Genomic DNA, 144,179 nt, shown 5'->3' with positions numbered 1-144,179 from the left:
GATGTGTGTCATCTGGCTTCATTGATAGGTAAAGCTGAGTATCATCTGCATAACAATGAAAATTGATGCAGTGCTTTCTAATAATACTGCCTAAGGGGGCTTACATGCAATGCTTGATTCAAATATCAAAAAACGTAATTTTGACTAGTCATAATTACATTTGAGATGTCTTAAATTGTAATTATGGATGTGTGACCCTTCAAATGACGAATCCGGTGATGTCATTTGAGATATCTTGAAAGGAATTTTGACTCGTCAAAATGTAATTGAAGATATCTTGAATTATTGTTCTTACTAGTCAGAATGTAATTGCAGATATCTTAAATTACCATTCTGGACAGTCAAAATGTGGTTTTGTCTAGTCAAAATGCAGTTTTAGCTATCTGAAATGTAATTACGGATAGTCAGACAAACGGATTTTATGTTAAAATGGCCTGCCATATGTAGTCAGTACAGAAACACCAGAGAGGGAGAGGTATGGAGTAAGATAACTGTAAAAAAGATGTGTGCATAATTCTAACATTCGTATTCATATTTGTATGTCAATAAAATTCTTGTACCTAAATCTCCGCTGAAATATATGTCTCAGAAATTGTGTGGATTAGGATTGTTTTTATGTGAGTATGAATCTAAAAGCTGTGAGTGCAAAGTCTTGTGAATACAACTTTAATTTCTTCGACTATGAACTCTTCCCTTCTGTGTGGACACGAATTCAAGTTTGTGGGTACCAGGGTTATTATAGTTAACGAAAACGAACGAAATAACGAAAACTGAAATTGAAAAACATTGTCGTTAACTGAAATAAATAAAAACTATAATTAAAAGGAAAAAACGATAACTAATTAAAACTGAATTGCGAGTTTACAAAACTAACTAAAACTAACTGAAATTATCGATAAGCTGACTTTCATTTACTTGTTTTTTTTTTTTTTTTAAGCCTTGTGGATTGATATGAAATCATTTTTTCCGCTCTCCGATTTTAAGCTGGGAGCGCCACAGGACAACTGTGTGTGTGAGTGCGCATGTGCGTGCGCTCACCGCGCTGGTCCGCAAAGTAATAGCTGCGGTCTGCCGAGAAAGCGGCAGAGTCCCGTATGGAGGTTCTTTGAGTACAAACACCTGCACACGACCACAAGGTAATTAACACTCACAATCCAGCTACACAAGCATAAATGTGGACATGAGGTCGGCAAGTTCCGTAGGCTATGTACAGAGGCCGCAAAGACCCTGCAGGTTTAATTAGCAGCATCTAACCAAGCTAGCTCCAAAACAGAAGCAGCTTCAGGTGGTGAGAACATCAGGATGCAGCTGGATTTGAGCTTTGACTCCTTCAAAGAGTTTGTTTTTGTCACCACATGTAGCTGTTGTTAATCTACTGCACTGATGCTGAACTTTATTGTGGAGTTTATTGTAGAATTTATTGAGTTTGGGAGTTCATGTTTTTCTTTGTTTCTCCCTGTTGATGTTCATGTGTGTCCTTAATATTACACAAATTTAGCATGTCTTGTGAACAGTTGGTTGTTGAATATATTTCTTTAAACTGTATCTTTTGTCAAGTTTTCATTACACAATAGTCACTTTGCGCCTTGAATCTTGCACCTGATTAGGTATGAAAATACTAAAACTAATACTGAAACTAACTGAAACTAACTAAAACTAAGCATTAAACCAAAAATAAAAACTAATAAAACTAGCAAAACCACTCTGAAAACTAATTAAAACTAACTGAATTAAAGAAAAAAAGTAAAAACTAACTAAAACTAAACTATAATGTAAAATCCAAAACTATTATAACCCTGGTGGGTACGAGTAGAAAAGTGTTGCAAGACAGTGGACAGCGTATATGTTTCACACAATGTCAGATGTGTGCAACTTTCGCCTTTGTTGATGTCACGCGTTGCGCTGTGTCATTGTTTGTAGGCTTCTGACTGGCCAATATTTCAATACAGTTAGGCTTATTTTGCTATCTGTTGCTTTGGCATGCTCGTGACCGTACTTGACATGATTCTTTGCATTTTCATGTGGACAGAAATATTTATCAAAACTAAATTAGAAAATCCCACTTTAAAAAATACCCCTGTATGTGTGTACAGAGCCTCAGCCAGTTTTTAACTGATGAGGAGGATAGCTACAGTAACAACTAAAGATGGCAGATTATTATCAGGCACATGTTGTGTGCCATTTGCCATTTTCACTGTCATCGATTACATGTGGTCAGAAGCTTCATAAATTATAAACACCCATAAAATTCAGTTGCTATCAAGTCAAAAGTTGCTGCTTGCTGTGCGTGATGAGAAATGGTGCTACCTTCAAGCATTACGCAGGTAAGTATGCAGTAGTATGATGGTACAATCTGAGTCATTGCACAGCTTTAATTCTTTCCATGCTGCATCTTCTTGACACAGTCATGATAACAGCCGAAGGACATCATACAGACAAGGCTTCTGCTGCAATAACTCAATAAGTTGTTTTTTTTTTTTTTTGTCTTTGTTGGAATAAACATTTCGTGTCACACATTTTGCCTCCATCTATTTCCATTTGGGCCTGAGATGTGTACAATTCTGGTGACCAACTACAAGAAATGTCTTACAGCTGTGTGCTACCCACACAGGGGGTTTCTCCACCAAGTACTAAGTCATGTTCATGTGTTCACTCAATGCTGTGCAAATTAATTTGTAACTTTTACGTAATGTGTTTTTTCTGGATTTTTGGTTGATATTCTGTCTCTTGCCATTAAAATGAAACACCATAAAAATGAGAAACTTTTCATTTCTTTGTAAGTGAGCAAACTTACAAATTCAGCAGGGATTCAAATAATTATTCCCCCACTATAACTGTAAGTCTCTTAATGATTTGGATTCTGCCTGTTTTTCCTGGTTCCTGCTCATTCCATCAAATTAGTTTCTCCGCTTTGATTGAATTCCTGTGAACTGAGCCATTTGTCTGCAAAAGCAGTATCCTGAGTTCTGCCACAACTCACAGAGCTGGTTGCTGGTTTTAGCAAAAAAGGCTCTATTTGCTGATGTTAACGAAGTTGGCAACTAACCGGTGAACATACTGAGGTAAAGTATCCTTGGGCAAGATACTGAACCCTGAGCTGCTCCTGATGTGTTCACTGGAGTGTGAGTGTGTGCGCGAATGTTAGAAAGGACTTAAAGTGCTTGTATAAATGTGTATGTGAATGGGTAAATGAGAGATATTGTGTAATCTGGTTTAAGTACTCAAATAGAGTAGAAAAGCACTTTTTAAGATCCACTCATTTACCATTTACACAGACCCAGAGAACAGTTTGGTAACCACTGGTTATGGTTGCATATTCCCTGACGAGTTGGAGAGTGGTTGCTATGAAACTGATGGCTAAAAGCCCCAATTACACAGGCCTAGAGACCACCTTGCAACCACTGGTCACTAGGGAAAAATGTGTATTTGGTAGTTGGTGTAAACCTCCTTGTGATTGCTTTGGTTGCTAGCAGATTATCAAAGTTAGCTGTAGTTTGCATGGAAGATGCTGACTTGTCTGCAGACACTGGACAGCTACTCTCTGAGTGATAATGAAACTGTGAAAAGTACAACACAAACCAGAAACGGAAAGCATTTGAAGTGTTGGTTTGCAGTGCTGAGGCACAACTTTTACTCTGAAGAGGAACGTTACCCGTTTCAAGTTTTACTCTCGCTTACCTAGCAGTTAGTGAGTATTTGCAGGCAAGTTGGTATCTTCCATGCAAACTACAGGTGATGGCAGCAATCTGCTAGCGACCAAAGCAATCGCAAGGAGGTTTTTGGAACAGCACCCTCTTTATGACCGATTAGCATCAGCCAGCTACCTCAAGGAACCACTCGCTAACCAGGCAGGGAATATACATTTTTCCGCCTGACTGGTGGGTGTATTATGTCCAGTATGGTGGACAATATGTGCGTGACATCGTGCAAGAAACCCCAATAGTAGAATTAAGCATCATAAGAGCCAGATATATCCCCCATGAAGAGTCTAATACTAAGGCTTCATTCTCACACAGAAAAAGCCTAAGTTAGTTTAAAGGATGGTAACTGCCCCGCCCACTGCAGACTTCTCAGTGACCTTTGGTGTGAAATCTGACACTAAAATCTTCCTGTGACCCTTGACTTTGAGATGTTGGTAGCTGAGCGCAGCAGAGGCCTTTACAAATGTTAAGCATCAGAAGAACAAGAACAGCTGGATGAACATCCCATCCCCACAAAAGCACCTGTCAGGCCTGCTGGTTGCTAGGCAACAGCTCCCCTCACCTCTCTCCTCCACTTTGCGTTACTGTGATACTCTGATATGTTTTTCCTCTCTTGCACACACCCTGAAAGACCAAACCTGGTGTTCTGCTTAGCAAAGAGGTTCTTATTACCTCAGGGACGGTTATCATGTTACCACGCTGCGACAGAGAGCTGCGTTATAGCTGCGGTTGTGCGGACAGGTTTAGCGCTGGAGCTAACTAGGTTTGGGACCGGAGTGTTTCTTTTTTTTTTTTTTCCCCCCCTCTCGGTATTTTCCCTCCTTTCATCGGAATGAACAGCAAGGCGCTAACAGCCATGAGAAATCAGGCATGGAATTATTCAAAAAGCAATTCAGTCTAAACAGTGGGGAAGATATGGAGCTAGCCTTTCACTGAAATAGGCACCTACTGAAAAACACCCGCAACTGCTATTCATTTCACCCTGTGAGTGACTGAATGTTGGAGCAACAATCTCGAGCACTCAGGCGGTGACTTTGCAGCATATAGTTCATGATTTAACAAGCTGCCACTGAATTATACACAGAGAAAAACAGCATGGCAGATTGCGACCAATCTTGGATCATATATCCTTTATTCTAGATTTCAGTGCATGTTTTGAATTAAGGTGAGCCTGTTTTAAAACTATATAAGAAAGACCAAATCCAAAAACTATGTAGACTCTAGTCTCCACGTTTCTGTTTGCTGTGCTTTCTATGCTGCTCATCTGGACAGTTGGATGATCTTTTTATCTTACTGATGTTAAATCTTTTAGTGTACATATTTCGGTCAATTTTTAATGCCCTTAAAAAAAAAAAAAAGGATCAAAAGCAGCTGGCATGAGCTGCAGCCACAAAGCAAACAGCAATGCAGTCAATAGACACAGAAACTGTTTGTAACTTCACTATAGAATACTGCTTTGACTATTAATGTATTGTATTCTGTTTGTTTAGTATCATTGTATATTTTAAATGTGATGTGTGCTTCCTCTTTGCCATCATGGAGGATCTTCCTGAAACTTCCAGTCCCTTAAATGTCCCTGGAGGAGACAAGGAACGAGAAGAAATGAGAATTCTGCAGAAACCCTGAACTGCAGGAATCTTTCATCAAGTCATGTGATGTTTAAACCATGTGACACAGTTTATTCTCCCAGTAATTACTTTGCAGTGCCCTGTATAGGTATCATCGGATAATATGAGAAAAATGGTAAAATCCATAGGTGCAGTTTTTGTTTGGACGAATGAAATGGGAAATGTGCATCACAGGAAATTTTTATTTAACAATTTGCACCTTTGGTAGAAAAGTCTTCCATGTCAGCATGCACACAGGTCTGATTTAGTGTTCTGTCCTCTTTGTTTGCTTGTCTCCACATGTGTAATGAGATGATACTTCAGGCTACTTTGTGCCTTTGCTTCAGGGTGTCACCTGTTAACATCAACAGCCACACACTTGATGTGCACTAACTGTGGTGACATTTATAGAAAGGCAAGTGGACACAATGTTCTTCCTAGCTGAAGAAGTGAAATATATTATTACTTATATTGAGGTCATCAACATATTTATAAGTCGATAATGATCAGTGGTGGAGGAATTTTTTTAGAACCTTTCCTTTAACCTCCGTTTAACGTTGCCATCAGTTGTCAGTGTGACATTATTGTAACACCTTTAACATTATACACACCTTACCTCAGCAGGACAGGTATGGAAAGGTAATGCTAATTGTAGCGTCCCGGTTGAAAAGATGGTCTCTTTAACTGATGGTTCACGATCCTTTTATTTGAAATGCCTTGCACGTGAACACACCGTAAGAGCTACAAAATATACAGAATAAATATACATTAATAACTCAAACAGTATGTTGCCTTTAACCTTTTCCTTTGCTTTAAATTACAACCTTTTAACATTGTTTTCTATTATTTCCTGCACCATGAAACTAAAACGAGATATGCCATGTTCCAACATTCTATGACTTTACACAACACAACACCGAAGCTTGTAAACCTTAGCATGACTAATTTACATGAGCACCCTCTAGTGGATGCGAACGTAATTGCAACACTTAATAGCAATCTGTATGCTTCGTGAACTATAACTATATATGCATTGACACAACAAAATGCAGATACCAACCTTGTTCCCTCATCAACCAGGTGCTGAGCAACCCTTTAGAGCTTAAAATTATGCCTTAACAATTCTTTTCTCCGTCCTTTACCGTGGAGTGCACCTTCTCTCTGTACACTGGACTTCGCGCTACTGCTGCAGTTTGCGACAATCGATTTACAGCCTTGTCGTTCTGAGCCTTTCAAAATAAAAGCATTAGTGGCGTTACTGCTGCAGCAGAATAACAAACACTCATTAATCAATTTACCATAAAGAAAATATCAGGTCAGTTACACTCCCACCAAATCATTAGAACTTAACTGGTAAACAAATGGAGCGATAATGATTTCCTAATGAAGAAATGACCTGTAACCTTAACTCTATGAAAACACATAGCACATAAGAAAGAACCTTAAACTGTAAATTGTAGTTAAACAGTCTCTAATAGCAGAACCAGTTTCTGCACCGGGCGTTCCACTATGGAAGGTTTACTGGAACACTGTCCTTTCTCCATCTTCCTTTCTCCAAAGCGAATCTTTACCTTCCTTACAAGTCCGTCTTTGTCAGTCACTGTTTCCATTACATGTGCTAGTCTCCATTCATTGCGAGGCAAATCATTCATCTTCTCCATGACAACATCTCCAACCTTCAAATTTCTCCTTGGAGTGTGCCATTTCTGTCTCGTTGCAATGTTGGAGAGATACTCCCTTTTCCAACGTGACCAAAACTGTTCTGATAGGTACTGCACCTGCCGCCATCTTTTCCGTGCATAAATGTCCTCTTTGATGAATTTACCTGGTGGAGGCAAGGCTACCTTTGACTTCATAGTAAGCAGGTGATTTGGGGTCAAAGGCTCGGGGCTGTTTGGGTCACTGAGGTTGTCCACTGTAAGAGGCCTGCTGTTCACAATCGCCATTGCCTCATAAAAGAATGTCCTTAATGATGCGTCATCCATTCTGCCTAATGAAAGTGAAGCTGTTGAGCGCAGAATGTTTCGAACTGTCCTGATTTGCCTTTCCCATACACCTCCTGTATGGCTTGAATGAGGAGTGTGCATTTTGAAGTCACACTGTTTCTCGGCCAGAAATGTGATAATGCGATTAGAGTCCACTTGTTTTAGGGCTTCCTGCAGTTCATTTTTTGCTCCAACAAAGTTGCTTCCTTGATCGCACCTTATCTCACTGACTGCTCCTCTTATAGCTATAAAACAGCGGAGCGCATTGATGAAAGCGTCTGTTGTCATGTCGTCCAACATTTCTATGTGGACTGCTCTGCAACAAAGGCATGTAAAAAGAAGTCCATAACGTTTGTGCACTTTGCGAGCTTGTTTGGTTAGAAAGGGACCGAAACAGTCCATTCCACAAAATGTAAATGGTGGGGATGGCTCTAAGCGCTGTCTTGGGAACTCAGACATTTTCTGTTCCTCTGTGCCTCTTCGGAGTCTGCGACATTTTACACATTGGTGTATGAAGTTTGCAACAGCTTTGTTGATGCCTGGAATCCAAATTCCATTTGACCTGATCTCATTGATTGTCAATCCTTTCCCTTGGTGATGCACTTTACTGTGAAAATGAGCTATTATTAGTTGAGTGACATGGTGACCCTTTGGAACTAATATTGGATGTTTCAGTGCGGAGGAGAATGAAGCATCTTGGAGCCTTCCTCCCACCTTAAGGAGTCCATCACTATCAAGAAAAGTGTCCATTTGAAACAGTTTGCTTTTGAGAGGAAGTGCCTTTCCATTCTTGAGCAACTTTATCTCCTCTGCATACTCAGTTGCTTGTACATCCTTTAGAATAACACATTGTGCATTTTGTCTTTCCTGTACTGTACTGTGGCCTGTTGTTTTATCTCTCTTGGCACAGCGAATCAGTCGAGCTATGGCTTGAGTGGCTTTGTGCCATGAGGAAAACTTTGTCAACTTGTCTGATAAACCTTTCTTCTCTGTTTTGAGCGTGTTTAGTGCATGTACCCTTTTAACCTCTGGATCTCCGAGTGGTACGTTCATGTCAATCTCTGCAGCTGGTGAGATTTCTTTGTTCCACAGAAACTGTGGCCCCTTGAACCAGTCTGATGCAATGAGCTCACTTGCACTTGAACCTCTGGAGGCAATATCTGCCGGATTTTGCTCAGATGAAACATATCTCCACTGCTGGGGGGCGCTGTTGAGCCTTATCTTTGAACTCTATTGGAGACAAATGTGTGAAAACGACGTGCTTCGTTATTGATGTAGCCTAAAACGACCTTAGAGTCCGTCCAGAAATACTCATCAATCTGTGTCAATCCAAGCTCATCCTTTAACATGGTGCTTGCAGTAATGGAGACAACAGCAGCTGTCAGTTCGAGTCTTGGTATTGTTGTTACCTTAATAGGAGCAACTCTGGTCTTTGCTGTAACTAAAGCACAATGCACTTTATCATCTTTGCTTATATGTCTTAAATATGAGCACTGACCATAACCGCACAAGCTTGCGTCAGAAAAATGATGCAACTCTGTTTTTGCTATTTGGCCAAAGTCTTTAGGAACATAACAGCGTGGTATTGTGATTTTCTCCAAATTCTTTAAGTCAGCTTTCCAGTTATCCCACACTGGCCTTAGTTCACTGGAAAGGGGATCATCCCAGCTTGTGCCTTGTTTGCATGCCTCTTGAAGCACTCTTTTGCCTGTGAGTATAAAGGGGGAAATGAATCCCAATGGGTCATAAAGAGATGCAACCATAGATAGGATGCCACGCCTTGTAGCAGGTTGGTCGTTGGGAAGAAAGCGAAACCTGAGTGTGTCTGAGTCTATGTGCCAATGAATGCCTAGTGCTCTTTCAAGTTTAGAGTCATTAAATGCCAGGTCACATGCTTGCTGTGGGGAGGCACGTTCTGATGGTGGAATGCTTTCCAACACTGTTTTGTTGTTACTCACAAACTTGTGTAGTCTGAGGCTGCCTGATGCACAGAGTGTCTGAGCCTCCTGAGCTAGCTGAATAGCTTCCTCGATGCTTGCCGTGCTTGTTACAGTCGTCCACATAGAAATCCTTTATTATGAACTGAGATGCAAGGGGAAACTGTGTCTCATTTTCTTTTGCAAGATGTTTTAATCCATAATTGGCACACCCTGGCGAGGATGTGGCGCCAAAAAGGTGAACCTTCATTCGAAACTCCTGAGGCTCAGTGTCCAGGTTGCCATCTGTCCACCATAAAAATTTTAAATAGTCTCTATCTGCTTCATACACATGAAATTGGTGGAACATTTTTTCAATGTCACACAACAGTGCAACTTGATGCAGTCTGAATCTGATTAAAACACCATTTAGACTGTTCAACAAATCTGGCCCTGACAGCAAGTGATCATTGAGACTGTTACCTTTGTATTTTGCTGAGGCGTCGAAAACTACTCTGAGTTTGTCTGGTTTTTGGGGATGATATATCCCGTGGTGGGGAATATACCACTTTTCTCCTTCCTTTGCTTCACTGTGCTCTTCCTCAGCATCACCCTTCTCTGTGACTTCACTCATAAATTTTACATATTGCTCCTTGTACCTTTGGTCTTTCAACAGCTTGTTTTTGAGGCCTTGAAGTCGCACAGTGGCCATTTGCTTATTGTCTGGTAAGTGAGGTCTCTCCTTAAATGGAAGTGGCATTTCATAATGTCCTTCATTGTTTTTGTAAATGCCTTCCTTCAATGTATTCAGAAAGAGAATGTCATCCTGAGACACTGATCTGTTATCCTTGTTATCATCCTTAAAGTCAGACTCGAGAACCTTGAGTGCATCAGCTGGGGTCATTAAAGGAAGCTCTTTGACTGTGACTCTGTGACACACAGCAGACATGGTAAAAGAGTCACTGTGGGATGATGTGGGTCCTACAATACTCCAGCCCAGTGCTGTTCGGACTGCATAGGGTTCGTTCTCTCCTCCTAAGATTACCTGCCTTGGAGCTAATGCCTTAGAGCAATTGTAGCCAATTAAAAGCCCAAATTCACATTCTAGTTGTGAAGGAATCTCGTTCACTATTACCTTAAGATGATTCCACTGTCTTGCCGTTTCACAGGAAGGAATGTGGGAGCGATTAACTGAGGAGTTGTAGCCTCTCACCTTAAGACCCAAGACACGTTCACTTGGCACAACAGCCTCTTTACCAAGCATTGTAGTGAGCCTTAACCTTACTGGGGTGGACTTAGCCTGGAGATCATTAGACACATCTTGGTCAATGAACACCGTGTCGCTTTGGGTGTCTAAGAGTGCATAAACAAGCCTTTCTTTACCTGGTTGTTGCTCTGAAGAAACCCATACTGGTATGATCATGGAAGTGCTTACACATTGTTCATTGGTTTCTACATTGAGTGACAGGGTAGTTGCAGCCTGTTCTGTGTTGGTCTGAATTGGGTTTGTGGCTGATTTAGCATTGTCGTAGTTGAAGTCATGCAGACAGGTAGGGTGTTTTTTCTTACACATTTCACATTCAAGTCTGTAACGACAGTCCTTTGCACTGTGTCCGGGCTTGAGACAGCCGTAACAAAGCCTTTTCTCTTTTACATATTTCCTTCGTTCCACAAGTGATTTGCCTTTGAACAGGGGGCAGTTGTGAAGTTTGTGTCCGTTGTCTTGACAGAGCATGCATGGTAATTTAATGTTTAACCTTTGTTTTGTGTTTTCTGTCTCTGTTACCACCTGTGTGTGGAGAACACTGGAGGTGAGCCTTTTTTCTTTCTGGTAACTTTTACCGGTGGTTTTGGTGAAGTCTGTAGAGTGGAGAGCCTGAAATGATGTGATTGGATTGCATAAGATCTCTGCTTCAGAAGACATGAACTCAGCAAAGTCCCTTAAACTTGGAAACCTTCCACTTTCTTTCATGCTCAGAGTGGCTTGACGATTCCACCTAGCTGCTGCCCAGTTTGGTAACTTCTGAACAAGCTTTTGGTTCTCCTCACAATCATTGAGAATGTTTAAACCTTCTATGTGGGGCATAGCTTCATGACATGTTTGAATGAAATCAGCAAATGCTCTAAACCCTGTAGAGTCATTCGTTTGTATCTTTGGCCATTTTGCGAGCCTTTCTCTGAACGCCTTCTGTACAACAAATGGATGTCCATACCTTTGGTTGAGGCGTTCCCAAGCATCCTTGTATGCGTCACTGTCGTTTCTGTAGAAGATGCCATTAAGCATTTGTCGAGCTGAACCTCCTATATATTTCTTTAAGTAGTGCAGCTTGTCTGCGGGTGAGATGTTCTTTTTATCAACGAGTGAAATAAATGAAGCTTTCCACTCGATGAACTGTATTGGGTCACCTGTGAACGTGGAGGGCTCTGGCATTGGCAGTCTGTTCATGGCGACACTGTCCTGTAATGCTTGGGCTAAGTAAAGGATGTTTGCTTGTGGAGGTGAGTCGGATACAATGTTACTGTTAGTGACTTGAATGGGAGCAGAAACTGTGGGGGCCTTCTGAGCTGTTCTGCTACAGTCAACATGAACACTGCTCTCACTCTTTATCTCCTGATCATAAGTTATCAGTCTAGCTCGTGCAGCCTTTAGCTCCCTTTCAGACTTTAGTCTCTCTAACTCACGTTTCTGAGATTCAAGCTCTTTTCTCTGCCTTTCCTCTAAAAGTTGAATCTTTTCCTTTTGTTTTTCTTCTTCTAATAACACCTCATACTCTGCTTCCTTGGCTGCTAATTCAGCGGCAGCCTCTGCTCTCTTTACGGCTACTACTGACCTTGAAGAGTTTGACTTACTGGCAGATGAGGCTTTACTTGAGTGAGTGGCCGATGAACTGTAAATGGATTGAGCATAGTCTGGTTCAAGAAGCTCGCGTAGGCGTGTCTTCACTTTGCCGCTGTCATAGTCATCTATGCCTGAGAGTCTTTCATGTGCAACCTTGATAATGTCTTTTGTGACTGCTTCACATGCATCTATAAGTCGCCTTGTGTCACTAGAGGGAGTAATGCTTTCCCTAATTTCTGCATACAGCTTTATGACATTGTCTCTTTCTTTCTCTAAGATGTCCATGAGTGAGGCAATTTCACTGTTTGTTATGTCTCCTTTTAACTGCTCTCGTGTTGTACGTATTTGTTTTTTCCATTGATCATAGACTTTCAGAAGTCGTTTTCCCCTTTTATGGGCCTCCTCCTCCTGATATACTTGCATTTTTTCTGTAGGCCTCCTTTGACGAACGGAGCATGGAGGCTCCTCTTCCTTGTTCACCTGGAGGTCCTCTGTGGACTCTGTTTCCTTTTCAGATATTTCCATGCTGAAGATAGGGCAATACAGTTGACCATCAGATCCCAGAAGACGTTGATTGAAGCCGTGGAGCTGGAACCTTGTAACAGCTTTCGCTGGGACCTCGGTGCTGAGCGCGGGTTGAGCTCTTCTCAGCTTGAGGCGAACTCTCACTCAGCTTGGGTCAAGCTCTTACTGTAGCGTCCCGGTTGAAAAGATGGTCTCTTTAACTGATGGTTCACGATCCTTTTATTTGAAATGCCTTGCACGTGAACACACCGTAAGAGCTACAAAATATACAGAATAAATATACATTAATAACTCAAACAGTATGTTGCCTTTAACCTTTTCCTTTGCTTTAAATTACAACCTTTTAACATTGTTTTCTATTATTTCCTGCACCATGAAACTAAAACGAGATATGCCATGTTCCAACATTCTATGACTTTACACAACACAACACCGAAGCTTGTAAACCTTAGCATGACTAATTTACATGAGCACCCTCTAGTGGATGCGAACGTAATTGCAACACTTAATAGCAATCTGTATGCTTCGTGAACTATAACTATATATGCATTGACACAACAAAATGCAGATACCAACCTTGTTCCCTCATCAACCAGGTGCTGAGCAACCCTTTAGAGCTTAAAATTATGCCTTAACAATTCTTTTCTCCGTCCTTTACCGTGGAGTGCACCTTCTCTCTGTACACTGGACTTCGCGCTACTGCTGCAGTTTGCGACAATCGATTTACGGCCTTGTCGTTCTGAGCCTTTCAAAATAAAAGCATTAGTGGCGTTACTGCTGCAGCAGAATAACAAACACTCATTAATCAATTTACCATAAAGAAAATATCAGGTCAGTTACACTAATGTCAATAAGTCATTTTGTTCTGGAATAGCAATTGTGGAAATAAACAAAATCAACAATTTATTGAGACTAATCAGAACTTAACAGTTACCAATCAATTTGAATTTACAAATGTTCCTCATAACCTGCATTTATCTGCAATACTGAGTTGAAGGATATATGTTGCCATCATGAGGTGATACTGCACCTACAACTTTGAGAAGACACCACCACCAGATAGAAGCTTCCAGTGATGCTTTACTTTACTGCAGATCCAACATGTCTTGTACCAAGCATATCATTTGTAGTTGTGTTTGTTTCCGATGGCTGTATTATTACACAGCGAGTCTCCAAACTGAAAATAGATTGAAAATGCAATTTCAATTTCTGGTAAAGTGACCTCATCCCCGGTGGTTTAGTGCTCAAACTCTGTTTGGTCTAACTTGACAAATAGACTAATGTACTCTACAGCCTGCTAACCTTCTTTCAACTATCAGTTTTTGTAATCCTACCACATGTTTTGAAACGGTTTTTACTGTTTGTATATCCAGGGATAGAATAGCAGTCCAGGATTTTGAAATACACTATTTTCTTCCCAGACATGGGAAGCCAAGCAAACCCAAATTGCAAAGAGAAACACATTTCGTAGGAGAAACAAATTATGATGCAACACAGGAAAAAGACCACTCAACATTTTTTCCACGATGCTAAACTAAACCAAGAAAACTGTTTTCTTCTACATTTTGCACATTATTACCCTGAGTTTTTCTGCATCGGTTACACAAACAAGATAAAGATCTGCAGGCCAACATAATGACGACCCGGCCGTCGCAGGTCAGATGTAAGGTTGAGCAGGTGGTGGGTGTTTGTTGATACAGAGGGACGTCTGGAAGAATGTTCCAGATGTGATAATTGTTCACAGTTGAAAGGAAAAAAAGGGGGAATGAAAAAGATCAGAAAGCAGACAACTAGGAAAGGAAAGAAGATAAGGAGATTAGAGAAGGGAGGAGTAAAAGAAAACTCTGGGTACTGAGAAGGGGTCAAGGGAGTAAATGACACTCCAGCCGCTCCACAGCTTTATTGTCCTTCCTTTCCTTCGGTCTCCTTTCATGTCTCACTACTCCCATCTCCACAGGTGATGTAGTGAGCACTTTTGTTCCTGCTCTCCAAAGGATGAACCCTAATGACTGATCTTTTTTCTAGCACCAAGAGGAAGTAATTTGTTTTAAAGAAGTCGTTCCATGTAAAAGCAACCAAACCATTAAAGACCCTCGGTGGTTCCTCTGTGTGCTCAAATGATTTTTGAAAAACCTCTGTAGCACCTAAAGTTTTCTGATCAGTGTGATATGTCCAAACGATACCATTTCTGATTCTGATTCTGATTCAACTTTATTGTCATTGTGCAAAGTGAAAATACAGAGCCAACGAAATGCAGTAGCATCTGACCAGAAATGCAAGATAGGGATTATATACATCTGATGCACAATTAAAGTGCAGGAGTAACCAGATATTTATTGTACAGTGAATACACTAAACTATAGTTATAGATAGAGAAAAAAAAAGCCACATTTTGCCTGTTTAAATATGACCACATTAGAAAATAATTTTAAAACCGAAAACTATAAGATGAGGAAGGCTTTAAAGATAAGTCTGACATCAAAATGTAGGTGAAAGCTAGAGCAGCCACATCATCCTACATGCTGACATCACCTTTTTAAGTTTACCACAAATTGACTTCTTAAAGTTTTCTCCATCGAATTATCAGGAAACAGACAAAACATCCATCCTATGTCCTGTCATTATGTACATTGGTAATTTGTGTACATTTGCTATTGTAACTATGATACGTTCCATCATAGACATGCTCAAAGTTGGTTATGGAAAAAGTCTTGAGCTGATTTTTGGTATGTAACAGAGATTAAATGTGTTTCCTGGAAACAATAAGGTGCTGATTATTCTCTAGCTGCACCACAATTAAGTATTTGCCCAATACCGAAAACTATTCCCATCCTCATCAACCTCAGCTGTATACATCATCTGCTAACATGATAACACACAGCGGTGAACATAGTAATCACACTGCTCACTGGGGGCATGTTGCTATGCTAACTGAAAACCAGCCTTCTGAGCTGTAGGCTCATGTTTCTTTCTTCCTCCTTTTTTTCCCATTTACCTTGTTTCCTCTTCTTGCCTTCTTTCTCCCCACACACCCCCATTTCCTTTTCCCTCTGATCATCCTTTTTGTGTTCTCCATCTTTCCTCTTGTCCTTTTTGACATCCCTCTCTGTTGCCTTTCTTCCCTCTGTTACCATCCACCCTCTTCTCTTCCTCTTTTCTCATGTCTTCTTCTCCACTTATTTCTCTGTGTGCCTTCAGGAAGTGCCTCGTCAATGGGGACTATTGAGTGTGCCCGGCTCTGGCCCAGTTGGGCCTCTCTGGCCCTTCAACAGTTGTCTTGGAGAGCGACAGCAGCCGCCAGAGCTGGCTGTCCTCCCACTGTGCTTCTTTGACCCAGCCCGGCCCATAGCTGCTGGGCTGCCCGCTCCCAGCCCAAACAAGTCGGTGCAGAGCCAGAGGTGGAGGATGTGTGTGTGTGTGTATGAGAGAGAGTGTGTGTGGGCTGGTTGGTTTGCTGGCCGAGCTCACTGTGACAGTGCAGCAATTCCACAGCTTGAATGGCCAGTCGAGTGGAGGCAATAAGAATTCTGTGATTGTTCTTATTCTTTAATTTGATAGGATACCTAATCATACACAGTAAAATGTGCAGAAGTGTTTAGATGCTTTTGTCAGTCACAGCATGATTAGGATGATAAGCATTAATGCTGATGCAAATCAGTCTATTGACCTATTAGATGGTAGGTGTGCCCTCCGAGTAGCAACATATGTATCAGTTAGACTGAAGTTTGGCAACTCCAGAATGCTTCCTTATGGTTTTCCCATTTTGGTGCAGAAGAACCTGACTTGACACCTGAAAAAAAGTCAGAAATATGAGATTTATATGCTTTTTTTTTTCAGCTCTGCTTTTAAATGCTACATAAAAAGTCTGTTTGTATAACTGCTTGCAGTATCATAGTTACACCATATAGAAACTATCCTGTAAACCACAGCTGTGGCCTTCAATGCTGAAAAGAGCTGGACATTTTATTTGGCACGTCTTTGGTGCTATGTAGAAAAACATGTTGCAACTGTTTGAGAGCATGTGATACTATAATTATGCAATGTACATAGCTCTACTATAGTATGTAATTAGACTATAAACCACAGTCTGTGGCTTCTTTCAAAACAGAAAGGCTGCTGTTAAGAAATAAGGGGAAAAGTACAAAACTTGCTTTGGTCTTCTTTAGCATGCAGCTGTGAAACTAAGATAGAACTGGCATGTGAGCAAATTACACTTTTGCTCCCTGGTAATACTTAAAACCCTTTTAACTTTGAGATTTCACCTTAATGATAATCTGATGTGTGATATTTTGTTACATCTGGGAAATCATTGTTGGAAACATGTTAGTAAAAATGCGGGCACTTTAGGAAAAAAAATACTTGGTTATTGGGGTGAACCATCTGTCACTAACTACCAGAGACAAACTTCGATGGCCGCATTTGAAGGCGTCAAAGGCTGTCAAAATTCAAAGGCTCCTCCAAATGCAGCCATCAAATGCATCCTCCTTTTGCCTGCATTCGAAGGACACACTGGGTGTATCTTTCGTGGTCTACCCTATCCCAAGATTCATTGCAGGCCAAACCCGTTTCAGGAAATTTTCAAACAAAAGCAGCAATGGCAGAGGACAGCAGCCAAGAAGTTTTAAATATTACTGTTTCTGTGACACAAAATAAACATTTACAGTGTTTTTAGGCAAGACTGTAGATGTGTAAACCTCAAATATCTGCTCAATTTATCAAGATACTGCGTAACTGCAAAGGTGCTCCAACTGGTCTAACAGCCAGCTCGCCTTACCAGCTGTCAGCGGACCGGACGGTTGAGGCTCACTACACTCGGAGAGAACGCCTGACTCTCGGCACATCATTTTCAAAATCCCCTGCTGCTTTTGCCACTGAGTGGAAGTTAAACACATATAATTCACTCAGATGATATCTAATGGTTGATGTTTGGTTTATTTCAGTGTTTCATTTGTTCCTGAGCAAATCGGTTTGGCTGAGATTAAAGTTAAACTTCATAACTGGATCATTTTATTTAACTTTAATGTCTTACTGGAGAGCTGTCAGTATATTTGGAAATGAATCGCTAATCTTTATGGCTGGATGTGGAAATGTGTAATTACTTGTCTCAATAGCTTATTCTGAATTAAAGCTGACATTAAAATATTGTGGCGAGCTTCAGTCACAGAAGGAGGAGACCTTGTAGCTTTCTGCTATTCCTGTAGCCACTAACTGGTTGCCCTCAGGAACTGCACTTTTATTAGCACAAGCCAGAACATCTATACAGGAAAAATAGCCCGAGGTCATCGGCCATCATAGCCATCTCAGTCATGGTGGCCAGTTATCAGTCACCTTCAACAACCATGCGCAAATGACATGAACCAAAACCCACAGTAAGACCAACACAGCATCACTGACTAACTAAAGAACACCAATAACTAATAACACCCAAACATCAACGTAACAGTCCCATGAGTCCTTTCTCAGTGGCATCTCCCATTGGCTGCCACATAGCCCCCACCAGAAGGGGTTAGTCGTCCCCGACAACCCCATCGCCCAACACAAAGTCTCTCAAATGTCCCGGAGCTTGTCTTAGACGAACAGGCTGCCTGATACCAGCAGGGGGGGCGTCGTCCTGGTTAGAACATGGGGTACCACCAGCACCCCCTTCTCCAACGGTCGGTGAGGCAAGGGGCCGATATGGTGAAAGTCTGTCCTGCTGCAACACTACCATGTGCCCCCGGCCAGGCATGCGCACGCGATACACCATGTCCGACAGCCGTGTCACAACGTCGACAGGCCCTTGCCAGTGACTACAAAGCTTGGGGGACACACCTTTCTTGCGGACAGGGCAATACACCCACACACTTTATCCCCCGGTACAAAAGCCTTTCCCCTGCACCTGGAATCATAGGCCCTCTTCTGCCGCACTCCCGCTTCGGCCTGGGCTTGGCGAGTGTAGTCATGGGCCACCCGCAGATGTTCCCTCAGCCTCCGAAGGTAGTCCATTTCATTCCCTCCAGCAATCTCCGGTTCAGGTGGGGTTCCAAACACCAAGTCCACTGGTGTGCGGAGTTCGCGCCCAAACGTGAGGGCGGCAGGTGTGCACTGGCTGGACTCTTGGACAGCAGTTCGGTAGGACCACAGGACCAGGGGCAGATGTTGGTCCCAGTCCCGCTGGTGTTGACTGGTGAGGATGCAAGTTGAGTAGCCAGTGTGCGGTTGAACCGCTCAACCAGATCATCACTCTGAGGGTGGAGTGGTGTCGTCCTAGTCTTGTCCACCCCAAGCCGCGGCAGACCTGTGACTCGAAGTTCCGCCCTTGGTCACTGTGGAGTTCAGCGGGGACCCCAAAGCGAGTGAACATCTCTTCCACCAGCTTTTCCACGGTTGTAGTTGCACTCTGGTCCGGCACTGCATACGCCTCGGGCCACTTCGTGAAATAATCCATGGCCACAAGTATGTACTGATTGCCGGAGTCAGTGATGGGGAAAGGTCCCAGAATGTCAACCCCTACCCGTTCCATCGGGGCCCCCACCAAGTATTGTTGCAATGGAGCGCGGGAACGCTGAGTTGGTCCCTTTTGGGCCGTATAAGTGTCACAACAGTGCACATGTAACTCCACATCTTGTCGGCAGCCAGGCCAATAGAACATTCCCCTCAGGCGGTGGAGGGTCTTAGCATTCCCATAGTGCCCTGCCCCCACTGAACCATGAACAAGCTCAAGTACCTTGGGGCGTAGCAACTGGGGCACTAGCAGCTGCAGTATGTCCTTACCCTGTCCTGGGGCGTGCCATCTCCGGTACAGGAGGTCATCACAAATCTCCAGGTTGCCCCACTGGGAGTAATAGGCTTTCACCTCAGGTCCTTGCGCTGACACCCCCATCCACTCAGGGCGCTGTGCACTCTCCAGCCAGCCCTTCGCCTGAGCCAACACCGTGTCTGCCTCCTGCTGTTGCCTCGGTTGTTGCAGGGTCAGAGGGAGCCAACCTTCTCCACTGGTGGTAACTTGAGCAGCTGCTACAGTCATTGCTGACTGGCCCCATTCTTCTTGCCGCTGGCAGTAACGGCACTCTACCGCTACACAGGGGCGTCTGGAGAGGGCATCAGCATTGCCATGCTGACGGCCTGCTCGATGCTGGATTTCAAAGTCATATCCCTGAAGTACTTCCAACCAGCGGGCCACTTGGCCCTCCAGATGCTTGAAGTTTAGGAGCCAAGTCAGAGAAGCATGATCGGTGCGAAGGAGGAAGTGGCTGCCCAACAAGTAGGGACAGAAGTGTCGTACAGCCAGTACTACAGCCAACAGCTCGCGTCGAGTAACACAGTAGTTTCTCTCACCTCGATCCAGGGTGTGGCTGAAGTAGGCCACGGCACGCTCTCCACCTCCATACTGTTGGGGCAGGACAGCTCCAACTCCTACATTGCTGGCATCAGTGTCCACAATGAAGGGTTGTTGGGGATCCGGATAGGCCAAAACAGGGGTGTTTGTGAGAGCGTCTTTGAGCTGGTCAAAGGCTGTGGCACATGTGTCGTCCCAACTGAAGGGCTGGCCCTTGTTGGTCAAGCGGTGGAGAGGACTGGCAATGGTGGCAAATCCCCTGATGAACCGGCGGTAGTATGATGCCAGGCCTAGGAAGCTCTGAAGCTCTCTGACATTCACGGGGGTCGGCCAGTCCTGAACTGCAGCCACTTTTGCAGGATCTGTGGCTACCCCACGAGCACTAACCACATGCCCCAGGAAGGTGGTCTCCCTCTCCCATTGGCTGCCACAATATTTTGATCCATGGAGGAACTTGAGAGCCTTTTCACCAGGAGCAGAAACACTGTCACAGTTGCTAGGCGGCAGAAGCTACGCTGAGGTAAGTGTGGTAATAGCTGGTGATGTAGATATGAAGGTTAGACCGTCCAGTATCACAGCCACTCTCTTCCGACCTTCACGGTCATTGCGGCTTTGGAAGGACACACGTCATACATGGACTTTAGTGGTGTGCTAGCTAATGCTAGCAAGCCTGGTTAGCAAGCTGCATTCAAAAACTATGACTGTAATGCACAGACAAGTGACAGACCAATAAAAAAACTAGAATTTCACTCGTTAAAACTGAAGCATAAACGTCTTGGGTGGGCTCTAGCACAGAGAAAGCCACACTGTTTGTAAGATAATTCCAGTAACAATGCTCCAAAGAGCACAGCACAGACACGGTGGAAAGGTCTAGTTCAGGGCCTTGAATTATTAGAGGGGAAGCCTGCAAGACAGCAACACACTACAGCATATTGCTTGCTATGTTGGCATATCTGCCAATCAAACTTCAAGCCTTACCAGTATCCGTTGTTGTCCGACGGCTCTATGTACACAGCAGACAGTGATGCTGGACAGTTTCACTAGTTGCTATGCTAAAGTACCTGCTAAAGTTCATGTTTCATCAGAATTAATCTGATATTCAACATTTGTTCTAGATGACCAGGTCGTTTGCATCCCACCTGTCATGGCCCGGCGCCCCACATTTGAGAAACACTGCACTAGAGGAACTGTGGTTCCTGGCAGCTCTGCACTGCAGGTTGCTGCTTGGCTGACACCGAACCTCCACCGCTTATATTTTGTTCTCCTTGAACAACATTAAAAGGCCTGCTCCATATGCATGTATGAATATGTGCTCATAGTAATGAGGTATTTACTGTATGTGCATGTCTATAATTATTTCCACCAGATTTGCACCATGCATGTTTTTTAGAGAAAATGTAGCAAGAAAGGCTTGTGCTTTTATTTTGCTTTGGCATGCAGGAAAAAGCACTGGAAATAAATGTGTATGTGTAACACTAGTATAGAGTATATGTAGACCAAGTAGTGAACATCTGCTGCTTCTTTTGTTGACTATTATTTCTAGGAAATTATGGAAGTTAGAAAGTAAAGATGAAGATGCTTTGATGTTGGCAAAACAAAATGACAAATGTATACTGAGAGCATAAAACTCTGTTTACACTATATACAAGCAGCATCATGAGGCATATTTACAGCCACAATTACTAAATGGAAAGCTAAAACAAAGTGGGTTTTTTTTGTCATGTTGACACGGTAAACATGATAACACCCTAAAATACATAATATACTGTTATCACTATAAAACACTATGCAGTGAACAGACTGCAACTCTTTGAATACATAAAACAGCACAACATCAAGCCAACCATTCCTTTAAGCCACTCTGACACCTGCAGTCTCTGACTGATGTTTTAGCAAATGAAGAAGAGACACTGTGGGATGACGTCTCGCCGCTCTGACATACAGTAATGTAGCAAAACAAGAACAATGGGAACTGTGACACGTTGCCAAATATTATCACAATAAGACACAGCAGCTCTTTGATTGTATGTTTAAAACCAACCAACAGTTTGAAGTACATGCAGGACTTTAGTGATGAAATGCCGGAAAACAAACAATTAAAAGCATATGACACATCACTGAAACTACTTGCCTAATACTGTACAAATCTCCCTTGGACTGTTAAACATCTCTGGCCCACGGAGAGATTAGTCCTCTGAAATCATCTTGTGGTAACAGACACCAAGGTATTAGCAGTAGATCCTTAAAGTTGTGAGGTGTGGTTTCATGGATTTGACTTGTTTTGCCAGTTCATCTCACAGATGTTCAATTCAGATTGAGAATGAGTAGAACTCAGAGGGAAAGTCAGCACCTTAAACTCTTAGTCATAGTCTTCAAACCATTCTTAACCAGTTTTTGCAGCATGGGGAATTATTTTGTTTAAAGAGATCAGGGCTATAACAACAGTTGCCAGGAAGGAGTGTACCTGCTACACAAGGTAGGCAAATAGGAGTTAGCGTCATCCACATGAATGCCATCCACTAGATATAAAAGAAAACGTGACTCCTCCTTCTTCAATTGTCCATGATCTCACTCTACCCTTGCTGCTATAGGATGAGAGGTATTCCCCGAACAGGTCGCCATGCAGGGTTGGCATCTATCATAGCCAGCATTAAGTTTTTCAGTAATTTGTGCTACAGTAGCTTTTCTGTTGGCTTGGACCTCACAGACCAGCCTCCATTCTCCACTTTGGTGAGCCTTTGTCTCCCATGACCCTCTCACAGGTTCAGCAGTTGTCATTTCTTGAACCCTTTACAGACCCTTTACAGTAGTTAACCAATGTCCTATTAATCAGTGTTAGGTGATGTTGTAAATATGCTATAATTTGTTAAAAAGGAAGGAAATCAAGAATCATAAGTAGCACCTGTGAACCAAGACAGGCCCATAGCTTTTTTTTTTTTGAAATAAAACGAATAGACAAACTAGACTGGACTGACTTCAAACTATAAACCATATAAAACATGGATGTAGCTTTCAGGTCATAAAAATGAAGTCAATGTGCATTAAACTTGCATTCCCTCTGAATGCTACCAGATGATGATAACTGTGCTTTCAATGACTTCTAGACCGATCTCCAGTTTATGGGAAGGTGGCTCTGTGTCTTGACCTCTGTAAATGCTTCCTGATGAGCACTGTGTTTCAAAAAAGGATTATCTGTGGTATGTTCATCTGCTAGTGACCTGTGATTAACAAGCTGTTAGGCAACGAGCAAACAGTTTCAAAGTCAAACTCGCCCCTCCTGGTCACATCTGTTTTTTTGAAACCAATATGAAAATGGTGAAAACACTAATCTCGAAGCTTCAACACAAGATTTCAAAACCAGTGGATGACATCATGGTAGCTGCATCCAACTTTTATACTGTCTATGCTTCAAACCCACCCAACACCGCTTGGATGAAGTGCTGATTGCAAACCAGTATTGAACCTCACAAAGCAGCAGAGTAATGCCTAGGGTTGAGGAATGAAATATGAACACATGATCGCACACGTTTAATGTTCACATTTCCATATTCATTGTCTGTCTGATTGCACAGTTTTGGCCATTTGATGTATAGAAAATACCCCAGAATACCAAGTGAAGTGAGTAACACTATCTCTTCATCATGGTGGTTGTTAGTGGGTGGGATATGCTAGTGGGATATATTAGGGATCAAATGAACATTTTGTTCTCAAAATTGACTTGTTAGAAGCAGGAAAATCAGGAAGCATCAGGATTTGAGTGAGTTCAACAAGGACCAAATTGTGGGTTCTAGTACCCAGAACTGCAGCTCTTGTCGGGTGTTCCCAGACTGCAAATGGTAAATGGGGTGGTTCTTATAGAGCACTTTGCATTTACCTCATTTTAAGACCTGGTATGCACCAGAAAATGTTTTGTTATGTCCTGATATGTAAAACATTACAACTGACAGAGGGTGTACTTTGTCATTACCATGACTGTATGACTCTCACTCTTTTGTTATTAATGGAGGCAACATTGATTCATAACAGCAGTCAACAGTCAGCACGTGTTTTCTTTAACTTATATTTTCACTGCATAATTTGTGCAATGAAAAAAAGCTGAAGCTTTGATTTAATATTACCTAATGTTTTAAACATATAAAAAATATTTTGTAATGGGCTGAAATATTTTGCAATGTATACTGCGTTAGACATTCCAACATATTTATAATATAAAAGCACTCTACCATGATACTCTATATTTCAGCAGCATTTTAATTGAACTCCCCTAACACTGCTGGGGGTGCTTTCTAGCACTGTACCTCCGTATTGATCGCAGAGAACAATGGAGACCTGAAGGCCTTTGTAGTCCGGCTTTTGACAAAGAGCCGTTTGCAGACAGATAGAAATGCACGTGGAGTGCAGAGCCGCTGGACTCACCTGTCACTGCACACTGAGGAGCGTTTAATCTCCACTACAGCTCATCCATCAAACACTGACACCACAGGAGACAGCAGCTATGTTTACATGCACAGAGCATTCACTTGTGAGTAACCTAGTTACTCCACTGCGATCAATTTTTTGTCATGGGGACAAGTAAAGAGCTATTTCGATTAAAAAAAAAAAAAAATTATATATGTGTGTGTGTGTGTATGTGTGTGTGTGTGTGAATGATTGAAGACAATTTAAAATAAGACATTTAAATGCTGAGGAACATTTTCTATGGGATACTTCATTTCCATGCACAGGAGCAGCCGGGTTCTGATCAATGCATATAAATGACATAACTCTCAATGACCTTGCTAAGCTTATAATTTAATTATGGGTCATAGGTAGATTTGGAAGTCAATAAAAAGGCATGGCAAGTGAGCAGTTCCTACTATCACCGCTGCCATGGAAATCCTCATTTATTTACCCTGTAGGCTATTAGAGGAAGCCTCGGTCACTGAGGGAGCTGGCAGCCAAATCCTTTCATATATTTTATGGAGCGGCAGGCTCAGTGCAGACAGGAATATTCTATTAACTTTTTTTTTGACAAGAGGGAAACTCAATCCCACAGTATCAAAGGTTCATGTAAAGTCTGGAAGCTTAACCCGAATAATACTTAAAGTATGACCAATAGCTGGGTGGCTCTGTACATGTATTTTTCACTGCTGTGCAGCCCCACATATACAGTATTGTGTTAAGTGCCAATACTATATGCTTGATAGATTGCCATTGTGTTTTGTATGACTTTGGGAGTGATGAAATCTAGGCTCCAGTAGCATTTCTTTCACAAAGTGGTGTGCTTCTTTTGTCTCTTGGATGGAAGAGGAAGTGTCCCTTATAGGTATTATTTCTTGGCCAAAAGTAGCTTCATGAATGGGCTGCATGTGTACTACAACAGCACAAGCTAGGAGAAATAATGAAAATGCCTGTACTACTTCTAAATGTCATTTTTTCCAATTGTAAAAATTGAGTATTTTGCTTACAGGTAAGACAGATATGCATGTTTTTAATGCCCTCAAACTTACTTAAGAGTTTGTTTTTGTGGCTGAGGGCTGATTAAGTGTAGGCTGACTGAATTACAGCAGCTTTCTGACAAAACCGCGACAAATCCACGCTCTCTGATTAAAGGTTACACAATCACTGGAAGCTGCTTCTTATGTCTGAATGAAAAATAATGCTGGCTTTGCACCAAATTGTTCTTAACACATCACGTTACATGACCCACAGAACATATGCATAAGAGTTTTCCCTGCTGGTCCCACCTGCAGGTTCCTGTTTGGCCCACAGACTTTACATTAGCCACGGGAGGATGACGTTAAGCAGGGGTTAGTACTCTCTTATGGCATAGGAGCTTTTGCTTTGCAATGCTGAACATTCCTGCTCAGTGGTTTTACTGCTGCTTCTCGCCTCTTTTCCACCCATTTACAAACTGAAAAATGGCAAAACCCTTCGCCATGCTTACTGTTGCTGCACTGCTATCTGTCCCTCACTTTATGCAGTGTAATTATTGCTGCAGCAGCTTGTTAACTATCACTTTATAATAAATACAGTGTTTTCATATTTTAAACAAATTTTCCTAACCAGGCTAATCCAGTTTGGCATTGATGCACTGGACAAAACTAGAAGGCATGATGACTTTGACAGCACAGGAAAGTGGAAGTGCTGTGCAGAATAAACTAGCATCCAAAAACTCTGGAAAGCAGACAGAGGAGTGAATACAGATCTTCCTTATTGAACTTATGCATAAGCTTCATTTGGATGTAGTTGAGGCAGCTGCTCAGTCTGTAATTAAGGTTGTACTAAACTAGCCACAAGGTGGAAATTATTGTCTGTGTTACACAGTGAGGTAGATAAGTAACAAAAGAGAAGCCTGAACTAAAAAACAACTACTTCTGTCAGCAACATTTTCTGTGACAGCAACTAACACCTTTGTAGCACTACAAAATTTTAAATAAGCTATAACAGGCTAAATGAGCAGAAAGAACTCTAAAGGCATAACATGGGCACTTTAAATCACATCTGTGAAGCAAATGCAAATGGTGCTGTTGTGTTTCTACTCTTAGCTTTCTCTAAAAGTGTCGTGTAAATCCACGTGAAGCAGTGACTTGATCAGTCAAGGCTGATGCTTCATGTAAATTCATGGTTGCGGTGTACAAGAGTGGAGTTTCTCTTTTAGTTACAAACTACAAGAAGAGATGAAAAAGGACGACTGGAGAACAAGTTGGCTGCACTGTTGAAAAATACATGAGCTGCTCTTATATTTTGCAGCATAAATAGGTGCATTTCATCATCCTTACACAATTTTGGCTGATGACTGCATTGTGGTAACTACAGGGGGTGATGTTTTCATCCCTCTCTGCTACTGATCTGTTGATATCAAGAGAAAAAGTTATCATCTGATTTGGCTGAGTAATCAGTCAAGTTTAATTTACTGTGATGTATGAGGCTCGCTATGGAAGCCCATTTATAGAATGAAAAGAGAAAAATAAAACGTGAAAGTTTGAATGAAAAAAAGCTATGATGAGCCAAGCAAGTTCAAAATGTCCTTAAATATTAACTCAAAATTAACTGAGCAATTAAGGCGACATAAGAAGGCAGCAGTCAGTTATCAGCAAGTCAAAATAGAACAAAATAACATTTGGAAATACTAGCTAACTCTTTATTTTCTAGATTTAAATAGGCTTTATAGCATCCAAATTTTATAGTGCTCTAGGATGTTAACCTAAATTATCATTAGATCTTCCTCTGGTAATACATCCACCTGTTCTATGTCAAAGAAGCAGATGCTAGACTAAATTCTATAACTGTGATGCCTCTTTTTCCCCCCTAGTCTTTACCTTTTGGTGTCAAAAATGTATCCCACATGACAATCAACAACTTCAAGGTCTTGTGATTTAACCTGATGATATCACTGTGCGTCAGACTCTGTGGAAATGTCCCATATCTCTGTTTGAAACAGCTCTTTGACTTTATTCACACCTCCTACCCATCACATTCCACCTGGTCCCACGTACATGGACCTCCTGAGCACTGTCTTGATGGCAGCAGCTAGCTTTCACAGGCTCACTTTAAATTCCACATCAGTAGCACAGTGCTACCTTAGTGTCATCAGTCATGTTCATTCCTGTCTGGCAAAAAAAAAAAAGTGGAGGAAGTGTTCTTGAGTGTTTCTGGGTGTGTGTGTGTGTGTGTGCATTGCTGTGAATGATCAAAACATCCTGCAAGGTCAAACAAAAATGTGAAATGTGTGGGTGAGAAAAAGATGTATTGTTGGTGCAGTGTGTTGTTAAGTTTGTCATTGATGCTACTTTCTAGGTCAGACGTCTGGTGAGAGGGGAGATTTGAGCTCTCAGTGGGGCTACCTGCAACTAGCTTAAGGTTATAAAAATAAAAGAGTGAGGGCAGGAGAGTGAGAGTGAGAGCGAGAGAGAGAGAGCTGTCTTTGTTGCTTACCTTGAACGTGAGACTGAAGACAGTTTTCACATGTGGAACCATTTTCCCCAGCCTTAATGACCGCTAATTTCATGGCAAATAAACTAAACAATGATGCCTTTGAGTCTCGCTTCATTTATGGAGCAATGCTACAAGACAAAATCGCATTCTTTTCCGGTTAAAGTGCAGCTTAAATGTTCCTTTCTTATCTATCAATCGACCTGTGAGTGCACTCAGCCTCATTTAGTTTTGTGGGCTCGTGCAGATGGGTTTATATATATAACTGCTCATTAATGCAAATAATCTAATCAGCCAATCATGTGGCAGCAACATGGATTTAGGCATGTAGACATAGTCAAAACGACCTGCTGAGGTTCAAATCGAGCATCAGAATGGGGAAGAAAGGTGATTTTAAGTAACTTTAAATGGCATGGTTGTTGGTGCCAGACTGGTCTGAGAATTTCAGGAACTGCTGGGATTTTCCTGCACAACCACAACCAGTTTATATAGAATGATCACCACAGTTTCACTCTCACTAATTTTCCAAGGAGCAACGGTGCAACTGTGACCAATGAAGAAAACTTGATGGTAAAAGTTAGATATAAGCCGGTGTTTTATCTCTCTAAGTTTGAACCTCTTGTAACACATCTTCCATCATAGGTGATTTTTCCACACTCATCTCCTCATATCTGTTGATGATTTCTGTGCTGCAATATTGTGTGCTGGAATTATCATATAATAGTAAAATACCAGAGCTCACACAGCACACAAGTAAAAATTTGTTTACATGACTCTTCGCTCCACAAAGCACCAAGGACACTTTCAGAAAAGGTCAAGAATCAACCATAAATTCATTGTGCCCTCTGCTCCCTTAAACCATTCTGATAAATGCTATTGAACGTTGTGATACCATGACCTACGCAGGCATTTTTGCCTCATGATTGCACATCATGGGTGAACATGTCAAAACAGCTCTGAGACAACTCTCAACAACCAGGGCCGTCCCGTCACCCTCTAATCCAGCAATTTAGAGAAAAGACCAGAGAGATGGAACAGATGCTCCATAAATGGGAAAAGCAGAGGGAGTCCTGGCCATCAAAGGTATTCCTAATCTCTCTAAGGAGGATGACCAAGCAGAGTATTAGAACAGCCGTCCTCCTGCAGTACAGACTGATTTCAAATAGTGCACTGATAATGAATGTGGCTAATTTTAATCACCATGGGCTGCCAGTGTCATTGGGTTTGCTCGTAAGGGGGTCACTATGCATCTAACAAAGTGCTGTTTAATCAGTGAATTCGTTCACCTTTCTGATATTGGAATTGGAGGATCCGTGTGTACCTGGTCATCAGAAGAACAGTGATTCATGATCTTGCAAGATGTAGCGTGATTGAACCTGAACAGGAGACCCAAGCAATCAAGAAGTTCCTCAGCTATGGTCATAAAAAGCAAAAACCTTGCCTGATTTAAATTTAGCCACTGCACTACGTATACACCTTGGAGCATTTTGTTTGCTGATGCTAGTTTCTCAGTTTTTGTCCTGAAGTGCCTTGAAAGTTAAGGAGTTTAAGTTAGCATGAACCAAGGCCAAAACAACAAACCTATAAAAGGAGCATAGCCAAGGTAACGTAACAGCAAATTACCTACCTGCCTATGAGAAACCCAGATCAAAAGAAATGGCAACCTACCCCCAACAACAACTTAAGGCTAACAAACAAACTGGATGGTAAAGGCTACAGGCCGACATGCCGGCTTCTGCTCTGTCTGGTTCCACAAGGTAAGAGTCTATTCTTCTTGGTTTTGGGACAGAACAAAGGAACCAGTCATCAGCTCATCAAATACAAACAGAACAAAAGAACCACATCTTTGTTGAGAGCCAGATAACTGAAGAGGTGACACACACAAAATTTAGCTTTGATGAACACAATACTGATAGCCATAACTGCTCCCTGCCAAGAATCCACATCATACTCAAACTTAGAGAACATTGTTCCTTTACAAAGGCATAACCTAACCTGCCCAGTTATTATTTACCCTTTTTCATGACTATTGTTGGGTTTGCAAAAAAAGACCGTTGTTGCTTGCTGATGTTGCGTTAGCAGCAGTGGGGTACCTGGTATTAACCAGCTTACCTGAACACTGGATTTTCAAAGTATGATAACAATATGGACGTGCCTTCAAAAATTCACTAGGAATACACCAGTCATAGCACATACAAACGCACAGGCCCAGATGGTGGCATACAAAACAATTAAAGGGCATCCACACAGGACGTGACTTGCTCGCCAGCTCGTATATAATGTGTAGTTAATCTGTTTTAAACAAGACAATGTTTAGTACAGTGCCACTAAGAGGTTTGGAGTGGTATAACATGTTGAAGGTAAGGTTGAGATCCTCTCTGTATACTTCAACGTGTAAATATAATGTATGACATAACATACAGAACAGTCCTCTAAGTCAAAGATTCAGACTCAAGACACATAACATGATCGCTAATTTCGAACTGGCAGATCAAGACACATGCCAACAAACATTTCTGTACAGTGCAAAAAACCAAACCAAACAAAAACATTAAACTTTTCAAGCCACCCATTCATCCCCTTTTTATAGATGTGGTCTACTTTGAGCTGAGGCCAGCCCTCGTTGTGTGTCCTTACTCCAGTATCATCTGTCCATCAAGCGGTGTGGGCAGGGCTCTGATATTTTCTCTCCTTAAATTGATTTCCTGTTAATGCAGTTTGATTGCCTTTTGTATATTGTGTTCAGCCATCCAGTAAGACTTAAATTTGAATCATTTGAAATATGATGCAGATTGTTGATCTTTTCCTGATTTTGCCTCTTTTCATTTACCGCTGTTTGATCAGTAAAACGGTCATGAGTTTGCAACCAATTGTTGCTGCTGCGCCTGACACTCAAGAAGTCAGATTTTAGAAGGGCATCTGGCTAAGCAAAAGATAAACCTATGTTGGTCCCTAAACTATCATCAAGTCTATTCCTGCTCCTCAGTGGGACTGCAGTTCTCCAAGGAGTGCTGAAAACCGGATTGTTTTACACACACCTGTTTCAAAATGTCACTCAGCTACACGCTTGTCTCAGAGGGAGCGCAGTTAATCGCTGATTTGGCACACTTACAGTGACAACATACCAAGGTCCAGTTTCAGGAACTTAGTAGCACACTCACAAAACATACTGTCATTCTTGTAGTCTTCAGACCTCTGATGCACACAGATCTACACACATACAAATGGACTTTTGCAGAAACATGTACATTACGTTAATACCACACACACACAGGGTATATAACAGACACTGAAACCTCGAGATGAGAGGAACTGTCCCTCTGCTCAGCAGACATCTTTGATTTTCCTCCCACTGTTGACTCACAGTCAAACTGTGCGAAACACATAAGGCTGCGTTTTCAAAGCCAAACTGAAACGTGCAATTATTTTCAGTTGCCTGCAAAAAAAAAAAAAAAAAAGGCCCACAGTTTGTATATACTGGAATGCTTTGTGAAGCTTTGTGGCTTTGACTGAATGGGAAACAATTAAAGTACTTTTTGGCAGCACATGAAGCCAGACAGCGATAAAAATGGCCAAGCTTTTCAGCATGGGTGAGGCCTCTCAGTTTGGCCTGTCAGGAGGCCTGAGAATCTTCCAGAAAACTTTCCTCCTGGTCTCTCAGGGTTTCATTTGTTGGTTACAAAAATATGAAAGTTCTGCTTCTGTACTCGTTTCATTTTTGTTAAATATTAGTTATCAGAGCTAATTTACATGAAAGGATTTTATCACCCTCCAGCTAGCCTCTGTAACTTTGTAACTGCAGGACTTCTGCTATTTTCATTCATGTGTCCTAACGGTCTACCTCAAATCTTGAGGCAAGCGAGCGAATCTAACTGGTGTTTTGGTGTATTGTATTTTTTCTGTCTAGTAATTAATTTCTTTTTTTGGGGGCAGGTTTCACAGACAAGGCTCAAGCCTAGTTGCAAAGACTTGTCTTAAAATAGATTTAGCCTCTTCTGGATTAAACTGATCCAGTGTCAAGATGGGGCACAGAAGCCACTCAAGCCTAAATTAATCCTTCAAGGTGGCAGGTTTAACTTCAGATTAGCAATCTTTGTGAGGGCTCATGGACAACCCAGAGTACCTAAATGAACAGCTACATGCACTACAAAGGTCTGCCACATGAATACTGTAGTTGCTGAAAGGACGATTGTATTGACATTTTTGACAACGTAAACTTTAAACATTTTTGGCATCTGGAATCGATCATTGTGAAACTGGTTTCATGTGATGCCAGAGAAACAAGTGTTTGCAGAATAGTCTAATAGTCTGCAGGGCTGACTATTAGACCTCATGTTTTCTCGTGCTCATGCTACACTAACTATAATGTGGAAATCTATGAGTACATCATGTTCCTTTCAAGTGTCCATCATCTCCTGATGCCGTGGCTGATGGAGCCATTCTTGTGAAGACTGTATCTGCTGCACAACTGGAGGGAATTTCATTATATCCAACAGAAACCTTCACTTGAACCTAAGGATAAACTGATTAGAATTTGGTGGTAAAAGGTCAAAAGTTACTTTGAAAACACAAAGGGTTTTCACCACAGTAGGTTGCTCTGAGGTTTGGGTGACTTTCTGCCTCTCTTGAAATAACAAACCCACATAAAACATGTCCTCTGGCTGAGTGATTTAATTACCAATGGCCTTCAGGTACATTTCAAAGGCTTATGTTGCAAATTTCCAGAGGCTGATATACAGATTGCCACTCAGTATCAAGGTTGACATCTGAAAGTAGTCACAAAAATACTCTCAACCTCTATGCAGCTGCCTGGTGGGAGGCAACCTGTCTTAAAAAAATAATGGCCAATTCAAACTGATTGCAAAGGTTAGTAAAAGTTTATAAGTAACTGTCATCTAATTTATAAATAGAGAAGGCTGCCAACACATTGCAGTCAGTCTGTGACACATCTAATTGCAACAAGTGACTGGTTGCCAACTGGTTGTATTCTAGTTACAATCATATGTATACAAGCAAGGCTGCCAAGTGCCTAAGCAATTTCACAGTTAAATCACCATCAGACAGCAACAGTTATTGTTATTAGGGTTACGTCATTATTTGTGGAGGAATTTCTGAATTATTGTTTTAGGTCTGTGAGGCTCTGGCAGGACTCTGAATATGAAGTAGTTAATGTGAATTTCTGTATGTGTATAAAGCAACAGATTTGTAATTTTTGCAATTCATCGCGATATTATCACAGATAGATTATTTGTAATTGCCAGCTTGACCCTATTCAGTTGCGAACTAACAGCAGAGTGAGAGCAGACTGACTCAGTCTTGTTGCTGTTTTATATCTATCTTGATTCACTGAAGTTGGTTTGAAGATGGCAGCTGACTGCCAATGATCACAGGTCCCATTTTCGAAGCAGCCATTTTAAAGACAAGACGGCAAGTTTGTTGCACCTAGTTGCAACAATTTGATCATGTAGTTGTCTAGAACCACTGTTTTCCCTAATGTGACTGTAGCATTAGTGGATGGCAGCCTCAGACATGAAACAGTCTCAGGGAACATAATATAAATGATGCACAAATTGGAAAGAAACTTAAAAGCCCACAGATGGAGTTCTTTAATGCAGCATTTCATGAAGTAACTGTTTTACATTATTTTACATTTGAAAAAAATGTGCACTGGTTACATTGTTGAAAAGATACAGATGTGTAGCTGGTTGATTATAACACTCACCACTTCTCCTTTAGAGTTTTACAAAAAAATATCCCCCAATTTCTTTTGGTATCCATCCCTTCATATCTGCTTTGCAACTACCCCTCCTCGTCTCCAGCTCCTCCTCTGCTGAGAGGTGGATTAAAGGTCTAACAGGAGCCTGAAGAGGGAGTGTGAGTTTGATGAACTGCAGCTGAGAGTGTAGTTAGCAGAGAGTGGGGAGGAGAAACAGAAGGGAAAAGGAGAAGGAGAAAAAGGGGAAATAGGAAGTCAACAGGAGGAGGAGGAGAAAAGTGGGGGTAGAGGGTGTGAGTGTGTGTGTGTGTGCATGCATGTTTCTGGGGGGTGGCGTGGAGTGGAAAGCGTCCAGTAGCACAAACACCTCTGAAACAGAAACATCCATTTAGCAGCAAAAACAAGCCCCCCTCACAAGACCTCCATGAATGGACCACTTCAGCAGGCTGAGGAAGTTCCAACGAGGGGCAGGATGTTCCCCTCAGGACGCACTTGAGACGGGCTGAGGGCCAAAAGCCTGAATACATAGACCCCTCTCTCTCCCTCTGTCACTGTCCAGCTTTGCCCTCCCACCCTGGCTGTGGCTTCAGTGCCCCTCGAAAAAAATCTTCCCCGGTCTGCTTGCCCACTCCTTCCCCTCCTACCAGCCATTTACTGAGCTGCAGCCAGTGAGGCGGCGAGGGAGGGCGTGGAACCATGCTCGGCAAACAAAGACAGAGGGGCAAAGACTTTAAGTGATTAAAGAGCAGTTAAGATGCTATGAGAGGCTAATTTATTCACTATGTGGCAGCATCAATGGGAACTGGAGGCAGAAATCTACTCCCTGCATTTCCTGTTAAAAGTTTAAAGGTGTTATTCAAACTTGGAGCTTGTTTAGTTTCTTTTTCTGCATGCTGTACACATACCATGCCATAATAACACACACACACACACACACACACACACACACACACACACACACACACACACACACACACACACACACACACACACACACACACACACACACACACACATATATATATTTTATAATAAAGTTAACTGGAACCACAAAGTAAACATGGCCACAGTAAGTCTTTGCTTGGCATCCTTGGTACCCTTTTCTATTTTGGCCAGCCAGGCTTGTTAACCAATCAGCATTTGACCTACACACAGCATCATTGCCATTGGACAATGCAAGTGCATCTCTGTAGCCTCTGCATTGGTTGAATTCCCATAATCCTTCTCTCTACGTAGCCAAAGAGCCTCTTTATACAGACTGCTGTAAATACTTGGTCTATTATTTCTCTTCAGCAACCTTTAAATGAGGCAACAACAGCCCACAGAGTCCACTCTTTCCTGAGGACATCACCTATAAGGAAACAATACCAACCAGTAACAACAGTTATTAGAAGTTACTTTTTTATTTGAGTGAAGAACCGTGTTTAGGTCATGCAAAAGATTGCAGATAAAGTAGTTAGTTGATGGACCCATGAGCTTAGTTTATTTTTAGCCATGCTAGTGACATGGCTTGAAGGGTTGGCCCTACATGCTGCATATATTTAATGCTGAAGTGCAATAAACCTGGATTCCTTCTAATATGGAAAGTGACTCCTCTGCATGCAGAAACAAGTATCTGTGCAGAAATCTGACAAAATTTACCCAAGTGCTTCCTTGATAGTTAAACCTTTAAAATATCTTCATAACGTTTTCACGATCTCAGTTACTAATTTCAAGTCACATTAAAAAATAGCACGATTCTTATTTTGTAAATTATGCTTCCATTTAGAGTGAAATAACCTTTTAAAGCAGAGACTGCTTTAGGGCATGGCTACCTTATCAAGTCCACAAACCAAGAAACCATAAATATTGTCAGTGGTTGGTTAGTTCACTGGTTTGGCTCACTGTGAAATATCTCAATGAGTGCTGGATGGACGCAAATTACATTTTGTGCAGACACACAGTTTCAGGAAAGGATGGAACCTGTGATTTCTTAAATTTTACCTGCTGTAAACTTTTCCTGTATTTTTTCTGTATTCTTGAAGGTAATATATACTGTTTTATAGCGCTAGGGTACTGTTTAACCCTTACATGTCCATCTCTGTACTTAAACAATCACAGATTACACTTTGTTAGAATATACATTCACTAATCTCTTTATTAACTACACCTGTTCAACAGCTCTTTTAACAGAAACATCTAATTGGCCAATCACATGGCAGCAACTCAGTTCATTTAGGTATGTAGATATGGTCAAGATGACCTACTGAAGTTCAAACTGAGCATCAGTTCTGAGGGAAAATGGCTTGTTGATGCCAGAGGCCTTGTTGATGCTTTGAGCTGATAGAAAGGTAGCAGTAACTCAAATAGCCATTGTTACAACTGAAGTTTGCAGAAGAGCGTCTCTTAATGTACAACACATTGAACCTTGAAGCGGATGGGCTACAGCAGCAGAAGACCACACTGGGCGCCACTCCTGTCAGCTAACAAGAAGAAACTGAGGCTGCAATTCACACAGGCTCAACAAAATTGGACAATAGAAGACTGGAAAAATGTTGCTTTGTCTGATGAGTCTCCATTTCTGCAGCAACATTTGGATTTGTCAGAATTTGGCTTCAACAACATGACAACATGTATTCTGCCAACAGTTCAGGCTGTTGCTGCTGGTGTAATGGTGTAGGGGATATTTTCTTGGCACACATTGGGCCCCAACTTGGCATCGTTTAAACGCCACAGCCTACCTGAGCATTGTTGCTGACCGTGTCCTTCCTTTTATGACTCACCTTGTCACAAAGCTCAGATCATCTCAGACTGGTGTCTTGGACACAACAGTCAGGTCATTGTACTCCGTCAGATCTCAGTCCAGCTTTGGGATGTGGTGGTGGAACAGGAGATTCATAACATAACAAATCTGCAGCAACGCCATCACGTCAACGTGGACCAAAATCTCTGGAATGTTTCCAGCACCCTGTTAAATCTATGCCATGACTCAACCTGGTACTAGCAACGTGTATGTAACAAAGTGCTCGGTGAGTTTGCTTCTTTACGGTAACCAATTAATATTATTAAATAAATAACATGTTTTTCTTTTTGGTGTTTGTCTGTTTATTTGTTAACAATATTACAGCAAAACTACCAGTCTGATTTATACCAAATTTGCACAAAAGATGGCCAGTGACCCCTTGATCACCTCATTAAATGTTTGCCCTAGTTGGGTCAAGGTTAAAAAAAAAAATTAAAAAAAGAAACCAGAAAAAGATGTAAATGTAAAAATGTTAAAAAATAAATCATATTTCCTTCAAAACCTATCGGAATCATCTGATATTCAGGACACAGTTGTGGAGGGCCAAGAAGCAGAGCCAAACCGAACACCATCGGGATCTGATCCAGATTCTGGATTTGCAGGCTACTTAAATTTAACTTGAAAAACTCCATTTAACTGATATTTTTGGCCATTTATCAGCTAACAAAAGACTCAGTAAGAAGCATATCACTGTTGTCCATGGACATGTGACATTTGATTGGGATACGATCCGCATATGAGGATCGTATCCCATATGACACAACTTTCGGACTCTATGTTTTCGCCCACCCGTGCGTATTTTCTCATTATAAGAGATAAAACTTTTACAAGAAATGAAAATGACTATAAAAAGAAAGTTATTTTACGTCAACTTTTTAGACAACAGGACCTCTGTGTTATCACGGTGATTCAATGTTTGGAGAGTGACATGTTTGTGAGACAAACAATAAAATCAGCTAAAACACCTGCTGGGGGCGGGGTTTGCTGTACCTGGAACCACTTGTTTTATTTGATTTTTTTTCACTTAAGAAAGCAGGGATCATGGAGACGCAGTCCCAACAAGAAGACTGGCAGATACCATTTTGTCCCACTTGAGCGCTTGTAAGTCACAAGTTGTGGACTCTTTCCCATCACCTCTTCCCACATTAAGGGGATGAAAAATGGGCACAGAGCGGTCAGCAGGGCTGTTACCACTGAGCTGGTTGATGTTCATTTTAACCCACAGCTATGTAAGTTTGCGTAGAATGAAAACAGGTCCGAAAATCTGCATCTGTACTGACAATATTCAGACAAAACAGCCCGAGACAGCAGGCAAACAAACATGCTGAAATGTGTACTTTGTGGTATTTTAGGTCCATTTCATCGACACACACTTCTAAACTTCTACCATGAATCATAAAATCTGTCTGGGTTTTTGTTTGACTCGTTTTTGCCACGAGAACTGTTTGTTTTGCAAATTCATACTCTTAGCGACAGACACACCGCTGACAGCAAACGCTATTATAACATGTTTATTGAAAACCTCTCTCGACAGCATAGTTTGTCAGGCACAGAGACAGACAGAGAGAGAGAGAGAGAAACTGAGAGAGAGACATAAAGAGAGAGTTGTGGAAAGTTGTTTTTTTTTTTTTTCCTCCCAGTGGGAGATGTTTGCCCAGAGGGGGTGTTGTGGTGGAATGTTACAGAGGATTCACCGTGATCAAAACAGGTACGCTGCAACAAAACAGGCTATGAATTACAAACAAAAACACCCCCCCCCCCCAAAAAAAATAAATAAATAAAATAAAACAAAAAAATAAAAATAAAAAATCACATAATAAATAAATTATGTGGGATTGGAGGACAGCTTGATTTTTTTCCTCAGTATTGTTGCAAAAACAAAACAAAGCAAAAAAAAAAGAAAGAAAAAAAAGAATCATGACGAAAATAAAAGAAATGCATGAAAAGAAAATTCCCCCTAAGATCCTAACAAAATAGCTCCAACAACTCCACAAAGCTCCAGTTGTGTATACGTCAGCAACATGAAAGCATGTTTCAAACTATAAATCATGCTGGACTAACTCATCGCAAGGTTAGAACTATGTGATAAAATGAAAACGGGGTGACAAATAGAGCAGAGCTGTTTGACAACTGACAACAAAAAAACAAAAACAAAATTCAAATATGCAAGAAGACTCGGGCGTAGCTGTGAGACACGGGGAAGGAAAGACGCATGTTTGAGATTACACCCCTTTCCTCCCGGTCTCAATCCTGATCATCGCGAGTGATCAAAACGGAGAATAAATATATAAATCTGAGAGGTGACTGCAAAGGTTTAAAGGTCAATGCGTGGCTGTAAATACAGTAACAGTCTCTCCCTGCTGAGGCTGTGGGGCTGATTCAATTTCACTCAAATTTATGTGCTGCTTTTAACGTGTGCCATGATTTCAGGGCAGATCCTGATAGTTTGTTTTTACTTCTGTAAATAAATAGCATTATAACAAGGACACATCTCCACTAAAACTCATTAAGCCATATTCAGATTCTATTATTTATTTATAGAAGAAAAAAACAATGACATATTTTGATTTTTGCTGGGTTGCTGAACTCTCATGAATCCAAATCCACCGCTTGCTTACAGCGCTACTGCAAGCAAGTTATGTTAATTAGCTTCCATTTGGAAACGGGCTCTTTTTTCCTCGACAGGTCCTTAAATTTGCTGCCAAAAGCAGGACACGTGTTAAAAACAACACATAAATTTTTAAAAGTGATCAAATAGAGAGACAGAGGGCATCAGTGTCAGAGTAAAAAGCTTGACAAGGACACAGAAAAACAAAAACAAAAGATAAAAAAAAAACAGGGATGGCATCTAAATAAAATAAAATAACAGATAAACTATGCCAGGAGCAAATCCTGATGGGGAGCATCAGTATCTTACTACTCTACATTATCATCATCATCATCATCTTCTGGCTCTTTAATGAATAACAACACTGAAAAGCTGAAATATGAATAAAAATACTCTCACCATAGGGAAAGCTTTTACCCAGCATGGAAGAATAAATAAAACAAAACACCATCTGTTTCATTAGATCCATCCAACATTTACTCAAGTGCCTTTTTGTTTGTTTTGTTCACCTGGGAAAGAAAACAACAACATCAACAAAAAAATCAGGCTAATAGTCGCCCGCTTTGAATGTGAACTTTTTCTTTTTCTCAATTATACATTCAAAATGTGATCAAAATGAATCCATCTCCTAAATTATTTCCAGGCACTTTACAGCTTTGGGCCAAAAAACTGTAGTGAAAACAGAAATAACTACAACCTTGTGCGACCGCTCACTTTACAAAGGCCTTGTTTCGGCATATAAACAGGTGAAAAATACCATCGTCTGCTGCTAGTAACATAAATATCTACCAGTGTGGCAACAGATTAAAATATGATTTCTCACACTTTGAAGCACTCCAAATACTGGGGGGTTTGGGGGGGGTAACAATGCATTTAAAGTCCGTTCACACGCTGAAATAAGACCACTGCAGAGCAGCGCGTCCCCACCTTTTCCATTTAGCAGCGAGTAAATTGTGTTTCTGAACCCTTCAATGCCACTTGAACATCGCTTTCCCTTTTGTGACTTTCCTGAAAACAGACTCTGTAAACATTTCAACCCTTATGCTTTTTGGGGGTCAGCTAGATAGATGACTGCATTGAAAAAAATTTAAAAAATAAAATAAATGGAGATATCCATTTGGCAATCCCATGATCCTTCCCTGCACATGTAACCTCTGCCCGCCTACATTCAACAGTGCAGTATTTGGTTCAGAGATCTGAAGAACTCGATAAAATAGACTTTTAAGACTAATTTGGCACTTTTCTCAACAAATGGAAATTGAAGGAGGACCCACCACAGACTTCAGAGTCTCATTTAACAAACCAATATTTATACATTTATATAGATACTGTATATATAGTTTCTTTTTTTGCTGTGTGATCAGTGAGTCACACAGCATGCCTTCATTTCAGTATTAATACTACAGAGCAGCGATAAAATCTCAAGCGTCTGGGCAGAGTGCCTTTTGTAACACTCGAGCACACACAAAAAAAAAAAAAAGACATACAGCTTTAAATTCTGCCTTCAAGCTGATGTTTTCACCCATGAATGTGTACACAAGCGCTCAGTGTTTCAAGACTGGACGCAGCTTGTTAGCACTGACCCTGTGACCTTTAAGAATTAAGTGACCGAAGCCTTCAGAAGCATGTTTAAGAGAAAGACAAAATCCCTCCATAACTATTTTAAAACCTTCTGAAACGTCACCTGTTGCAGGTGATGCAGTCTGAGTTACTGGGTCTTTTAAGTAGGTGCTTTTTTCTAGACTATGGACCAAGTCCAGTTCTAACCCTCTGAAGTTGCTAACCTTAACCATAACACTTTACATAAAGAAAGGCAAAACTGACATTTTTGGAAAAAAATGGGAATAAGCTTTGATGTGTGTCAGTTATAACTTAGTTTCTTTGATCCCTGATTGCCAAGACTTGGAAGAATAATTAATCCATCCATCTTTTTTCCATTTGTCCAATTCAGGATTGCTGGCACCTACGCCAGCTGTCACAGGGTGAGAGGTAGGGTACACCCCGGACAGGTTGCCAGTCTATCGCAGGGCTAACAGAGAGAGACAGACAACCATTCACACTCACAATCATAGCCTACTGCTATTTTTTCCCACCAGGCTGTGTGAAGAAGCCACGGAGGCACAAGGAGATATGCAAACTCCACAGCCAGCTGGTGGATTCAAACCAGGGATCGTCTTGCTGTGAGGCACCATATTACTGTACCGCCAAGACAGAGACAGAACAATTTAATAAAAACCAAAATTAGGAGTTAGGGTCATCAGTGATGATGATTTAGACATCAGAGGGTTAAACAGGACCTCTTACAGCATGCTTTTCCTTTTACTGTCTCATATATATATATTGTTATAATGGTGGACGCTCATATTGAATGAGGTCAGAGTTTCAAATAATGAGCACAGAAGCCCGACCTGCCTGCTGCGTAAACCTTCTGACTGTAAGAGACAGCCAATCAGAATCAAGATGGCTTAAAAGGCAGGGTTGCCTTAGAACCTGTTTCAGACAGAGGATGAACTGATGGGCTGCACCACAGCTGAGAATAGATTTAAAGAAAAGAAAAAAAAAAAAGGTCGTTTTGCACCGTAACTCATGCAAAGCTACTAGAGCAGAGTCCAAGAATACAAATATGGAGCTGGAAAAGAGCATAATAGGTCCACCTTAAGAAGGGACAGGGGATATTTTGTGACGTCTAATTGAATTCAAAGTCTAAAGCAACATTTCTCTGGCATATTCTCAGAATGCTTTAATTCATGCTGGAAGGCATGCTGGGAGCTGTAGTTTAGTAAATCTCAAGGTTAAGAAGTCTTAAGAATTTAAGAAATGTCTTGGCCTGAAGAGTAAAACTGTTCATATAGGAGGCTTTCTGAAGGCTTCTCATGATTCACAGCTAGTTGTTGTTGTTGGTGTTCAATATGTGTTTAAGTACTAAAAGGTCTCTCTGGTACATATCTCTGCTTTTTCCTTGCCCAGCAAGAGTTACTCGTTGCTTTGATATTGCAAACGTTAACTTTTCAAACCAGAACTTGAACTCATCGGAAACATCTGGCTCTCCTCAGCAGGAGGCTTCGGCTCGTGAATCCTCCTCTGGCAGTCGAATCGCACTCGCTCTCAAAAAGAAAAGAAAACAGAAAAATCGTCTTTGTGTCATACATTCTAAACTGTAAACAAACCAATAAAAAGATGGATCAGAACCCAGAGGAGTCTGACAGTAATGAAAATAACGTCGCAGTTCTGCTCGTAAATAAGATAAAAAAAAAAAAAAAAAAAAGTCGAAATAAAAATATTTGTGTACAGTACTAAAAATCCTAAACTAGACCTTTCAAACTTAAGAACCACATGTTAAGTCTATAAATATCTTTACAAATATACACGTTAATTATTCAAATAAACCTTTTCTGATTAAGTGTTTTACACGTTCATGACAGTGTCTTCTAGATTGAATGTTTCCAATCCTAAAACAATATCTTTAAAAAAAAAAAAAAAAAGTAACTTTTCATCTTTTAAGCTGTGGACAGCAATATGATACATATTTGCATTTATATATTTACAATAAATCACTTTGTAGAGACATAAAAAAAAAAAAAAATCCCTCATAACCTCACTGTTCTTATTACTGAATGGCCCTGAAGCTTTGCCTCATATTTGATGAAGAATTTGTTCCATGATTATCACAACATTTTTTTTTTTTTTTTTTTTCGGGATGCTAAAATGCGATGATGGCGTACACATTCACGAGGAAACGCTCACGTAATCCTCTCTGTTGCTGAACATCTTCTAGTCATTCTTCTCAAGAACAAGTCCCATCGTCGAGTTCATTCTGGCTTTGCTGGTATCTTGTTCATAGATTTTCTTTCAGATCGCTCCGTGTAGTTAAAAAAAAAAAAACTAAATTAAAAAACAAAATCGGAGGACCCCCACCTACTGGATTGCCAACAAGTGACTCATCAATGCCCTTCATTTCCTCCTCTTAAATCCTTTCTCATTCAGTCTCAGGAGGTTTAATCCCAGTAGGCACGGAATGGTTTCACCCCACAGATTGTCCGTAACAAAAGACTGGCCCGAGTACAAAAATATAATTTCATTTCTGAAAAGAAGAACACAAACATGGTTCAACAGCAAGAAATAATCCTTCAATGTTCAAAGAGGTTCTTGGGGATGAGGGGGAAAAGAAACGCGGAAGAGAGTTTTGTCCGAGAGTTTAAGACGAGTCAAAGAGCTGAAGCGCTGTGGAAGTATTGCATGCTGAGTTTTTTTTTTCCATATCTTGAGGTGCTTGAGTCAGCGAGAGGTGATATTTTGTCACAAACTGTGAGAAGAGGTTAATGTCCGACCTCCTCCAGCACAGGTTTTATGTCCTAATCACCCCGTTACTGGGAAGCTGTTTGGGAAGACAGGGCTCGTCAGGCAGCGGGTCGTGGGCGAACACAGAGTCGTCCCCTGAGGAGCAGGTGCTGTTGGAGTCCTGACAGGTGGGAGAGTACTGCTCGAAGGGCACCGACAGGTCCAGGTACTCCTGTCAGAGGAGAGGTCAAAGGTTAGACTCTGGTGTCACAGTCAAACCTTTTCATTTTTGGTGGTCAGATGATTGGAAAAAAGAGTGTTCAGTAAATCATTCCAGGTCTTCAGGATGTGCTTGAAATAAGACTTTATAATAGTTTTGTAATTGTGTCTTAGGTGTCTGTATTTCCTATATTACCCATGTAGTTCTTGTGAATGTTAATTCACATTGTTTAGGCATATGTAAAGAGCAGACCCCTTCTGAGCTTTCTTTGCCTCTGCACTACTTTTTAAAACTTCAATCACATGCAGCTGTAAAATACACCCTAACATCTGAAGAATCTCTCATTGTGACTCTTTAAGAATGTTTTTATGGTTAGGTGAGACTTAATAAAGCAATAAGCTACACGGCCAGTTCATCTGTCATTATTTCTGGTGCTTCCGTGCTATCTGCGAACTGCAGCTGTGCAGGGAGACTCACATCTGTGGAGGTCATTGATAAAATCCGGTCATGATCTTCTACCAGCTGCCTGAAGGTCGGCCTCTGCGATGGCACAGCATGCCAGCACTCCCTCATGATCATGTACCTGAAATCCCAACATCAAGGTTTTAGTCACTCTGCATCTCATTGAGTACATTCACCAATCTTAGATGGACCGTTTCCACTGGTTTGTAACCACACTGGACATAAAGCACAAAAAGTCTTAAAAGCGGCCTATTATGCTCATTTCCAGGCCACATCAGGCCTCGGTGCAGCCTTCAGCAGAGACAAGCTATTTGGTTCCCTTATAGGTCCGTATTAGGAATATGGGGCCTTAATGAGCTCATAACGAGCCAAAAGTAGAAAAAAGTGTCTCAAATGCAGCATTTACAGGAGTTTTAGAGGGTTAGGGTTCTTGCACATATGCTGACCTAATTGTTGGAAACTTTATTATTTAATATAAGCATCCATTATTGTAACAGTTTATATATATATATATATATATATATATATATATATATATATATATATATATATATATATATATATATATATATATATATATATATATCTTGGGTAGGTGCATTTGAACTGTCCAGCCACTGCAAACAAAGGGGATAAAACTCGCATAGAGACACCTACAGTTCATGTGTGCAGTTGGCAGGTTTGTCCATCCGATGTCCCTCCTTCAGCAGTTTAAAGAGTTCTTCCACTGGGATTCCTGGATACGGCGAGCCTCCCAAGGTGAAGATCTCCCACAGCAATACCCCATAAGACCACCTGAACAGAGGAACAAGAACACAAGGAATACAAATTAGAGGTCATAAAGAACCCGTGCTCTAAAAGCAGTCATAGTTCACACTGATGCTTTCCTTCCACCGATCGATCTGTTTGAGGGAAAAATTGATCTTGACTAATGTTAACTGCACTCAATTTTAAAAAATCTATTTGAAATTCTCATTGTTTCAGACAGCAGGTCAATATCTGTAAAAAAAAAAAAATCAACATCTCCTGCCTCAGGCAAGAAATAAGACAAGTAAACAAAAGAAAGAGATGTAATCGTCCATTTGTTGTTTTGATGGCTCAGAAAAAAGAAGTGTGGATAAAAATCTTGTGACAGATAAGCAGCTACTAACTTTGGATGCAGATAATGATATCTCCAAAATACCAACAGGGCCTGACCTGAAGTGGGCAGCAAAGATAAATGGGAAACCTTATTATACAGTATCTACCGTTAAAGCGCAGCTGCCATCAAATCCAGGTTCTCTTGTACCTCTAAACCAAGCCATCATCTCTCTTTCTTTCTCTCTCTGTGGCAGCAGTTCGAATGAACCCCCACATTATTCCTTAATGTCTAAAAAAATGAGGGACAGTAATCATATAATGGGCAGTCTATTAACTCAGTGTACTATTGTTTGGCTATTCGTCCAGTGAATCAGAATGAGACCCCTCCTCCTATTGCAGCTCCCAGTAGGTCTAATCTAATTATCCACGCTTTGATCCAGAGGGGGAAAAACAGCCGCTACACTGGGTGAGCCGGCTGGGCCTAAATCCGAATATGGTGCATGTGTGAGAGTGAGAGAGAGAGACGGAAGTCTGAGGGAGGAGTGTGGTGAAAAAAAGAGACGTCAATATTCAAAGAGGTCAACAAATCAGGTGTTCAGGGTCAGAACAGGACGGCTCGAATCAGAAGAAAGTAGAAGAAAAAAAAAGAGCCACAGACTGAGGCTGTTTATATTTATTGATAGACGCTTGGGATGAATATTCACAAGCTATTAGGTGGCTAACAGCAGAAGAAGGCAATGAAGATGTAAATGCTTCATTTTGGCACCTGCATCAACAGGAGCTGACTGTCTCAGAATGTCAATGAAAGCATCACTGGTGTCTGACTCTGTGAGATTGTGAGAGAGGGATAATCATATTGGGGAGGAATGAAAAATATTGGTTTCTTGGAGGCAAAAATAATTCTGCATTTGGTGGGTTGGTTCGATGATAGCTGCAGTGATATCTATGTTCAGTATTCAGTCCTGTTGGGCACTGAAAGGCCACTGAAAGTATACATACAGATTAAAAGACAAACAATACTGCTTTAGTATCAAAAAAGTCAAAAAGAGTCTCTTTGTGGGTGCATCACTGTCTTACCTAAGCCATACTACTATGTTAGTGAGGAACTTGTTATTTGCTTGGATTTTCTGTTCACCAGTCAAACCAAACCTGTTACTGACAATCTGGCAGAACCGTATGTGCTAGGAGTTTGGAGACGAGAGTTAATCAAAAGTCAACCACAACTTTATTGGTTTTATTTGTTGTTCAAGTATTGCTTCTTGCTGTTTTTGTATTCAGCACTGACTCCCTTCGTGACTTATATGGAAAAACAACATCATCTGTTTCTGCAGCTAATAATAGACTCTGAGGAATGGCATCCATCTGTGATTTCAGTCCTGTAGACGTTTTAATAAGCAATATTCGCACATGACACCAATCAAGACACCATCTGATCTTTTATTCTTACAGAAGAAGATGCTTTAATAAAAGTCAGCCACTCGTATAATCAGCTGCATAAGTAAAATGAAGAAAATGAAGGGTGTTATGAAATACACAGTACTTAAAACACATCAGATCTCAAGAAGGGAGATAGTCTGAGGTGCAACCTGGTGGTGTCAGATGGACTGAAACATAATGTCCCAGAGGTGTTCTATTGGATTTGGGTCAGGCTAGTGTGGAGGCCAGTCAATGGTATCAATTCCTTCATCCTCCAGGAACTGCCTGCAAACTCTCTCCACATGAGGCCGGGCATTGACGTGCACCAGGAGGAACCCAGGACCCACTGCACCAGCGTAGGGTCTGACAGTGGGTCCAAGGATTGTAAACCTAATGGCAGTCAGGGTGCCGTTGCCTAGCCTGTAGAGGTCTGTGCATCCCTCCACGGATATGCCTCCCCAGACCATCACAACCAAACTAGCCATGCTGATGCTACAGGCAGCATAATGTTCTCCAGACACATCTCTCACATGAGCTCAGGGTGAGCCTGCTCTCATCTGTGAAAAGCACAGGGCACCAGTGGTGGACCTGCCAATTCAGGTATTCAATGGCAGATGCCAATCAGGCTCCACAGTGTTGGTTAGTGAACACAGTGCACAGTAGAGGACATCAGCTCACCCTCATAAAGTCTGTTTGATTGTCTGGTCAGAGACTTTCACACCACTGTCCTGCTGGAGGTCATTGTGTAGCAGTGTTCATGCTGTTCCTCCTCCCACAAAGGAGCAGATATCGGTACGGCTGATGGGTTAAGGACCTTCTTCGTCCCTGTCCTGCTGTCCTAGAGTAACTGTCTCCTGGAATCTCCTCCAGGCTCTTGAGACTATGCTGGGAGACACAGCAAACCTTCTGGAAATAGCACGCATTGATGTGCCATCCTGGAGGTGTTGGACTACCTGTGCAACCTCTGTAGGGTCCAGGTATCACCTCATGCTACCAGTAGTGACTCTGACCTTAGCCAAATGCAGAACTAGTGAACTGAAACTGATTAACAACCCCCTCTACCGACCAGCTCAAAATCCCAGAGGTTTCACTGACTTGATGCTGAACCCTGATTAAAAAGTGTTCCATTCATTTTTTTTGAGCAGTATATATCAGTGTTGCCATATAAGAAGACAGAGTTTGTTATAGATCTTTTCACTAATATTACTATGTCCAATATGGTACTTACATAGATATAGATATACATGACTAATGTTTAAATGAAAAGAAGCCACCAATGTGGCATCTATATGTGAATATGTTTGCCCAAAGCCTACCAGCATTACATTTATTGTTCTACTGGACTTTAATTAGTTGATTTAGTTACTGGTAGGCTTCTCTCCCTGTAAAGTTCTTTCTGCAAATGTGTCAACGCCAAAAGCTTTAGTCTTAATCATGCCTGGTTTTATAACCCAGCTGGTTTTGGCCGACACCTTCCCCACTTTTAATGGGTTAGTGCGTCACTGCGAAGGTGCAGTGAGATTTCTTCTCTGCAGCTTTTACAGGCTGACACCTCTGAAGCTGCCCGGAATAAAATCCTCACCTCCGTGACATTGGCAGCGCCCGTAGTACAGGCTGAGCCTCTATCTGCACTAAATAACTCAAAAGAGAATTGGTGATGTTAATGACGAAGGTGCAGCGGGCGTGAATCTGACTGCACAAACTGAGATGTCAATTATCTGACGTACTGCATGCAACATTTATGTTACGCATCAGCTGCTTTTTATTGTTTGATTGTGACTGATTTGTTCTATTGTGTTTTAAGCATTTCCCACCATATTTCCTCTAAAAAAAAAAAAAAAAAAAAAAAAATCACGAGTCAAAAGTCAAAGTCCCCCCAGGGTGTGCGAGAGTAAACTGGCTTCAGAGTGACTACTGTATAAAAGGAGGAGGAGGAGGAGGTTTGGCGGGAGGATTGACTGTGTAATCCAGACCTGCTGAAATAACAGAGAAGCCTGATTCTCCCCTCAGCCTGTTCCCAGTCTAGTGTAATCACACGGCGGGCCAGTGTTGACAGGGGCCTGTGTTTGGCTTGGATGGCTGTGCTGGGGACATGGCGTCTGGCTGTAGCCGATGGGGCTGAGGGGTGAGAAGCCATTCTTGGGGGTGGGGGGTGGTGTTACAGCTACTGCAAGACAGATTGACTCTGTGACTGCCTTTCTTTTCTTGATCGCAGCCGACACGGAAACAATCAGAGGTTGTAAAAAGGTGCAGCTCTCTCTGCTGCCCAGATTCCTTTGAACGGCTGTGGGGAAAATGCCCTGAGGGAACACCTTGTGATAAATCCACTGACCCTCTTATCTCCTGCTCTGGGGCAGGTTGGATTTTCACTGATAAAACAACACTAAGATTTTGAGGCTCTGTTGTGTTCCCATCTCTCTCTGATGTTGTGTAGAGAGATTAAGGAAAAATGCAGTGAGGCATGTGCAGTTGTTAATACACAAGAAGCTCGGGATTATTAACTGAACGCGGTCGACGGTGAGCGGGAGACATTTGGAAAGGGAACGCTGTGATTCCATATTCACACACGCAAATTTGGCTGCTTGACGCTAACACGCCCGGTCACGATATTTCAACACCCAGATTCCGCCGGTGCACAGTGGCTCCACATGAGTGGGCACTTGGCATGTGATGGTTAGTTTGTGCAAACTCACACATCGCTCTGGTGCGTGTAGACCCGGTCGAAGAGAGCCTCTGGAGCCATCCATTTCACGGGCAGACGACCCTGAAACAAAAGAGGTACGACAGAACCGCTTCGGTCAGCAGAACCATTCTGTACGGAGCAGACAACCAAACATTCACCCAAACGCACAAAGTTCAGCTTTGTCGCACTGCCACCACAGCTCGAACCCGAGCTAGCTTCATGTGAGGGAACAGAAATCTGACGACCGTTTTGGAGCTTCATTTGTCACAATGGCTAAAATCAAAAACGCATTCATATTAACCTTATGGCAGTAGTTTGTCATGTTTCCTTTTGTTTTTTTGAATATGCACTTTTAATTTTGCTCAATCTGTTCAGTCCTACTTTCATTCTGTGCCCTGACCGTGACACTGAAAGAAAAGGCTTTCAGCTGTATGGAACGCTCTGCTGCCGTATTCAATACTGTCCCCTCACGCAGCTTCAAACACATAAAATGTTCTTGGGAGAGAACAATGATGGACTGAGACTCACGTTTGTGGTCTTTTTGTAGTAGTCTATATTGTGCACGTCTCTGGCAAGGCCGAAGTCGGCGATCTTCATAACGTTGTCCTCCGTCACAAGGACGTTTCTGGCTGCCAAGTCTCTGTGGATGCACTGAGGGAAGAAGTACAAGCACATCAAAAACTCAGAGCACTGCACTCGCACACACATGCAAATGTATTGAAACACAGACGTAGGGAGACAAGTTTTGCTTAGTGCTTAGTCTACAACGTGCACAAGCTCAGCCAAAGTTTAAACACTTAAATTTGATTTAAACTTACTTTTATTCATGATTTTTAATTATCTTTAACATCTTCCAATATTGCAACCACTAAATTAATAATGGACATGATTTCAAAAGGCTGCTCCATTTAACTGAAAAATTGTTGGCCTTGTTCGCCATCTAAAAAAATGAAATTCATTCCTGTTTACAAAGGTACAGTGCCTTGCAAAAGTATTCAGCCCCCTTGAACTTTTCAACCTTTTGCCACATTTCAGGCTTCAAACATAAAGATATAAAATTTTAATTTTTTGTGAAGAATCAACAAGTGGGACACAATCGTGAAGTGGAATGGAATTTATTGGATCTGTCAAACTTTTTTAACAAATAAAAAACTGAAAAGTGGGGCGTGCGATATTATTTGGCCCCTTTACTTTCAGTGCAGCAAACTCACTCCAGAAGTTCAGTGAGGATCTCTGAATGATCCAATGTTGTCCCAAATGACTGATGATGATAAATAGAATCCACCTGTGGGTAATCAAGTCTCCGTATAAATGCACCTGCTCTGTGATATTCTCAGGGTTCTGTTCAAAGCGCAGGAAGGAACACACCAGGCAGGTCCGAGATACTGTTGTGGAGAAGTTCAAAGCTGGATTTGGATACAAAAAGATTTCCCAAGCTTTAAACATCTCAAGGAGCACTGTGCAAGCAATCATATTGAAATGGAAGGAGTATCAGACCACTGCAAATCTACCAAGACCCGGCCGTCCCTCTAAACTTTCATCTCAAACAAGGAGAAGACTGATCAGAGATGCAGCCAAGAGGCCCATGATCACTCTGGATGAACTGCAGAGATCTACAGCTGAGGTGGGAGAGTCTGTCCATAGGACAACAATCAGTTTTACACTGCACAAATCTGGCCTTTATGGAAGAGTGGCAAGAAAAAAGCCATTTCTCAAAGATATCCATAAAAAGTCTCGTTTAAAGTTTGCCACAAGCCACCTGGGAGACAAACATGTGGAAGAAGGTGCTCTGGTCAGATGAAACCAAAATCGAACTGTTTGGCCACGATGGAAAACGATATGTTTGGCATAAAAGCAACACAGCTCATCACCCTGAACACACCATCCCCACTGTCAAACATGGTGGTGGCAGCATCATGGTTTGGGCCTGCAGGGACAGGGAAGATGGTCAAAATTGATGGGAAGATGGATGGGGCCAAATACTGGACCATTCTGGAAGAAAACCTGTTGGAGTCTGCAGGAGACCTGAGATTGGGATGGAGATTTATCTTCCAACAAGACAATGATTCAAAACATGAAGCCAAATCTACAATGGAATGGTTTACAAATAAACGTATCCAGGTGTTGGAACGGCCAAGTCAAAGTCCAGACCTGAATCCAATCGAGAATCTGTGGAAAGAGCTGAAGACTGCTGTTCACAAACGCTCTCCATCCAACCTCACTAAGCTCGAGCTGTTTTGCAAGGAAGAATGGGCAAGAATTTCAGTCTCTCGATGTGCAAAACTGATAGAGACATACCCCAAGCGACTTGCAGCTGTAATTGCAGCAAAATGTGGCGCTACAAAGTATTAATGCAAGGGGGCCGAATAATATTGCACGCCCCACTTTTCAGTTTTTTATTTGTTAAAAAAGTTTGACACATCCAATAAATTTCATTCCACTTCACGATTGTGTCCCAGTTGTTGTTGATTCTTCACAAAAAATAAAAATTTTATATCTTTATGTTTGAAGCCTGAAATGTGGCAAAAAGTTCAAAAGTTCAAGGGGGCCGAATACTTTCGCAAGGCACTGTAAGTACAGGCCAAAGCATCCTCCTTTAATACCACAGAGTTAAAGTGAAGCAATGTGGCTGACCTTCTGTGAAGCAAGATACTCCATGCCTCGGGCAACCTGGTAGGCACAGGACACAAGGTCTTTGAATGTGAGCTGCTCATCCGGGATTTTGCATGTGTCGAAGGAGTAGTCCATGCCCGGTGGCCGCCGTGCACGCAGGTACTCCCTCAGGTTGCCTTTGGAGGCATATTCCACCAGGACGTACAGAGGACCTGCATGCGACACAGAGAACAAAGTGACGTTCAGGAGGAGGTTAAGTCCTGTGTTAGTCATCTGGTTGCTGCACTCTGGGCTCACCGTCCTGCGTGCAGGCTCCGAGCAGGTTGATGATGTTTTTGTGTTTTCCAATCATCTTCATCATCTCCATTTCTGATACCAGGTCTGATAAATCTTTATCTGTAGCATCATCTGAGATAAGTGACAGAGAATACAGCCAGCTCAGAACAGTGGTGCAGTGGAGCATTTGTAACTGATTGGTGCTTCATATTTAAAGACTGGTTTGAAGAACAAATACAAATTAAAGCAATTAACTAACACAAAGCACAGGAGCACTGCTGCCACTCTCAAGGTCATGTTTTACTCACCTTTCAGCATTTTCACAGCAACAGTGAGTGACTTGTTGGGCTTCTCTTTGTCGATGCCAACAGCCTCAGCCATAACCACCTGGCCGAAGCAGCCCTCTCCCAGAGGCTTTCCCAGAGTTAGCCTGAAACAAAGGTCCAAATTTTAGACTTGGAGCTCAGTGCTGAATCTTTTTTTCTCTCTGCTGGATTAAAAACTAAGTCTGGCAGTCCTGATATGCTGCATGCTGTTTGGCGGCAGTCTTTTTTTTTCTTACCGTGTCCGAGGAAACTCCCATTTGGGGTCGGACGGCAGCTCCAGCTCGGAGACATTAGCGAGCATCGGCCCATCGCTGGACGACAGGCGGGCGATCCTGACCAGTGGTGTGTTTGAGTTCATGGAGGAGTTGGAATCCAAGGACACCTGCTTGGGTGCAAAAAACAAACTGTTATAGTCTCTGAAAAGAGTTTGACGATTGGTGTTCAAATAAAGAGACAGAAGGAGAAAAAAAAGCGTAACCGTGACCTTTGACCAAATATTTTTAAACTAAAAATAAGCTTTGTTTTGTAAAGGGAGTTTCTCAGTTTGATTCCTTTTTCAGTTCTCCTTTTTTCATAGAGCCTAGATAGAGCCCGTCTCCCACCCTACAGAAACTAAAATCATAGTCAGACAAACTTCTCGCTTTATTAATTATTCAGAGTCTTAATGTTTTTGATGTCCAAGGTTAGGACAATGAATCGGCAACTGCAACATAAAATATATTCAAAAGAAATTCTTCCTTTTAAGATACTGAAAATCTTGAGACATTTTCTGTAGAAAAACTGCACTCACAAAAACTGACAGAAACACTTAAAAACCAGTCAAATTCGAAGCAGCCACCAGTTAACTTGAAGTTTAATAAAAATAAAAAAAAAACAACATTTAGCGACTTAACACAGAGCCCACCACACCAATGTTGGACCTCTTTCAGCAGCTCAGTTTCTCTAAAAAAATGTGTCAGTGACTTTTACAAACAGCGGGCCTGTGGCTGCGCACAGGAGGAAGCAGGAGGTAACAAAGATGAATGAAGGAGGATGCAGAGGTGGGCGAGTGAGTGGCGAGGCGGGATGGGCATCTCTATCCATCAACAAGCTCCATTTCTAGATCGGCGGTCATTCCGCTGAGCCCTTGGGCTTGGCATCCTCCCACCATTTATCTGACTGCTTGGGGGGAAAACTGATGGTTCCGGCCTGCTTTTTGATAGATCTGTTTATGTCAGAGTCTGCCAGCTCAGACCCTTCAGGTGGGGTCCAGAAACAAACATGTCCACTTACCAGACTTCTTGACTGGAGGAAAATGAGAAAAAGAGCCCTGACCACAATTTCAGAGGCATGAAAAGTAATATCTGATAGAACATGCCAAGAGGTTTACAGGAGATTTACTCAGAGTTATGAAAAAGAAAGGAGAGAACAGGGAGATTAGCCTTACAAAAACGAAGCAAAGATTATAAAAAAAATGCAATAAGAACTTTCCCTGCACTACCTTATAAGCCCATTTATATGAGAGCAGCAGAAATAGAAATAATTTAGAGGCTACAACAATTAGAAGATGCTTCAAAAGATGAGGTTTCTACTTATATATATATATATATATATATATATATATAAAACCTAACAATACTTCTTTATGTAACACTATATTACAACCTTTACAGTTGAAACCTTATTGTGGTTTTAAAAATGTGTTTTTGTTTTCCAAGATCTGCATTATGGCTTTCAAATAATATTTTCTTTTCTAAAAATGCATCGTTTCCATTTTGAGCGGTACAACCCTTTAATTATGATGTTGGAAGGCTGGAATTTGCACAGAACGCACACACAGTGGCCATGTCCTGCACACAGGGGGAGTCCAGCAGGGTGGGGCCGGAGAGGCAATGACAAACTCGTCTACATGTTAGAGATTCAGACAATCTGTGCATCCAGAGAGAAATGCCAGGATGCACATCCCTGCCTGGATTATAATTACTGTAAGAAACCTAAAAAAGTGAACCAGAGGCTCACAGGGATTAGTGTGACTGCTCTAAACAATCTGTTTCTGACAGTCTTGTTTTGCTCTTGGCTCTGTATGATGTCATTCAGCGTGGCTATCCTTTATCCTTATCCTTAAACCTCCTCTTTATGAAGTGCAGCCAATCAGAAGAAAGCTGGCTTAAAAAGGAGGCAAACAAAGGTAAAAAAAAAAGCTTGTTTCAGATGGAAGTTGGTGGGTGAGTGTGTCCAAACTTTTGACTGGTACTGTATATCTGATTTTTGAATCACCAAATATTGGTCTTACAATCCTGTATTAGTCTATGTTTATGTCTAGCTTCATGTTTACATAAAGAGACAATCAATCCGCTCACTCAACTCTTGAGTGGAGTGTGCATAACCAGACTTTACAAAATATGAAATTATTCCTTCAACCCTCAACACTTGCGTTAATTTCAGTGAGCACAGTTAGCCTGATCTTGATCTATCTGAGCCTAGTCTTGAAGTCAAGGCTCGTCCTGAAGTCAGCCCCACAACGGGACGCGATGACATGAAGAGTTCTTCACGCTGCAAGCTGTGGCAGTGCAGCTGCTCCACTCGATGTTTCTGTGCAAACAGTTGAGGAGAGAGTGTGTGATACACTCAGAGTGAAATCTAAAACTAACACTGACAGTCACAGGAGGGCATAAATATCCCCGAACTGAATCTGCTCCAAGATAAATGTGAACACATGTCACCGGAGTGCTGCCTTCCATCGTCAACACAGCACCATTAAAACAGTGGGGCAGGGAGAAATCCATGACAGGCAGACTTATAGTAACCTCCTTCATCCAATTTATACTTGGGTCTGTTACTCCTGTGTGCAATTCTGCTTTCAAACTTCAAACGACAGACACTACACACTCTTCTTTTCTTACTGTGACCTGCGTTATTAAGCTGTATTAAACAGACAAGCAGAGGGAAAGTTTTGGGAAAGTGTTATGCAAATCTTGTATCTACTTTCTGTTACCTGTCTCTTGAGGGGGAACTTTGACAGCTTTTGCACTGGAGGCGTGGGTAGAGTCTTCTGCGTGGTCATCCTCATGCGGCAGAGGACGACGATGACCACGGCGAGGATGAAGAGCACGCAGCCCGTCACGTAGATGAGGATGTCGGCGTAGTAGTCTTCCTTCTCTGGGCTCACTGCTGTAGGAGGAAGCGGCGGGGGGGGGGGGTGGGTGTTCAAAAATATGGAAAGTAAGTCAAATTTCACACAGAAGCCGCACAGTATTTTTTTTTCAGTAGCAAACCAAATGGATTTTTAGGGAGCGTTTTCTGTGAAGTAATAGCCATAAATCAAAAGAGAAACAGATCAGAAACTGGTCGTTTCTCACTGAAACTTTGCCTTCACACTGCGGGTCGAGGCAGCAACCCGCGGTGTGATCATCTTGTAGTTTTATCCTGCAGCAGGTAATTGCACCTGTGATACGCTTTTCCTCAGGGAGGTAATTATTGTCTTGAACACCAAACGCTGAAATGTCGTTAAATTGCCTCATAGCCTTGAGACATCTGAACAGACGATCTGCTCTGATTAAAAAGCGCCTTTCAGCGAAGGATGGATTGCACGTTCAGTTCGTTCAATTAAAGGGGTGATGACGCAGCTTCAGCGTACTTAAAATATGCGCTTACAAGTAGCAATCTATGATAATTAGGTTTGAAAATTGATGTTAAATATTGTGCTGCAGAGCAAAACAGAAGATGTTTTTTTTTTTCAAGTACAGTAGCAGTTATAGTTTCATGGAGTTTCTAACATTTCAGGTGACACAGGTGGGAGAAATGGACCCACAGAGTGAAGGATATACCTGGAAGCACCGTCAGCCAAGCAGAGTGGTAAGAATAGCCGATAGAGTTCCCTGCGAGACAAGTGTACTCGCCCGCATCCTCAAAAGACACATTGGTCAAGAAGAGAACCTCTAGCTCCTTATCTGTAGTGTTAATACCAGCCGTCTGTGGAGGATGAAAGGGGGATGAGATAGAGGAGAGAGAGAGAAGAGAGATGTCATAAGCTGAAAGCCTCTTAGAGGAAACACCAAATGCACCCTGGAGGAAAGGGCAGGATGGAGAATTCTGAAGAAGTCCTGTTTTCTTGCTGTTGTCAGCACCACCACCCACACCCAAAAACACCCAAGCAGCACCTACACCACGCTGTGAAAGAAGCTGGTTGGTTCAGCCTAATGCCACAGGCACTCTTTGATATACGTGAACTCATATCAACAATTTCCTAGGCTCAAGGTCCATTTTTATAGACAGTGATTTGCTTTCATATGTATAATCTTAAGATTCTGGCACCCACATCAAGATTTGGAACAGAAGTATCATAACAGAGTTTTCTAACTTGCTTTTTAAGACGATCAATGAAAATCTTTCTTGCAGATTTCTGTAAGCTTTTTTTTTTATATTTATGGAGAGTTTTGTGTTGCCTACAAAAGCACCAGTGAGTTTAAACTGAACCATGTGCAGCTGACCTGATGTCAAAGCCAAAATGGTGTTATTATTGTGAACATTTGATTTTGGACTTGCTTATTAAATGTTTTTTTTTTGTGTGTGTATGTTTAATAGAGGAAAAATAATTTACATCTTTCGCTCAGTAAATCATCTAGAAATGCCTCAAGGATTAATCTTGGATCCATTACATGTTCAAATGAACACCGAGGTTCATACAGACATTACATGACTGAACTTCTTAGAAGTAAATTTAAAAAGAGCATCGCTGCAGTTACAGTTTTTCTTTCTTCAAATGTTGTTTGCAGTGACGACCAGTAGGTTAGTTTGATTCAAAGGCAGAGTCTGATGTGGCTTAGTGCAGGGTGAGGTGGAGGACTTATTCCCCTTGCCTCAGTAATGAACACTGACATCCAGACTATGCTGCATGCTCTCATATAAAAGCACATTAATATAGCTGGAGAACGCTCTCCCAGAGAAATCAATACTGGCCTTGGTCAGTGGAGGTTTTATGTGGACTTTAATGTGTGTGTGTGTTTTGGTGTAAAGGTGTTTCTTTGGATGTGCGTCGGTGAGACTTTTGAAGCCTTTGCAGTAATTAATGGTGTAATATTGTCTTCTCTTATTGATTGGGAAGGAAGACAAAGAGGCACTGGGAGCTAAAATGGATGATGGCCATTAGCTAACAAACTGCCAGCATTTGAACTCAAACCTCGCTGATGAATGTGTGTGTATGTAACTGTGTTTATCCTATTAGCAAGCCAGTGAGCCAGTCAAAAACCCACAACCAAGAGGAACACTGCAGAGAGGAAGAGGCGCAGCAGAAGATCGAATGTGATGACGGCGGTTCTCGCCCAGAGTTCAGGATTTACCTGGTTTGCGCACGTTAAGCCAGAAAGCATTTTCCGACTTGCCTACAAAGTTTGAGGCACGACACCAGTACTTCCCAGCATCTTTCTCTGTCACGTTGGACAGTTGCAACTTACTGTGGGTCTCAGTGTGTTTACTGACAACACTCTGTAAAGGGAAAATTGAAAGGCAGAGTGAGGCCTTCGCAGCTCCTGCAAAAACACATTGTGACAACATGCAAACCTAGAGACTACACACACATCTAAGAGAAGTACTGTACATTGGTTTTTACAGCTAATACATATTGTTGTTGTTTGCTGTCTTGCACTGGGCTTTGCACACCTCTAGTTCATCTAGCTTCCCTCCCTTTAAGGCAAGATCAGATCACAGATCAGATCCGTGTGTTGTCATACATCACATCATAAAGAACAAAGAGTAAACTGAGCGTTTAAAGAGGTGTGATGCAGTCTGAGGCATTTGGCTCACAGGGATGTGCACGACATGTCCATCCACTGACCTCATCATTTGAAGCCTTGGCCACGTTTAACATGAGGATCCACCAATATGATGACAGAAAATAATGAAAAGCATGCATAATAGCTCCACATGGTTTCTAAAAAATAAGCTGCTGCTGTCATTAATGGTGGATTTATTTTAGAACCTCTGAGACAGCCAGGCTAGCATTGTGCACCAGTTTCCAGTCTTTATGCTAAGCTATGCCAATTCCTGGCTGCTGTAGTGCAGACACGGAGCTCGGCACGAGAGCAAACCTGTAAGATCATAAACACACAACAACAGGGACGCACACAAACCATATATATATTGCAGACTCGCAGTAACATGTGCTGTCTGTTGGTAGATTAAAGGCATTACAGTATGTCAGTCTTCCTAAAGTGTGCAACCTGCGTGCATAAACAACAACGTACACACCATCGGTTGCTCCGCTAGCAGAGAAACTGCTGCTAAATTATTAAACGGGCCCGGCACATAAAGGAGAAAACATATCGTGTTTTATAGTTGCTTAATGAACATCCAGGGCTTGGCTCCAGACGTCTCCTTCTCCCTCCCCGTGCAGGGCGAGTCACTCATCGTTAACTCTTTTTCCAGGCATCAAAAGAGCAATTCAGGCACTTCTCAAAAAAAAAAAACAAAAAAAAAAAGACAAAAGAAAAATTCTTTCTTGACCCCCTCCTCTCACCCTAAGCTGTATTTAACTCCTACAGTATATGCCACACATGAGAGAACATAACATATCTGAATGAACTGTGGTGGGCCCAGAGAGAGAGAGAGAGCGAGAGAGTGACAGGGAGAGAGGCACACACAAATCTCAGTAAATACTGTTTCAATTATGCGGTAGTCGAAAATAGAGCATGGAGCCGCAGTCTGGGCTGACAGTCTCCCCCCCCCCACCTCTCTCTTTTTGTTGGCCTCTCTCTTTCTCCTCCTCTTTCTCTCTGTCTTACTCTCCGTCTCTCAGTCCTTCTCTGTTTTATTCCCATTTTTTTCCTAGTCTGTCACCACCTTCTCAGACCCGCATTTCTAAAATTTGCTGCACAATTTATGTGCTGATCTTGTTTTTGAGTCACTCTTTTTTCTTTTTTTCATGAAAGTTATGAAGACAATTACATCTAGTAACATACTGTATCCACAGCCATATCCATTATCAACAATATACCCACACATTTGGGCTCAAGGCATTTATTTAATATCAAGTCATTTGAAAGCAAAAAAAAAATGACTTGACATTAAAGTCACTGAAACTTTAGTAAACTAAACTTTCCAAGCCCAGTATGCATATTGTGATGATATTCTAAGATTAGAAGCTGAGGCCTTGATCATGTCTTCAGCTCAGGAGGGTTATCATTCAAAGGCTTCAACTGCAAAATAATCCATCATGTCAGCAACCTGAGAACACTCGTCTACACGGATAGTTACTTTGAACTCTGAAGATTTCATATGCAAAATCTAACATCTTGATTTTTTTTCCCATCTCCCATCTCTTTTGTCTCTCCATCCACTTTGCTCAGCTTCTATCCCTCGCTTTTCTCGCTTCGCGTTCACATCTTATCTCCGTCTTTCTCCCTGCTCCCGCCTGCCTCCCTGCTTTTCTAGCACCCCAGTCCCTCGTTCTCACCCTCACCCTCCATCTTTACCCACCAATCTGTCACACATTCTCGCTCTCCTTCACTCTCTCTCCCTGCTGACTTTGCCCTTCCTTGTGTTCCTTCACTAATTTTTTCCATGGCTTTTTTGGTTGCCTCTTCCCTTTTTCCTCTCTCCTCCTCCTCAAACCACGCGACGCAGCACATCTGACGGCAGTGGCGGTTAGAGGAGCCCGTCTCTCTCCCTGCATTGCCGCCACCACAGCAGTTAACTTAGTCCAAACCAGATGTTTGTTTTATTCCCCCTCTCTCTCTCTCTAGAGGCAGAAAAAAGAAAAAAGGGGGGAGTCCAAATGAGACAGCTAAGCCCTCTTGGTTTTTCGATGGGAGTCTTCCCTTCTACACCCCAAATCAAAAGATATGCCTCACAGCGGGTGTAGGGTGTTGCCCTCTCTCGGTGAGGAATGTTTGCTTCTTTATTGTCAAACATGCCTGAGGACTACACACCTTCTCTAATAATTTCCCAGCACTTCATGATAATGTATGTGATTAAAATATCTTCTTAAAAGCTACAAGATGCATCTAGGCAATGACAAAAACTGAAGACAAACAATATCTGTGATTAATGTACAGGGAGCATCTGACAATGCAAGCCAGGTAGACATGCTCTCCTTGCTTGATTTATAATTGATCAGTTCTTTCCCAAGCAAGTAAACATTTGGGGCTTATCATGAACAAAATGCATCACTGATTGAAAGTTGGGCCACCAGAGTGGCAGATGTCACCTTTAGTGATCAAACTTATGACCTTTAGTGGAGCATTCCCCTTCTTCTCCACAATGCTGTAACCAAACATAGATTTTAGGATCAGACAAAGGAAACGTTCTCCTTGTGATATCAGCATCACTGTTTCGGCAATCTGGGTTTTGCAATGCGACCAACGGTGAAGGACTTGACTGACTGGCTGGTGAAATTACCGGTTAAACACAATTAATTGTTGTTAGCCAATTAAAGCAAAACAAATACATTTAGATTGGTGAAAGAGTCACGAGTCGACCATAAAACTGATATTCTCATACTATTTCATCATAGAGGTAAATGAGCAGAAACCACCACTTATAACTATATATATATATATATATATATATATATATTATAACTATATATATATATATTATAACTATATATATATATATTATAACTATATATATATATATTATAACTATATATATATATATATATATATATATATATATATATATATATATATATATATATATATATATATATATATATATATATATTTGAATCTCTCTTCACCAGCTTGAAATCTTTGCTCAGGCCAGCACTACAATAAACTGCAGCAGTGCAGGTGCCATGGTTAAGTACAGAAAATTATTTACAGGGCTATTATTAGGTTTATGAGAGTACATTTTTATATGCTGTGGGATGTAGCAAAATGCAGGTGAGCAGCTTTTTCTAATGAAGGTGTGCTGTGTTTGAGGAATGAGCTCTTTGGTTATAAGCTGTAGTGAAAAGAGCCTGTGGGCCCCACAGACCCACCTACTGTAAAAGCTCATTAAACACAACTATTAGCAGAGATTAATTATAAGTAAAATTATCACAGACTGAAATCGACTCCAGGCAGTGAGAACCAGGATCGTTACAAATGTAAAACAGAGGGCTGAGCTACAGACGCACCTTTAGGACGTCGACATAGGGAACGCCATCGGGGCCAAAGCGGCTGCCATTGACCTCGATGTGTTTGAGCCACTGAATGTGTGGCTGGGCGTCACTGTAAACCTTACAATGAAACTCCACATCGCTGCCCACTACCACCGTCTGATTGGCTGGCAGGCCTGCATGGAGGATGGGCCTGTGAGGTGAACGCTCTGAGGAGAAAAAAATAAAAAGCTAGAGTCATTAGTAGAACTTTGTTGGTGGGAATAATACCCTGCAGGAAATTTAGACATAAAGTAGAACTAAAAATAGTCTCTCTTTTTTTTTTTAACAAATCTAGTGTGTTCTTTATGTGTTGCTTGCACAGCAGAAGTGAAAATAAATGTTTACCGAGCACATCGAGCTGGTATGTGTGGCTGATGGAGCCGTATTTGTTTTGCACCACACAGGTGTAGTTTCCCCTGTCAGACGGCACGGCGCTCTCCATCACCAGACTCCACTGCTGGTGTCTCAGCTGGGAAGATGACAGAGATGAGAGAGGAGAGAATATTCAGTGTAGTTCATTAAAACATTACGAGGATGCTGAAGTCTTTGGGAGAATTTGCTTTCATATGTGCAAGCTCGATACACAAGCAGCACACAAATACTCATTTAGTATATTCCTATGTTTGATAAAGCCCAGAATTAGAGGGTTAGCACAGAGAAATAGTTCCGATAAATATCAGCTATTACTTCTAATTGCACATAAAAGTTTACATGAGCCTATCCAGAGAAAACCGTCCTCTCTGCTGTCAGATCTAGCCCTTCCTTTGATATCCTTTGGTATAAAACATCACAGAGCAGGCCGCTCGGTAAACAAGAGAGTCCTTTGTGCAGTGCATGTTTACTGAGGTGCAAACCCTTTTGAGCAAACATTTCAAATGATAATCCAACTTTAACCTCTCTTTATTAACTGCGTACTGCTTGATGCAGAGCAGACCTGATTAGTGGAAAACAATATTTTGACGTGGTGTAAACGTCTTAATGGGAAACTGTTCCGTGTGCCCGCAGCACTGAGGAAAACTGCAAGGAGAGCAACAGAGGGAGGTATCATCACGTATCATTTTGCTGCTATGAAGAAATTTAAAGGAATAGACTTTTCGAAATCTCAAAATGCAAGATTGCTTAAAAAAAGATGACAAGAACATTAGAAAGAGAGTGCAACATCACCCCCCAATTATGAGAAACCAGTTGAACAAACAGAAATCATGATTTAATAAAATGAGACATTTTCAAATAGGACAAAAGACTTTTAAAAATATTTTCTTCTCTCTGTCTGCAGCAAAGGCAGACAGCATTTTTTTGCGCCTCTGAAAGTGGTTCCACTGTGCCACTCAGGAGCAATCCATCCCCGGAGACTTGAGTGGTGAATTTTGTGCAGTAACTCAAACCAGGTGTGGCTGGATGGCAGCAGCAGACAGATACTAACTTGATGGATTCAGAAGTTGCTCGGAGGAAGGGTGAGTGTGTGAGTGGCCCAGCACTGCAAGGCAAGGCAAGAAGAGCGGACCTGCTCAGCATCGACAGGCAGAGTCTCCGTGGGCCAAGAGGAAGACCTCCACAGTTTAAGTGGAAACGTGCGACGCAGACGCCGCCGCTGCGCTTAGTGCTGCAAGGCAAGAGCAGATTGAACTCGTCTGTAAGAGGTCAGAATTACTAACGACGGGAGTAAGTGATGTCAAGCAGGAGGCTTTTCAGGGTGGAACACTTAACATCACCCGCAAAGGAAAATGTGCCGACCCAGAGAAGGTTTAATGTTTTCGCAAACATTTAACCCCACACGTTTTGGTGAACAGCCAGCCATTCACAGAACATATATATATGTATATTTGTAGGCTGAGAATCACACTCTCCTCCCCTACTTCTTCTCCCTGTCCTACAGTATACACTTCTTGACTCCCACTCTTGGAGGCGTATACGGAAAATAATGTAACAGTGTAAATATTATGCCTGAGTGTGCTTTTTGCAGTTGCATGGTAACATAGACCAGGCCGCCCGCTCAACGCTGGCAAATGGTCCTTCTGAGGGGCTGGCTCCACCCCGTCTACCCCTCTCAGAGACGGGAGTCAAACTGAAGTCAATGGCTGCTCTCATGAGCAGCTGAGTGACGCCTTGTGCTGTGGTCGCTGGGACCGAGCTGAGCAGAGGGGAGAGCGAAGAAAAAACATGGCGACACATGCGGAGGGAAAAGGTGGTAAAATATGAGCATAAGTTCATGCTCAGCGGAGGCCGAGACCACCAAGAGATACAGAAAGAGAACCAGAGGTTCTTAACATTGACTTCAGCTTTTATCTGTTACTTTTATCTGTTTTTTCTGTTACGTTTTAGATCCTGATGTTACACCTAGCTGGAGAGATCCGACTGATTCACAGACTTGGTTTTAAAGTGTTTAAAGTGCCGCTAACATTGTGGTTACTGAAACTGGATTTCTTGTCTGTGGGAATAATTAACTCTGAGTGGCATTCTACTTTAATTCCTTGTGGCACTTTTCATTATTTTCTAAATACCCCTCACTAGCTTTTATTACCATGTTACACTGGCTAACCCCTGTTGAACTCACAGCATTAGTCTCCAAATGTGATAATCCTATCCATTCCAATCATGCCAGATTCCAACCAGAATTAAATTATTAAGCAGCTTACATTAGAGTCATACGAGGCTTTAAAGGTTTTAGGGCTTTGGCTGTGGCTGTACAGAGCGACGCATGCCATGGGAATGGACAGGCAGTTTTACACTGCAAAAAGTGCACATTTGAAAGAGAAATTACCAACTTTTTGGGGGTCTGAAGAGGACAGAGAAGCATGTCAAAATTTGTATTCTGTTAATTTTGCCTCTGAAATTTCTTGGGACAAAGTAAACTGCCTTTTAAAATATTTCCTTTTGCTTCACAGAGATTGCCATTCAAAACAGTTTAGTTACCTCATCCTACTGGCAGCTTCTCTCACTTCTTTTCATCAAAACAAGGATTCTGGACTCCGAACAAGCTTAACAGACTTGTAAAGACTCAGACACTTTTTGCAGTGTATTAGTTGTCTGAGAAAACACAGGAAGCTCTGTTCCCTTTATGGTCCAAACTCTCCATCTTCACCTCGCAAAATAGCCCTGTCAGAACCAGCGGGGCCAGTTACCAGAATTTATGAGTGTGTCAGAGCAGACCAGTGGCCCGCATCTGTGCTACTGTCTAATTTGCCCCGCAGAGGAGGCAGAAACAGAGAGATGCGGCCCTAAGGGGGTTGCTATTAAAGCTGGCAGAGTTTGTGGGCCTTTCGCCTGATCTTAGCTCTGCAAGACCCTGCGCCACCACAGAGAAGAAGCCTGTAAAGTTGGAAGTATATGGGTTCAAACCAAAAACATTAAAAGAAGAGGGTCCCCCCCAAAAAACAAATAGGATCATCTGTCTTTGCATATCCAGGATCTGTGAAGGAAAAAAGCGAAGAACTGTGGCAGGTCTAAAATTAAAAGGACTCCTAAAATAATCTTGCAATATGTAGAAATTCCCGCGTGGCCTACTGAGACTCACAATCCAGGCTGTGTTAAAATCTGGAGTGGAAAAAACAAGGATTTAAAGTGCTTAAAGTCTTAAAAAGCAACAGTGTGGAGCCAGTTTAAGAGCCCCGTCTTGGAAAGCTGTCAAAACGGGGATTGAAAAATCAGTTAAGTGCTGAGCGACCTGGAAGGAACGAAACACAATAATTACATTGTCAAATTTAGTCCTGCTTGTGCTGCCACAGTTTAGCACGAGCACAATAAAATCCCATCCGCCATATGTGGTAGCACACAACAGCAGTGGTTCTGGCTGTCAAAGACTCAGGCTGGCTCAATGGGCTGACAACACGCCCATCTCTTGCCACCCCCATCTGATGGCTCAATAGAAAGGTGAACTTTAACCTTTAGGGCCTGGCCTCCATAATAAGGAGCGCCAGAGTTGTGTGGGAAGGCGCACAATGCTCCGGCACATCGCAATGCTGGAATTTTATTTTCCATTTTATAAATGAGCCGCACATCCTATTCCTATTTACAGTTTCGTTTAGTTTCAACAAATGTGTCGTTTAGTTCTCCCGGCTGCGTTTCTATAGAACTGCAAAGTTCTTGCAAGCCTGAAGTGAATATCTGAACAGCCTCCAGCTTGCGTGGGGAAGAAGGTGTCAGCGTACGGATGCACAGGCCTGTAGGACTCAACAATCAAATACTGACGCTGGAGCAGATGTATCATTTTGTTGATCCTCTTCCATAAATTAAACAATCACTTTGGTGGTGTCAGCATTTTTCTCCAGAAATACATTAACCTCCCAGAATAGAAAGCATTAACACTGAAAGCCAGACTGTCTCATAATACTCTCGTTAGCAGCTGTTAAATGCAGCTTGACCTGTAAAAAAAAAAAATCTAGGAAGCACTGCTGCTTAAAAATTTAGTTACACACAATAAAAAAATAAAATCCATGAAGATACAGCTCATACAATGTGCTCTGTGGACAGGAAAAAATACTTCAAAATGACTTTCAGTATAGCAAGAAGCAGAAGAAGAAGACAATAGCAACCAGCACAATTCTGCCTTCTAGTATTTGTTTTCCTTGACTTTGTCTGGCCTGTTCTGAAAGAACACCTCCTATTTCAAATATGCCGTTATCTCCCTTAAGACCCTTAATCTCAATAAAGCGCTTTCATCCATGATTTTATTGTAGCCATGCATATTTCACTAAAAGAATGATGGTGAAACTTCTTGTTAAAGCGGAAGTCTTTAAGGAACAAAGGTGAATGTAGTGCATCCTCAGAAAGGCCTTTTTCAAGCACTCCAGTATGAAGACAGGGGGTATTTTCTGTAGGTGGCTAATGGGCCTTAATGGTCCGCTCAGTCAGTACCTTTCTCTCACACTTCTGTAGATCTGAAGGCACTCAGAGAAAATGACAAACTGGCTGGTGGGCAATGCTACACGGAGCGGACTCCGCTGTGCCCATCAGCACGGATCAGTTAGCAAGTCAGTCCCCGCAAACACGCTCCCAGCCCTGAGATGCGTGTGACAAAACCATCCCACCGCCCATCCAAAGCCAATTCATTCAGCCAAAATTAACTATGGCTGTCAAGTCAAAAATGATCTTGTCATTTCAGTATGGATGCCGGAGGAAGCGATTTCACCTTGAGGACCTGTTGGAGGAACAGTCTTTAGGAGGCCATTGTTAGGCTGTCAGGACTTGGAGCCCCCCCCCCTAACATCACCATCCTCCCCCAACCTACCAGGATGAACTCATCACAGGCAGATGTTGTATTCTGATTATGTTTCTATTAAAGGCAATTATTCAAATTCAGCTGTTTGTTTGAAAGACTTAGTAATGACTACTACTTACGACTATTATTTTATAGTACAAGGTTTTTGTTTTCTGGTTTCCACCGTCTGGACTCTGCACACTTGTATATGCAAGTGGAGAAAAGTTTCATGTGAAAATGAATAATTTAATTAACTGAGTTTAATGAGCAAATGTGTAGAACGTCTGGTTGTTACTGCCTGAAACTAAAAATCAGATGAAGCATTTCTATTGTTCTAAATATCATGAATAGATCAAGATGGCCAGGATTAGCCACTATGCCTAAAAGGGCAAAACCCCCAAAAAACCATACACAGGAATGCATGATTAAAGAATAAAGACGAGTTTTGGTTTGTCTCAGGGTTTGACTGACAGGCGATTTGCAAGCTGCAGAAACACCAACAACCACGAGCATATGGACGAACAAAAAAAGGGGGACCTGAGGAAAAACTAGGTTGAAAATTAAATGATTGCATGACACTATTAGGTACATCGGTCAACTTAATTGAGGATAATGTGACTAGATTGTCAGTGTAAATATGTTTTAGAACAAACTTAGCCATATGGAAATTTTTTGGATACATTTTAAGATGGACATTTTTTGTAGTGTGCAGCATGGTGACATGGGTAGCGGAATTTGTGGCATTAAGATGGACTGAACTGTTACCCCTGACCTCAGTGAAACAGAGCTGGGTCACAGACTTGTCTGTCACCCAGCGCTGTGATTTTATAGAGGATGACCTCTCTATTCACCTCCCTTAAGGCCAACAGTGGTCACATGGTGATTAGCTAAATGGATTTTAAAGCGTCGCCGGGACAGAAGGGAGGGATGAGGGGAGCGTGTGATAACATCTTGATAAAGACACACAGAGGAACGTCTTAATAGTCTCTGGATGTGTATCATTGCATGGTCAGGCTTTTGGATGAAGTTTCTTACAAACATACAAAGTCACCAAGCTTACACCACAACTATAACATGCCCTGTGCTGCTGGACACTTTTATCCTTTACAGTGGCCACAGAGGGAACTAAACCCACAGCAGTGGCTGGATTGGGTCCAAACTCAAGCTACAGAGAGCAGACAATGTACAGGAATTTGTCTTAATGTCTTCTTAAGGACAGTGTCACAGCTCGCACTCAAATAATGCCAGTCCAAGGTCAATGGGACTTCACATACTCTGTACAGGCTTAGCATAAAGAGGCAGCTATACATATCACTATCTAATTATACGTGTAGCATCCCACATGTGCTAAAGCATGAAGGTGTACAAAATGATTATTGCTGCTATAGAGGGAAACACACCAAGCTATAAGCACTGCATAGCCTCGGTCTACTGTGAGGAAAATAGACTGATTAGGCTGACATTAAAGCCTTAATACTGCCTCAGTCACCACAAAAACATCTCAGCTGAGCTCTTTAACTGGACACCGGTGAGTACAGAACAAAGACACTCAGGGATTTGGAGGAGAAGTCAGAGATTTGGCAAACAGTTGGATTAAATATCTAAGTGCTCTGAGTGGTCAGTATGGGATTAATTTGCTGCTAACAGCAAATTTCTCATCCGTTAATCTTCACGTGTACTACACATGCTAAAAGTTGCTGTCAGGGAACCACTCCAGTCCAAGTTGGAGCGTCCTGAGGACTGGTGACAGGTGTGTGTGAATCTGTGTGTGTGTGTCAGAGTGGGGACAGAGGGAGGGAGACAACTGCTGTTGGTCTGCTGGGAGCAGATGTTGGAGATCTCTGTAAACTGTTAATAGCTGCAGGGTCTCATTACATTTAACTCTTTAAAGGCCAAACCCCCACCGGCAAGAAAATGTCTCTCACTGCCTCTCTACCAGCCTGACATATGATTCCCCTGTTGAAACTGGAAACTTTAGGGTAGTTTAAATGCCTCCTTTCTGCATATTGTCTTTGCTAAAGATGCAGTGTCTGCTAGATTTATAAAACCTGCCTCACTTGACCCTTTAATCCCACTCTTCCCCAATTTAACACAGCAGTGATGCTGCAACAGACTTAGTGTTTTCCAGTATGGATACTCCTATAAGTACACTCTGTGTTATACATACCTACTTGTGTAGTACGTGAATTTTGACAGCCTACCATAACACTAGCTAGAAATGATCATGTTTAGCATGTATTTTGTATTTTTAACATTTATAACTTGCAGTGGCTCTTACAAAAAAAATAATTATTCTGCAGTGAAGATGAAAATTTACCAAACATCAACTCCAAACAACGGCAACATGCACTTAATGTGTGGGCTATCCTGCAAAAAAAAAAAAAAAATCTACTTAGCTGTTAGCTAGCTAACTAACACTGGTCTCATCGGTGGTGATGATTTATGCTCCTGCTACCGGCTGAAAATCGTTTGGTGTTCCCTCTAGGTCTTCAAGATAACAATCATCGAAGCTGAGAAGTCTTCACTTTTTGACCGTTGAGAACACTAACCAGGTACTCATAGAGCCCTCAGTGTAGCCACAGTTGGTAGTTTGAGCACACTAATACTCTCAAAGTAGCTAGTTTAAGTATAGAAGTACAGACAAAGCCTTAAATTATGGTGGCTAATGTTAGTAAATGTTGGCAAACCTCATGCATGTTTTTCTCTGGAACATTAGTAATGGCTTGATTGCATTTTAATAAATCGTAATTGTTGAAATAATGGCAATGTGAGGTAAGAAAGTAACTCATTAATTCAGCTCTCCCTTACATAATTCATCACATATGTGAATGTTAGTATCTAAAACTCCCCACCATCACTTTATGAAAGTCTTTTGAGGAATGAAGAACAAAATAATAAGACACAGGGCTGAATGATCCTCAAAGAATTTACATCTCTGGGCATAATTTCAGAATTTATGTGCCATTAAGTTGAAGTTTATTTTGAACCAAAACACACGTTTTGATTGTTTGAATTCCGATGGTCTTACCACACAGAGTTTGTCCTTTAATTCTACAGCTCAGGGCCATTAAGGAAAAACAAAAGTAAACCAAGCCCCGCTACTTTAAGCAGTGCCATTCCACACGAGAGCCCAGTGTTTAGAGTGAATCCGATGACAAAACTGAGTACGACAGCTGTTTGCTGCACTGCCTTACTGTCATCACCGAGCTATCACGCGAGCATGCACATATCTGTGAACCATTCTGATTTCAGCGCAGCAGTCTGACCCTAAATTTATATTCAGCTTATCCCGAGGCTACGTTTCTGAGCGCCGGGGGTATCCTCCACTACGCCGTGTTTTCTGACCTTTATTTATCGTGAGAAGATTCACTGAGCAAGAGTTTCTTTCAGCACTCTGCTTCACATTCTTCCAGTTATAGACATTTGCACCAGGGAGCATTGCAACACTCACACTGATCTACTGATGGACACACAGCAAGGGATTAAAATGCCTTGCTAAAAGGCACTTTGATAGTAGCTCAAGCAGGGCAGAACATGAGACTCCTCCAGGCAGAGTTTTTGGTGCTGTGTGAAGATTTGAATCTATAAATCACAGTCCTTCTCCTTTAACCTTTAGGCGTTAACATGTTATTCCTCTCACCTTTATGCCTCCCATCCTCTGCTCTCCCTTGAACTCTTTGCCGTTCTTCAGCCAGTGTATGGTTGGTATAGGGTTTCCAGACGCAGCACAGCGGAATTTGACGGTGTTGGCTGCAGGAACAGCCAGCAGTTTCTTGTCCATTCGGTCAGGCTTGGTCCAATATGGCGGTTCTGTTGGGAAAATACAAAAGACTCACTGAAAACTATTTAGTTGGGGCAAAACAGCAAAGACGTCTTGAAAGACTTTTAATAATTTCCCTTTCAAAGATGTTAATAGGGTTTCTTAAATAGATCAAACTGACTCACGCAATAAGAATATTTTTTATCCAAACAGATCAGTCCACGGTTTTCCATTTACTGATGCATTCTTAGCTCATAGAACATTTGGGGAAAGACCCTCCAGGAATTGATAGTTACATGTTTTTGTAATTGCTAAAAGATGGCACAGATGGGACAAGTTGCTCCTTTGCCTTTTTTTAAAGAGTGGTTCATCTTGGATGAGTTATGTACAATACCAGAACAGATGTGGTGTCACCAGAAGACTTCCCTCATCAAACGGCAAAGAGTACCTGCAGTGCTTACAGACTAATACACATGTACACTGTTAGGATTCTGTTCTGTTTTAAGCTTTTTTTTTCTAGGGGATTTCAAGATGTTTTTCTCGAGTGAATTTTGAGGTTTTTGTTTTGAGTTGCTGACGGATGTTCGGTGGACACTGGGTGTAAACCTTTTCATTTTTGTGATGAAACTCTCTTTCTTCAATGTCAGGCTTTCCCTGCTGTCCAAAGACATACAGTTAAGTTCAGGATGTGCCAGCGGTGTAAAACACGGTTTGACGGATGTTGAAAGAACTCAAAACGGGCACATGAAGCGTCATGGGGACCAGACAAAACTCATCATCTTCTCTCAATAACAAGACAAGAGTTCATCTGAACCATGAGATCCTGAGAGTTTGGAAACCTGTCAGGGCGATTTATTGAGTTGTATTGAGAAGACGGTGGACAAAGAGAGCGTAGTGAGTCAGGAAGGGCTATTGTCCGTGCTGTGTGGGTGTGGAGAGTGAGCGCAATGAGGCATGGCTCACTCACTCTCCTTTTGGTATAATCTGTGTGTGTGTGTGTGTGTGTGTGTGTGTGTGTGTGTGTGTGTGTGTGTGTGTGTGTGTGTGTGTGTGTGTGTGTGTTTCCTAGGACAAAGGCTGGGGAGTTGGCTGACCGGTCATCAGATGTCTCTTTTACTTTCTAAATGCAGCAGGAGAGAGGGGAGCTAATTACCATCTCAATAGCTGGGCTTGTGTGTGTGTGTGTGTGTGTGTGTGTGTGTGTGTGTGTGTGCGCACGCGCGTGCGTTTGAGTGGGTGAGTGTGTGCTGAGAGATAGAGTCAGGCAATAGTTAAAAAGTAATTCTCACCCTCGAGCACAGAATGGGCAACTCAGGTGAGATGTCAATCATTGTTCAATATAACATCTGCCTATAAATGTCTTTGATCTGCTGTGTGTGTGTGTATGTGTTTGTCTATTTATCAAAATGCCTGGGGTGTTCTGCCATCAAACACTGGCTTCAGCTTCACAGGGTAATTGCAACCAGACAGAGAGATATTCAGCGATAAAAGACACCTACCTATCTTCTTGGAAAGCAAACAAACAGGATGTTACTGAACTCTCTAAACACACTGTAAACTCTGTGTGTTTGTGTGTCTGCTGATAGAGCGCACACGGCGCACTGGCTGAGTTAGAGACTCCCCAGCTTGCTAAAACAAACACTCTCCACATGCAACCACACACACACACACACACACACACACACACACACACACACACACACACACACACACACACACACACAAACTGCTTCCATCTTAAAAGGGAAGTATCTGTTAGAATTCATTCCTTCTCTCCCTCCATCACTTTCCTGTCTCTGGAGCGACACTCCACACTTGTGCCGAGTGGGACAACCCTCCAAGCAGTCTGAACACATTGTTTTTTTGGCATTGACCCCCCCCCCCCCCCCCCCCCCCCCCCACACACACACACACACAGAGTCAAACAGAAACGCTGAGATTTTAAACAGTCTCTCTCCCGATGTGTGGTCCTTTTCCTCATCCTCCTCCTTTCCCTGCTGCTGCTGCTGGTCCCAAGCTCATCTGGGTCTGAAAACATATTCCTGCTTCTGATCCTTCAGCCACAATGACGCTCTTAACCCAGAATAGATGCTTATGTGGATTCAACACAAGCTAAAAGAGTCTCCATGGTTTTGTCACCATAACACACACACAGATTGTTTTATTCGCCGACCTTTAGCTGCTAAGCTCTAACTGGCGTGTTCCTATACACGATCAGCTGTCAGTCAAGCAGTCTGGATGGAGCTTGTGAAATCTTATTGTAATTGTTGCTCATTGTTGCAATTGTTTCTCCTCGTTCAGCGTAATCCAGATGTAACGTCACCTCCTGTGAACCATTAAATGAATTGGCTGCTGCCAAACAGTTTTTTATTCCACATAAAATTAGACTGTTATTAAGCGGGGTGGTGATTTGACCATTTCAAACCATTTTTATTCATGTGAACAAAAAGACTTCTTTCTGGTGCTTCAAAAACGTGACAAATATGATTTGCTGGCTCTGCGAATTTTTAAACAGTTTATATTAGAAAGCTGATGCACACACTTTCCACCATAAGAAAAAGTAAGAGAACTCCAGCCTTTTCCAGCTCAGAAAAAGCAGTTGATATTTTGATTTCAGCATGCTTTTGATTTACTGCGGAGCCCTGCTCTGTATGCTCAGCAACACACAGGAATCCCATCCCGTGTCTAATTGGCAGGATGGTATTTCCTCAGCAGAGGGGAGCGGGATTTTCTGGGAGGGAGGCAAGGAGGGGAGGGGGGGGGTGTGCAGGCACCTCTCAACCATCACAGAGGGGGAATCGGCAGATAACCCTGCCCTGCGTGGATATGCAGTCACTGTAGTGGAAACTGGTTTACAATAACATCTTAGCACAACTCAGCAGCTACAGTGTCACGTCCACCTGTCAGATTCAGAGGTTAACTGTGAAGGGGAATCTCGCTGGGAGCCTATAAATACACGACTGCACTCCAGTTCGCTCGGTTTATGTTTGACAACAGATTTCAAAGTGTGGCTGGAGAAATCCCTTTACATAGATAGAGATCAGTCAGGGGGAGGAGCTTATTTCTTCACCAGGTATTTTTACTGGGAAAATGCATGACACTCAAACTCGGTGGCATCTGATGTTTAAGATGACGGGGAATGATTTTAATCAAAAAACAAAGGTGAGTGTGCAGCTAAGCACAAGCTACCACAAGCATAGTTTACAGCACCTGCTAGTGCTTAAACAGCTGTTTGTTTCTGTAGTCAGAGGTTTCTATTGATGAGAAGGTGATCCTTTTGACCTTTAAGTGTTAGACAGAAAGTGTAAGTATTTTCTATGAGATTTTGAGGAAAGTTAAGCTGTGGATAAAAAGATTCAGGTTTTGGTTTGGATCTAGGATTTTTATTCCTAATGACTTATTTTCTTTTTATTATTAGAATTTTAAATATTTTCTCACGACCTTCTTGGTTCAAGCACAGGTATCTTGCAAATGTTGCCGCAATTTTCTAGAACAGTGTGCATTTTGATGCAGATCCAAATGGAGATTGAAATCTTCGAAATACCCAGCTATTATTTAAATAAGTTTAGCGTATTGTGCATTCTTGGCAGGGCCATGCACTCCCTGAGTGCTGATTGTGTTAACAAAATGACTATGATTACATTCTCTTTATTTGGCTTTACTCGGATTATGCCTTGCTGTTGCAAGTGTTCCACACACACATTAAAACCGACTCCCATACAGCCCCTGCAGCCCTGTGTTCACGTCTTCCTGACTTCTGGCTCTGTGCTGCAGGTTGGAGAAGCGTGACCGTGGCTCCTCTATCAGCTGAGTACAACAGCAATTAGTCGGAGCACGACACAGTGGAGTTCCGATCGCCATGGCACAAGCCTCTTCAGCACTCAGACACTGATCTGGGGGGGGGGGAAAAGGGGGGGGGGTCTAATTGTGTAATTGTATAATTTGCCCTCACTGACGCCTGTGAGCACACAGGCAGATTTCATTACAGATTACACTGGGGCTCTTTGAAGGCACACTGCCCTGGAGGGCCTGCAGGGACTCAAGGCAAACAGAGCTGGAGGAATGGCGGCTGTGAAGCAGCGTAGCGTGGCCCGGCGTCCGGCTCTCTGCTCTTTTGCCAGGGTAAACAAGGAGGCTGCATAGCTCAGGAGCACAGAACAGCACAGATTAGGCTCTGTTAACATTCCTCCCCCTCGACACATACACGCTGCCCTTCCAGTTCACACAGGCTCCAAGTGTGTTTTCCACACTGCAAAAAATACAACCCATGTTCATCGTGTGAGGGCGGACGGTGGTCCGAAATCGCTTAGGTTTTATTTGCCCATCTATCAGCGCGACATCTCCAGGGCACTCCATTTGAAAACTTTTTTCCAATTTTTATGCATATTCCAAGAGATCAAAGGTCAGCTCTGAGAGATTCAAGTGACGGGACCACATCGGCAAAGCCAGTCATTTCTTGCATCTCGCAAGTTGGCATCATTCTGATCACAGACAAGTTTCGTGACTGCATTTTGCACAATTTGCATAAGGCACTGAGACAGACTTACACACAAAAGATGACACATTTATATATCGGTAGGGCCTCCTACTCCCTACTTCGGATGTTTTTTTTTTTTTATACTAAGCACTCATGGTAAGTACTAGATGAATGAAACCTTCAGCTTGTCCAGCTCAAATACACCTGTAAAATTTTGTGACTAAATCCTGCATCGCTGCGCAGACATCCTACTGAGAAAATCTGTCATGCAGGCACCCAACAAATAAGACAAAAACTATCTTTATGGTAGTTTCTGCAAAATTTTTATCTCCAGGACCATAAATTTGCCAAGATGACACACACAAACACAGACACGCATGGTGAAAACAATGCCAGCCACGCTGCAAAAAAAGGTACTGCTAATTAATGTAGATATGTGTTGCTCAGAGGGGACCACCTGTTCACTGATGCCTTTGTTCACTCTCAATATTTTAAAATGCCTCTGCTAATAGCAACAATGGAACTTTGACTGATGAATAATTACTCAGTAAATGTTCTAGTTTAACAGTTGGAAACTTTTTTTAAAAATGTGGTCAGGTTAATATGACCTGTTTCCTTTGTTTCCTGTTTCCTGATCCCTTCCCTCATTAATACCCTGATTCTTTCACCATCTCCGCATCTCTATTATCGTCCTCACAGCTCACAGATGTGAATCTTCTTCCGGCCACTGACAGGGACTCTCCGTCTGGCTGTGGGGCTTGTGACATGACTCCTTCCTGCTGCAGTTGGCTAATTAGCATTGGCTTTGCGGACATTAGGCAGCGATAGAGGTTTAATGTTTCTGGGTTAATCCCTCTCCTTTTGGTCAGGAAATCGGAGCCTCATATGTCATGAGGTAGACTTACATCCAGAGATTAAGTCTGGCAGTCTGAGGCTATTTACTGGCATTCAGGATGTCTGCTGTAAGCTGCTGCCACTTTGGCCCTTTTTGAAAAGACACTACAGGCTTTCACTGCAAAGTGAAGCTGTGCATTCACAGATTTTTCGCTGAAGCTGTTGCAGGCTTTTCCAAAGTGGCTTGCAGTACAAAGATTGTCGCAGAACGTTTTCTTAAAGTGTAGCTTTACATCTTATTCTGCTTATGTTTTTTTTTTCTATGCTCTCTCTGGATAAAAGCAATCAGTTAAACGTCTTAAAGAAAAAGTCAGATATGAGAATAAAGCAACATTAAGTTTCTATTTCTCCCACATATTGAGCAGATTGAATCATTTAAATATTGACAAGGGCAGCAACAATATAAAGAACATTAACACAGACATGCTCCTACTGTTAATCATTCCATGATCACCATCTTAATTCCAGATCATGAGATCATTTATAAAAGCATTATTATTCCTCTTGGATACACAATGTTGCTGTTGGTTCTGGAGTGGCTGTTATGCTTCCTTTTTGTGAAGCACCACCATCCTGGAGGTAACCATCATGCATTTCACATGATTTTAGATATGAAAATTTCTTTTTTTTTTCCCAACACTAGTTCATTTTTCCCCCCATGACTATCTCTCACCATGTAATCGTTATAGTTGGATGACAAAAGATTGGGTGAAATGTTAATGATGACCATAGGGCACTGAGTGTTTCAGGAGCAGTAGTATCTCGCACAATCATTGTCTCAGTATTTTGGTTTGAGCTGAGTGTGATGACATTTGATTTGGTTGGATCTTTGTAGCAACTTTTACAAAGGGGCTTTGATTTCGGTTGGGCGTCCGCCTGTCGCTCTGTCACTGGAGCAGTTGCGTATTTTGCTTTTGGCACCAATTTGTTGAGCAGTTAGGGTGGACTGGGAGTTGGTTCAACATATCATGGCCTGCTTGACATCACTAGCATGTTTTGGGCTGGTTTTCAGATTTACACTGACGCCTACAGTCCGCTGACTCCTTGTTTTTTTCTATCTCTGTGTCTGACTATTATTTTTTCCCCTCGACTTACGTCCCATTGTCTTCAATTTTTGTACTCTAGTTCCATCAATTCTTTTCTCTTTCACTTTTCAGAGACTGCCTGCGCCTCACCTTCTGCTGTCTCGCTCCGTATGGTACAACAAAGGCAGCACAGTGTGGCGCCTGGCTGGTCGAGAGCTTGCCGAGAGGGGTGGAGACGCTTTCTGTCTCTCTGGAGTCGCGCTAGCTGACAGAACAGAGCGTGTAAAGTGTGTGCAGCCAGCAAAAGCCATCCTTTCTCATTCTTTGTTCACCTACACCTGAACTCTGCAGGTCTCTGAATGCCACAACAGTTCACATCACAACAGAGCACTGAGAGGGGCTGTTACCTGCTGGATAACCAGCGGCTTTTGATCTATGCGGCAGTGGCATTTAGTTTTGTGCTCACGGGGGAAGGTTTAATGTGAGCAAGACAGCGAGTGGTTATAAGAGCCGTATAATGTCAATTACAGATATACAACTCTGAGTGTGCTCATACAAGTCTAATCACCTGCATAAATCCATTGATAGTCACACAGTGGACCATAAAGGCGACTTTTTAGGGACGTGCTGGGGCTCCTACAGATGACATCTTCTATCATTATGACAACTGAAATGAGTTTAAACTGTAAAATGCAGATTAACTTCTGGGGATAAAGGCAGCAGTGTGGTGTAAATAATGTCAAGAGCTCATTTATGTCACTACGCGAGGAATATATAACTACAGCAAACATTGTCAGGTGTTCATTTGGGCTGGCACAAGACCTGAGAGCTGCATCTGGCCCTTCAGCTGATCCATCTACTGTTCGCTGAAGCCTCATTAGAACTGAGCTCTGTGGAAGGCTGTCAAGAAGCCATTATTAAGGAAAGGAAACAGGGAGAAAAAGCTGAGGTGTGCCGAATTACACAAGAATTTAACTGAAAATCAGTGAAAACAGGTGAGTGATGAATCCAATTATGAAGTTTTGGCTCAAATCATCATCATATATATGGAGGAGTTTAGGAGAGAGGTACACCAGTGTGTACAGCCATCTGTAAAACAGTGGAGGCTCTGTCATGGTTTGGGGCTGCATTTCAACCAGTGGTGTTTGATTGGGAGCTTCTTTATTTTTCAGCATGACAATGATCCCAAACACTCTGCCAGTGCAGTAAAAGCACATCAGGATATAAATACTCACAGTGGAACACTCTCAGTCATGGATTGGCCTTCCCTAGAGCCCTGACCTCAACATTGCTGAAGCAGTGTGGCATCATCCTGACAGAGCACAGAAGAAAAGGCAGCCAACATCCAAAGAAGAGCTTTGAATGTCCTTCAAGAAGCCTGGAGAACTATTCCTGAAGACTGCTTCAAGAAATGACAAGAAAGCTGCCTCAGAGAGCTCAGACTGTGCTAATGAATAAAGGTGGTCACAGCAAATATACTTCCATGTACACTTGGACATGTTTCACTAAACCTCTGCACCTATTTCGCATTTTCCTAGCAAGATATAAAGATTTGAGGGGTGTTTCAACACTTTCTCACAGTACTGTATTTCCTGATGTTTTGGATGTGATACTGTAGTTTGACTGTAAAATGTGGTTAAAGAAAATAATTCACCATTTTCATTACCTGCACCTTCTGGGTCTTCATCATAATCTTCATCATCACCAGACGACAGAGAATCTGAAGAAAGGAAATACCGAAAAAGCGTTTAATTGTTAATTTGTGGCATGAACCAAATTCATTAATTGAAACCATTTATCCTAATACAGTGTATTTTCCCATATGACTCCCTGAACTGGTTTTCCAACTGAATAACAAGGAAATTACATCTGGAAAGTTTGTAGCCCAAAATGTACTTTATGCAAAAAGAGAGATAAAGGGAGAGGGGGAACAGTGACACACACACACACACACACACTAAAACTGTTCATTCAGAAACTCGTGAATGAGCCTACAGTTCTCTGTAGCGTGGCAGCTCTCTCAGATATTACAACCCAAACATTTCCACAGGCGGTACAAATAAGAGGGTCATTAGTGCTGCTGAGACACACTTGTACAAGACTGTGTGCACATGTGCAGATACACACACAAAAACAATTGCAACACACACTGACCCTAAGTCTTGCTAACAGTTAGCGTGCCAGTTAACGCCAAATTACTTTCCATCTCGCTCTCCATCTTGTTTAGGTTTCCTGTATCACACGTTTTCACTCCGCTGTTGTAATTATTTTCGGTGTGACCTCCAAGTTTTCTGGTTCAGCTCCACGGCTCTGGTTAATGGGAGCCAGCTGTTACCTCGACAACTCAAACTGCTCCTGGAACTAGCAGCTTTTGTTTCTGTTATTGAACACCTCGGCCCACAACTCTTTGCTATTGTTTTGCAGCTTAGCAGCAAGACAGCAGTTTCAATCAACTGACAGATTAGACGAGTGTCATCACTGTATCAAGAAACCAGCTATTGAACATGCTATAGTGGTTGTCAAAATAACTGACATAATAGGACACTGTGGAAACTAGAAATAAGAGAAAAGCAGGCCCACAGATTTTAGTGCAGTGATAAAGGCAAGGTTTCAAGCTCAATAGATAGAAGAATAACTTTAGCTTCAGCAGATATTTAACATGGTGCAACCATAGACTGGACATAAAGGTTGGACGTAGCACCCTAAGCAATTTGCCGTGAAATCAGACATCACAACGAAGGGCTGAATCTGAAATTTGGGATATAATTCTGGGATATTGATCTGGTCAGTAAATAGCAGAGGGGGTTGTTAATCAGTTTCATCTGCTTTGGTGTTAATGAAATTAACAACAGGTGCACTAGAGGGGGAACAATGAGACAACCCCACAAACAGGAATGGTTTTACAGGTGGAGGCGACGGACATTTTTCCCTCCTCATCATTTCTGACTGTTTTTTCAGTTTAGTTTTGCATTTGGTTAGGGTCAGTGTACCTCCAGGATGGCACATCAATACATGCCATTGCCAGAAGGTTTGCTGTGTCTCCCAGCACAGTCTCAAGAGCATGAAGGAGATTCCAGGAGACAGGCAAGTTACTTTAGGAGAGCTGGACAAGGCTGTAGAAGGTCCTTAATCCATCAGCAGGTCTGGTATCTGCTCCTTTGTGCAAGGAGAAAAGAATGAGCAGTGCCAGAGCTACAAAATGACCTCCAGAAGCCACTGGTGTGAATATCTCTGACCAAACAATCAGAAACAGACTTCATGAGGTGGGCCCTGTGCTCACTGTGGAGCTTGATTGGTATTTGTCATAGAATACCAAAATTGGCAGGTCCACCACTGGTGCCCTGCACTTTTCACAGATGAGAGCAGGTTCGCCCTGAGCACATGTGACAGATGTGAGAGGGTCTGGAGAAGCCGTGGAGAACGTTATGCTGCCTGTAACATCGTTCAGCATGACTGGTTTGGTGGTGGGTCAGTGATGGAGGCATATCCATGGAGGGACACACAGAGCTCTACAGGCTCAGCAACAACACCCTGACTGCCATTAGGTTACAGGATGAAATCCTTGGACCCACTAACAGACTCTATTGGGTTCCTCCTGTTGCACGACAGTGCCTGGCCTCATGCGGTGAGAGTATGCAGGCAGTTCCTGGCGGATGAAGGAGTTGATACCACTGACTGGCCCCCACACTTGCCTGACCTGAATCCAATAGAGAATACCTCTGAGACGTTATGTTTCAGTCCATTCAACACCACCAGGTTGCACCTCAGACTGTCCAGGAGCTCAGTGATGCCCTGATCCAGATCTGGGAGGAGATTCCTCCAGGACACAATCTGTCAACTCATAAGGATCACGCCCCGATGTTGTCAGGCATGCATACAAGCACGTGGGGGCCACACAAACTAGATGATGCTGTAATAAATTTTTGGCAAAATGGACTAGCCTGCCACGTAATTTTTTCACTTTGATTTTCAGAATGTCTTTGAATTCAGCTCTCTGTAAGACCATAAATTCATCAATGAAATGTTTAGTTAGATCATAAATCAAGCGAGCAGTCTTTTTCTTTTAGACCTCAATACAATAATATGACTTGTAATTGCAACTGAAGGAGTCCCTGCTGGCTATGAGGCAGAAGTCAGGTTTATGTCACTTCTGTATGTTCATCCTTTACCGTCTCCAGGTGCATTTGTTTCTGACTTGGTGCTTTGTGAATGCTACACTAAACTGCTAAAACTGCTCTACACCCAGGTATGTACAACATATTTCCCTGTTTTTTGTCAATAACCAATTCACTCACTCCTTTTCCTCCCCCTCGTTGTTTCTAACATGTGTACCATGTGTATACAATAAGATTTGGGCACTTTTCGCTGCCTGGAAGCTGTCCAAGTGCTAAATCTGATACCACTTTTAAATATCTGACACCTTGCTCAAATATTTGAGGAAAAACACAATAGTCCATGTGTGTCTTAGATAAAATGGAGGCTCTGTGTTTAAAGTAGAGGGCGGAGAACCGGTGGTACAAGGGGGAAAAAACAGGATATTGCAACGCATACTGTAAGAAGTCTGGCTTCTTGAGTAATTTAAGCATACACTGAGAGCTCAGACATTAGTCTGAAATGAATCGGTATTCTGTGTGGTTTTAACACCTGAGATTTGTTAAGTGGAGGTGTAACCAACTTCAGTTATCGCACTTTATTTATGAACTTCTTTAAAGGAAAAAAAAAAAAAGATTTTAAAGGAGAACACACCTTTCTTTCTTTCAGATCAGTGATGTAGGCAGTGTGTTTGCATGTGTCCTGGTGTGCAGTTTGGAGCTGATACCAAGATCCGGGAGGAGAACCTGTCCGCCTCTGATCAGTCCTCAAAATGGCTATTTTCTTCCTGGCTTTCAGCCAAACACATGCATCCATCTGTGTGTGTGTGTGTGTGTGTGTGTGTGTGTGAGTGACGGAGGAGGTGGGGTGAGTGAGCTGAGAGCGAACTCTCTCATTTCTTGCCACCCCATCTGTTTTCAATGATGAAATGTTTGGAGCTAATTGCTTTCTAATTAGTTGTCAATAACGGGCTCAGCTGGTGTCCATGAGTTTTACGGGTAAATGCTGCTCGACTTTTAAGCTACTGCTCTCTCATGTCTGACACCCCACCCCACCCCACCCCCCCACACACACACACATTCCTATTAGAGTTTAGTTTGCATTGCACACTTGTTTAAAAATGTTCCTCATCCCCTCACAGGATAATGATTTTCACCTTTGACTGTGCATCAGGAGGGGGAATCTGTGTGAAGCTTGGCTGGGTGTTAGCCGGTGAAAGCCTGTGCCGGTATGCTGGATGTGTGTGTGTGTGTGTGTGTGTGTGTGTGTGTGTGTGTGTAGCTTGGCAGGCAGACAATATGGAGCTGAAACTGAGCAGGACTTGCAAATAATAGAACTTTCCTCCTCAGCTAAGTTTTCAGTGCTTTTCTATAATCAGCTGTCATGTAGAAACAATGTTACTGTAACTGTGTGAGTATGTTTATTGACAGAAAATACTTTGAGGCTCGGTATGTCTGTCAGACAGGCAGAAAAACCGAGACAGGTCGGATTTCAGAGAGCTCTGCGGGGTGCAGCCAAGTGCCTGTTTATACTGGAGCTCTGCTAGCAACTCAAGTATCTTTAAAATATTGTGGGACTTATTTAAAGGACAGCTACAACAAAAAATAGGATTTACATTAATATGTCTGACTTCCACATTGGCTATCTAGCTGGCACTACTTAAATACTAAAGGTTTTCAGATAATCTAGCAGCAGCTCATTAGCCCTTCTTCCCATGAAAAGCTTTGCTCTCACCTGTCACCCTGATGGTGTAGTTGCTGAGCAGCGTGTTGCTTCGGGTGAGCCGGCATGAGTAGACCCCAGAGTCTTCGTATGACACGTTGATGATGCGCAGAATCCTCTGGCCCAGCCGTATCCGGTTGCTAGGCACAAGTCCGGTGCCGTCTTTGAACCACACAACGGGCTCTAAATGGTCTTCCTGGTCTTCCTGGTCACAAGACATATCCAGAGTGTCCCCGATGCCCAGAACATAGTCCTCCAGGAAGGCTGTCTCGCTGGACACAGGGTCTGCAAACAAAAAGAAGGAAACACTGGTTTAAATACAAGGAAGTTTAGTTTTCAACATGCTGCAGGATGCTTCCAACTTGATGTATATTATTAAGTCTATGGTCTGTATTTGGCCTCATATCTCTTTAGGCTGTGACTTAAATGGCATAGGTATTAAGTAGCAGAATTTGAATAAATGCCATTAATGACACCTTCCTTTTTTCCGTAGTGTAATTAAAAAGCAAACTCAGTCATGGAATTTTCTCAATGTAAGACCCTTCCACCCCCCCACCCACTCCATCAAAAACAAAGAGGCAGTGATCCAGAGTTAACCGCTGACCCGCTGGCAAGCTATCAGCTAATCTGCCTGTGGAAGTCAGAAAAGTGGAACTTTTTTTTTCTTCCCATTTTCAAGACGACAGATCTATGTGGAAATGATGCCCCCCCCAACCCCGTCAAACACCAGCTCATTTACTCCAGGAGCCCCATGTGCCAGCCTGGTAGGAGCTAAGGAAACATCAACATGTTTACCGGCCTCACTAAGGATGCCAGTCTCCACTGAGGATGGCAGAGAGATCGAGGGACACGCCTGGGTAAATAAACACAGGCTCCCCTTGTGTCTCCTATAGTCGCTTCATCAGAGGTGTCTTCTTATTCAGAACCGAATTACACATCATCGCCATCACAGAGAGACGAGAAACATCACCTTATGCACATCCTGGTGGCTCTACTAATTTTTAGGTCAACATACAAAAAAACACACTTAAAAAGCACTTAGGACACTTACAGGGACACTGATGCACCCTTGCTTTCACATACACAAGAATGGAGCCACTGTGAAAGTCTGCGAACGAGCAACACACACTTGTTTGCTCGCTCGAATGCACACCCACCCACCCATGGGAAACAGTGAATGAGGTGTGTTAAGAGCGTGATTTATGATGGCAAACACACCCACTGTTGACCCGCTGAAAGGGCAACGATGTTACTCAGGCTCGCTGACAAGCAGCGATTGTGAACGCAACCCTTTCAAAGACAGCCGAAAACTGAGATTAGCAAATTGGAATTGAGAGGCAAGGTTGAAATCAGGAGTGGCCCAGCCAAGACAAGACAATCTTCACGGGGAATACAAAATAGGGGTTTTAAATTATAGATGAGTCCTTTCCGCGTGAGGCAGGCTGCTGGAGCAGACGGATGCGCTCGCACACACAGAGAAGTGTGCCGCTTATGCGGGAGAATAAGCAGGTAATGCTGCTAGAGTCTTTGAAACGTGTCTTTACACTGCCGTATCACAAATGTACTCAAATCAGGAACCAATTAATCCATTATTTCTAAATCAGAAAATCACTTTATAGAGCTCATCTTACCTTGATCCAAACCTGAACGTAACCAGCAACTTTAGCCATGATAGACGATTTGTGAATCATTTTCTCTGTCTTATTACATCCGTCCAGCCATTAAAAATACTGGAGATATTAAGCCAATAATGTGCTCAACACTGCCGTGCAATTCTTTGCGCAGCCTCTGGCTTTGACAGCCATATTTACAATGCTTTTTGTTAAAACAGAAAGGGCCATTCAGGAGAAGAAAAACACTGAGGCAACAGTGCAGAACGCATAAATTCAAGCCCAGCATGAATGGCTTACTATGGAACAAGAGCAGAATACAGGCCACAGAATATCTTCATGTCTTAAACATGGGAAATTTGGGTTTATGACATAGATATAATAATCTCCTGAGACTCATAGCTCACTTTGGTTTATGAAACCCAAGCACTTAAGCACAACCTCATATGGCAGCTCTGAAAGAGCAGCAGCAACATTAAGGTCCAAGTAGAAGTGGTTCTTTGTATGTGCTATAGAGTTGGTTTTGAACCATTTTTATCACTTACATCCAATAATATGTAATCATTCAAAGCGTTTCCCAATATACAGCCTCAGCAGCCGGGGATCGGTGCGCCGGGACCTCTGCCCTTAGCCTCACACACACACACACACACACACACTGCAAATCGACTGATTTAATTAGGATTTGTTAATTGCGAGGCGAGGCGAGGCACTTGTGTGATCCAGATCTAAAACGATGCTTTTGCTTTGATCCCGGGAAAAAGGATAGGATGAACATTTGTACACCACTCGGATGTTTACACCACTAGAGGCTAAACAAATGCAATTTATAGAAAGAACAAAACGAAGCAAAAAATATACTGCTGGAGAAAAAAAAGGAAGAAAGAAAGAAAAATACTAGATTTTTCAGATGTTGCACAAAAGAGCAAAGAACCCTTTCCTTGGTCACCATCAATGACCAAATATCTGTTTCTTCTTCAGATCCTGCACTTTGAAATGTAGATTAGAAGCTGCTTTGAATAAAAAGTGGATTTGGTTTGAAAGGCCTCACATCGTGTGCTGCTGCGCAACCTCTCAGGACAGCTCTACCAGCCAGTGAACTTTGGTGGAGACTGAGGTCGCCATGCTGTACCTTTAAAGTTAACCTTCTGCCACGTGAGGCGACATGTTTGATCACACTGACAAGAGACAGCTCTTTGAGCAACATGAAATGAGGTTCATGGAGGTGAGTCACACAGAAATATGCAGAGAGGAATTCCTTAATTAGCAGCTGATCACCTAAAGAAAAAAAAATCCAGCTGCTGTGTGTCCAGCTGTGGAGCAGCTTCTGGGTGGTTACTTATGGAAGTGAATGAATGTAAAGGAGGGTGTTGCTCAAGCAGCTTTTGCCTGCATATGAGTAATGATAAAAAATGAATCAAAGGTAGTTTGACTGCAGAATGAAATCAAGCTCAGCCACAGTGTCTCATGTGGTTCCCCGCAGCTGAAAGGCTGAGGCCTAATCATCCAAAATGAGTTCTTGGAAGCTTCATTTCTGATCACAGGAAGTTTTCCAGAAACCCTAATAGGAGCCGAGGAGCTACAGCACTACTGAGGCTAAAGAATAATTAGCTACTTTCAAAAATCATAATGTAGTGAGACATGAATTGGCATGTTATAAACAATAAAAACACCTCAGATATTAAACACGAGTTCTGACCAAAAAGCAGAGAAAATATGAAGATACTAAAGTATTTTGGTATGACAGTAATGTCACCACAGGAAATCCTGCACGGGCTCTGAATGCATATTTATTGTTTGTCTGCTGTTATATACTTTTAATACTGCAGATCACTGTAAATGAGGGCCAGCAATTTTTCACGCTGTCAAATTTTTTTAAATTGCTTTTATTTACACTGGATGGTGAACCTGCATGATAGAAACATGCACCATGAATAAATCAGAGCTGAGGCGATTCATACAGAGAGATAAAGACGACTCTGGCCTCATGATGGTATTTAGTTCGAGATTAACATCTAGATGTTCCTGCTGGGTTTTTTTTGTCCGGTGTAGCATGTGCGAGCTATTTCCTGCCCTGTGTGTGTGTGTGTGTGTGTGTGTGTGTGTGGAACCTGCGGCCAGCTGGAAGCAATGTGTGATATGTGCTTTTTGAGTGTGTGTTAATGTGGATGTGGGGTTCAGATATGCGTGTTATTATAATGTGCTGGGTGTGCATGCATTTGTGCAGTACAGGCTGGACAGTCACTCCATAAATCAAGAGACCCCTGCCCTCCTGGCCCTCCTAACCCTCTCGGCTCAATATCATAACAAATAGCCCTTCAGAATAATATAAAGTCTGTCTTTGAGATGGGACCGTGTGCTGTCCGTTAACGCGCCGCTCAGACTCCATCTTTTCTGTGCGTCTGAAGAGGTTTATTTATCCTCTACAAACTTTTTCAGGGGCCAGCAGGCAGGCTGCAGCCCCTGGGATGAAAAGGCCTCTTTATGTGGGAAACCCTTCCACGCCTGCCTCTCTTCCACTCTCGCACATACACCGAAGGACTGAGTGAAGGATCCTGAGGAACAGGATGGAGTGTAGACCAGATCGAGGAGCTGTCTCCATAGCTGCCTTCCCTCAGTAAACTCACTTTAATTGAGTTTATTCAAACTCTCAGTGTTACGGCAGTTTTAGTGCTTCTCAACACAGCTATGATTTGATATGTTATATATTTTTTACCCAATTCTATTTAAAGGTTAAAAATTTCCCTTACTGGACCGAAATGGGTGCATGCACTTGTGTACTTCCACCAGAGTGTTACTGCATGTTTATTTTTTTAGAGGAAATTCTCAAGTTGTCAATGGATCGCAAACTTTGGTAGAAAGTTTTGCTCTGGGACAAAGAACAAGCTCCTGCACTTAAGAACCCCCCCAAAAGTAAACAAATATACCACAATATATCCAATCACTGCCCATCTCACTATTACAATGTGTGTTTTGATAGAGATCCAGATTTGTAAATAAATACAGACTAATTTCATATGAGCATTCGGCTTGTGTAAGGCACGCTCCTTACTGCTTTCCCAGCCCAGTGCGTGCGTGTGCCTGGTGTTTGTGCTTTTCTTTTTTTCTTTAAAAGCAAATCTGCAGGCACAAAATTTGCCAGTGTGGTCGTCTCCCTATTTTCAGCTTTGTTTATGCGACTAAATCAGATTTTTCCTTCAAAATCACCGTCTAAGCTTTCGACACCGATGTCTGAGTGAGGGGAAAAGAGGAAAATCGAGTGGGACAACGCTAGACCGAATCTGGCAAGAATCCTTCGATGCTCTTTTATATTGTGATTTGTATTTGGGTAGGATGTTTCCTGATATGGATCCTCCTTCATAATTCAGAGTGAAGAGAGCATTTTCTGGGTTTCACATCAGTAAACACGTTAAGTTGTTGCATCACTGATGCGATACGTTGATGAATCCATTTTCTGCTCTGAAGGAGGCAAATACATTGAGTTTTTCTTCTTTTTTTTTCCTGAGCTGAAAGACTAATCCTTAGAAAGTTTTGCTGGTTAAGTATCCTTCCTAACTCCCCACTGATGGTACAGGTTGATTTATGATGCCTTCTCTTCTTGTTCAGTCAGGCTGTTTTACACAACGCAGCATCCGAACAGGTTCAAAGAGGCTGGCAAGAGGGATCATAAACAGTGAACGATAACAGGACTCTCTTTCTTTGGGGGGCTTAACAGGTACTTTTATTGGGTCTGGTACAAACGCAGGAGCACATACTTTTTCAGACCATATCTGCGTCTAAACTGCTTTTGAAAGTGATGGATTCCAGATGGGCCGGGGAGACGTTCATCTTTATCAAGATCCCTTTTTTCCTTCTCCTCACTACAGCTAATAATACAACAAGACCATGTTTCCAACATGTGCATAGCATGCTGATCCTAAACTAGGGGCAAACAATATGGCCACAAATGGCCTTTTTATTGCAGGTAATTAGCTGTTTGCTTCTGGAAGCGAAAAACACAGGACTTCTTTTTAAGCAGAAGGAGCAAATACTTTGCACATTTTGGTGATCACTCATAGCCAGTTGGTTTGCACACCCCGCCTGTGCGTGTGTGCAAAGCTAGGAGTCATAACAGCGTGTGGATGTGTGCAGTAACAACAACACTCACTTTGTTGTGTATACTGTGTAGCAGCATTACTACGTCCACATGGGGCAACAAACAGCTTTTAGTTTTTTTAATATTGAGGCTGAGCAACTTTTGCTGAATCTAAAGCTGTTTTCACACATGTGAACGTGAGACAGTGTTGGGAGAATCAGATCAGAGCACTACAAAGTTATAGCCTCACCTGAAACGAGCTGAAAACTTTTCCTAATCCAGACGAAGGGGAAAAGTTCAAAAACAACCTCAGACGTCAGTCTGTAAACGGTGATGAAATGTGTTTAACCTGGAAGTTTGGAAACCTGTCTCACTTCTTTTTAGCTATAAATCATCATATTCATCACTCTTTCCCCCTCACTCCCAAACGGTTGGGGCAGATGGCTGCCCCTCCCTGAGCCTGGAGGGTTCTTCCTGTTAAAAGGGAGTTTTTCCTTCCCACTGTCGCCAAGTGCTGCTCATAGGGGGGTCATCTGATTCTGATTCTCAGGGTTTTCTCTGTATTATTCTGTTTAGGTCTTTTTTTTTTAAACAAAGAACTATTTATCAGGAAAATAATCTGCATCATTTTCAAAAGAAACCATAAGCAATTACAAAAAAATAAGATACAAGTTATAAAAACACAAAATTACCCACTGAAGAAATTTCCTGAGGAGCTAGAGGCACGCAGACAGACAGCTTGGTTCGGACCATGATGTCCTCCACAGCAGCCTGTCTGCTCACTGCGTCCCGCCAACAGATTCTTTTACTTCTGCTTCCTATGCTGTAAAGCCAGAGCGGCTGCCAACCGTTTGGCAAACTCAACACCCCGTCAGACAAGCCAGCATCACATGACCTTCAAACAGGATCTGTGGAGCCCCCCCCCAACCCCCAACGAACAGCAACAACAACCATCACCTCCCCTCTCCATAAAGAGCACCTTTCTCTTCCTCCATTTCACAGCTATGCCAATTGTAAATCCTGCTCATCTTGGAAACGCTCCCTCTTCTTTTTCTCCTCACTTTGCTTTTTTTTTTTTTTTTTTGCTCTCTTTTCTGAAATGCGCTGCAAAAACCGCTAATCTCTCTTTAATATGGTTTGGCCGGATGTAAATACCTCCGGACAATGCCCTTAATCTGAGCCAGCCTGACAACCTCACACCGTTGCGGAGAAGCCTGCCAGGAGGAGACGGAGAGAAAAGAGGGATGGCTCGGTGGAGATCAAGGAGGAAAGGGAAAAAAAGAAGAGAGAGGAGGGAGGGTTTCCCCAGCTTGTTGCCTCAATTCTTCACTGAGCTGAGCCGCGCTTTCTCAAAAGAGCCCCTAAAATCAAGTTAAAGATAGACATTGCCTCTAAACATCCCGCCCCGGCCTGTGCCAGCCTGGCCCTCCCTCCCTCCTCCACCTCCCCTCCTCCCTCCTCAGTGCCTGGCCCTCTACTCGGCTGCGCTAACGAGCATCGGAAGCTACTGTACATACAGAGTATCTTGGCAGCGCCCAATCGTCTTTGCTCCTTTCACACCCTCATCATCACCCCCCCACCTCGCCTCCATCCCTTCAGCCTCAGAATGGGACCTGGGTTTGGTCCATGGTAATTGTCATTCCAAAGACGAACTGGCCTAGTTTCAATTCAGCAGACAAGTGTAAGAAGCTCGGCTCACAACAGCCAGGATGCCTGCAAAGTGTGTGCGGGGCTACTAAACAACATAATCACACTTCCCTAAACAACACAGAGGAATCAATCTGATTACAACGCAGCTTTCGGAGCTCTGAATTTTTACGTCACAGCTTCTTATTCGAGTTCTCCTAACAGAGTGAGTAGAAGTAATCTGCAGCTATACAGCATATTAATTTAGTGCCAAATTCATCGCTCGATTCGCAACAACATGTTAAGATAAATACAAAAAGAACAAAGTAGAAAGTCACAAAATACTCCTACTAGTCAATTTGCAGCATTTTCCGCCATAGCCAAATATAAACAGTGTACTAACAGAATATGTTTATAGCACAGGCGACCTGAAATGATCAGACAGAACAGAGAGCTGATGGAAACCATCTCCGGACACACTGACACAGCACGGGGAGATGCCTGATTGAAACATTAAACTTTGACCTCAGCTGACCCTGACCAGGACCCTAGCCTGACCTCTCGGTATGGCAAGTGTGCTTCTGATACTCTCCAGCAGTGATGGACTTCCTCCAAAAATAATGCGCTGCTCTGGTGGGACAGCGATAGCGGTGAGTATGTGTGGGTGAGCTAAAAAGGAAAGTGTGCCTTTACACTGCTCATAGTCCACAACTCAAACACTCAGACACACACATAGAAAGCAAGTCTAAAGCCTGGATTATTCTGTGTCTAGTCAGTTTGCCTCAGCAACGCTGCAGACCTAGATGGCAGCATTGAGCATTCATCTGGTACAGAAGCCTACAGTAATCACATTTACTCTCTCTCACACCGACACTGTGTCACAGGATTTAACAAAGAACCCTCACCTGGGGTTTGTTCATTAGTCTATCCAGCATTATCAAGCTGGGTCTGTTTATATGCCTTTAACAGGTTTTCTTAATTTCAAATAAGCACCACTAGAACCAGAAACATGTTGCACGAGCTAAATGTCACCTAAGTAAACTCTAGGGTATTGTGTCCCTGTCCTTTGCATTCTTTGGAGGAATTTAATAATCCATCCAAAAATAGAAAGAAAAAAAAGCCAGAGGAATTTGGTCCATTTTTACTAACTCATGTCACTGGGTGGTGGTGGTGGGGGATGCATGTGTCCTTGTGTTGGAATCAGCAGGACGTGGAAGCGTTTACTGCTCTGTTTATGATGCTGTTTATTAGTGCGGTGGGACTGCGTGGGTCTGTCTCTCTCTCTCAGCCTGGTCCTAACCTAACCACTCTGAAACCTGCTGCTGGTCGCAGCTACCACGTGGTTTCGATCACCTGGAGCCCCCACAAAATGTTCCTGTGCTGTTTTGGGCCCCCAACCTGACTTCTTCCTATTCTCATCTTGCTCTCTCAGTAATAATTTTTTCTCCTTAACTTGACAAGGAAAAATGAGGAATATGTCACAGAGGAGGTATTGAGATTATAGCTCCCTGCGGGTCATTGTCTGAACATGGTGAAAGCCTTGAATGAAGTACTGTTAAAGTATGTTAGCTTATGAGAGCAGGGCAGGAGCAGGAAAGCCCTTTAATCCCATCATCCCTGCCTCCTGCTTCCCTCCAGGACCTGCCTCCACTCTCAGCACAGTCTGACCATAGAGAGGAGCCTCTGTTTGGGGCTAAGAACAACTGGAGCACAGTTGTCCCAAGACATCTATACCAGACATCTATACTGTTCCATTGTTAACACCATACAAAAGGCCTTCAGAGCCAACAGTAATAAAAAACAAAAAACAAAAAAAAAAACACTGGAATTCATTTTAAATCACCAAAAAAAAAAAAGCAAATGTTTGTTTCCCTTAATATGTCAAAGTAAATAGTCTGAGACAGTCAATATTGCTAACTACTTAGCATTGTCCTACAGTTGCCCAGACAGCCTGATGTACATATGGTAACCAAATCAGCCTGTATGTGGTCCCCTACACTACTGCTTTGGCATTCACTAGTTTCCTAAGGGGCACAATGCAATAGCGCAGTGCTTCACACATGAAAATGTTCAGTTACATTCTTATTCAACCAGCACCAACTTGCCATCGAGCAAAGAATTCACACTTGACAGAAATTTCTGCAGTTAAACGGCTCGACGGCTGATAGTTACAGGCTGCAGCTGAGCACGGGAACAAGAACACAGGTTTTATCTGGGAGTCAAATGAGGGAATGCCTAAACATAAAATCTTCTGATGATCACAGATTGTTGCAGCCTCTTTAAACATGCATTTTAAAGCATTGTTATATGAGCTGACCCTGATGGCGTACAGTACACGAGCGCCGTTTCCTGGTATTTAGCTTTTAGCTCTGTATTGCCTCTTTATCAGTTGTAGCTGTGCTCTCCTTTATGGAGGACTGACTTTATAGCTTATGTCAGTTAGAGGTCAGCGAATCAGCAGGGTGTCAAAAAAGTAAAGTTCGGGTTGAATTCTATCAGTGTTGTTGAAGTTACTCCTTGTCAGCGAAGAAAGTCGATAAAGGTCACTGATGACATCACAGCTCCTAACGAGGGCTGATGCCCAAACGCAGCGGGCGTACTCAAAAAAACCAAAGCTCAACAAATAACACAAATGAAGTGAGGCTATTACAGAGTTAAAATATTATTTCCTGATTTGACTGTGATGGCAGCCAGCAAATAAACCACTGTATGCTGCACGGGCGACGAGGAGAAAGATGCGGCTTGAGGTGAAAATGCAGCCAATTAACACAGCCACCACGCTCAAAGATAACAATTTATGGGAGTTCTGAAAAATTTCTGACATGGTTATTTTGAAAAACCAAAACTGGAGTCAGCTCTTCTGTCACTGCCCTGCTGCTAGCCAGCACAACACCAAGTCTCTCTTTCTCTTCTTTCCAAGCAGAAAAAGGCTTCCCTTACGCTCTGCAGAGGGTACAAGGGTTTATTATTTTAGCTCTCCTGGCAAAATAACATAAGGGGAGAGGGGAGAGGGTGAGAGAGGGAGACGTGGGAGAGAGTTTGGTTTCAATATTAGATGTGTCAGCTGCTCTAGATGTGAGGGGGCATTAAACAGAAGCGCATGTGAGGGCGTGAGTAGACCCCAGGTTTTTTTTGAGCAAGGCAGAAAAGGTAGATGGCTCAACGAACTCAAACAAAGAAAGAGAGAAAAACTGCTCCTCGTGCATCACCTTTTTCAGTTTTACCGTACCACAGTGACCTGGGAAGAAGAAGAAGAGCCGAATGAAAGGACAGAGTGAGCAGATGTGTGAAAAAGCACATGTGAGGAAGAGGAAAGACACAAAGACCAGGACAGGGAAAGGAGGGAGGAAGGGGAAGGAAGACAGAGGGCAGAAGAAGATGAAATACACACACACACACACACACACACACACACACACACACACACACACACACACACACACACACACACACACACACACACTGTCTGTTGGCTCTCTGTTTCCATTCACAGAAATGTAAATGGGGTGCAGCAGAGCCAGACAGCTCTGCTTCTGGTTAGTGGTCAGTGAGAAAGAAAGAGAGAGAAAGATGGACCTGTCAGGAGGAGGGTGATCGGAGCAAGTGGGAGGTCTGGATTAAACAGGCTAATCAGCTTATTTTAATAGTATGATTATCTTGAAACTACATGTAATTAATTATGAAATATCAATTTTAACCTCACTGATCACTTTTGCCACAATGAGATCCTTTATTATAAGTTTGACACCATGTCCTCTGATACACTGGTGACCTGTGAGGCATATAAAGTACCTCATCTTCACTGAGGAGCATTCAGCTGAGTTTCTGCATAGAGGACATAAAGACATATACAAGTGTCGCATATGCGATACTAAGCATGAGAGTGAGAGAGAACAGTTGAGTAAATACAATTAAAAATGGTAATTGATGCAAATAGAACACAACAAGAAACTGGAAAGACAGAGGTAAACGGCTATCTGTGTGGCCGAGGAGCCAAGTGGGGTACACAGGGGGAGTCTGGGGGCTTAATGAGGGGTGGGACAGATCAAGCCAGGACTGTCTCTCTCTTGGTCTTGTGTGTGTGTGTGTGTGTGTGTGTGTGTGTGTGTGTGTGTGTGTGTGTGTGTGTGTGTGTGTGTGTGTGTGTGTGTGTTGGATTTCTTACAGCTCAGCACACAACCTGCCATCTGTTTGCCTCTGCCAGCAACAAAATACACTCTTCCAATGGGGTTGGCACAAAGCACAGAAACACACACACACACACACACACACACACACACACACACACACACACACACACACACAGAAACACACACACACACACACACACACACACTCATGTCGCTCACATACAAGCACGTTTAGACATGCACAGTGTATACTGGCTGCATTTTGCAATCACCATCCATCACGAGAATTCAGTTGAAATTACGGTGGCTGTAAATCCAGATGTCAGCAGGACAGAAGGGAAAACAGAAAGAGTGAGACACCTAACTTTAAAGAAAAAAAACAGCACAAAAATATTTTGTCAGATTTAACTGTGGCTCCAGCTGACTGATCGCCAACTCTCTCTTCCCCGCACACCCTCTGAGAGCAATCTTCCTGATATGATACAATGAGCCTTTTTGTTCCCCTCCATGTCTGCCTTATCTGTTAAGTATCTCAACAATTTCCTTGAGGGGAGCTTTGTAATTAAAAGCCCGCTGTATGTCAACACTACTGTCAGCCAGCGGGCCAAGAACCGCCCTGAACCACAGCCAGAGGTAGAGCAAAGGGCATGCACAGGTGTGTACGAGGCAGACAAGTGCGTGTACGTGCTGCAGACACCATTTGGTAACAACAGGCAGTGCATGCAGAAACGAAAGAGCTTAGAAACTGATGGAGGCTTGAAAACTTGCCAGAGAACAGAGAAATGAGCAGATCCATGGGAGGATTTAAAGACTTAAAACATTGTCTGCGTATCGCATAATATAGTGCGTTCAAGAACGGCACTAAAAAAAAGAATGCAACAAAGATGGCGGGAGTTAGACGTGACCAGAACACACAGACAGGTCTGCGTTTTCATCCATAATTCATTGAACGGTGTGCGGAGAGGATTTCAAAGGGCATTAATGAGGTGTATTAATACATGCATAGCTGTGGCCTGCAGACATGGTTCGTACGAAGGCCGCAGGCTGACAATGACCTACTGATCTACAGCTGCCTGCTCATTTTTTTTTTTTTTTTGCCTACCTAGAGAAGGTGCACCAAGGTGTGCATTTAACCCAGACCTGACAAAGGTGATTTCTTTCACAAGACTGACACTAAAAATTCAGAAGCGACAAACTGGAGGGAATAAATATGCAGCGCTGGTCGTAACATACAAGCCAGTATGTGTTTCACGATATAGAACAGTTCAAGCTGACCATTTTCACGTGAGTCTGTGATCTGATATGAAAACTTTTAATAACATTTTGCTAAGCAACCAGCTTTTTCCACTAATGCTCAGCTGTGTGTTATCCTTGGAAAAGCACCGTGTCTAGACAGCACGGTGTTATGCATAATGTGCTTAGAAGGAGGAGACAACATAACATGTTTTAATGTTGATTCAAATTATCAAGCACTATTTATTAGTCCATGTTCTTTACTTTTTTAACTGTGTGAGTACAGTAAAGGAGAAATACCCCACTGTGATCCCTTGTGAGTTTGTTTGTAATGATTAATTCCCATCCACTGAAATGCCTACTGGATTAAATGCCTGACAGGCTGAGGACAGAACTGCCATTGTTCAACAAATCATCATTCAAAGCTTGTTTGGCCTGAACATTTACTCCACTTGCCAAAAGATTTCTTGATAATGTTGCCGGGGAAATGATCCTTCATGCAGAGACTATGACAACCAAAATGTTGCTGTGGAGAAACGTAAACCGCTTGGTGGAACTTTTACGCTGAAGTTGTGATAAACAGTTCAATTTTCAGAGAGCCAATGCTAAGCCCACACATGCAGCGGCAAACGTTATCCATAACTGGATAATTAAAGGCTAGTGATGTGGATTGCGCCACCATAAACGACTCAAAAAAATAATATGGAAAATATCCCCAAGAAGGCACAAGGACGAGTATCGCTTTAGGGCTTACAAACCAAAATCAGATGACTCATAAGCAATATGAGTATCACTGTGGTGTGATTTAAAATAGACCAGATAACTCATATTTAGTCACTCTCCATAAAGAAATGCAATGAAAATAATAGTTAAAAAAACATGGACATGAGAGTTAACTGGATAAACGCAAAGGCAACTAACAGTCCACTTATATGGACTGTAAGATCGCTTGAGGTGACTAGGAAAGGACTTGATGGTACTAGAATCATAGAGCCAATTGGATGCTCCACAGGAGGGAACTCAGACTGACCAGAGGGGCACTCAGAGATACTGGAAGGGACAGAGTTGTAGGATACTCGTGCTGAGTAAAAAAAAAAGAAAGACTAGAGGGGTGCTTACCTGAGCACGGAGAAGGGCTTAGGGGAGGATATAGTTGAACAAAACTAACATGCACTAAAGCAGCTCAAAGCACTTCTGCTGTGACAAATACTTCCCGATTAAATAAAAAAAGAAGTCTATTACAAAGTGAATCTTTAGCTGCAGAAGAAAAGACTGTCCTCCACACTCGTGTGTCCTTACACAGAAACCTTTCTTAAGCCCACAGTTGTCTGTAAATGCTGCTCACTCAAGAACTACACCATAAATGCTGGCTGACAACTATCTCTGTCCAGGCACGCACACGCACACGCACATGCACGCACACACACACACACACACACACGCGCGCGCGCGCACACACAGATCTGTTACCTTCAGGATAACACTGTCACCATCAAAGACTTACAGCACACATGAAAGGATCTCGAAAGACGTGTGTATGAGTTTGTGTAGAAAGGAGACAAGGAGAGACAGAGAATGATGGTGTGTGTACACTCATGCTCGTTTGTGTGTTGATGTGTGTGTGAGCCTGAGTGTAAATCGACAAATACTGTGGTTTTAACGAGTCGCCTAATGACCCAAACACTTTCTGCTGACATTTACAGTCCTTGCCGGAGGGTGTGTGTGTGTGTGTGTGACCTCACACACACACACACACACACACACACACACACACACACACACACACACACACACACACACACACACACACAACACACAGGTTTCTTCTCAGGTTGAAGAACACGGTGGCCGCAGTGTGCCTTTCTCTCGCTCATGCAGACACACACTTTCATTTCTGTCTCTCTGTGTTCACCTTTTATTTATCTTCTACAGTCATAACCATCAGTTAACTCCAGACTCAATGTACGGTTGTGCATAAACACAAATGTGTGCGCACAGCGATGCAATGGCAAAAGTGAGCGTGCTGAAGTTGCATGTCTGCCGTTTCACAGAAAACATCTGCGCTGAGGAGCCAAATACTTCATCGGAGCTCCGCAGGGAGCGAGGTATCAGCAGGGGGTGTGCGTGGTCAGTAAATACTCAGGGGAGGGCTAGGAATAACACACACACACACACACACACGCACACAGTGTCTGTTCTTTGTCATTAGTCTCTCACATCAGTCAACCTGGCCTCTCAAACTTTTTTTTCACAACAGTTGGAAATGACAGCAGCCTCTGGAGAAATAAACAACACTGTGCACTGAGACAACATTACAGTGAACTTAATGGAAACATGGAATTACACTTCACACACTCACACACACTCACACACAGACCATAAGGCCTGCTTACCTCACATGCATAAATAAAGATCAGGGAAACAGCTTGACTTAAACAGCATTTTTAAGACCCACCATCTGACCATTAGATGACGTTTTAAAGGGTAATTCTGTTCTTTTTGGGGGTTTTCTGCTATTACTTGTTACAATTATTTGTTAAAAAGGCATTCTGGTAATTTTTTACGTTTAAAGTCTCCCATCACTTAGGTGAAGCATCAAGCATGCTGTGCTTTTTCTTCATTAAACATAGCTGTGGCTCACAGGGGTCAGTGATCACAACCACGCAGCATAGCTCCACCACAGCTGAACCAAAACAACTACGCAGTTTAAACATGCTAAAAAGACTCGTGCAACTTGCTCCCAGTTACTCTGAATTCAAATTTAGAGGCCAGCTGTAAACTTTCAAGGGCATATATGTACTCAGCACCTGCTGATCCTGACAAACATTAATCCACACGCTCCCCACACAGTCGCATACACAAACTCACGAGCAGTGCTACACACAGAAAACACAAAACCTAAGTGACAACTCTGCAGCCCAGTGTTGTGGTTGCTGAGGGGAAATTGTGCCATCTGCCAGTAAACGACAGTCATTTTACCCCTACTGCTCATCCATCTGTGGATGTGGGGATCTCTGCTGGAGGCCGGAGAGCCACAGGGGACACGAGACGTAGGGCGGAGATGCCTACGAGGAGCAGCGACAACTGAATAGCGGTAAATTGTAGACATGTAAGAATTTTAGCATCAGTATGCAAAATTACTTAATTCTAAAGGTATTAATTACTTTTTAAAAATCTATTACATTTGTGCATTTTCATAATAATTTATAATTCATGATGCATAAATTAAAGATGTGCCTGTATCAGTATAATTAATGTGTCAATCAATGTGCCACTGTAATTGAATGAAATATCATGGAGTTCTCTTTCTGAATATTCTTACCCAAATGATGCACCAGGAGATGTAAGCTTCTTTGACTCTACACTGGCTAAGGTGCGCTATCATTTGTGCAAGTAAAGAGTGATGAGCCCCTCACTGTTTTTGTTACATACAGTAAAAAAAAGCCTCTGTTTCCACTATGACTGAGGGGCAACCTGAGGCTACATACAGCAACACTTTCATGACAAAAAACAACTGTCTAATTGGGTGTAACAAATCTCAGAAATAACATCTAGATCACAATAGAACATCTACTTGAAACTCTCAGCCTAAGTGTCGTGAAGGGGCTTCTATCATAAGAAAGGAAGACGCCACCCACTAAGCATCAGATGTCCATGTACGTTGTTTCTGGGCTGGTCAGTCAGTCTTTATTTTAGCCCAAAAAAAGCAGCTGAAAGCTGGGCTGTGACGGCTGTGACGGAGTTTTTCCTTCCCACTGTCTCTAGGTGCATGCTCACAGGGTTTTTTCTTGTGACTGTGAAATAAAATTGAACTAAATTGAAAGACATCAAAAAGACAACTTTAGAAGACATCTCAACTTTGAGATTTGGTTGAAATGTGGAGAAAAAAAAAGTCTTTTCAGATTTCTGAAAGGACATTTAGAAGAAGACGATCCTTTACATACAAACCCACCAGACAATCTGAAAGTTTAGAGATTTAGCTTCATTGTCTATATGTTCAACAAAAAACACATGATTGTAAAGGGACATAAAAACACACGTGTGTCTCACACTCATGACCACAGCATTGCCAACCCACCACTTAATCTGTTGAGCTAATCAGCCACTCTAAAACCACAGAGCACACCATGTCTATTATTATGGGGGGTGGGGGGTGGTGATCATTAGGCACTATGACAGTCCAAAGGCCTGAATAAATAAGGTTGCCATGCAACACACCATGAAACAGGAATGAAATTTACATGTGGATGTACATAAATGGGCAACATAACAATGCGAGGGTGACATCTGATGAATCATCACACCCTAACACGACAAACATTAGGAAGTTGAAACAGTATCCTCCTCAGAGCTGTGTGCTCCGATTGTATTTGGCTGAAGGTACATGGAGATCACAGTCTGAACACCCGCCACCCGGAGGGGAGAAAAAAAACACACTCAGCATTTTGGATGATCCCAACCGTGAGAGGCTGTGACGGCTCCCAGCAGGGAAGGTAATCAGGCGGACAGAATCACACAATGTCTATCCTTACATCAGGCCTTTTACATGAGAAAGGGCAAGGGGGGGCAGAAGGAGGAGAGGTAATTTATTATTTTTTTTTTTTTGGAAGTCACACACGGAGAGGGCTTTCAGATCAGCCTGAGACAGGTTTTTCAGACTTGCGTCGCAAGTCCACATCAAGATGCAAGTCTATTTTAAGTCACTGGATGCTGAGGGTAACGTGGCTGTTTAGCATTTATCTTCCAAAGCTGTGTTCACTATCATTGTTCAGCAGATTAAGTCCTGCAAATGCAAGTCTCCACTCCTGTGACTTACGTCCAAGTCTTGAATTTCAAAGTCTACATCCCTGTTCTGACCTCAGTTATTTGGCTGGCAGCCAAAATAAACTGTACACACAAAAGCAACAGTTAAAAAAGCTGTAATTCCACGATCTTGCGCGCACACGCACGCACAGAGTGTCTCAGCTTGCGTAAGACAGCTGGACCCTCTCCAGAAAGCACCCGGCTCCTCGTCTTTCTTAATGCACTGTACCGTGTAAAGAGTGTCAAAGACTCATTTTAAATAACTCTCACATAAAAAGGAAAAAAAAAAGAGGGAGGGGAGAGAAAAAAAAGTGTTGGCTAACCCCTAAGAAAAAGATTACTCTGCTGTGTTAGGTCTTTTTTTTTTTTAGCAATATGGAGAGATTAAAGCAAACACAGTCAAAGTTTATTTTGGATTGATCTTTGGGTATTTCTCTGCCTCGAGAACAAAGAGGGAAAATCTCACTAAGCTCGGCGAACCGAGAAGAGGCCAATTAAATCCTCCTTGGAAAAAAAGTCATAAAAAATAAAACGAGGACTCAATTCGCATAAACAATAAATGTGCCTTTTAAATGCCATTATTTGAAGTGACGAACACAGAAAAAAATTAGTGTCTCTCTAAGCACGTCTGTATGGAAAAATAAAGCAATGAGTGAGAGACGAGAAGAACAAAGAGCTAAACACGGCCTTTCTTGCAAGCACCCTTTAATGATCCTTTCTCAACATAAAGCCAACATGTGGATTATTCTGAGCTGTGTTCTGAGGGAGATATTCAAACACAATTCAAAAAAAAGGGGCTGGGACCACTCAGAGTTTGGCATTTTCAGTTAATCATATAAACTTCTACAATTATGATATAAAAGGTTTGTGACACAAAATTGTTGACACAAAAACGTTGCAAAAGTTTTCCTAATGACTTAAGCAGACCTGGGACAATTAATAATATGGTCTCAGCAGTATGTAAGTGCTTGGCCGGGGTTTGGTGTTGTCTCCTACCTGTGGGCTGAGCAGTGGGCAGCCTGGCTGGAACGACGCAGAGAGGAAGGAGGAAAGAAAGCCAGAGTGAGCACCACAGAGCAGTCATTCCTCTGGACGAAGAGGTGAGATGCAGAGCAGTGAGGCCCGACTCCAACTTAGACAACATCCTCCGTTTGCATACTGTCCAGCAGAAGGGCGGCTACGGATGCCGCAAGAATCCGTCCAACAACTCCCCGTCACTGACCTGAAACAACCAGCAAACATGAGAAAGAATCAGTCAAAGCTGAACGAGAAAGAGGGAAGTCTGGAAGTCTATCAACAGGTTATGAGCGAGAACATGCACTAAGAAAAGAAATCCACACAGTGTGAAATTTAAAAAAAAAATGTGTACGTTGAACACAATGCAAAGAAATGCCCCGGGGTGTGTGCATATGCTGTCGTGTTTTGACCTGACATTCCACACAGATTTCCAGGATTAGGGCGGAAATCCCTCTTCGCAGTTTTTCTCAGAAGCTTTCTCTGAGCACCTGATTCTTAAGATGGGAAAACAGAAATTCTGATATTGGAACGCCTCAAAATAAAAACTTCAGTATCATACCGTGAGCTCAGATTACAAGTTCAACAATCAATCAATTAACTTTGCTACAACAGGATTCGTTGAGGGGAGAAAAAAATCTCATTATTACAAAGTGAAACAGCCTGTCGGTCTTTCCCCGGAACTCTCTTCTACTTGAGAAACTTGCTTTTGGATCTGACTGTCTTGGATTTACTAGTCTTCCTGCACAATGATTGGTGTCAAAATCTACAATATGGGTTCCCCAGAGTGCCCAGCAGCGCACAGGAGTTAGAAGGAAGCACGGTGGCTATGGAAAGGGACAGCAGAGTTCTGCCCTTAGTTTTCCTGAGCTAGGAAAAGCTGGAATGCACCGAGGTTCACGGGAAAAGTTCAGAGTGAGTTGCCCAGCAAAGTAAAACACAAATCTCCCCACATGAGCGCACATAAACACACATGGAACCACTATTAACTTAAACATCAGCGGGTCTGTGAATCTTCAGAATACCTTTGGCTGTGGGACGTCCACCTTGACACACACACAGAAGTTCATTGAATACACATGCTAACATTACAGCATGAGCTTCACTTGCACACACAGAGGTGTATTGTACACGGACACACAGTCCAAAGAAAGGTTGTGTTGTCTTAAGACTTAACAGTACTGTTTTTCTTTCCCTTGGAGGACCTGTGACCCACTCCTTGCTTAGCACAACTGCGAGGCTGCATTTGCACGTTATCAGTCTTCAGCACAGAAAACACCAACTAGGGACACTTCACGAGACCCACATGGATAAATAAAGCAGCACACACACACACACACACAGTCCTAATTTAAACAGTGCCACAGCACCTTTTACTCTTTAGCAAACTGCAGCCTTTAATGTTCTCCTTATGAACTGCCAAGAGTTCTTCTACTCCCGTCTCAGCCCATCCTCACCTTCTTACAACATAAGATGCCTACACGCTGCTGCGGTTTGTTTATACAGCACGATAAGGCCTTTGCTCTCCGGCCGTGGAGGTGGCTGATTACAGGACTCTCTAAATCTAAACTTTTGTTTTCTCTGGCAGCCACAGAAACACACACACACACACACACACACACACATAACAAAGATAGTAGCTTTTTTACAGGGCATCACACTTGGGAGCTGACAGGGTTTCAGAATAGGTTCTTGTCAATGTGTAGATCTGTTTAGACAAGTAGCATGACAGCCTCTCAAACCATGTGTGAAGAAAGTCAGAGACAATAGCAGCATTGACTAATCTGGTGTCAGGTGGTGGTTTAGACTGAGCTCGAGTCCACGGTGAATCTTTGAATTTGAAGAGCAGCAAAGTGCTGCAGCATAACAGAGTTTAAAATGAAATAAATGACAGAGCAGCAGTTAATGCATGCCCCTTCTTAACATAACATTAACCCGATATCCTAAAAAAAAAAAAAAAAAGCAGCAAAGAAGACGCCCTGATCAATGGAAATGAACTCCTCATGCACGACCAGTGAGAAATGCTTTGATTTCACTTAACAGCCTCAAATAGCTGAAAAGAAGAAGAGGTAACATGGATCCCTGAGACCCAGGGACGAGTTCAAAGCCGCAAATTTTCATGCTAATATTTTCTTAAAGCATGACAGGGAAACACAACTACAGCAGTGAATAATACATGAGCATTAATCATGCAGAACTATCTTCACATTGTAATAGCTCAGAGGCAGAACAGTGCTTCAACCCGGGTTCAAATCCCTGTCATCCCCCGATCCTTTAGTGAGAAGCAATGCATGGAAGTCACATGCTAGTCACACCTCTGTGGAGTGTCAGTAATCTTTAATAATTAAGGTGGATAATCAGCGGCTGGCGCCTGAACCACTTTGTGTTCATAGGGAAAAAGGAGATTAGAGGGTTTTTTGGGATTTCAGACACATTTTTCTCTACTTCAACTCTTTTCTTTCGCATTTCTTCTTTTTATCCATGTCTCACACCCACTATCTCTCTTTTGCTTGTCCCTTCACAACTTCTCCCTGCCTTTATCGCAGAGCCACCGTCTCTTCAGAGCACTCACTCAAACAAACCCTCAGGTGAGAAGAGATATCGATCAGCTGAGAGGCAGAAGAGAGCTCTGTACTTCAGAGCTGTCAGAGGTTCAGGGGTGACTCCAGGTGTAAAGCGCTGGGCTCAGCTCACCTCGGGCTGACACTCAGATGAGTGGTGTCTTGTCATGTGTCTCAGTCTGCACGCGTAAAAAGATCAGAACACCCTGCATTCGCCTCTGAAGGAAGCAGAAGATACAGGTGGATACTTCAATCCCCTTTGAAATTATAATAAAAACTGCATAAAGTGCTGAAAGCAAACACTATGGCATATTAAAATGTTACAATAAGGTTAGTATAAACTCAGCTTTAACAGCCTCAGACACATTAGGACCCTAAATACAGGGAGAAAAGAAAGACTATGAAGTCCTTTCATGTTGCTGTAAACTGTCTTTTGAATATGAATTCTTGTGGATACATAGGACTGCTACATATTTATTTGAAATGAAGCCTGGTCAAGTTCCAAATTAAAAATCAGAGGCATTTTGTAAAACTTAGATAAGGTCACATAAGGTTTTTATTTTTATAATTGGAATATGACAGCAAATTAGAATTTGTGCATGAGAGAAATTATGTTTTCTGTCAAATTAGACAAGCTGAAGCAGATTAATGGACCGTTTTATTTATAAACAAAAAGAAAAAGTAGAGGCCCTAAACTAGAAGCAGAGTGATGGTCTCAGGCCAATTTCACTAATGAAAAGAGGCAATCAGAGTCTCATTTGGAACCAAAAGTGTCTGAGGCTCGCCTCTGATTGAAAACGCAGCAAAATGGCACGCATTATTTCTCGGGTCGATAGATACAATTAATTTGGCGCATTAGCACAACTATTATCAGCGGCACGCTTGTTTATGACTGCAAAATTTAATAGACTAAAGCAATAGAGCCCAAATCTCATTTCAGCCCCCTTCTCGCAGGACGCTATAATCTGGCAATTTTCTTCGGTTGCGACTCGACATGGTGGGAGTCAAAGCCGAGCTGAGTGGCCAGAAATCACCATCTGAATCCCATTGATGCGCATGTGTTTGAAACGGGGATGACTGATCTGCTGCTGAGAGGAGAGAACCGCACAGTTCATTCACTGAAAGGGAGGGGGAAATTCTAACTTCAGAGATGATCAGAGGCTTCAGGGAGTGCGGCTCTGTGAAAGAGATGTGCAATTCATATTTCAGCGCCAAACCTGAGAAGACGTCACTGTTGCAGTGAGGAGAAATTGTGCGATCATCCTAAAGAGCATGGGATGACAACCCTTTTTTTTTTTTTTTTTAATAATTAAAACCTGCGTAGATAGGTTTGATTCATTATGAATGGAAAGCGAACTCACCTCAAACGAATCAAGCGCTTATTGTCATAAATCTTCCCTTGTGGGAGGATAACCGTGCGTAATTTCATTTAGCTTTCCTTTCTTAAATACCACCCCCCGAGTTTCACATACTTTCCCCTCATTCATGGATTTTTCTGTAAATATTTAAAAACTGGAAAGGACGTCAGAGCCTCGAGACTTTGGATATGAAGAAAATGCTTTGAAGCATTTTTCCACTAAAAATCAATCAACTTCTGGGAAACGCACGCACATTTTCCAACCCAAAATATGTTTTTATTTTTAAACAGCGTGCGCGATTTCAGCAACAGACACAAACCTTTATGAGCTATAACAGAAGCCGCTTGCGCTCCTGCTCCAAACCCAGGAGATAGATTTGCGCACAGATTGCTGAGTCCTCCAGTGTCTGCTGACACCGGCCAGGACGCGCCAATTGCGCACGGACCTCCACGCCACCTGTGCAGTGGCACAGCCGCGGGGCTGGTCCTCGACTCACACTGTACGCAGCACCCTTCAGCGCAACGCGGCTACTTAATGCTAAAACACTCAAAGCTCCAACCTGTCCGCATCTACAAGGAAGTGAAGCTGTGAAACCCATGTATCTGAGTCTACATAACCAGCTTATATAATAATAATAATAATAATAATAATAATAATAATAATAATAATAATAATTACCCAAAGTATCCAGTTTTGACAGAAAATATCAGCCTTCAGATTTTAGATGCCACCAAGCATTCATTGGGTGAAACTCAGCCTTTATTCTCCACAGCAAACTTCACAAAAACCCACACAACTACTTTAACATCCTCAGGTCCCAGCGATTCGAGAACAGTTTTTCGACAGTGGAAAAAAAGAGTCAGAAATCCCCCCTCACCACTTGACGGCGAGAGTCTTCGACTCGGGCACAGCCGCTGCGAAAGCCAACTTCTCTGCTAAATCCCGTTCTCCACTACGAGCTGCTGTCCGCGTTGTCCAAAGTGTCCAGTCCTCCAAATTTCGTTCATCCTGTCCTACGAGGAGCAGAGTGGACGAGGCGGACGGGGCGCAGTGAACGCGGTTCCGTGCGTCTCTCCAGCGCAGATGCCAGTTTGGTGTGTTTCGTCGCTTCAGATCAACCAACTCAGAGTGGTGGCTCTCCTCCTCTTGCTGTCTGTGAAGTAGGAGTTGCAAGGTGCTGCAGTCAAGTGTGAACGGCTGGGAAACAGGAGGAGTTCCATGTTTTACTTTCAAAATAAAATCTTTGGCTCGGACCCAATGACGCGTGCTTTTCTGAAGGCTGGTACTCACTGCGAAATGTAGCACCACGAAAATGGAGTAAAGGTAAGAAGTAAGAAAAGAAGCAAGCAAACAAAAAGCATTCAGCAGTGCTATCAGTCAGCTTAAGATGATATCTGTTATACGGTAATGGTTATATTGTATTATTTAATTTGCTACAGTAATTTTAAAATAAGGGTTTGTTAATTTATTATGTGAATAAATGTAGTTTATGATTTAAAAATTGTAATGTGGTTAATTATTAAAGAAAATCATTTTTAAAATGTCTTAAAAATTATAAAACAATAGAGTCGAATCAATAGTATAACATCAATTATATAGGCAGACCAATAAGTGAAACACAGTTAGTTACCGTTAGTAGTAAATCGGCGCTCAATTAAATCAGCCTGGTGGACTCAATTGAGTCATCAAGGGAGTCACATTCAATAAGGCAATTACAGATTAGGCCTTTATTTTGAAGGCTGAACCATCGCGTGTACCATTGTGTGACGCTCATCTCCACTCTTCAGTCTCACAAGTCCTCCTTTGCCAGCCTTCGCGCCGCTGGGACAAACAGCAGCAGCGGGGGAAGGGCGATCAGATTTCGGCGCGCCGCCCCTCCGGGTCCGCTGGAGGCAGCCAGTGATGGATGGTCCAAGCGCCTCCCATCCCTAACTTTCAAACTTGAGAATCCTGAGCTGCTGCGTGAGCCCAAAATTTTGTCTGACTCAGTGTGGCGTTGGGGTACAACAGAAGCACCAGTAGATGGCTCTGAGACGTCTTTGGAATAAATCAATAAATTCTGACTCTACATGTCATTTTAGTTATCTATAAGAGTTATTTGGGCTTCTATGTATCAAAAACAAACACAAAAGAAAAGAAAAGAAAAGAAAAAAAAAAGTTGTAGCTCCAAAGTACTTTGGATCACAAGTATTTTGAATTCATATATTGTCCAGCTAAAGTCCTGAATATAACAGATGTAGAAACTCCCCCTGTAAAAACAGGTGGGACGCTAAGTAAAATGCACTCTGGGGAAAACACCGGCCAGTCTGCTCACGAGCAGGCAACACCCAAGTTTTGGGGCCTTCTGCTGCAGTCAGTGTTTAAACGCTAATAATTAACATTGATGACTGTCTGATGCATTTCAGCAAATGGCATCACTTTTTTTTTTTGCTTTTCTCACTGACTGCTCAGCTACATGCAACATCTCCACAGGTCATGTTAGTAGTAAAAAAAATATCCAGTAGTAGGACAGTACAGTGGCAACTGTTAATAATGCTGTGGCCTCACAGCAAGAAGGTCCTGGGTTCAAATCCGCCATCTGCATTGGTTCCCTCCGGGTACTCCGGCTTCCTCCCACAGTCCAAAGACATGCAGTTAGTGGGGTTAGGTTAACTGGTGAATCTAAATTGGCTGTAGGTGTGAATGCGAGTGTACATGGTTGTCTGTCTCTGTGTGTTAGCGCTGTGACAGGCTGGTGACCTGTCCAGGGTGTTCTCTGCCTCTCACCCCACAGCAGCTGGGATAGGCTCCAGCCCCCCTGAGACCCTGAATTGGAATTTTTCCTGTCCTTGTTAGTTTATTGCTGTTGAATAACATTTCTGTCATTCACCTAACTACTCCTAACTGCTACACTGTTAAAACCGCAAGTCATGTACTTTTCTGTCAAAACTGCCTTTCAGACATTGTAAGATTGAGACCAGCCAATGCAAATGTTTGACCAGTCACACCCAAAGTGTGCTGAGTGAAGAGCAAATTACCATTAACCACCCATTTAATCTGCCATATACTGCAGCCTTTGGGCTAATTACCACTGTCAGGACAGAGGTGATAGCACCCGACTCTGCGTTAAACAACACGCCAATTACTGACATCTCTTAAACTGTGTTTTGAGAAGGCAACTTTATGACACCATAAAGCGGAGCAGACCTCTGCTAAGTGACTGTGAGGAGGCTTGGGGAGTGTGCCACTGTTTTTCATCTGTGTTTGTTCAGCAGAGGTGGGCTCCTCAGCATGATTTGTGATAATATATGTCAGAAGCGCACCTTGCAACATATATGTAAGATTTAAGGCTTTTGGGAATGGATCTAAATTACAAAGACTATATACATATATATATATATATATATATATATGTATATGTATTTGGGTATGTTTGGATACTTTTAATAACAGTCCCCCCCCATAGCAACTTTGATACAAGAATTCAGCTCAATATGGGGACAAAGAGAGCTCCTGTGTTTGCCTGTGTTCCTTTTCCTATATACATAATACATACAGGTGATGCTACATCAGTGCCCAACCTCATGGGAAAGTCAAACGGTGAAACAGCAAGTGGTCCTCATTGATGTTGATGAAGAAGACGAGTGCAGACTAATGATGAAGGCCAGTCTCGGTGACCCTTCGCACCACAGCGCTCTGTGAGAAACGTTGGTGGGAGGGAGGCAAGCTCGGGAACAAAAGCCAGCCGGTCAGGAGGAGAGGTCATACAGATGGTGAGAATGCTCAGTCAGACAGCTCAAGTACTGATGGGCAAACTGACCAAATGACCTCTGCGCACACACACACACACACACACACACACACACACACAAACAAAACTCCTCCCAGCTCCCCCACAACACCCTAACTTCTAATGAACTCACACAAACACATATATTCACACACATACTCCCCCGCCCCAGGGAATAGATCAGCAGGAGATGAAAGGTGAGGGATTTTTATTTAAAATGGAGTTAAAAATTAAACAACAACACTGAATCCTCAGAGTTTAATTTGATTATCCAAAGACTGACAGGCCCAGAAAAAAAACTGAAAGCCTAAATAAATCCTCTGTTTTTTTCCTTCCTTTTGCCCATTACATTCTTTAGCCAGTGTTATCACGGTGCATATTTTCCCTGATAACCCCAAGTAGCCGTAGCAGTGATTGTTTTCTCTTTGGGCTTGCAGCACAGTGCCTGTGCGAGCAATTGACTTGCACCAGCTTTGTCTGTAAGAGGTGCACAAAAGCAGCAGGACTAATCATTAACACTGGAGTTTCGGGCCAGACAACGATGCAGCACAATTGGGGGGGGGCGGGGGGGCTATATCACTGAGGTCACTTCACACTCAGTGCTGCTTTCTGCCCTGCGCTGCTGGCCCAGGCACACATGGGCAACTGTTGCAGTTCGTCCTGGTGTTGTCACACAAACGTGCTGCACTGTATATCAGCAGTTCTCAGCAAGGGGGTTGTGACCACTCCAGTGAGACACTAGATGACTCACAGAGGCTGTGAGATGAATGCTGGGACTGGAAAGTAGAAAAAGTTTTATTCAAAGAAAAAATGTTCCTAAATGTGTATGTGAAACCAGACCAGCGGTCTCAAGCAGACACAATGCAAAAAGGCCAGTAATCTGGCTGGAATGGCTGGAAAGCTCTTTGGCTTGCTGGAGCTTGTATCATTCACTTCTGTTTCATGACTAGTTGCAAACCATGCCACTTTTTTACGAGACCGTTTATGTGTATTAAAAACAATGCTGCTACACAGCTAACATGGCAGCTTGTTAATACACTTTATTTCCTCAGAGGTCAGTGCTGATAGGACAGTTTCCTCGGTCAATATTGTCTGTGGAAATTTTTCATTTACGTCATTTATATTATTTCCAATCAGTCCAGGCTAACAAAAAACTTATAGTTAACTGATTTATCTGAATTTCCTCCTTTTCCCCTGTCATAATAAGCACAGCCTATTAACTATTTGCCATAATTATTGCAGCCAGTAGGACTTTGTCTGAAATGTCTTTGCCTGTGTCATTAGCTGAACTTCATCTGCAACAGTATAATACAACCACCAGCTACTTTTTTAATTTCACAAAATAATTTTGAACATTGTCGTATTTTCCCAGCATATTTCAGAGCAAGCTTCAGCACATGAACTCATTGGCAAGCAAATGGTTGTGCGACCAAATCCCAGAATGCAGGGAACAGTCAATGTGAGTGTATGCATGTAGCGACTCCCTTATAACCACAAATTGCCATGAGCACCCACACCTCAAAGTGAAATGAGACCGGCAGGTTTGAGGCACAGTGTGAGGTGAGGTGAACACTCTCCTGAGGCTCAGCGGGGCTCCAGCACACAGTTTGTATTGTCTCTCCTCTGCTGGTCGTAATGGCCTCAGTAATGGGAGCATTTTGGAGAAGAAGGTATCGAAGTCAGCCAGTCCACCTGCTTGGCACAGTCACTCCCATTACACCTCTCCTGAACACCACTGCGCTGCAAGTCATTTTCGCTCTATGGGTTGGTGTTTTTGCCACTGTGAGAGTGGAGAACTTGTTGGTGAGGTTGCAAAACAGCCAGCTTGAGTCTGAGCTCCTGGGTGTTTGCTCAGAGAAGTGCATCTAAAATCTGAAAAGAGTAAACCACAACATCACTGTGCTCCCAGAATCACATTGGAGTGCTGCGAGGGGTTTGTGGTCTGTGCGATGAAGACTTGGATTGTCACTTTCTCTGAATATTACAGATACAGTTTTACTCCCATGGGTCTAATAATATGTAAGGATATGGTTGAATACTAATTGTACAGTGCTGTGAAAGAGTATTTGCTCGCCTCCTGATTTCTTCATTTGTTTTTGCGTATTTGTCACACTTGCATGTGTCAGATCATCAGATCTTTTAAATATTAGATGATAACTCGAGTAAATACAGAATACTGATTTTAAATGACAATTTTTGTTTAATAATGAAAAAAGCCTTCCTGGCCCTATGTGAAAAGAGTAATTGCCCCCAAAAGTTAATACCTGATTGTGCCACTCTTGGCAAGTCATGCAGGTCCTGAAGCAGCAATTCAAGCCCCAGACGACCACACAACCACCACCATGTTTGACTGTTGGTATGATGTCTCTTTTTTGTTTTTAATTAAGTGCTATTTTAGTTTTACGCCAGATGTAATGGGACTCAAACCTTCCATAAAGTTCAACTTTTGTCAGTCCACAGAATATTTTCTCGTATGTGCAAATGTGAGACGAGCCGTTGTGTTCTTTTGCTCAGCAGCAGTTTTCACCTTGGAGGCCATTTTTGCCCCGTCTCTGTCTTATTGTAGAATCATGAACACTGACCTTAACGAGACAAGGCCTGCAGGTCTTTAAATGTAGGTGTGTTGCTTTTTGAGATCTTTTAGTCTTCACTCTGTCAGACAGGTTCTGTTTAAGTGATTTCTTGATTCTACATGTCTGGCAGTAACCAGGCCAGGGTGTGGCTACTGAAATTAAAGTCAGCTTTCACAAAAAATGTGGTTAATCACAGTTAATTTATGATTAGCAAGAGACGACAATTACTTTTTCACATGGGGCGAGGTAGGTCTGGATAACTTTTTCTCTTAATAAATTAAATCATTGTTAAAAAAATGCATTTTGTATGTACTCAGGTTATATTTGTTATCTGTGGCTGTTTTCATTGCACTGTATATCGATTGTATTGTAAGCTGAAATTTTCAATAACTGTGACACCTGCTTCAGCTCAGAGCAAATATCAATGTTTAAGTTACTGACAGCTGGAGAGCTTAACGGTGTCTGTCTGTACAAATATCAAAGGAAGTGAAATCATGCTTCTTTAGCTTAGAATAATGCATTAATTTTTTTTTATTATCACAAGTGTACCTTGGAAAAAAAAAAAAATCATCCATCCTTTTGTCCTGTCACGTCTGGATTATTATAATTCCTTTGGGGCTCAGCCAAAACGCTAACCTCAGGTCCAACGCGTTCAAAACTCGTCTGCCAGACAAGTTCAGAGAGACAACATGATATCATTCTTAGCTTTGCTACAGTACACTGATTACCTGTTGGTTACAAAATTGATTTTAATGTTTTTAAATCTTATATGGCCTTGGTCCTAATTACATCAAGACCTGCTCATGCCTTATAAGCTGAGGCACTGTGGTGTTATTCAGGTAAAACCCTCTTAGCAAAAACCCACCGTTTCCAGTGGAAACGGGGCCTTAGGGTGGACAGGGACATTAATCTGAATGGTAAGAAGAAATGTGGAGGGACTGCACTAGTTGTGATTGTAAAATGGTGTAATCATAGACATGTTGCTGTGAAGGAATCTTTCTGTGGCCCAGATATTGAACTGCTGACTGTGGAATATTACTTGCTGAGAGAATTTTCTTCCATCAGTGATGTTGCTGAAATCACTGGTCAACAATGATTTTGCTACCTGGAGAAAAATACCTGATAAAATCAGGTATGCTGATTCCAAATCCATAATCAGAATTTCTCTAGCACGTCAGGTTCTTGCGTTATGCACATGTCAGTATTTAACTAATGTATTGCTGGACTGACACTTCTCACGCAAATGTAGAGTGTGCTAAGATTTTCTAATTTAACAATAATTTGGGTGATTTGGGGGTGCTGAATCCAAATATGGTCATTAAAATTCAATCAACTAAAGTTTAACTGCCAATATTGATGATCAACAATGCCAGAAATGTGCAATTTCTTATAGTGACTGCTTTGATCTCTCAATAGATCAAAACAAGGTTTTAGTGCTACATCAAGTGATGGAATAGTGTTTCTGGGGCCGTCCAAAGTGATGCCACGCTTAAAGCTGGGATCTTTGATGGACCCCAAGTCTTATTAGAGACAAAGGCTTTCCAGCTAAGCTCAGACCCCCTGAACTAAGAGTGTGGGAATCAGGTGGTACAGAATTTCTTGGGCAACCACAAAGCCACAAACTATGAAGAACTAGTTTACGACATGCTCGTATCATTCAAACATGGGTTGCAGAATGTCACTTAAGATTACCTTCCTTCACTCTCATCTTGACTTCTTTCCACCCAGTTTGGGTGATGTGAGCGATGATCGTGGTGAAAGGTTCCATTAAGATATCTCTGAAATGGAGACCAGGTACCAGGGGCACTATAACACAAACATGAAGGGTGACTGCTGCTGGTTTCTACAGCGTGAAACTTCTGCGAAGCACAAGAGCAAGCGTTTGTCACACGTTTGAACTGTTTAGGCAGACTAACTGTATTAGTTTGAGATTCCTCATATGATTGATTTTGGTATCTGTGTCTTTTTTTTCCCTCAGGTAGCAGACAAAAAGGTTTTTTTGTTGACCAGTGAATTAGCTTGAGTCAACACACTGGATTCCTCCTGACTCGAACATTAGAACCATTTATGGATCCTAAATGGATCCTGATCACCCTCTGCACCACTGCACCACATGTAGCTGAAGAACTTCTCTAACATATGATTCAACTCCACTGCCTCATCCCACAATACCCACATCAATATTATATTTTACTTATTAAGCTACTTATTGTGTAATCTTTTGATTCTGATTTGAGATCTTTGCTATTTTCTAGTTAATTTATCTCCTTTTTTCATGGATTTTTTTTTTTTTTTCATTTCTGAGTTATTTTGCTTTGTATTATTTTATACTATTTTGCACAGCAATTTCCCAGTGATTAGATAAAGTATTTCTTATCAAATAAACCTTTTGAACTCAGTTATTATAATATTGTTTTAGACTCTGTTAGGTGAGTTTAAGCTAATATGTTTATTGATCATAAACTGCATTGCATATCTTTAAAGCAAATTCTGTGAAATAAATCTTTTACAGTGGTGGGGAAACTTGTCCTGTCAGCACTGCTCCCCCCCTCACTCCCCTCCCTCATGAAAGCATATGCAGAAAAATGAATAAAGATTTAGTTTGTGTGTTTCTTAATTTTAATCCAAATGGAAACACATAATGCATCATTTACATATTTTGATGCCAAATTTATGATTTATAACTGGAGTTTAATTATTTCTGTGTGACAATGGAGCTTCCTGGAGCTGAAGGAGTGAGGTTGGAAATGTTCTTAGGTGAATCAAGATAGTCCTCTGAATAAATTAAAATAAGTTCCTTGATGATTGCTATTCAAAGCTAGTTTGGCACAAAAGCACTGAGATGATAAATCTCTCTGTTATTCCAGCGTACAGTGGTCTGGTTGTTCCACGTCAGGGCCTTGGCACACTCCGCATGTCTCCATTTCCAAATTCGGCTTTACCTCCCTTCTGCTCTAATTATGAGCTGAGGTGTAAAACAGAGAGTCAACAGAGGAAACAAAGCAAGTCCTCAGCTGTGTTTGCATTTCTACTCACCCAAAAAACCTCTTAGAGTCAAAAAGCAGCTTGCTTAATTTCTACCTCTAGTCCAAGAAAATTCGGAGAAAATCTGCTGTTTACAAGGTGCCAACAAAAGAAGTGCTGCGCCTCACATATTTACTTATATTTAAACCAAACTCTCAGGCAAAATCAAACAACAGAGGATGCCCTGTGTGAGGCCAGAGCGCAAACGTGACACGGAGCACAAGTTTCTCACCGTAGCTGCACAGCAAGATACTGTATGTGTTGAGATTTGTAGGAATGAGGAAAAAAGAAAGCAGAATCAGATAAATGGGAATCATTTCCAGGAAGACATCTTCTTCTACATCTTGCTATGTAGTCTTTTTTTTTTTTTTCCACCACAGATTTAAACATTTCAGTCTGATCAAAGAAAGTAACGTTATCCAATTGTTAGACGGGAACGTCAAGAGATGTCTCGGTTAAATAGGCGGTTGTAAGTGCTTGGCAAGAAACAGAGAGTATAGAGAAAAAAATAACCCCTGCCTGCTGTGTATCAGCTGTAGAGTGGCTCAAAGTTTGCCAGCTGCAATGCTGCCAGCCAGACAGTGTGACAAAAAGCTTTACTGATCTTTAGTGAATCAAGGTGGAGATGGTAGACACACTGATCTATGTTTGGATTACAGAGAAACACACACACAGCAGCCGAAATACAGCAGGAACTAGAACTGCGAGTTAAACAAACCTCAAAATCAAATTGTTCATTATTTTATTACCATGTAGCACTCTTCTTTCTTTCTTTCCATCCTTTTGTCAGTATTAAGATTTATCTTTACACCAACCCTTTCCCATGTATCCTTCCATCACTCTTTTTCTGGGTAAATTTCTTGCTCTCCTTATTCCTCTTTTCTTTTCCTTTCCTATCTTCCCTCTGCTTCTTTTACTTCTAACCATCCTCAGATACATTATTAATTTGTTATAATTTTAATGGTTATCGTTATCTTCAAAATTTCCAAAACTTCTTTCTTTACTTTCTTGCCTCCTGCTCCGGGAGCCTGTTCATCTTCTCTGCTCCTTTCCCTCCTTGCATTCTTCTGTCCCTCCATTCTTTCACATTGCTTCCCCTCTTTGACTTACCTATACTCGTTTGAATGCATGCTGCGCTGTATTTTTTTCTTGTACTGCAGGCATTTCCCACTGTGAGTCATTTACTTGTACTAAAGTGACAGGATTGAGTGTTTTTTCTCCACAGCTGATGGAAATTCAAAAGGACTCTACGCTCAGTTCAGAGGACACACAGCAGACAGCAGACTATACATTTCACTACACAAACATGTACTGAACACCATGGTGGGCACACAGCCAAAACAGTGGATAAGTTCTACTATTGAGGTTATATAAACTCGGCTGTCTCTCCTCAAAGTTTCATATTATCAGAGCATCTGAGTTTCATCTTGGCAGCGCTCTGATCATGCTACACCATTGCTACATTGTTACCAGCACTGAGGCATCTGGGTAGTGTGTGTTCACCTGAGGTTGCTGCTTATACAGTGACAGAGAAGTGAAACAGAGAGGTGGAGGCCCAGCAGTGAGGATGATAAGCTATGGGAACATGGCTTTATTGAGAAAGTGTCGTGTACTTGCTTCGGCAGGCGAGGCAGACGACCCTAATGCAGGAATCAGAGGTGAGAGCTGGATTCAAGCTTTGGCTCTATTTGGCAAGCAACAACATAAAGCAGGGTTGGTCAGGAGCCAACAAACTAAGAACTCATAACATGAACTATGACGTGACATGAACTAAAAGGCACACAGCAGGAGAATCAGTGATAACGGCTACAATGATGAGGACGCGACAAAGAACTGACACAGACTGAGGACTTAAATACAGACACAGGATAACAAGAGAACAGGTGGAGACACCGCTGGGAATAATTAAACGAGACAGGACCAGGAAGTAAACTAAATACAAGGCAGACAAGACTAACAAAGTAAAACTATTTGGCTCTTTGATAGAACTGACTCATCACTGGTGACAACATAGGTGATGTAGCTTGGCCACCACTACAGTTGAGCTAAGAAAATATTTCAATAATCTAGTATTTAAATAGCTATAATGAGACTGTGGATCTTTCCTCCTGAGTCAGCGTGAGTATCTTTCACAGGCTGCAATTTTGTGCAGTAATGGGAGGAGAAATCAGTTTCATAAGAAGCACCAAAATCATTTCAAGTCGTTATCAGTGTGGAAAATAGACCAGAATCAAGTGCAGAAACAGTTTAGACTTTAAGGTCCACTTTACCTTTTATTCTGCAGTATCAACAGCTGGGCTAAACACACTGTGAAATGCTGTCTATTTAAATGCACGCTTTTGAGCTGCACAGATTTGCACACATTTTAGTGATTTAAAAAAAAAAAAGACCACAGAAGGTGAACCTTCTTAGAAATTAGGGTCACATACAGCAAAACTGCAGTCTCTGTGTTTCCCTCTGAAAATGCAGTTTGAGAGACGGGGCTCAGAAGCTAACAGTCCCCAAATCAAATTACAGTTTTATACAAAAACAGCCACTGTGACATCACTCACTGGTTTTGCACTCTGCATTTTAAAGCTTCAACTTTACTGTCCTGGTAAATGATAAAGTTGGGCCCCCATGTTATTTGTTGGGTGGAGTGTTTGTGCTTTTACACTAGCAAGCTTAGTTAACAGGCTGTATCCAAAAACTGGATGCAACCTATAATGGCCATTTGATGAACTGCAATGTTTTCAGATCCATAAGTTGCTGCTTTGTTTAATCCAAAACAGAATGAGTACTTTTTAAAAATTGTTCTTGGAATGAGGCAGATAATGAGATTGTCAGTTTAAATGAAAAATATAATCTCCAACAACACAGTTTTGACAAAATACAGTAATTTTGCAGCTGCAAGGGAAAAAAATTGTTGGGGGGGGGGGGGGGGGGGGGGGGGGGAATCAGAGATTCTGTCCAGCTGCAAATGCTTTAATTTAATTAATTTAACCTGCACTAAGAATCGTCCATCATGCAAATTTTCAAGGTTTCCTTCTCTGTGTCTGCCGAAGAGCATGAGAGCAAAAAAAAAAAAATTCATGCTGCAAAGACAGATGAAAGGCTATTTTCTGTCCGTGTCTCATCCAAAGACTATTTTTAGCCTGCTATTTTTTTCATAGGCCCTCCCTCAGTTTTTTACAGACATCAAAAAGCCTCTGCTACAACCAGGAGCTTGAAAGAAAGATGCATTTGAGAGCAGAGATGGAGAATACGCATCTGTGTGTGTGTGTGTGTGTGTGTGTGTGTGTGTGTGTGTGTGTGTGTGTGTGTGTGTGTGTGTGTGTGTGTGTGTGTGTGTGTGTGTACATTTAAGCTGGCACAGCTGTAGGCAGGGGTGACCAAAAAGCTGGGGGAGGGGTGGAAATCTGTGTTTGTGGTGTGTTGCAACTTAATCAAGTTTAATAGTCAAAATATTCATGTCTACACACAATGGTACTGCCTTGCCTCACAATTCAGTTGTGCTTCAATGTGGTATCTTTTCAGCTGCTGCCGATTCCCATCACATGAACACATCCGAGAATGTGTTGCCTTCATCTGATGGGAGCGAGATAGTTTTTCTCTCTTACTGCTGGCTGCATGTGGCTGTTTTAATGACTGAGTGGGAGGGTGGAGAGGCGGAACTCTGCCCCGGGTTTCTCATTTTTACGCACTGAACTGGGCTTGTCCACTGGATTGCAGTATAGCAAGCGCAGCAGCGTGGGAGGAGAGGTGAAGGTGGAGGAGAGACTCGCATTGCCTGTCAGACCTGTTTGTAAAGCCTGGGTGAAAGCAAGCATACAGAGTGCCTTGATGACTGACTTTAGAAAGATTTGATTTACAATCTTTCAGTGAAGGTAGATTACCTCATCACCCTCCAAACAGGTGTGCACACACGCTTTGCTCAGCACTTATTCTTTAATCACTGTTTAAACACACAATGAACACATCTACTGTGACATAATGTGCACTCTATCAACTGTTTCGATGCTACTGATTTGCTTGAGCTTGCACCTCGTCGCTCTATGCTGCAAAAGAATTTGTGCAAAACAGTGAGAAAATGAGCTTAAAATGCAAAGGGAAATCTGACAGAGTCCAAAATTAAACGACAATATCTTCTTAAGACAAAAAAAAAAAAGAGGAAAAAAGAAAAACATCTGGGAATTTCAGATTTCTTTGAACCATGACCACAATCTGAGTCTTTTATTCTCTTTTATTGAGGCATAAAAGGAAACCAATGGGACGCTGAAACTGGCAGGATTGTCTAGACTTAGCTATGTGGCAACAATTTTTGCAGCAATAGTTTATACAAACTTAAAAACTTGTGCCATTGCATAATAATGTATTTTGTGGTGGTGAAAGTGCCACATTGCTGGAATCGACAATATAGTAATCTGGGTCATTTTCTTTTCTTTAAATTTTATGAGATTTCAGGAGCTGGTGTTGAAGTCAGTTAAAGCTCATCTGGCTCTGATTCGTGCACAAAGAACATTTGAAATCTAATTGTTGTGTATGCACAAAGATTTCTAAAGCCTTGCATATAGAGGAGGGCTGGTAGATGGCTTTAACTACATTCCTGCAAAACAGCAGTGCACAGGCCTGTAAAGGAGTGCTGTTGGCAGACAGCAGGTATGTCACAGCATTTATCAATCATCAGTGCTTTTCACCTGGCCCCGATCTGTCACTTAAAAGAAAAGAAACACCTCACTAACATGTGCTGGTTGTGTGCTTTAGGTGAAGGTGTAGCTTTATACTAAAACAAACTGTTCTCGTCCTTATGTCCGCTCTCTTCACTTACAGATTTTCAGTGTTTAACAAATGCAGTGAGTACACTTACCTATATCTTCACTTTGGTAAAAAAAAAGTAGAGCTGCCCACCAACACACAGATGAAAGTGCCATGAACTTCTGCTGCGTGCACACGTAAGAGCCACAACGTTTGCGCGAATATTTCTTGGTTCGGCCGTTATGAGGGCCGGTTCAAATCAGTCGCAACGTCAGCTGTCAAAGAAGAAGAAGAGATTAAAGGTTAAATCTGTGCAACATTTTCAACAACAAGACCACATATAGAAAAACGATGAGCAAAATGACGCAGCGTTCATTGATTGGTTAGAGTCTACCCATCTTCCACTTCCTCTTTATTGCTTCCATGTCAGTTTTTTAAAGATTAAAGGCTGTTATCTATAACTCATGTCTGTTTGCTTGCACATACACAGAGCTGCACCTGTGTACTCTGTTACTTAGTATCAGCAAACAAACACTGAAACCTTTGCGCAGATTCTGATCTCTGCTCCCCGGATGGAGGGAATTTGCCAAGAGCAGCTCAGCACCACTCCGCTGCACAGCTCGTTTAAAAGAGCAAAATTTGTCAGATTGTACGTCAGCTGGTTCCCTCAGGCCACTGGATCGAACGTGCCGTCAGCAAGTTCTTAAAAAAAAAAAAAAAGATCTGACACAACAAAATTTTATGGAACTAAAGATCAAAGAAAAACAAGGTCTAGCATACCTGTGCCCTTTGAGGACACTTTGTGGCAGCTGATGAATTTGCCTAATTCTAATTAGTCTCCCACTGGTTTGCCTTTCTTTTGATAAGTCCGATTAAGTGGCTTCTTTAAGGCCGTGAATGGAATCAAATGGGTTTGGAGGCTGGAGGAGAAAAACCCCTCACTGCTCCGAAGCTATTAGCTCCCTCTCTTTCCACCTGTCACACATTGGTGACTTTATTTGGACTCGGCTGAGGCCCCCTTGCAGATATCAGAGAGATCATCTCCATCTTAAGCTAAACGACTCCAACAAGCGTTGCGGTCTTCCATTCCTGTCCCCCCGTGACCCCCGCGACCCCTCGGCACCATGGGCCGCCAGAGGAGCAGAGGTCTGAGCCTGGGTGAGGAGGATTGGCCATGGGAATAGAAGGAGATGAGCTGAAATGTGCTCTGTCATGCAGAAAACTGCAGGAGGGGGAGGCGACAAATACACACTGCCACCCCCCACGGATATGCACACACAGCTGGGACAAAGAGTGACACGCACACACTCGCACTCTGGCTTTCGTTTTAACACTTTCTCCCTTGAGTTTTCTCTTCATCCCTCACTTAAATTTGTCTTCTCTTTAAGCCCCCTTTCTCTCTCTCTCTTAGACACACACGCGCACGCACACACACACACACACACACACACACACACACACACACACACACACACACACACACACACACACACACACACGGAGAGAGAGAAAATAGCAGCTGCAACAAAGCCCACTGCAGGATTAGCCAGCCTTTGTTGGCAAAACACAAATTACAAGTCTTTTAGCGCTGACTCCTCCCACCCTGCATGTGAGTGAGTGAGTGTGTGCGGGTGTATGAGAATGTGTGACTGTGTGTATGACAAATTATGTGTTTGTGCGAGTGTGTTCGTGCACTTGTGCACACGTGAACACGTGCATGTGTGTGCTTGCTTCTCAGTCCGATGCGATACATGCGAGTGTGCGCGAGGTTGCATGTGTGTGTGTGTGTGTGGGGGGGGATGGGGGGGGGGGGGTTGTGTTGCTTGCGTCTCATGCTGTGTGCAGGCATGTGAGACCAAGAGTGTGTTTGTGTGTTTATGAGAGGGGGTGAGGAGTGTTTTAAAGAGGGGGCTTTGTTATCAGTCACAGGCCAGCAGAGAAAACAGGCGCAACGGAGAAGAACCCTCAACAAGATGCTGTCTGAAACACTGAGGAGGAGCGAGTTGTCAATTAGAGACGTCTCTTTTAAAACCGCAGTGCAGCTGAGTTTGTGCTGTTCTCTCACTTCAGAGAGTTTAAACCCCCCATTCCTCCCCCAGCGGTTCTTTAAAATGTGTAGTTACATCTGCAGCCTGCACATTATGAGGCTCTAGAGAAGGTGGCTATGCTGCAGGCTGATTTTAGTCACTGTTTGTCATTTGTCTTCATTCAGATGATGACAAATTCCCATTCAAGCTCTGCTAAGGTACAAAGCGAGCCCCCACTGTGTTCACCTCCTTATAGTTTACAGTTGTTAACCTACCAAACAGCACACAACCATTATTAAAGGAAGAGAAAGGAAAAATGTACACAGTACATTTTTGTAATGTCTACCAAACAAAGAACTGTCACGGTAACCTATTTTAAATTAATAGAATTATTGCATATCAAGCATATTTATCTAATTAATGCCAATCAAAAAAATTAAATAATTGTTTTTGTGCTGTATCAAAATTTGTCTAATCAAAGCCTACTGCCTTTAAATGTTCACACCAGCTGATTCACTACAATAAAAATGATCTGCAACTTATTTTATGCATTTTATCCATATTTCATTCACAGCCTCTGCTAATTCTTTTCTTAGGGCGGTATTTCTCATGCACAGTCAGAGTGCACTTTGTCCTTCAGAGTCCTCTCCTTAAGCTGAAGCGTTATTGATTATTGATCGTTATTGACCACCAGAGGAACTCGTGGGTTTGTGAGGTCAGGAGGGAAACACAGGTAATGCATCAGTAATGTTTATTTTAACCCTCTGTGTGTCTAAGTGTAGAGCAAAGTACCCAGGCTGCATCAAACTGGCCTCAGAGCACTTTTGGTTAGAAAGATGAGTGAGAATAGCAATCTGCGAACAAGAAAAATAATATCAAAATTTAGGATGTGCTTTACACATCTGATTTTTATATCACACTACTCTAAATTAAACAGACCTCCAGTCCTAGTGAAAGAAAATCTGAGTCTCAGTTCTAAGGTTTTACATATCTGGACTATAAAAATTATTATCTGGCCCCTAGCAGGTCTTAAAATTAGGTGACACACAAACCCCTTCAACACGACAAGGTGGCAGGTCATGGAAGGGTTTGTGTGTCCCAGTGATGCCAGGGGCTATGTTTTGCCCCCTGGTAGGGTCTCCCAAGGCAAATTGGTCCTAGTTGAGGGGCCAGAGGAACAGCGATTCAGACGACCCCTGTGGAAGAAAGATAAAGGGAATGGTTTACCCTAACTATGATAGGGTTACTGGGCCCCCACCCTGGAGCCAGGCCTGGGGAAGGTGGTTGAGGAAGAGCGCCTGATGGCCGGGCTTTAGCCTCAGGAGGGGAATGTGGTGCTTTACTCATACGGTGTATAGTGAGGGTTCAAATATGACCAAATAAGCCAAAATCCTGCTTTGTAGTATAGGGTCTACCTGCTGAGATACAGACATTTTTAAAACACACTGGAAGCTGTTAGATAAACAGATGTGGGATGTTACCGGCCGTAATCAGTTAAGCAGCGAGGTCAGCCATGTCAATATTTTCCCATATCTTCTGAAGATTGTCTCCTTTATTTACCTTTGGGAATAACATTCCACTAACATCTTAAGGTGGCTCCAGATCACTTAAGCCACTGACCATATGTCATAACGTTGCATGGGATTAAGCATATTCTCCACATTATGGGCTAACTTGTGGGAAAGTGTGCACTGTGCAGGACTATACAGGACTTTATTCTGGTGTGCCTTAAAATTAAAAAACAAACAAACTACTCTGCTCAAAAAAAAAAAAAATGAAAGGAACACTTTTCAGTTTAGCATCAAGTCAGTTAAACTTCTGGGATACCGATCTGGGCAGTTCAGTAGCAAAGGGGGTTGTTAATGAACCCAATTAACAACAGGTGCACTAGAGGGGCAACAATGAGACAGCTCCTAAAACAGGAATGGTTTTACAGGTGGAGGCCACGAACATTTTCCCCTCCTCATCTTTTCTGACTTTTTTTACTAGTTTTGCACTACTGGTAGCATGAGGTGATACCTGCACAGGTAGTCCAACTCCTCCAGGATGGGACATCAATACGTGCCATTGCCAGAAGGTTTGCTGTGACTCCCAGCACAGGCTCAAGATCATGGAGGAGATTCCAGGAGACAGTCAGTTACTCTAGGAGAGCTGGACAGGGCCGCAGAAGGTCCTTAACCCATCATCAGGATGCTATCCAGAGCTACAAAATGACCTCCAGCAGGCACTGGTGTGAATGTCAATCAGAAACAGACTTCACGAGGGTGGGCTGATGTCCTCTAGTGGGCTCTGTGCTCACTGTTCGGCACCGTGGAACCCGATTGGCATTTGCCATAGAATACCAGAATTTTCAGGTCCACCACTGGGGCCCTGTGCTTTTCACAGACGAGTGCAGATTCACCCTGAGCACCTGTGACAGACATGAAATGGTGCGGAGAACGTTATGCTGTTTGTAACATCCTCCAGCATGACCGGTTTGGTGTTGGGTCAGTGATGGTCTCGGGAAGCATATCCATGGAGGGACAGTGGGTCCTGGGTTCCTCTTGGTGCATGACAATGCCCGGCCTCATGTGGCGAGACATGTGCAGGCAGTTCCTGGAAGATGAAGGAACTGATACCATTGACTGGTCCCCACACCTGCCTGACCTAAATCCAATAGAACACCTCTGGGACATTATGTTTCCGTCCATCCAGCGCCACCTGGTTGCACCTCATACTTTCCAGGAACTCAGTAATACCCTGGTCCAGATCTGGGAGAAGATCCCCCAGATCTGAACTCAGTGATGCCCTGGTCCAGATCTGGGAGAAGATCCCCCAGATCACATGCATTTGCTGCAATGGTGGCATCCTATTACAGCACCATGCTTGAATTGAGTGAGTTCTTTAGGACGACTCATTCTTTCACAAATGTCGGTAAAAGCAGGCATGGCTTGATTTTATACACCCGTGGCAATGGAAATGAAACATCTATATACCTATAGGCCTCTTACCCATATGCCAAATGTATTAATAATAAAGCCAAAACTACACAGCCGTTGTGGTAATGCCATCTATTCATTTCCAAGTGACACTGTGTAGTCTTCGTATTTTGTTTTGTCTCCCTCTCTGTTGCTAAGAGCTAATCCCTGTGCCTTTTCTTTGCTTTGTTAACCTGTCAATCAAACAAAGTGAGCTGTACAGTAAAAGCTTATCCTTCAGATTCTAAATAAATCAGGTTTGAGAGTCTCTTTTGCTTCTGAGCCAGTTACACCACTTTCTTTGTAACCCTAGATTTTTCTCAGGTAAATACTCAAAGAGTTTACAGAATCAAATCCAAGTTGCTACGAGCTGGATTGAGCCTCGAATGGAAGGTAGCAGAAGGACATTAACTTGAATGAAATTAAGACTATTTTGTGTCATGTAAACTAAGAATAGCTGTGTTTTATATGCAGACCTATTGACTTTAATAACACGACAAATGCAAAACTTTAAACCGTTTAAAGACATTATTAAGAGGTTGTGAAGGAAACAACGTGCCACTGAAACAGTTTGTTATTACTGAGTTCAAACTGAACTGATGACTGTATCACAAACAGCTCTTACATGCTGTACTGTGTATACAGTATACTGTGTATACTGTATTGCTGCATGTGAACGCAGATCTTTGTTACACCCCATCAACAGCGTGCCAGTAAGAAGCATTTACGTTTTAGTGTGGGTGACTGCAAGTTGTTTAACACAAATGTTTTAATGTGGAACTCAAGGCAGGTGTAAATGCAACCCTCCCACCCAACACTGGCTTTGTTAGGACTGTACTAAGTTCTTTGTTAACCCTGCATAGCTTGTGCTATGGTCACAATGCTGTACATGTGTTTTTTTTTTTTTAGTCTGCATGAAAACAAGCACGTGCAATGGAGACAAGTAAATTAGACCAGCAGGGACCACATGTGAAGCTGAATAATGATTGTACAGTGCAGTGATTATGGCAGCAGGGAGCAATAAGAAGACAGATTTCTCTATAAAAGAGTTTTAGATCTACATTTATGTAACATGTAACCTTTAATGTGCACCCTTCAAAGCCTGATGGAAATCAATGTTATACATTATGCATGTTGTAGATGAAGATGAAATGCAGCCTGGCCAGACATGTGATATGTGCGGTCAGTTTTTCGGGGGTTAAACTTCACACCTGGACTTCCAGTGATTCAATGGAAGCCCTGCAAGGTTTGGACTCTGGAAAACGTGTGAAATCGCTCTCTCACGTTTGGATGAGATTGAGTGGATACGCAATTATTGTGCATTCATTGTCACCCAGACTCAGCAAACAAACATTTGCCAAACAGGACTTGTGGTTTATATCTGTGCTATTGCAAGCAAATGATATACAAAAATCCCTACAACTCGCTAAAAACATAGTCAGGACAAATGCTGTGTCTCAAATCACTGCTTGCATACTTACACATGCTATTTTGAATGCAATCACACTGACAAGCATGGCTACATGTTTTTTATTATGCAAAGCCTGTTCTTAAGAATTCCGCAATGTCAAAGTGTCAGTGCGAGTAGCTGAGTTTTGGGGTGCGCTGGGAGAATCGAGATCTTCTTGAAGCCGCATATCCTGTCAGTGTAAATATATGTACATACGTTTCCAAACTCAAAAGCAACAGAGTAAAGAATCTTCGATCTGTATAGCAAGGAGGAGCTCGGATAACAGCTTGGATCTGATGTGGCACGGTCTTTACATTCTTTGTATACCTGTCTTTCCTCCTCTGGGGACAAGCTGCTGCCTTCCACACACCCACTCAGTCTGCACTCCAGCGACAAGAAGTGGAAACAAAGAAAGTTTGTGCGTGTGATCATGTCAGAAACAATTTCCTAATTTGTGGATCCGATTACTTCATTTGTATTGCACACGCAACTGCAAACATCAGGTGATTAAAACACTTCTATAATTGTAAAGAATGATTCGACTGTTCATGGTAAAAAAAAACTCACGATGGAATCAGTAATCAGTGGTGCTTAACTACAAAACAAAACATTTATTAAAGTGTTAATTTTATCTCTGAAAGATTCTTCATTTGTTGATTGCACAAACGGGCTCGTTTTTTTTTTTAAATATAAGATTCAAAATCAATTTCAATGGCTCTCAGCGGCCTCGAGGGTAATGGTGTGATTAACAACGGCACGTAACCTTAATTGGAAATCCATACAAAACATGCAAGGACTTTAATTTTGCACAGTAGGTGAGGTTTGGTAGGATGCCAGTTGGTGGTTACCTTGGAAACAAAAGAGGATGGTCCTTTAAGAGAGTGGATGCTGGGCGCTAATGCACTTAGAAACAAGTAAAACAGATTAAGATGCCTCCGTGCAGTATTTGTAGGAATGTTTGGGTCTCTCTGATGCTTTTGTCTGCTTCTGTGGAATAAAACTGAGTGCAGGGACGCGATCCAGGAACGACTTTGATTCAACTTTGATGAGAAAACTGTGGGCATTTTCAGTCTATTAAGCAAAACTGTAATCATAAAGAGATGTGCATATAATGCAGAACTGTAGACAAGGGACAAGATTATCTGGTATCAGAAGCTTTCTGATTTCTGTTTGTAGTCTGTAGTTCAAATTCTGTTGACTGATCGTGACCGATCAGGCTTCGTTTGTTTGTGAGTCTGGTCAGTGCTCTGTGTATGGCTTAGTTAGTGAGTCACAAATTCACAACAGTGGTGGTACAGATGACAACTTCTAGCATTTTCCTATGGTTGCATAGACTGTTGTCATCTGCAAAGCTGGGGTTGGTGTGGCTTCTCCAACTTTCTGAGTGGGAGGTTTGACTCGATGGGGGCGCTCCAGCTGGAAATTCTGAGTGGGAATTCAAAATTTACGACTTCTTGCTTCCGATGGATTGCCCCGCAACCCACTTTCTCATTTCTCAAATTCCACAACTCTCCTTGAATCCTTAACTCCTCTCATGCCATCTTAGCCCCTCCCACCAGAGATGTGAGTGGAGGAGGCAAGAAAAGGATGTGAGGAGAGAGGAGTCACAGCATTTAACAAAATGAGACATCCTTGCCTTGGAGCCTCATTTTTAAAGCAACTACATAATTATAATTAATTTGTTAATTAAATATAAGGGCTGGCAAAACTGCATTATAAATTTCTTGGTTTTTGCCACCTACTGCTGCATTTTATAACATTAGAGCTCGTGGCATGTTTTATATTTAGGGGCACTTTGAATTAAATTTACAACACGGCACAGCTGTCTGCATCTCTTTCAGTTTGCGTGTCCACTCATCTTCATCTGTTTTTGTGACTGACAATCTTTCTGTTGCCCTGCCTGTGTCTGCCTCTCAGAATCTAAAAAGCCATAAACAACGTTCAAAAGCGTTCTTTGGGAGCAAATTCAAAGTCGGTCAGTCAACCTTTCTCCCTCTTCTCATACAGTATATATACATATATTTATGTCTTCCTCCCCTTTTCTTCTTGTATTGTCTGGCATGAGTGGACAGTTGCCTACTTTTATGCAACCCCCCCGCTGTCAGTCACAGTGTATAGCAGCCCAGCTGGCCGCTGCAGTTAAACATGGGTTACTATGTCTGGTTAGCGGTTTTGTCCAGTTTGACAAGCTCGCCTGTTCTCTCCGAGCCTAAACATTTTGTGTTATGACAGCTAAAAGCAGGGAGTGTAATTACTGCAGCATACTAACCTTAGTGTTTCTGTGGGGGCGAAAGGACTGCATAAACACACACAGGCATCACTCTTAAATAGGTCGCATCCAAAATAGAAGACCGCAAATAACACACGGTAATAGAAAGAGCTCTGAGAGCACTTCAGCGTGAACAACACAAGCAGCAGGGTGCTTTAGATAGAGAGCAAATTCAGATCTAAAAGCCTCCCATTTCTCTCTGCTGTTAATTTGGCTGATTTAACTCTGTGAAATCATATTTCATACAATCAAAAATCATTAATGTCTGCTCATAGCTGAAATGCTCCCTCACACATGCTACACCTGGCATGCAGCAGGAGCTCAGAACAGATACACAACAGGAGAAATGTTTTAGACACATTCAGGACCAATAAATAAATAAGTAATGAAATGGGTCTTATGCCGAGTGATGAATTAGATTTGATGACATCAGTTTGAGCACTTTTGCCTAACAGGATAGGACCCCGAGATTATTATAATTATGGCATGCACTGAAATTTGTATAGATTAAAGACAGACTTATGCAAACAAGTATTTTTATATTTTCAATTTACGTGGATAAAATGGCTAAATTTATTTCTGCTTTGAAATCAAACTCTATTCATCTGTTAATTTATAAAATTAAATAAAGAACACTGTAAAGCAGGAAACCACTATCACAATATTTTGCATTTATTCTGTATTTGCTGATTTTATTTATTGTCATTTATGACCATGATAGATGCGTTTAAATAGTGCCAGTGTACCAAAGTATCACCCACAGTTCACTTTTTTTTTTAATTGACCACTTTGAGTTCACTCTGTTATTTCATTTAAATCACCTTTGTTGGTCTTGTGGGCAGGACTTTTTTCCCCTCCTCTGTGCCCTCTAATAGCCGGGCCTTGCATTCTCACGATAGCTTGTTTTGACAGGAGTTCCACACTCCAGACGGAGTGAGTATTATTTGACTCCAGACCGCCCCCTTTAAAGGAGCTGAGCCTTGCCTCAAAAACCCGATTAAAGCCTTGGACAATAAACCACAATTTCAAGCTCCTCATCTTCACTCATGCCTTCCCACTGCCCCCTCCTTGCCCCATGATCTCAACCAGAGCTTCTCGTTTTTGGTCAAAAAAGCACAGTTAGATCCCTGGCGCCGGGGTTCATGTGTTTTCACAACTGCTTGGCTAAGCGCTAGGAGCAGCCTGTTAGCTCTGCTCTGTCCACCACTGAACACTTAAGACGAAAAGGATCTTTGAGGAAAGGGTGTTAGTGCCGGTCAGTCCTCCCACAATAAACCCCAAAAGTGTTATGTTTCAGTTCTGGTGGATCTACTGAAACGGTTGACTGCTGTTGTTCAAAGATAAATCCCAGTCTGATTTATGCAGCTGCACTGCATCTTCCTCACCTTTATTTAGAAATAATTCATCCAGGCTGAGCGAAATATCAGACTGTGCATTCATCCAATGTGCAACTTCACACCTGAGAGTTGGGATACAGGTTACAGGGTTTTGGGTAGCCAGCATCTAAAATATCTATGATATAATTTCTCAAAATGATGTTTTGTTAACAATAAAACAAAAAAGAGATTCTGAAATCAGTGCAAGCTGATGTTTTTTGTTCGATAAAATGCTTAAAAGTTGAATTAAATTATTGACTACAAACCTTATGATGGATGTCAGATGAGGGGCCAATTAATTGAATAATAATTGTGATAAAAGTTTAAAGTATTTATCGGAATGATTCACTCAGCCTATTTGTGAACTGTTGCTTCAAAGTAAATAAAATAGCCACTTATGAGTGAATGTATTAAAGGTATTATGTATGTATCAAACCATTAAAACTCAAAAGACAAGAAGAGTATCAACAAAGGATTAAAGGGAACCTTTGTACTATCTGGATCAATAAAAGCACACTTATTCACACTTATTCCAACAACATTTCTTATTTGCGTTTTTTCTATTTGTCTGTTTTTTTTTAACGGTTTGTTTTAGGGGTGAAGATTTCTGTGGCTCTGTTAACAACAACAACACCACTGCCAGAGTCGGGAGGCAATTAACCCAGCTGAGCCTTAAGAGTTAAGGGCAACAGGAAGTGTGACTCTCTCTTTAGCTCACACACACACACACACACACACACACACACAAAGGGAAATGTAGCAATTTATGGGTTTATGTATTTTTTAGATCGGCCTGCATTTTTCACAAGCCTCTGGTCTTTAACTCAGGAAACACTTTGTCTTCTTTTAGTTAAGTGTTCTTAATGCGCAGTCTTCCATAAATATGAATTCATATGTATATATATGTGTGTGTGTGTGTGTGTGTGTGTGTGTGAATTCATAAGTACACTATGCACTCAGTAAACAACTGTGATACCACCTGATTTCAGCCACAAGCCTTTACTGTTTAGATGCAAATGAGCCTTAATCAAAAGTGTCTTGGCAATAAGTGCTGCATTAGTCTCATTTCTCTGACAGATGTTCTCCTCGTGGTCACATAATCTGTTTCTAACCTGCTGAATGTACCAAAACTCGAAGAAAAATCCATCACTGTGTGGAGACAAAAGGTACAGATTAGTGGAGTAAATATTATAAAGAAGTACTTCTCTGGCTGCAAAGGAGTAATACGTATAAAATATATATTGACGCCAGCTTTTCATGTTATTTAACCCACCAGTGTGGCAAAACAAATCTATAATATCTGCTGCACTCTGGGAACAAAATAAAAAATATATCTTAGCAACGTGGAGGTCGTCTGAATCAAGATTATTTGTGCAGTATGCCAGACAGGAAGCCCTTTGTAAAATTGCTGCCTTTTCATTATATATCTCAGGATATAGGTTGTATACACATTAATAAAATATTTTATTTTAATGCAAAAAATCCAATGGACTTCTGGGGAAATTCTTTGTGTGAAAGGATTGTAATGTGGCTTTTTTTTTTTATTCATGTTAAACACATTTTGCTATGTTTTGATAGTTGATTGTGTATTCATAGTTTACTCATCAAACTGTGACTCTGTGTTCATAGAGTACAGCCTGTTCGTACTATGAGAACACCTCAGTACCAGTGAAACAGCTCACAGCAATGTTGGAAGCTCAAGAAACTGTCTGTGGTCAGAATTCAAACTAGAGAAATATTCAACAACTTCTCTGACTAATCCTTTTCCTTACAGGGCTACCACTACTCGACTTTATACAAGACACAAAACATTACTGTTCTCAGTGCTGGCTTGCAGCCATATATTAGGTTCCAGTGCAAATGCAACATTTTGGCTAAACTGTGTCTTAGATTAATAATCATTTAAACAGTTTCACCTGCCCCGCCTTTTTTGACTGAAGCGGATTTAAGAGGGCAAATCAGTACTTGTGCGAGTGTGTCAGATAGGTCACGTGCAGCAGGAGTTGTCCCTGAATCATTAAAACTCTCGATCCCACATCTGCTTGGGAACTCTCGCACTTAAATGTGCATCAATCTGTCTTTTCTCGGAAGCGTTCAAGGTGTGCCAGAACAATCAGCAGAGAAAAACTTTAGTAACACGTGTGGGAGACAACAGCAGCAGAAGAAGCCCATAGTGCAGCCACGCCTTCAGGTGAAGGGACCGGGTGAAATAACCACAGATATCAATCATGCCCTGGCTCAGCTGCTGGCTGCTGGGTCTGTGCCGACATTTCCCGGCAGGTGTGAAATACCAGAGGTGAGAAATAATTAACAGAGCAGTGAAGCATGATAACCTCTGATGGGTTCTGTGCACAGTACAAGTTGAATTTTCAAGACTCGCTGTTCACTGGCTCCTTAGTTTAAACAGCTTTAGTTTGGTGCATAACTTTTAAAAGAAGAACAGAATAATGTCTTCACTGACCTGATCGAGCAGGTCTCTGTGTTCTCCACAGGATGATTCACAGTTCAAATAATCCTTTTTTTTTTCTCATTTAGAGTAGCCCCTTCGTCCTGTGTCTGAAATAAGCCGTTTTAGCTGCTTTGTCCCTCATTTCAAGCCAGTGTTTCTCAAAGGCTAGGGTGGCCACTGTAGTTAGGGTGTTGGTGATGAGGAGATTAACTAAATGAATCCCAAATTAGTCTAATTTTTTTATTAGAAAAAACAAACTAAAATTGAAACTTTAGAAATTTTGACTAAAATTCAATCTTGATCTTTCCCTTTTGTTTGATGATTGATAAAAATTGACCTTTTTTTGGCTCCTGAAGTGATGCATGCTTCTTATTGGTTACCCCCTGTAAACAGAGGGTTTGAACAGCAGGTGGGTGGGGCCTCTGTACTCATAGCTATAACTTTGTTTGAGATGATCATATTAGGCCATATTAGCCTCTCTGACATCCAATAGATCCAAGACTTTAAAAAAATGTGTGAAACTGGATTTTTAGAGCAGTCTGCAGTCTGAGCTTCAGAGTCACTTAGATTATTGCCACGTTCAATATAAGAATCATCAATCAAGAAAATATGTTTAGAGTCAAAATGATGTTTTCAGTTACCAATCAGCTGCCATTAAGAAAAGGTTTCCATGGCATCAGGGCTTTATGCATAAAAAGGTCCGAAAACTGAACTGAAAGCTGAAACTTTTCAAGAATTGCTCAACTTATAAAGAACATTTTAAAGCAGATAAAGTGCATGTCTACTAAAAGGGCACACTTTTAGCACATACGTGCCCATATTTATATGAATAAGCACTGAGGCTGTGTGGACTACACTGTATAATTGGCAGCTGTTATTATTCAGCTCACCTCACTTGCTGTGCTTCTTTAACAGAACTAACAGATGTGTTTGCAGTCACATTTGAGAGTTATTACCGTGGTTTGTGAGAGGGCAGATGATGGTTTTAAACTGTTTGTAGATGATGAATCTTTGTAATTCCCAATTAAACAACCCGGATCAGCTTAAAACATGAATGAAAAAAAGAATCAGGGTTAATGGGTGCTGGTTGACCATTCGGGTTTTTCAAGTGAGCAAATCTCACCTGAAGATACAAAAAAAAAACATTTACAGTGACTTTGAGCGCCAATCAGACCTGCAATAGTCCAAAATCACTCATTTGCTGTTAAGGCATCAACAATGGTAATTACATACTTTACAAGTCCATGCCTGTTACAGCTAAAAGCAAGATGATGCCAGGTCCTTAGGCAGTGGCTCGCTCCTGTTTTTACACCCCAAACATAACACTGCAGATGTGTAAAACTGCACGTTTCCACTACTAATATACAATACAACACACACACCCACACACTACTATACCAACTCAAACAACACCCAGTAACCCACACGTACCAATGTCTCTCGGCTGTATATCCCAGAGACAACTATCTTCTCTGTTAGAAGCCAAAACTGCTGCTCGCACATGCGTGTGGGTTGGCAGCAGCAGCCGAGTCTGTTTATATTAGGATCTATTGATGAACTATTATCAGCTCCAAAGACTGGAGGTTACTCAGGAGCCTTCAGGTCATCAGAAATCAACTTTTAATGCTGTTTTAATGTTGGCAGTCAGATGATCTTCATTATTGTGATCTCTTTTGTCTATATCTGTCTTATTGACCATGGGTAATTAGTGCTCATTTTCATGACGTCAACAAATTTAAATGCCAAAACACTGAAGAGCAGGAGGAGCAGCATACATAATCATAGATGTCTTACTGGAGGTCTGCAGCTTTAAATCTTTCCATCTTCGTGGCGGTGTAGCTGCATGCTTCCCCCAGACTCGAGCAGTGACTAATTACTCTGCACTTTTGTTGCCATCTTTAATTAGAGGAACCAATGTTTGTATATGGCTCCAGCAGCTGAGGATGTCCCAGTAAGCTGTACCGCTCCTGGGCTGGAGGAATATTGCTTCACATCCTAAAGTTAATAATGCAGGATGGTGCCAGGAGCCAATTTCAGAGGCATGTGTTGAACTGATGGCCTCATGTTCAAGACAGGAATACTTTGAGGTCACAGAGAGAGTGAAATGAAGAAGAAAAAAAAGAGGGAGAGAAGACTGCAAAGACAACAAATGCAGTCAGACACATTCAGGTACACACTGGTTTTTATTTGTTACATGTAGCTTTACACATGCTATGCATATATCTTGTGATCTACTGCTTTTGAGACAGCTTAAAACTTTATTGAAGCTCTCAACAGCTAATATATATTTTTAATGTTACTCTTCCCCCTGCAAAAATATATCTCCTCAGTAACAACGTTTCAGTTAATTTGGTTGCATTGTAACTACTGGATTGGTGTAACTTTTCAAATATAATTCAGTGTCAAACATCCATCCATCCATCCATCCATCCATCCATCCATCTACTCACCCACATAAAAGTTCAGGTCATGGTAGCAGCAGGCTATATAGCGTACTCCAGACATCCTTCTCCCCAGCAACACTTTCCAGTTCCTCTGGGCAGTTCAGAGGCACTTCCAGGTCAGAAGATATATATTATCTCTCCAGCAGTTTCTCAGTCTACCCCGGAGTTTCCTCCCAGCCGGTCGTACCTGGAAATCCTCCAAAGGGAGGCACTCAGGAGGTATCCTAACCAAATGCCCAAACTACCTCAACAGAAGGAGCACTGGCTCTACTCCAAGATCCTTCATGATGTCTGAACTCCTCACCTTAGCTCTACAGAAACTCATTGCGGTCGTTTGTATTTGCAACCTCAGTCTTTTGGTCATTACCCAAATCTACTGACCATAGATGAGGGTTGGAAAGCAGATGAACTGGTAAATTGAAATTTTTGCTTTTTTGGCTCAGCTCTCTCTTCACCACAAAGTCCAGGACAATGCTTTACTATGTTACTGCTGATGCTGCACCCATCTGCCCGTCCAACTCACGCTCTGCCCGCCCATCACTCATGAATAAGACCATGAACTGCTTCACCTGGGGCAGCCACTCTCCCCCAACCCAGATGGAGCACTCCACCATTTTGAACTTGAACTTATGTATCAGCTGCTGGCGTTCATATATAAGTGCATTCAAAGGGGTGATCCATTCAGCACTTAAGCTATCCATGGAGCACAGAATTTTAAGGAACATCCAAACTGATAATAGTCCAGTTGAAAGATGAAGTGAATCAATAGAGGGAAAGCTCGCACCACATGAAAGGCATGTCATCCTTCAAATAATTGCATCTGTATGTGCACCGAGGGCTGCTCTGAAGAACCCACATAAAGAGGAGTCATTACACTGGAGCAGTTTGCTGTCAGTGCACTGATTTATATGGGCTAATATATGGAAAGCTTCATAATCTAGAGCTAAATGTAAACTTACCATATGCACTGTGGACAGGAAGGCTGCAGGGAAATAGTGACAAAGAAGAGAAGGCACATGGAAGTATGTTTACTGAAAGTTCAAGAGCAACACTGACTTTGAACTTGTGTTTTTAAACTTAAGTTTTATCACTTTGCATTTTAATGTGAAGCCCAACATATCAGTTGTGCAAAAATGAATAAACGGCAGTTTCCAAATAAGGTCTTTATCTTCTTCTCTTCTCTATTCATATTTCTGAGTAGAATTGAAATGAAGCACAGTGGCACTGTTTGAATGGGAGGACATGAAAATCTAAGAAAAAGCAGAAGCTCAAAGCGGGACAGTGAGGAACCACTTCAAATAAAACCAGTTTTCACAATCCTGTTTAATTAAAATTGTATAAAGACAGCATATCAAATGTCTCTTTTTAATGCCTTTTGAAAAATAAGTTCAAAATAAATAAGTTCTTATTTTGAATTTGATGAGGAAACACTGCTTAAATAAATAATGAGTACCATGTACCAGTACCATGATCGAGTATCAAAAAGGCATCCAGAGAGGCTGAGATTTACTGGACAATCCTCAGCAACAATGAATTTAGGATTTCATAACTTACAGTACATGGTATTTGAAAGATTCAGAGAAATCTTAGTATGAAAACGATGAAGACCAATATTCAATGTTCGTGACCTTCATACTCTTTTTCTGGCAAAACCCTCCTCTGGCGTTATAATGTTCACAAGCAAATTATAACACATTTACTCATTTGCAGCTCTCCACAAACACTTGCGCAGTTCATTTCCTCCACAAATGTGCGTGTAGAACTATGCAGCTCAAAGCACCCACCAGGTGCGCCATATGCAGTTGACTGTTTGGTCCTTTTGTGTTTGGTCACGATCAGGGCAATCATACACAAAATGAATTATGCTTTTTCGGGCATTACTCGTGATAGAAATCTGGTGCATTACATTGCTTATTTAAACAAGATAGGACACATGCCACAGCGACATAGCTCTGTGGTAAGTCCAGGTGTTAAACTGTGATGCATTATGAGACAAAAATTAGTGACAGTGAGCGGCTGAAATCCTTTATCAAGCAAAGCGTGGGTAAACATTCCCTCATCCGCACTTTCGTCAGTGTCTTTCAGTAAAAACAAATGCTTTGTGTGCTGCTGGTGTCACTTTATTGTTAGCAGCATGCAATAATTAATCCAGCCAGTCAGCATTAGGTAATATATAGCACAAATTTTGCAGTACAATGTGCAAGCTCTGAGTTTTTCCACTGAGAACAAAGACTGTGAACAAAGTCTGAGAGACTGAAGGTTTCCTGAAGCTTTAAACTCACTGCATCAGCAGAAAAAGACATTTTATAAATAGCCAAGTTGCAGACGTTCTTATTACGTAACGCAATTGCGATATGCTTTCTAAGACTGGAGCTGTTTTTTGTTTGAAATGAAAAATGCCACTGTTTTCACCTGATATTACTTATTATTGATATGTGTGTGTGAGTGTGAGTTCAGCTGCTGGTCTAGCAGACTTTGACTGCTGAAATACCATTATGGCTCAGTTATTACTTATACCTGCTCACCTGTTACCTTTCTTTTGTCTGTTTTGAAATACCTGCTCAGTGTGAACCCAGTACATTTTTTTTTTGCAAGTGTTCCCGGGTCAAGCTGTGAGTCTGAGGCCGTCTCTCCATTTGACTGTATACCAATGAGCCACTCTCAATCCGTCTCAGCCTGTCTGAGACTAAGTTTGGACCTCAGCCTAAAACTTTCTTCACACTGCTGCTCTACTTTTAAGTGTGTCTCCCTCTCTGAGCCTGAACCAAAAACATCATATGCCTCAGCCTGAGCTTGTCTTTCTATATCAAAAAAGCCTGAATGTGATGTTTTCTCTCTGTGGCTGCATGCATATATTTTTTTAGTTCTCTGCTTCTTTGGCCATGTGTCAAACAGCTTGTCCTAGTCCAAATCCATCTTGCTGTCTTGACCCGAAACCGCTCTTCTGTCTATGAACCTGCAAAACCCCAAATCCCCATCCCCTGAGATTACAATATTATAATAAATGATTTGCATTTTAGCAACTTTGATATTCTGCAAAGTAATTAATCTTTCTGTTTATGCATGTTTATGATCAAGTTTCCTCTGATTTAGGCTTCTCCACTGCTGCTCCCATATTCTGTGTTAAAGCTTAGCGAGAGGCTTCAGCTCAGTGGTAAGTTTCTGTAAACTAAATCTATCAGTCATGCTTTGTTATGCATAATCATAAATGATGGGAAACAAAATTTCAATAAGACTCGTTCGGTAACATCCCCGGCATGCATTCAGACAGGCAGACAGCTAAACAGACAGACAGGCAGGAGGAAATGTCTGCAAACGGGCGCTGATGAGCAGAGAGACAGGCAGACAGTTATTACTCTTACTGCGCTAGTGATCAACAGTAATTATCTTTTCTGACCAGGGGAAGGCTGTCTTTTAAAGCCTCCCTCCCCACTGACAGCTCATTAATCACCGGCAGCTGAGCCGAAAGAGCCAGGCTGCCAAGCACTAGAGCACAAACCTGTTCCGACAACCTAGATACATACCCGAGAGGTGACAAAAATAAAATCACTCAGCCCTGTTACCCAAAGAAGTTCAGCTGCATGGGATGACGGGATGTTGTTTGCACATATAACTTTATCAAATCAGACAAGTCTGCAGCAGTGAAGTCGGTGAATCAGCCTCTTGCAGTCTGTTTCCTTCTGCTTTTAACAAGAGGAAGTATTTTTGAAATGTTGTAGGAGTATGAGCATAACAATGACTACATTACAGCCGAGATAATTTCAGTTTCACTCATGAGAATTTACGGTGAAAGATGATCCTCTTGTTTTGTTTTTTTTTTGTTTTTTTTTTAAATCAGGCAGCCAAGAGTGGTTCTGTTTCAGCAAAATTAACGAGGGTAGGTGGGAGGGGTGTAAAGTGTTCTATTACAAATGAGACAATGAAGACAAAGTAACTGCCAACACAAAAAGGGCAACAAAATATATTTTTTTAGACATGATATCTTGAAAAATTACCTTGGAACCTTTCCAAAAAACATATGAAAATACTCAACCCGCTCTTCTGCAGGCAGTCTTTAAGCCCCTGATAGTCTGTTTAAAAAAGGATACATTCATCCCCAGCAGAAGCAATCCTAGAAAGTGAACCGACACCAGCTGCTGTTGATTCAATGTGAGTTCATTTTCAGGCTTAACAACTCACATTGTGTACAGCTACAATAAAACAATGCCTCTTATAGGCTGGGTGGCAGGCAGGCCTCGCTGCATGTTGGAGGAACGAGTTGGAGGTCTCCCAGTCATTGTTAGCTATCTCTCAGAGAGCAGCACGCTAAGGTAAAAATAAATGGTTACATTTATCTTTCGAAGAAGTGATAAAGTGGCATGTTCTCTTGTTTCATATCAGTGCTTTTGCTTCTTTTCGCATTTTCTTTGTATCGTTGGCTTCGCTGCTCCATGGCTTGACCCTAACTAACTCTGTCATGACATTTTTGCCTGAACAGGATCATTTCAAACACCCATCACCAGCTTGTTTTGACAGACAACAACAAAAGCCGATTTTTGTAAAAGCTGTCATTAAGCACCACGAGCTGCCAACACTGGGTTTGAATGCACATTGCTTTAGAATTTAATTTAATCCGTTATATCCGTGTGGGGCAGAGCCAGGAAAAAAATCTGACTCGGGATATTCTGATCTGAAATGTGAAGCTGAGGGTTCAACAGAACTGAAATGGAGAGATGTAGTCATTTAATTGCAGCTTAACTTTTTGTTGTCTGCATTTTTAAATTCAGCTTGCCACTATTTTCAAAAGGAGTATATTCAGTTACTCAGAATTAATTCAGAAGACTGCCTAACTGCGGGGCTCATTCTGAATCTGCAGTCATGTTTTGTTAGTTTTTGTTTTAATTTGGCACTTTATCTTGTTTTAGACTCTCCACTTCTTGTCCTTGTGTTTTTCCCACCTGTGTGATTAACTGCCCTTCCCTAAAATGTGCCATCTGTGTTTAGCTGTCCTTCCCTCTTTGCATTTAGTCTGTCTTCTCCTCTCCTTGTGCCAGACTGTCCTTGTATTTCCTGTCAGATTTCTTTGCTTGATTTGGATTGATATCCTGTTTACTGAACTCTTGTTGCTCATTAAAAACTGCCTTTTGTACTCTACCCTCCTGGTTGTGCATTGTGCATTGAGTCCTGCCGTTGTGTATTGGCTGTCACATGACCTTTTCACATTATGGAAGAAAGCTTAAATATTGGCTGACTTGATTTCCCCAGTTAAATCTGACTTTGACCAGAACATGTACCGTGATGTTTATCACATCAACTAAAAAAAAAAAGATGAACTCTACTTGTGAGTGGTGCACTTAGGTGCTAAATAACAAGAAAATTGAAGTGGTAAAGAGAGCACCTTATAGCTATATTTTTCCCCTGACAGCTGCCTATCTGTGCAGGCAGGTCTTCAGTATTCTACCAGCCTCATTTATCGCTTTACTGCAGAGGAGAGAAGTGAGCTCCAGCTAACTGTCTACCCCCCTCTGACTGTGTCAGTGCCCACAGTAGCTGGGATTGGCAGGCCCTCGCTGTATAATGATGGTAATTCATTTCTATTAAACAGGTCCGTTATTATTGTTAAACCGTTAGAGTGGCGTCTAGGCGATTAACATACGCTGCCAGACAGCAGGCTGAGCGAGACAAATTAAAATCCCGTCACCTTGGCGGCCACCACCGGTGCTGTCACCGCCTTCATGCAGTCATGGGAATGTGAAGAACTTACAGGCTTCGTGCGCTGTATTCAAGGCAAATAATAATAATGATATGAAGGCATGTAGTGCAAAGCTGTATGTTACAGCTTGATGCAAAATGATAAAACATGCAGAGTGATGAAGCACACTGCTGCTCAATAAAAAAAAAACACATAAAAAGATATGATTCAGTATCAGTTGGTGCACTGGTCACATGCACCCGCAAGAGATGATGATGATGCATCATCACTGAGCAAAATCACAAAAGTCACACAATAGAAAAAAAAAAAAGTGGCAATTGAGAAATTTCACTAGTGACCGCAACATATTCATGTTTAACTTTAGTCTTATTAATCTTATGATTCATTTTAGAAACATGTGTGGCAGGCTGGAGGGATGGAAGTGCTAATGGTCCACACTGAAACTACTAGATAGATGGATATTTGTTATCCCCGGAGATGAGAGCACGCAGTGCCGTCATCGCATCGAGATTTCATTTTGTCCAGCATGTTGGCGAAAGAACAAAACCCCTCAAAACTTCACAGCTGCGCTTTTAGCAAATACGAGCAAGGTAACATGTTAGCGTTTGGTATGTGGCATTCACTACACCCTTTCAGTTACTGGACTCTCTGTTTTTGAAAATATTAGTTATAGTGATTTTATTACATGCTGCTTGAGCTTCAGTTTATGGTCACTTTCTAGGTTTTAGCTTTAGGTTTTAGGTTTTCACCATCATCCAGAACATCCTCCTCCTGGTCAGTATGGACAAACACCATCAGTCGAATAATGCATAAGCTAAATAGATATTTTGTTTAGGCTTGTGCTGTTCAGGTATGTATGAATCATCTGCTTGTATCCCGCATTTCAGAGGGACTCATTTAAACTGGGAATGAGATTCAGCAGTAAAAATACCTCCTCTTGTTTCCCGCCCATTAGACAGTATTTGGCTGATGTTTTTTTCTTGGATAATAACAACATTATTCAGGGATACCAAAAGCAATATTTGCCACATTATATGTGAATAAGTCCCTTTAATAGATTTTCCTATCCGCCCCTCTGGTTTTATTTTTTATTATGTCTGCCTGGCACCACAAATATCTCCTGAGGCCGTCTGTCTCCCTCCCAGCCACCACAGCAGCAGCTGATGGGGCGAGGAGTACGACAAACAACGCTGGAGAAAGATTTGTTTTTTGAAGGGGGGGGCAGAAGGAACATGAAGGAGAAGAAGGGTGGAATCGTGGAGAGAAAGGAGAGAAAGGTGAAGATAGTGAGCTAAAGAGGAAACAGCAAAAAAAAAAAAGAAATGATGAGAGGGAGCACACAAGGAGAGGATGAGAGAGGGAAGTGTGTGTGTGTGTGTGTGTGTGGGGGGGGGGGGGGGGGGGGGGGGGGGGTAGAGTGGGAAGAACAAAAGGAACAAAAGTAAGACAAACAATTCAAAACAGTGAATGAAAAACCAAAAACAAAGGAGAAAAAAAAGGGGGAAAGAAAACATTTGTCTTTTTCATATGCCAGTCTTAGATAATCCCTCAAAATGGCAAACCATGATTCACTGACGGTGTGACTCATGTTGCAGATCCTCACTAATGGTGCCAAATGAACAATTCAGCAGTAACTGTATCGTAGTGCTGAACACAAACAGCTCTCAGACTGTTGAAATCACTCATGTCTTACAAGAAAAAAAGTCCATTATAAATGAAGAAACACAGACATATTATTAGCTGCTATCTTGGTGAATCAGAGGATTGTTGCTGTGACCTCTGACCTTTGTAGTAATGGGGGGGTGTTTGGATTTTATTCTGTCAGTGAAAATCACGCAAGAGAGCAGCAGCTGACTGACTGAAAACATCTGCAATGCAAAATGGAAATTAACATCTGCTGCGCTGAATATGTAATCATCATTTGCAGTCAATATGTTTCAGGCCAGTCTCTGCAGAGATTTCCTAATATTTTGGTCATTACTTGCTCACGATAGCTATCGACCTCTGGTACTGTTTCCAGTATAGCCTTTTTTGTTTTTAACTTTTAAGAAGCTGGACTGGATCAGAACCAGTCCAGATCGGTATAAATGATGGATGTAGCTTTCCAGCAAAGTGAAGTCAGTGTCAAAGTGCCTTAAACCTGCATTCTTTTTAATGGGCAGAAGGGGGCGCCTGCTTTAGAGAAATGAATTATGCAGGATGTGCTCATGTGCAAATAACTTAATTAAAGGTCACTGATTAATAAGCTTACTAGCTCACAATTTTTGACTTAATCAAGTCATTGGCCACTCAGCTTGCAGCATCCTTTGGTTTCAGAGTCAGAGCCGCCCTGCTCTCATCATGTCTAGTTTCAAAACTCCAAGAAGCCGAAGTGCTCAAGTTGAGCGTTCACAAAGGGACTTCACTAACCAGTGAATGGCACTGCACAGGCAACGTCCATCTTTTTATACTGGTGTATGAGCGAACACCAGGGACATCACAACGGCATCATCGAGGTCAGGAACCTTGAAAGACATAATCTAACTCTTTCTCCAACTGCCCCTCATAAACAAATCGGATCCTGATGTATACGACTGCAGGTTCCCTTTAGCATTCTTTTTAAAGAATGCATTTACTGGTGACACAGTGCTGAACAACTCAGTCTCGTATGCAACTCTGTAATTCCACACAGTCAATTAAAAAAGGTTCAGGCACAGAACGGTCTGATTACTTGAAAAAAAAATTCTCTTGGGTGATGTCTTTGGAAGGTTTCCCACATGATTCACATTAGCAATCAGAGTTAAAAGTGGATCTATTTATAGCACATCTTAATCTGAAACTTGTATCGCCGCACCTTGTTTCGCCTACAGCAACGCCACTGTTTGCTCGACATTCCTCCATTCTTTGCCAAGCTTCTATTTTCTCCCTTCTTTCCTCCAGGACACGCTTCTCAGAGGTTAAATGCGTAATTCGGCAAAGGAAAGTCAGGCTGGAGATCCAGGAGAGTTTAAGCACAGGGGAGCCAGTCAGGAAAACAATGAGAAGATTGTGATGCAGTGCTTCTTGTGAATTTGTGATGGACAAATTCCTCTGGAGCCTGAGTGGAGGTATTTAAGCATAAACCTCCTAAATGCTCCTGTGTGCAGCAGCAGCATTTGCGTGGCATTGATGGAAAAAAAAGGTTTTATGTCCCAATAAAAGCTGGTTTACAACAGACTAACTGGATGTGCATTTATATCTATAAAAAATTTTAAAAATTGGAGGGAAGACTGTGCATGTTTTGTGCTGCAGAGAAATGTGCACATGTGTGAATTAAGGTGTTCAAATAAAGTCCTCTCTGTAAACTGGCAGAAACAAATAAGTACCCTTAAATGCCCTGCCTGACGGAGCTGAGAATAACTGCAAGTTTTACAGTCAAGGCAACGGAAATTTGCTGGTGAACTTTAGTTTAAAATAAGCCTGGATCAAGTCTTTCTCTAACATACAGCTCTCAGTGTTTATGAAGCCTCAGACTGGGTCAGATATCAAAAGCTTCCATGTTCATTTCTCTTGTCAGTGTTATTTTGAAAGAACTTAGGATCGAGCACCTCGGACCAGATCTTGTGGTGCTGAAGAGTAATAGGACGGGGCTAAAAATCTTTCCACCCGGGGGCCCAGAGGGATGACTGTGAGACAAACAGGTCTAAACTGGTCTCTGCAAACAACCACCCTGTGGTGAAGATGCCCACGGCCCAGCTGCCTTTCCCCAAAATGGAACAGCTGCATTGGTTCTTGCGTGAAAGTATATAGCTGTTATTCAGGATGCTAACCATGTGTTTTCTATGAGTGTTATGTGTATGTTGGGTTATTTGGGCAGCATGTTATTCAGATTGCTATTGCTGGGCTATAACTGGACAGCAATTTGGAGAGCTCCTTACCGTAACCTCCGACCAAAACACTGGCTCTGCTTTACTGGATTCACTCCGCTGTTGCCCATGCCCTGCTGTAGAAATAGAAAGGCCAGACTCGTTATCAATTTTGGTAAATGAAAGGGCTCCTGCAGAGCGGGAATTTTTATAATAGCAGCTCTTTTCAAGTCTTTTTAACAAGAGACAAGCAAAAATGAGAAACAACAAAGTTTGAGCATTAGCAGTAAATGGACTAGTTCTTATATAGTGCTTTTCTACTCAGTCAGAGCACTCAAAGCGCTTACACAACATGTTTGCATTTGCCCATGCACTCACATTCATACAAGCACTACCATGTTTCTACTAAGCTAAGTGCTTTTAATTAACTAACATTCACACACATTCATACTCCGACAGGACGGTCGGAGAGCAACTTGGGGTTAAGTATCTTGCCCAAGGATACATTGGCATGTAGCCTGGAGTAGCCAGGAATCGAACCGCTGACCTTCCGATCAGTAGGTGACCTGCTCTACCTACTGAGCTACAGCCACCCCAGCAGTGTGTCGAACAAGCTGACAAAACTGCC

At 42.1% G+C, this 144,179-nt stretch overlaps 1 protein-coding gene across 3 annotated transcripts; it reads right to left on the bottom strand.

Annotated features, from left to right (window-relative positions):
• Positions 1 to 42,203: 42,203 nt before the first annotated feature.
• On the bottom strand, positions 42,204 to 119,265 carry fgfr3 (fibroblast growth factor receptor 3). 3 transcript variants are annotated; one of them, XM_030718662.1, is made up of 19 exons: positions 119,176 to 119,265; positions 105,841 to 106,116; positions 101,027 to 101,252; positions 82,566 to 82,838; positions 78,406 to 78,459; positions 70,224 to 70,393; positions 61,732 to 61,855; positions 61,363 to 61,553; positions 56,072 to 56,216; positions 55,240 to 55,415; positions 52,502 to 52,650; positions 52,248 to 52,369; positions 51,961 to 52,071; positions 51,685 to 51,875; positions 49,579 to 49,701; positions 49,061 to 49,131; positions 44,529 to 44,666; positions 43,887 to 43,992; positions 42,204 to 43,421 (listed from the first exon to the last, which is right to left on the bottom strand). In XM_030718662.1, exons 3-19 carry the CDS (start codon positions 101,172 to 101,174, stop codon positions 43,257 to 43,259), a joined length of 2,457 nt encoding a protein of 818 aa, XP_030574522.1. In that variant the 5' UTR covers positions 101,175 to 101,252; positions 105,841 to 106,116; positions 119,176 to 119,265; the 3' UTR covers positions 42,204 to 43,256. The 3 variants fall into 3 exon arrangements, with proteins under 3 accessions (XP_030574522.1, XP_030574523.1, XP_030574524.1); XM_030718663.1 differs by having other exon boundaries at positions 52,502 to 52,647; XM_030718664.1 differs by having other exon boundaries at positions 55,240 to 55,412.
• Between the last annotated feature and the right edge of the window lie 24,914 nt (positions 119,266 to 144,179).

Source organism: Archocentrus centrarchus, chromosome 22 (assembly GCF_007364275.1).
Source record: "Archocentrus centrarchus isolate MPI-CPG fArcCen1 chromosome 22, fArcCen1, whole genome shotgun sequence".
Lineage (NCBI taxonomy): Eukaryota > Metazoa > Chordata > Actinopteri > Cichliformes > Cichlidae > Archocentrus > Archocentrus centrarchus.
Note: the sequence above shows the minus strand (reverse complement) of the source record. Positions and strands in the feature narration are given on the sequence as shown.

Bases quoted from the DNA above. Each gene is read 5' to 3' on its own strand.
- fgfr3 (XM_030718662.1), bottom strand. From the start codon at position 101,174: ATGTTGTCTAAGTTGGAGTCGGGCCTCACTGCTCTGCATCTCACCTCT. The intron at 56,217-61,362 runs GTGCGTCTGTAG...CATCCTCCACAG, and splicing joins CCTATGTCGACGTCCTAAAG to ACGGCTGGTATTAACACTAC. The intron at 44,667-49,060 runs GTGAGTTTGCAC...TCCTCTGTTCAG, and splicing joins TACACGCACCAGAGCGATGT to GTGGTCTTATGGGGTATTGC.